General features: G+C 35.6%; 9 protein-coding genes across 10 annotated transcripts; 5 read left to right on the forward strand and 4 right to left on the reverse strand.

Annotated features, from left to right (window-relative positions):
- The first annotated feature begins 1357 nt into the window (after positions 1-1357).
- LOC135792170 (probable tyrosyl-DNA phosphodiesterase) lies at positions 1358-3339 on the forward strand. The gene is made up of 6 exons (XM_065302784.1): positions 1358-1597; positions 1654-1756; positions 1810-1938; positions 1992-2160; positions 2394-2716; positions 2770-3339. Exons 1-6 carry the CDS (start codon positions 1459-1461, stop codon positions 3143-3145), a joined length of 1239 nt encoding a protein of 412 aa, XP_065158856.1. The 5' UTR covers positions 1358-1458; the 3' UTR covers positions 3146-3339.
- Positions 3340-4142: 803 nt separating this feature from the next.
- Positions 4143-5967, forward strand: LOC135791840 (protein THEM6-like). The gene is made up of 3 exons (XM_065302393.1): positions 4143-4533; positions 4589-4803; positions 4938-5967. Exons 1-3 carry the CDS (start codon positions 4377-4379, stop codon positions 5199-5201), a joined length of 636 nt encoding a protein of 211 aa, XP_065158465.1. The 5' UTR covers positions 4143-4376; the 3' UTR covers positions 5202-5967.
- A 280-nt stretch (positions 5968-6247) lies between these two features.
- On the forward strand, positions 6248-7614 carry LOC135791980 (protein THEM6-like). The gene is given in 4 exon segments (XM_065302594.1): positions 6248-6631; positions 6999-7213; positions 7267-7398; positions 7401-7614. Coding segments are annotated over 4 exon segments (648 nt in total). The 5' UTR covers positions 6248-6450; the 3' UTR covers positions 7521-7614.
- Positions 7615-7979: 365 nt separating this feature from the next.
- On the forward strand, positions 7980-12289 carry Tsp5D (Tetraspanin 5D). Its single transcript, XM_065302593.1, has 6 exons — positions 7980-8167; positions 9769-9879; positions 10817-11008; positions 11078-11263; positions 11325-11573; positions 11648-12289. Exons 2-6 carry the CDS (start codon positions 9817-9819, stop codon positions 11738-11740), a joined length of 783 nt encoding a protein of 260 aa, XP_065158665.1. The 5' UTR covers positions 7980-8167; positions 9769-9816; the 3' UTR covers positions 11741-12289.
- Positions 12290-15179: 2890 nt separating this feature from the next.
- LOC135791678 (probable tyrosyl-DNA phosphodiesterase) lies at positions 15180-18751 on the reverse strand. The gene is made up of 9 exons (XM_065302150.1): positions 18624-18751; positions 18529-18569; positions 18355-18471; positions 17761-18171; positions 17594-17696; positions 17409-17534; positions 17075-17341; positions 16625-17020; positions 15180-16569 (listed from the first exon to the last, which is right to left on the reverse strand). The coding sequence occupies exons 2-9, from the start codon at positions 18557-18559 to the stop codon at positions 16242-16244; spliced, it is 1779 nt and encodes a 592-aa protein (XP_065158222.1). The 5' UTR covers positions 18560-18569; positions 18624-18751; the 3' UTR covers positions 15180-16241.
- mIF3 (mitochondrial translation initiation factor 3) lies at positions 18736-19641 on the forward strand. The gene is made up of 2 exons (XM_065302151.1): positions 18736-19236; positions 19301-19641. Exons 1-2 carry the CDS (start codon positions 18736-18738, stop codon positions 19466-19468), a joined length of 669 nt encoding a protein of 222 aa, XP_065158223.1. The 3' UTR covers positions 19469-19641.
- Positions 19642-19805: 164 nt separating this feature from the next.
- LOC135791677 (spondin-1) lies at positions 19806-31707 on the reverse strand. 2 transcript variants are annotated; one of them, XM_065302148.1, is made up of 11 exons: positions 31466-31707; positions 28570-28766; positions 23212-23426; positions 22820-23011; positions 22531-22737; positions 22042-22296; positions 21124-21982; positions 20894-21064; positions 20686-20793; positions 20431-20612; positions 19806-20380 (listed from the first exon to the last, which is right to left on the reverse strand). In XM_065302148.1, exons 1-11 carry the CDS (start codon positions 31702-31704, stop codon positions 20042-20044), a joined length of 2964 nt encoding a protein of 987 aa, XP_065158220.1. In that variant the 5' UTR covers positions 31705-31707; the 3' UTR covers positions 19806-20041. The 2 variants fall into 2 exon arrangements, with proteins under 2 accessions (XP_065158220.1, XP_065158221.1); XM_065302149.1 differs by lacking the exons at positions 20686-20793; positions 20894-21064.
- Positions 31708-32863: 1156 nt separating this feature from the next.
- Positions 32864-37880, reverse strand: LOC135792076 (uncharacterized). Its single transcript, XM_065302696.1, is given in 11 exon segments — positions 32864-34152; positions 34215-34345; positions 34348-34672; positions 34723-34856; positions 34914-35140; positions 35527-35658; positions 35723-35889; positions 35942-37233; positions 37299-37355; positions 37409-37482; positions 37563-37880. Coding segments are annotated over 8 exon segments (3366 nt in total). The 5' UTR covers positions 37166-37233; positions 37299-37355; positions 37409-37482; positions 37563-37880; the 3' UTR covers positions 32864-33126.
- A 944-nt stretch (positions 37881-38824) lies between these two features.
- Positions 38825-79262, reverse strand: LOC135792077 (POU domain protein 2-like). Its single transcript, XM_065302698.1, is given in 8 exon segments — positions 38825-41082; positions 41085-41213; positions 41820-42065; positions 42661-42782; positions 45544-45609; positions 55450-55557; positions 72914-72952; positions 78413-79262. Coding segments are annotated over 8 exon segments (2148 nt in total). The 5' UTR covers positions 79083-79262; the 3' UTR covers positions 38825-40314.
- Positions 79263-112957: the final 33695 nt, after the last annotated feature.

Genomic DNA, 112957 nt, shown 5'->3' on the forward strand with positions numbered 1-112957 from the left:
CCAATTGTTTCAAAAGCTTTTATATGTCGAATGTAGGTAGTTTTTATTAAATATTAAACGGATATATATATAAATTTTTGTTTGTTTTAAATTACATAAACCCAACTTAATTTTTTCATTAATTTTAATACATAATCTATAGTGTTGGACTACTACCTGTATCATTTATAGATGGCACTAGCATGACTAAAAATTGTAAAATAGAATTGTACGGTTTATTTCTATATTTATCAGCAAACGTGGGCATTCGATACGAGAATTGTGTTTGTTTTGAACACGATTTACACGTTTTTATTCCCGTGCGAATTACAACGTCCAAAATTGCCGTGTGTTTTCGTTATCATCATCGCACGTCTCGCTTTGTTGCTGGTGTTAGTTTATATCGAAAGGAATTGTCTATTGCAATTTGTGCACAAGATTGCGTGCCATCCTTGCGTCTTAACAAGAATTGTCGCGACCTGGTTTGCTGAGCGGAAGCACAACATGCACTATTTTAATACTTTGTCTTAAAGAGAATTTCCCGTAGATTTATAATTTTCAATACGTTTCTCAATACCGGTTTTAATTTCCGTAATTAGTGATATTTGCAATCAACCATTACTCCGAAAAAAATGAAAATGTCCACTTTTTCACACTTTGTAACGACTTCCGAATCTTCATAGCCCAAATTTTAATTATTTTCTAATCTTATATAATAAAGAATTTTCCAAACTTTTATAATCTTCAATTTGTTGGTCGTTATCTTTTTTAGTTTAGAAGATATTGGTTGATTGGGAATCACTTCTACCGCTACTTTCGTAGGGTGCCCAGATTGGGAGTCACTTCTACCGCTACCCCCGTACGCTGCCCTGAATTAGAGTCACTTCTACCGCTAGCCGCGTAAGGTGCCCTGAACCGAGTCACTTCTACCGCTACACTCGTACGGTGGCCTGAACACGAGTCACTTCTACCGCTAGCCTCGTAAGGTGCCCTGAACCGAGTCACTTCTACCGCTAGCCTCGTAAGGTGCCCTGAATCGAGTTACTTCTACCGCTAGCCTCGTAAGGTATCCTGAATCGAGTCACTTCTACCGCTAGCCTCGTAAGGTGCCCTGAATGCGAGTCACTTCTACCGCTACCTACGTAAAGTGCTCTGATTGGGAGTCACTTCTACCGCTACCTTCGAACGGGGCCCAGAATGGGACTCACTACTACCGCTATATATAAACTGGTATATGATAAATTCAATATATGCGTTTTGTCGGTAGTTGCCTAGGTGATTGAGTTAAACATTTATTGTACATACAAACACAGTATTATGCGGAATTTTATCTTATCTAAATTTTAATCTAATCCAATATCAAGTTCCAATAACTGAATTAATATAAATCCAAAAATCCCACAAACCTATTGTGGTTCACTCAGTCCGCACGTATAATTTAAAAGCAGTAATATATAATTGTATATTTTCTACCATAAAATGGATACAACAGAAAGCAAAGACATTAAAGTCCTGACAATGCGGGAAAGATTGGAACTGTGTGCACCGTTTAATTTATTTTTTACTACGATTCCTGAGGAGCCTAAGACAACTGGATATAATTGTATTGCGTTTCCAGGTATTCTGTATTTATATTTACGTTGTACACTTATTTTATTAATAATATATATTTAGATTTAATTTGTCCAAGTCTTGGAATCTTGGAAAAGTCCTTACAAATCAATTTTATGCTTGATATCGACTGGTTAATTGATCAATATGAAGTTCATAACTTACAGTAAGTTACAAATTTCATAAATTTATAACTGGAGTAAATCATCCACTTTCCAGTACAACACCCATTACAGTTATTTGGGGGCGGGAACTTGTGGAAGATATGAGCGAATACATATCGGAAACATATCCAAATGTAAAGACGCATAAAGTGACAATGGAAAATCCATATGGACTTCACCATTCGTAAGATGAATAACTGAATTATTGTTAAATTATTGCATTCATTTTTTGTGCAGAAAAATTGGAATTTATAAATTTGGTGATGACACAATAAGAATTGTCATTTCTTCGGCCAACTTATACTTTCAAGATTGGAATCGTTACAATCAAGGACTTTGGATGAGTCCTCCCTTGCCCAAAATGGCCGCGTCAAGCACGATTTTGATTGCGCTGGACCCACCGACTTCAAAATTGATTTATTAACTTATTTGGAGTCATACAACATTAATGTCCTAACTGAATGGATTCAATTAATTAAACGTGCTGATTTTTCTTCAGTAAAGTAAATAAAGAGGATTTACTACTATAATATATTTAAACTAATTATTTTTTACTTATAGGGTGTATTTCATCTGTTCAATTCCTGGAAATCATCACCCAGGAAGCAAAAGCAGTCATTTTCATCGCGTAGGTGATATATTGAGCAAACAATGCTCCTGCCCAGCGAAACAGGACATGACCCTGAAGGTGCTCTCTCATGGGGTATAATTGCGCAAGCATCCAGTCTTGGGCTGTTTGGAGATAATTTAGGCCACTGGTTAGAGCCTATTTTAATGCGGGCACTCTCAAGCCACCAAGCTTCACCTTATAACAAACGAGCGCCACGAAATCCAACTTTGAGCTTGATCTACCCCACAGATCAAAACGTTGAAAACAGTATTTTTGGTCGGAGTGGTGGTTGCTGTCTTCCATATAAAATGAATATCAATGAAAAACAAGAATGGCTTAGAGATTATCTTCAGTACGTTTTTGATTTAAATTGTTTACACTCTCAGTTAAATGTTATGATTTTAGTGTATGGAAAGCTGATAACACTGGAAGGTCAGAGGTAATGCCTCACATTAAAAGTTACATGAGAGTTTCGCCATGTTTAACAAAATTAGCGTGGTGTTTGATTACCAGCGGCAATATATCAAAAGCGGCTTGGGGCTGTTATCCAAATCGGTATGGTGGATCGTATATTCGATCGTATGAAGCAGGCGTATTGTTTTTGCCTCATATGTTTGATGACGAGTATTTGCACGTGAAGCGTCCAGAAGGAGACGACGGTAAATTATTTCCGGTGATGTTTGATTTACCACTGCAGCCTTATCAAGCCGATGATATAGTTTGGTGTAGTGATCGTTACAGGAATGAGGAAGATGAAGAAGACACATCTGAAGATGAATAACTTTTCAACTTTTCAGAAGCAAAAAAGTTTATTTTAAATTAGGTGATGGTTATTTTACAGTTACTAATTTATGTACTATTTCTATTTGGGCATGACATTGACATCAATGTATATAGAAGATCAACGAAAGTGACTTGAGCTCAATTATTGTTTATTATTGCTGTTATTAATATAAATATTTTTGATTGTTGTCATTATTATTTGAATTATTGTACTCATGTGTGGTACTTGAGCATGTGCACTCGCCCTTTTAATCCCTGGAACCCCTAGAAAGCATTTAATAGGCATTGAACACTTAATTGTAGAAAAATGCAAGAAAACTTTTTAAAAGTGCGAATATTTTCCAATTTTTATTTTATTTGATAAAACTGACCTGACACTCGTGTATGGATGGTTGCCTGGATGTAAGTCAGACATTTATAAATTCAAGTTCCTATATGATGTTTTATTGCGTTTGATATGCGTTATGTATATAGGCCTGATGTATAATGTGTTACGTAGAGTCACCAGAGTTCGGATTGTTTCCGGCCATTAATTGACGCGCAAGCACCCAATAAACTTCAATTTATGCACCGCTTTAACGTCCGTCCAGCAGAAACGTGAAAGTTCAACAAACTGCGCTCTTCGACTAGAAACTAGAACCTAGCCTCTAGACGATGAACTAAACGCTGAAGAAGTGGAAGAACTTGAACCGCAAGAGCATCTCTACGTGCTTCATGTCCGCCTGATACTCAACAACAACTTATTGTTTATTTTCCTTTTTGTTTGTTACAAAACCGCAATAGTACCACTACCACACGATGTACATACAACAATATTGCAAATTGTGCACAAAATCATACTAGCGTGCAATAAATGCTTACTTTAACGTAAATTTTATAATAGTATTAATATTAATTGAGTGTCTGCTTTCATAGTATTAATTTTGCCAAACTTTTAAAAATCTAAGATTTACCACGCATGCGTTCACATATCGAGCGCATCACTGTGCGTTGGGGGCGGCGGCAAAAGCAATGGTGGCGGCGTGTCAATATACAAATGTCTTTCATCGGTTTGGGCATACTAAATACATTTAACGTTCTAAATATTATACGTTTACCAAGCTCAGCAAAAAACATTACCCAATGACCGGTGCCATACTAAAAACAACCATATCATAAGTATCGGAAATATTAAACAAGTACATACACTGTGGCACTGTGAATATTGTGAGGTAGCAAGTAAGCCAACGATGGGTTTGTGCTATTTTGCTTGCGTCTTTATTTTCGTTGTCCTGCTGCTCTACGCCAGCCTGGAACTACACTACTTTCTCAGGATGACCTTGACGGTTATACTTGCAAGATTTTGTAAGAAGCAAGTTCACATTTTAGACGAAACTTCTGTAAACGGTAAGTTTGTTTTTAAATATTTTTTGTAATTAAATAAAAATTGATTGTTTTGCAGGTATCTGCATAACGACTGACATTGATACGCTTCTGTATCACATGAACAATGCGAGGTTTATTCGAGAATTAGACTTTGCGCGCGTGGACTTCTATGAGCGCACCGGACTCTACAAACGTATACGCAGCAAGGGTGGCAGTATTGCTATGGGGGCGACTACAATACGTTACAGGCGGTTTGTGAGACTCTTCAATAGATATACTATTACCAGTCGGGTAAGTGATCTGTAGTTCCTTTACAAAAGTCAAAAAAACGCAAAAATAACAAAGTTATTAACAAAAATAGATAAAAAATTTTTGATCATTTTTGTTGGATTAATATTAATATTTTTGCTTTCTCTAACGATTAGATTACATACTGGGATGATCAAAGTATTTTCATGGAGCATCGCTTCATCAACCCATCGGATAAGTTTATAAACGCCATTGTTTTAACACGCACACGATTAATGGATTGCAATACCGAAGATGTAATGAACGAGTTGCGTTCCACTTCGCCTTCTTCTGGCGATGTCGAGGGTGAGACAAAACTAAAACCGGAAATGCCCTTGGAGGTAGCAAAGTGGTGCGAATACAACGCGCTCTCTAGTTCTAATCTACGTTCGGATTGCTGACATCAAACTATTTTAGTTAACGGAGCGAAAGTTTAACTCAATCAACTAATTTATTTTTTTTAATTCTCCGATTTAATTGTAAACTTTTAATACTTTTAAGAAACGGATTGTGTGTTACTTCCGGTCTCGCCACACTGCGTTCTCATGTGATATAGCTTAACATAACTTAAAACTAAAAATTATCAACACACATTTTTCGTTCATTGCATTCATTTGCGAGTGAATTTTAATGACCCGATAAACCAGCGTTAATGATTAATGAGATTTAGCCACTTGTTAAATTTCCAAAGTCTATTTAACATAACCTAACCAGAAATATCACCTATTGTCGATCTTAATATGACAAGTATGATATAAAATATTGGAAATTAGATATAGAATATATATATGAGTAGGGAACAAATTTTAAAAGGAAATAAATATAATATATATTTGTTGTTGCTTAAATTAAAGATGTTAGTGTTACTAAGAGGGTACTTACATTAAGTGGCAAGTGGCTTACAGATGGCTTTAAAACTAAACCTAACCTAAGAAACGTCGATTTTATTCGTTTATTCGTTGAGAGTTTTAAACTTTAAATGTTTTATTGTGCGCTGTGATTTGTAAAACACGTTTCGTTTAATGTTTATCATTTAATTGCCTTCTCGTTAACAGCAACAGCAACGGTTACATGCACAGCGGACCGCAATCGCAATTAATGTCTACTTGTTTGTCAAATGGCACACATTGTACATTCTTTTTTGTAATAAATATATTTTGAAAAAAACTTTGTTGTTGATTGGCTCAATTCAATACGTTGTTCACAGCCGGAGTTAATCGTAATTTCGTCTGAAACAAAATTAGATAAAATAATATTTTATATTGAAATTTATCATTTATTATTGTTAATTTGATTTTAAATCATTTAACTTAAAATCATCAATAAATTTAAATTTATTAAAATATTTATGTCCAGTCATTGTCCCTAGCTTAAGCCGTTGTAAGTACCTACTTATAACCACAAACTTTCAACGAGGAGAAATGGCATTAATGGCAGTAAGCATGAGTCGGTGACTTCAGCGAGTTCAGGTAATTGCCGGTGCACTCCGCTCGCGAACATCGACCGCGACGCACACACCTTTTGCGCACCAGTAAATAAAATTAAAAATTTCAACTACGGTTACATTCAATACTTAAACACATCCATATTAAGCAATTGGCTTAAAATTTGAAATTTATAGTCAACCAAGTTCTGAGAAAAATCATCAAGATGCTTAAATTAGATTTGGACGTGGACATGTTCACCATTTACGCCATTATTGTGTTGTTCCTCATAATGATGTTGTACATCCTCGTGGACGTGAATTATTTCCTACGCGCCGGTGCAACTATCCTTTATGGTACTTATTTTCAATCGACGATGCGCGTTGATGAAGAGGTTGAAATGCCAGGTAAGATAATAATTAGTATTTAAAAAATCATAGAAAGTAATGAACGCATGCGCATGTGATGATTCGCATTGGTTGTACATAACAGTAACCAACATTACTGTGCACTTTTGTGCCGACAATTGTTTCACTCGCAGTAATTAAAAATTAAAACTATGAGACCATCGCCGCATTTAGCTGGACAATTGCGTCATATCATGATAAGAATATAACTGATACTATAATATTGCGTAATTAATTAATTCTTATTTTACGATCTCATATAATAAAAATATATTAAATTAAAAGTTTATATACACTCATAATCTAATCTAATAAAACCTAAATCATAAAATAAACATGATTTTTTTATTACAAATAAATTTTTTAGGATTCTGCACTACTCAAGACATGGACTTCTTACTGAGTCATATGAACAATGCACGTTACATCCGCGAAGCAGATTTTGGTCGCTTCCACTTCTTCGCAAGAACAAGAATGTTGACAGAAATTCGTAACACCAACGGACACATCCTTCAAGGTGCACTTTCAATGCGATATCGAAAACCAATTCCGATCTTTTCTTCCTACGTCTTAAAAACAAAGGTTACTTTTTTAAATATTGTATTAATCGTCTGTCTAAGATCATATTTTTAAAGGTTTTATTCTGGGATGATAAGAATATTTACTTTGAGCAACAATTCTGTTCATCGGATGGTTTTGTGAAGGCGATCATGCTGAGTCAGAATAAAATCATCAACATCAACATTCCTGAGATTATGAGCCGTCTTTTAAAAAGGATGAATCGTACAGACCGGAAGTTCCTGCTGAATTGAAGTTATGGATTGATAGCATCGAGGCATCTAGTATGAGACTGCGAAAAAAGAGTAGACACTTTTATTTTACTCTTTGAATTTATTTAATATAACTTAATTTTTTTAAAGCGGAATTGAATTGTCATAAGAACTGAAAGATTTTAATTAAGAATTAAAGAGGTATTTGAAGAATATTTGTAATTTTTTGTTATGATAACTTCATTTTGTTTTCAAAAGTTTGTTAAAAATGGTTTTAATAGAATCAAAACAAAATATGATTCTGCATAACTTAAGAGACTTAACACGAAAGAAATCTCGGAAGATACATGGCAATAGTCCGTTCTTTCTGCCCATGCGTCTCTTGCTTAGATTATTCGTACGTTCCTAACATCAAAGCATCAATGCATCAAACGCGCTTCAAAGTTCACGTGCGTGCATTGCGCTGTTCGTTTGAAAACACAACGATGTAGTCGTAGAGTGGGAAACGCTAGCAGGGAACTAACACCAGCAGGAAAGAATGACTGTGGATGTGGACGTAAGCATACTTACTAAACACGCTGAGCGCGAATTCAACCTTCGCTGCTTCGCCAGTCTCGCGGTGGACGTTGACGGCGCGTCCGCGTGTACGATTTATTTTTACATCGCGCCTTAGTCGCGCATTACTGGATTAATTACAATTATGTGTCAATCGTGATGTGCTGACCCAGTGCGAAAATTCAACACTTACTACAATCAAATATTTTAAGTAAGTTCCAAAGATACAAAGCGCATTACAACCTACACTTTACTTAAGTTTTAAAAAATGTACTTAAGCTACTGTAATTTGTTTTCGTAGCGATAATAATCGCCGGTGTTGACCTTCAATTTGTTGATGAACTCGTAACCTTACAGAATTTTAATCTGACCAAGTCAAATGCATCACTAACATGACTTAAACCACTTTACTTAAAACTTGGAAAAGTGAAAATTGTAAAACTGACACTGATTTTTGACAAAGGAAATAAAGACAGTCAATCTGTGTTTATTGAGTGTTATAGTATTTAATGTAGATGTTGTGTGTGATATTAGAATATCCGCTTCAATTAAATAAACGCAAATGATGCGAAGGGTCACAAGTCGCAACAGGATCAGGGGAGGGCCGTCATTCGTGGGAAGAGGAAAAGAGCGTTTTGTAACACGCCGTGTGAGCTGTTTGATTGTCGGCCGCTAATTTTTATCGCACTGACACTGAACAGAAGCTGCAATTATTTAAGCATCACGAGTGCGACACTTTAATAATTAAAACATAAAACTTAACACAACCGCAGTATTTAAATAGCAGTCAACTGCTTGATATCTAAATAAGCTGACTTATATAATATAAGCAATTTAGATATCCGCCTCTTTTTAAATTCTTGCAGTTATAAATAGAATCTTTGAATACTAATTAATTCAACACATCGATTTCTTCAAAATTTTAGAGTTTGGTTACGTAAAAGATAGAATCATCCCTAATTAAGTTTTATTGAGTTTTTTTCTAACTAAAATAAATCACTTTTAACCAAAAACTTACTTATAATACTTGAAGGGAGACATAAACGATGACGTGAAACAAATGTAGGCGTTGTTGTACACGCCGGTAAGCCAAGAAATATTTACATAATTTACTGTTAAGTACATTCGGCGCTTACTCAGTATACATGTGCTCGCTTACTCACTTTGACTTAAGTCAAAATCAGGCTTAAAAAGACTCACTGGTTCAGGTACAGTTGGCATACATTTTCATTGTTTTCACTGTTAATTAAACAACTGATTGCAACTTAATATTTATTGCAGTTTGATTAATATACTCTTCCACGATATGTGCCTTGATAAAAATTAAAAGAATATTAAAATGAAATCCAATGACCAACTTTTGATCAAATCTTCGTGAACCTTTCACACTGTGTTCAGAGTTATTTCTTTAGATGCTTCTTCGTTCATTGCTTCTTTGATTCTTCACTTGAAGCCAACGGCGAAATATAATGACTCGGAACGAAAGTAGGTTCTAGACGAATAGAAGTTTTATTATGATACAGATTCGACGACAACCTCGCAGCGGTCCTAGAGATTTATTATTACAGTGATCCGCTATGACTGCTATTCGTTGAATGTTGGATCCGTTTTTGTGAAAATGCTATTTTTACAATCGAAAATTGCATTTCGCTAATGTGCATGTGCAGTTTCTAATTTTTAATAGCAAATAAACTAGAAAGTGGAAACTTTCTTCGGTTTAAAATAATTTTTATTTGGAGATTTGTATAAATAGCATACAATTGAACATATTGCGTTTCTTACAATTTTACTTATATGCTTTACTTATTGCAGATTTCTTCATTCTTGGTACTGTCTGAGAGTTAAATAAATATTAACAAAATGACGAAGAGTGGTTACACCTGTGTGCGGCATGTGTTCTGCTGGATGAATCTTATTTTGTGGGTAAGTTAATTTAACTAATTAATTAGTGAACAAAATTTTATTTATTCATCATACAGATAAAAACATAATAATTATTTATAGATTATTATATAGCACATAAATAAAATTGCAAATTACCAACCATAACCAATTCTTAGACTTCTATAACTTCGAAAACAAAATTTCTCCGTTTTTTAAACCACATAATATTAAAATAGAATATTATTATTATTCAAGAGAAAACCTGTGCCCATTTTAGTTTTCTCGTAATAGCCAAAAGAATTAAACTCCAAAACTGCAATTATTAGTTATTTTTTAAGTGATTTTTTTTGAAATTTTTTAACCAATGTTCAGTTGCAATTTGTAATTAAATCAGACATAGTTGATGTCACGAAATTGCCGATCGACATGACCCGCATTGTTGCATGCGTCCTGTGAGAGCGATGGGTAATTACCAAGCGGTGTGTGTTACAAAGAGCGCAAAAAGGCAGATGGTAAATTCTCCTCTCGAGATTTAGCCGATGATTCACGCCAAATTGTCTCAATTATCTCCGACATGAACAGAATGCAAAGTGCAGAATGTGCTACATTCTCCATCATACAACCAGCAACAATTAGCACTCCAGTTTATTCGCCCACAAGTGTTTTAATTAGCAAATATTACTTTTGTTGCAATTTTATCGTCGTCATTCGAAGAGCAATATCACATTCTGAAGAGTAATCAAAATATTCGCATTACCACATCAATGTACACTTTTATTATGTTTGTGTGAACTGATTTTCTGCTTCGGCAGCTTGTGACTCACGTTGATCGCTTTGTTCTTCTACAGACAATCGAAACAAAACAAAGAAAACGTTGCAATCCAAATAAAATTCATACTGTATCACTTACATCACGGATCACACAAACCCACACAACGAAAGTAGCATTGATTTCATCGAATTTACAATGTTTCAGATTACCGGTTGTGGATTACTCGGTGTTGGAATATGGCTGAGAGTTTCCTATGAAGGATACACCAGTTTGTTACCGCAATATTCTTTGATGAGCGCTGACGCTTTGCTGATTGGAATCGGAGCTGTTTCTTTCGTACTGGCATTTTTTGGATGTTGTGGTTCTTGGTTTCAAAGCAAATGTCTTCTAATTACGGTGAGAAATCAAGAATGCAACAAAAACAAGATTAAATTAATATTTTTTTATATCATCTAAAAAAATTAGTACTTTGCCATGGTCGTGTTTATGTTCATGGCGGAATTTCTCTTCGGTTCGGTGGCATTTGTCTTCCGCGATGGCATCGGCCATGTTCTCAAAGAAGAACTCACCAATGGACTCAAACATCACTACAATGTATCCGCACACGGTCCAAATAGTCTCGTTACGATTTGGAATCATTTGCAAAGAGAAGTAAGTTGAGATGTTTTTTAATGTTTTAAAAATTATAATGATGATTATTTCTTTGTTCAAGTTTCATTGTTGTGGTGTAAGAGATTATGTCGACTGGTACCTCATTGATGCATGGCCCAATCAAAAATGGGTTCCCGACTCTTGTTGTTTGCCCGGTGCGGAATATTCGGCAGTTGCAGGAAAACACTGTGGAGAAGCCGGAAATCCGGATTTGTGGTATGCCAAAGGTTGTTCAGACCAAATCCACATGTGGTTCGTTCAACGTTTACACATCATTGGCATTGTTGGATTGATTGTTGCATTTATTCAGGTAATTATATTTTTATTTGGAAACATCAAAACTTGCAGATTATCAAAATATTTTTATTTTAATTTTGTTTTTAGTTGTTTGGATTAATCTCTTCAATGTTGTTGTTCTGCACCGTGAAGCACAAACGGTCTTCCTCACATTCCTACGAATCATACGATACTAACTAAGGTGATTATGAAAAAACTCGAGATTTACCATCGACTGAGCGATTGAGTGTTCGTTTATAAAGTTATACATAAATTAAAAATGCATATCAAAATCCATCGTCAGGCTACATTAGCTCGAGACAAATTTATTTACTATAAATACAATTTGAAAACCGTTATGATTACGAAACTGGAAACTTGTTCTTGTAGATATGTAGATTTAGCTCTGTTCGGAAGTTCAAAGTAGATACGACTGTAGAGACCTATACAAATGCGAATTAGTAGACCATGTTTGTATATAAATATTAAATTATATGCTAGATTTAAGATTTAGATGTTGCCAATGATTGCGCCAAGAAGATTGTTAGATGATTATAGTGATTGTCACAACGAGATGCTTTGCTAGTTCTTTTGTGGAATACAATTCAACAATTGAAGCTATTCTGATATAATTATGAAAATAAGCACTTTGTGCCAATAATATATATCTATTATTTATTTGATACAGTAATATTGAACTATTGTGATAATATCAATGATATTGATATTAAATAAAGTTAATATATTCAAGTTTTGCATGGTAAAATGAACACTAGTGATTTAAAAATTATTGAAAACATCTTGTATCTAGCGAACTAAATGACTTTTTTAGAGTTACTCAGCGCCATGTTGGAGTTCGAGAGATCCTCTATACGATGCATACTTTTCAATCTTATAGCCTTTTCAGAAGTGCCTTAAAATGCTCTTTAAAAGTTGGCATTTTTCAAAAAAATTTTATACATGCTGTGGAAAACACCCTGTATCTCGTGAACTAATTAACTTTTTAAAAGTTTCTCATCACTATGTTAAAGTTCGAGAGTCTCTCTACACGATGCATATTTTCCAACCCCCTAACCCTTACAGAAGTGGCCTAAAATGCGGTTCAAAAATAGCCATTTTTGTTAAATAAATTTAATTTTTTGATTGAAAAACAGTGTTGAAATCATATCAAAATTATTTTCATTCGAAAAAGTGTCGAAGTTATTTTCTTAAAATATTTTTCGGTCGAACAACAGGGTCGAACTTTTCTCTTAAAAAATTTTTTGGCCGAAGAACAGGGTCGAACTTTTTTCTTAAAATTTTTCGTCTAAACCGTCGAGATAAAATTGCGATTATCTCGATAATTAAAAAGGCTACAAAAAAACGGACTTCATTTGTTCGTAAAACGAACAAATTCGAATGAAAAAATTAAAGAAAAGATTTTGTCATAAAAAAGGCAAAATTTTTCAATTTTTTTTATCATGAAATAAAAATTGGAATTTTTAAGTTTAAAATTAATAGTTCCGTGCATAGTACGAGTACAATTCTGTGCATGTTCTGCACTACCACACTGAACGTATAATTGTTTACAAATAAACAAGTTTTTATCTCCTGCAATATTTGCGTGGTCGCCACGCGGTTGGCATACGTACCAGGTCAGTCTCATTTTTGTCGTCAGGTAACCTGCACGCACATTTTCTTCATTATTCTTGAGTTCGTTAATTTTTCATCGCGTTGTTACGTAAAATTTCTAAATGCTTCTACGATTGTGCGTGAGTGATGTGCGGCGTTTGTTAAACGAGGATTGTACATACACAGAGATAAAGCGTGAGTGATGTTCCGTCGGCCGTCGGATACTCTTTTGTATTAATTAAGGTTCTTACAACTTATTGGATATGCCAGTAGTGCAAAAATTGATTTGCATCAAGGTATGTTTTCGCATTTCCTCAGTCATATGAAAATCAAACCGCGTGGTCTTTAAGCACACAAACAATTTTTGCCTTTGCTTCAATACCTACTGTTGATTTGCCTTACCAATTCGATACATTGTTTTGTTTTCGTTTAATGTACGAATTAAAATGATTAAGATTGTCGCGTGCCGTCGGCTGCGTTCTAGATTCTCTAGCGGCTTTGTCTAGGTTGCCGCCAGTTGTTTTACATAATTAAAAATAAAATTCTTCTTTGTGCTTTATTTTTGTAATAACAAACCCATTACTAATCATTAATATCCAGAGGAAGAACAAGTTCATCTTAAATGTTTTATTTTTATGTTTTGTCACTCATCTTTGATTTTCGATGCAAATATTTTGATTTCTTTTAATTCCTGGTGGATTTCTTGTTATATCATCCTGTTATTGTTGTCTTGTAAATTGTTTCCTGCTATTTTCCGACTTAAATCTTAGTTTTTCTTTATGTATCACCCAGTATATATATATTTCTTATCATTTACTGAAAATAAACCTTTATTAGACCATTATTTATTAATTGCATCACCCTGTATATTAATTTCCCTAGTGAGTTTGTCAAAAGTGGGTACGATATATATTATTTTACTTAAACTTATGATTTTCCTTTAAAATATTGTCATTTTCTTTTTGCATCACCCTGTATATTAATTTCCTGTGATATTACATTGAGAGTGGTTTTATATATATATTTTTCTATTAGAACTTTACATTTTCTCTTAAAATATTACTACATTGTTTTTGGAACACTTTGTATAATAGTTTTCCGTGATTACCGTGAAAATTATACAAATTTTGATAGTATTATATGTTTTGTTTGTTATTTTCTTTACTCTAGGTACTTGTCTGCATGTGCGGGGCTATACTGGTCGTATAACTAGATTCAAAGATGGCGGCGTATATTTTGTTTAGTATTATTTATTCTAAGTTTTCATTGTATACATGTTTCAATAATAAAATATTACAAGTGATTTTGAACCATATGATTTGTGTGTACCCCTTCTTTCATTTCAGGTACAGGTCAGAACTTGTAAGAATATTTTTAAGTGTCTCCTCTCTTGAGACGACTTAAAACTTAGAAATATTTTTATAAGTTTTTAAAACGATGTCCTTATAAGGAGATCTCCCACTCTGGGGATGATCCCCCACCATAAAAATTGTTGATATGCCTGATAATTTCGGGGATGAAGCGCAGAGACATCGTAGCTGTAGGATGGGCCGGGAGCAATGGAAGCATCGAAGCAGTGGGTTTAGACTGTCTAACGACACGGGCCAAAAAAATTAAAAATATCAGCCACTCCTGTACTCCTGTATTCCCAACTTCTTTTCTCTGTATAGCCGGTCTTCTCCTTCTCGTTCTTCGCTGTTATTCGAATTTCATTTGAATTTCAACTCTGATGCATAGGCAAGGCAACCCACATTACTCGGATTTATTTTGATATTTAAGAAAACATCCTTGCTCAACTGGGATTCGAACCATAAATCTCTAATACGCAAGTACAGGTACATGCACCTGAGCCACCGCGCTCTCTTATCTTACTCTATTCGTTTCAGGTATAAATGTTGCTCTTTTATTTATATTTTTAAAAGAACAACACTTATGTTTTGTCACGCACACACGTAAATGAAACCAAATGATATTTTTAAATGATTCCTGAAACCGACAATGGGGATACAAAAATAAATATGCTTGTAAATATAATATTAAGTTGTCTTTTATTGGACATCATACAATCAAGATGGTACTTTGTAAATGTCTTTGTACACGTGTGGTGAAACAATTTTCTATAGCTGTGTAACTTCGGTATCACATGGTTTCACTACATAATAAATAAAAACAAATAAATATTAAAATTTGGAAATACGTTACTTCTAATTTCCATTGACGTCATTCAGTGCCGGTTTTAGCACTACCAGCGCCCTGGGCGTGAGTTCTACGGCGTCCCCTAACTGCAATTCAAACCCATACGAAAAAACTGGCCAAGTGCGATTCGGCACCCCTGGGCGGTCGCCCAACCGCGCCATGCCCTAACGCCGGTACTGCGCAACGAGTACAAGTGCGTATACACACAACTATCAATATAACTCGCGTTACGGAATTTTCTCGCAATAAATTTCGATACAGGGAGATACAGAATTAAATTCCGCATCTTATAAAATTATTCCGAACTTAAAGTAAGACCGCGTTCGCGTGTTATAATACAAAAACTACAACTCCTAGCGCAACGAGTACAAGTGCGTATACACTCAACTAGCAATATAACTGGCGTTACGGAATTTTCTCGCAATAAATTTTGATACATGGAGATACAGAATTAAATTCCGCATCTAAGAAAATTATTCCGAACTTACAGTAAGACCGCGTTCGCGTGTTATAATACAAAAACTATAATTCCTAGCGCAACGAGTACAAGTGCGTACACACACAACTATCACTATAACTCGCGTTACGGAATTTTCTAGTAATAAATTTCATTACAGGGAAATGCAGAATTAAATTCCACATCTTATAAAATTATTCAGAACTTACAGTAAGACCGCGTTCGCGTGTTATAATACAAAACTACAATTCCTAGCGCAATGAGTACAAGTGCGTATACTCACAACTATCAATATAACTCGCGTTACGGAATTTTCTCGCAATAAATTTCGATACAGGGAGATACAGGATTTAATTCCGCAAAGTATATTAGTTCAGGAGATGCAGCGCGTGGAGAAAAACCATACTTGAGGACTTACACATGTTTAACGTTACAAACTTAATTACACCAAGGTTCGTCTGCACTTTGATAAGCTTCCAAAGGCAAATCGTACATCAACGGAAACAAATGACCCTCATCTCCCTCTTTGCGCTCAATATAAAAATACTCCTCTTCAAACATATGCGGCAAAAACATGATGCCTGCTTCATACGATCGAATATAAGTACCGCCATCACGATTCGAATTGCCACCCCACGCTGCTTTTGAGATATTCGCGCTTGTGATCAAACACCAAGCTAATTTTGTCATACAAGGCGAAACTCGCACGTAGCTCTTTATGTGGGGCATTGCGCGCGATCTACCAGTGGTGTCAGCTTTCCATACACTGGCAAAATAATAAAAAATATATAAAACTAACAAACAATTTCTGTCATGCTTACTGAAGATATTCTTTTAACCATTTTTGTTTATCATTCACTGATTTGCCATACGGCAAACAGCCACCACCTTGTGGTCCAAAATGACTTCCCAAGACATTTTTCACTGTGGGGTAGATTAAGCTTAGAGTAGCTTTGGGTGTAGCTGGTAGTACTGAGTTTTTGTGACTTGCCAAAGCCCTTAACAAAACTGGTCTTAACCAATCACCAGCGCTCTTTCCAAAACTGCCCAAACTGGATGATTGAGCAATCACACCCCATGATAAAGCGCCCTCAGAATCCGGTGTGGTTTTCACGGGAAGTGAACAGTGTTTGCTCAACAAATCGCCAACGCGGTGAACGTGACTGCCATTGTTACGTGGATAGTGTCTTCCAGGAATTGAACTGACAAAATAAACCCTAGAAGCAAGTATGTATTATCTCAAGTGTGAGATTTGCAATTGATGAACATACTTAATTGGAGAAAAATCCGTCCTCTTTATAATTTCAATCCATTGTCTTAGGACGTCCAAATTGTAACTCTTTAAATATGCGAGAAAATCGGTTTTGAAACCAGTGGGTCCCGCGCATTCAAAATCCTGTTTGGCGGCGTCCATTTTGGACAGTGGAGGACTCAACCACAGCCCTTGATTGTAATGATTCCAATCTTCATAGTATAAGTTAGCTGTTGATACTACTATTCTTATAATATCGTTTTCAAATTTATATATACCAATTTTTCTATAATTTTGCAATGGGCAATGTTATAATAGTGCTGCCAACCTAATAAAACAGTTAGTTAACTTACGAATGATGAATACCGAACGGATCCTTCAAGTTAACTTGATGTGGCGTTACATTGGGCAAATTTTTCGCGATGTACTCCTTCATCATAGGGAAATCATATCCGTATACGATGGTTAAAGGGGTTGTACTATAAGATAACATTTGAGCAATAAAACTTAATACAAAAACTTTTCTATAACTACTTACTGCAAGTTATGTACTTGATACTGTTCAATTAACCAACTAACATCAATCATAAAATTTAGTTGTAATGATTTTTCAAGAATTCCAATACTTGGACAAATTAAATCTATTTAAATCAATTAATGCATTAAATAATAATTTTCGTAATAATTAACCTAAACAAGAAATACCTGGAAATGAAATGCAGTTATAACCATTCATTGTTTTAGCAGCTTCTGGCACCTTTGTAAAAAATAAGTTATATGGTGCACAAATCTCCAACTTTTCCTTCATTGTCTTAGCATTCTTCAATACTTTTTTGCCCTTCAGATCCATTTTATTAGGCACAATGTTCTTATGAGAATGAGCAGTGGTTTTGTTTTTATTAAAGAAAGATGATGTTGTTGCCTTTATCACTTCTTGAACACTCCTACTAGTTTTTGGCTTCGCTTCTTCCTTTTGTTCTATATTGACTGGCTGTGATGCATTTAGCTTTATTTTCTTCAATTCTCGAAGAATTTCCAATTGTTCCAAATAAACAGTGTGCTCCTGTTTAAAAGAATTTGGAAACTTTGGTGAAGTAGTTTCTAAAAATTCATTTACTGCAAAAATGGATATTATTAATCAATTTAGATAAACAATTAGTTAAAATTAAAGAAAGTTTCTCTGGAATCTTGTTCGTGACACTGCAAACCAGCATTGATAAATTATTTACTCTTTGATATAAATTTTAAGGACTTCCAGGGTTTAGTGAATTAATTTGTGTATCATAAATAATATCTTACAGTGTGGATGATCATATTCCTTGAAATGATGTGGATTGCGGCGATAACATTTGAGTGCATGAGGACATGCTTCCAGTTTTTGTTTTTTTACAATTTCATTGTTGGAATGACTAAAATCTTAAAAAGAAATTGTTAAGTGGATTTGAAAGATGGACTACTTGATTCTATAAATACCTGCATTACTCCGTTTATTTCCTTCCATCATTCACGACTCACTAAACAAAATCACACAGTAAATTTGAGGAGCTATAGATGCTGCATCTACATACCTATCTATCCCGACTTGTTATTCTTGGAGAATGTGACTTTTTAAGGTTACATCTGTTTATGCGCGTCTTTGAAATATAGTAAAGTTGAAGTTTGTGCAATAAATCCCAAGAAATGTCTTTGATAAGTATATCAAATCGAATTCGATTTGTAAACATTCGAAGTATATCAAAATACCTCTCAACGAACGCTGATAAAGTATCAACTGATGGCTCTACACCACCCAAGAAACCAAAAACTACACCTATACCTCGAATAACACTGGTAAATGGTGACTTAGTCTCCATTTCAACCCTAGCAGAAGCACAAAAATTGGCCAAACGCCGTGACCTTAAACTGGTAAAAATTCTAGATTTAGACACCAAAACCCAGAGACCTATCTATAAATTAATGACTGGGTCTGAGTACCATGCGGAAGATTTAAAACAAAGAGAGGAAAAGAAGAAGGAAAGACAAAGTGGCACAACTCTGAAGGGTGAGAAAGTTTTAATTGTCAACAGCAATATATCTTTGCATGATTTGAAGATACATTGCAATAAGATGATTAAATGGTTGTCAAAAAGGTATGAAGTTAGAGTGGTTATCAATGGGGATGTTAACAACATGGAAAAAGCTGTATGTTAAACATTTACCGCACATTATGATTATGTATAATAGCATATGACTTTTTATTTTGAAGGATGAAGTGTTCACATCAATGGAGACTGCCCTGAAAGAATCTGGAAGTCCTAGAATACTACAAAAAAGACAGAAAGGTTCTGAAATCAAGTTTCAAGTAGTACCACCAAAACAGGAAGCTCCCAAAGGTGGAGATGAATCAAATCCTAAGACTCCCAGCACATTCTGACTAGTTGGGGGATTGGTAGCTTTTGTTATTGTAAAACAAATATTTTGGCTGAAATATTTGAAAATACGGCCGTTTCAAGAGAGACAGAAAGAAAAACCAATTGATAAATGAACATAAACATAAGTTGCATTTTACTGTACATTATTTAATTAAAACTTTTGTTTTAAAATGGCTGTGACTGTCTTTTTAAAAATGTTGTATTGTCGACTAGATCTTCCAGACCTTCTTGCAGTGCCTTTGGTAAACTATATTAAACTATATCTAACTATGAAGCAAATTACTTATTATTGCATTTATTATATTTACAATTGATTATTGTCAGTTATCTGCACTAAGAAACGAGTCAAAACGCTAAATTTTATTAAATTTATAACAATGTCGTGATTATATAATTCAGACTAGACTTAAGTTGTTAATTTTATATACAACTCTAAGAGATTCTTCCAATCGTCACCTTATAAGTAAATTAATTAAGTTGTGTTCGATTCTATAATCGGTCTGTTGATATTATCGTGTATCATATGCATGCATCGATATGTATAATATTGGGTCTTCGGCGATAGTTTATGTGATTTATTCAGGACAAGCCAAAAGCGAGCATGCGCGCTCCTCAGTTCTATGCAGACATTGTTGTCCCCGTCCGCTATGTTGCCTTATAATGCTGCGTGTTCGTTGTTGGACTGCGTTTGATCCGCAAGATCTACTGCAAGGTGACCATGCTGACCATCGGGACATAATGCAATCAACACGGATGCTTTCAACGGGCCCAGGTTGACCCCACGTTGGATTCAACTCAGAATCTTCTTCTTCGCTGTTGTGGATGGGGGTTTCTTCATCATCGCATTTTGTTTTACAGCGATGTTTCTTAATCAATTTTTCGGGGCATCTTTTACCGCCATTCATTGGATGAACCTAAAATTTACTCAATAGAGTTGCATAATTGAAAATAACCATGCACTCACTTTGATTGTGCGAAATTTGGTTTTGAAGCCATCCTTTTCCTGACAGGAGCCATTACAAGGTGTCCATTTTGACCATGGGGACATCTTACAGTCTACTACTTGCCCCGAGGGTTGTTGGTCGATGACATTGTCTTCAAATTTGTGGCTGCCTGAGGGTATTCCGGTAATAGATTGATCGGTCTCTAGAAAGCATATTAGTATTTGATTTAGTTAAATTTATCAATCTAATCCATCGCCTATCGTAAATAAAAGTACCGCATTTATCGGCGTCGTCGTTCTGCAACTGCATGTTGTATGTAAGGACGCCAGAAACGCTAACGCCAAGTTGGCGTATCTGTGCGGTCCTATTTGCGTTTAGTTCTCCTTTTTGAGATGGGAGTCAGCATGCACAATATCAGAAAGGGTCGATTTTTAGGTGATTAGATAAGCATAGGGGTAGTTGTAGTGTTTTAATTAAGCGTACTTTTAAACTCCCCACAAACATTTTCACAGCGATCCAGCGTTTTGAAATTATTCTTGTTTCCCATGCATCCACTGTAGCTGAAGATATCGCAGCTGCCTTTGATCACATCAAAGTACCACCGGTCTACGTTACTCTTACAGCCTCCTTCGTCTTTTGGTAGAGTGCAGGAAACTGCTACCAATTATGGTTAGTAATGTTAAAATAAAAAGTAAAAGTAATGTTTCAATTACCTGGATCGATTTCTTCATTTTCGTTGCAAACAGGGTTTTCATCATTGACACACTCTACTTTTTCTTCGGAAGGACAATCCTCATCGTCTTCTGCTTCTTCTTGTTCTTGTGCTTCTTCGTCTTCATCTCGGGCATATCGCGAATAACCATGCTTTGGGAATGACATTCTCCTTCTGACCTTGATTCCTTTACCGCAGGAAGCTGAACATGGAGACCATTGCGACCAGGTTTTTGCCTCACATTCTGGTGTGAGTTCGGGTTCTCCTTCCGCGCACTCACCTTCTTCACATTCTAAGTTCTGCTCCAAGGGTTCAGGGTGTTCATTACCAGCCGCGCAACGTTTTGCGGCATTGTGGTTTTTGTAACGTCTGCTTCTCGTTTTAATCCCCTTACCACACGTCACTGAGCAGCTGGACCATTCTCCCCAGTCGGTGAGTGCGCAATGCGGATTGTGTTCATGACCACCATGGGGTTGATTCCGGCAATGTCTTTGAATTGCCGTGCACGGTGCTCTCTTAGTCAATACTCTTGTGCAGTGATATTTACTTTCTTCGTTTTTGTACGCTCTTTGTTTGTATTTGAATCCTTTACCGCAGGTTGCTGAACACGAGGACCAGTCAGACCAAGCACCTAGTTCACAACTGTCACCTCCACCACCAGCCGAATCAAACTCTTCGTTATTTTCAGTTTGGGATAAGTCGCAGGTTTTTTCGTACAGACGTTGCCTAGATAAGTAAACCCTTGCTAAAGGTTTCATCTCAGCACCAGTTGTGTCATAGAAAGGTGATCGTGGGTCATTGGGACTGTTAGACTTTATACGACGGATTGGATCTCGTGGATTTGATGGCTGATTAGGTGACTATAAACCAAACAATTATCTTATAGGTACAATTTATAAAAACATTATAAATTGCTTACTATATAGGTTGGACCGTCATCAGTGCCTGCGTCCCATGGATAAAGGTTCAATACCCTGGACTCTACCCAGGAGCAGTTGCGTAAACACAACTCTAGACTGGAGACACCGACGATCCAGTCTGGCGATGGATCAATCATCGAGACGAGCGACATCAAGTGATGCTTGCTGTCCACGCGGAACACAGCGAAAGTCTTACCCGTGATGTTTGGATAGCTTATCCCACGAGCTTTTATGATTGTACGAATATGGTTACTCTGGAAAACCGAGACATCTTTCAACCACTTTATTCGCACACACAAACACTTCAACGACGCAGCCTGCGAGTGCAGCTGACATATGAAAGATGTAACATCCTCATCCGGAGTTTATTTTTGATTAAAAATAGCTACAGGGTAAATGTACTCATAATAACGAAACCAATTTATCTTGCTAGATGTCCAAAATAAGTGGGCAAAACTAAACAAAATATATACTTGAACGTTACAAACCTTCTCTTTAAGTTCCCCTTCCAACATCCTTGTATTGCCATTCTCTGCCAGTTGGCGCAGGCCTTCGCTGGCAATGTCCCCGTAATTCCAGAAAGTATAGTCGACGGAATGAGAAGCCCCGATGATGTCGCTAAACCGCGTTAGCCAGCCGTTGGACGGGAAGTCCTTCGGGTGCGTGTTGCGCGACCACAATCCTTCGAATGTCACCTAAACACGCCAGAGTTACCATTGTCAAAAACTAGTTTCCTTCACCTTCGGCTGTGGCTTGGAATACAAATACAAAATTTACCTCGTATTTTGCCTCGTCACAAGCGCAACAATGTCGCAGGACATTCGGTTGTGCGTCATCGCTTTCCTCAAGCTCCTGACAGAGTACCTTGGAGAGTTTACCGTCGTCAGCGTACCACACATCTTTGGATTCTACCACAGTGGCGCGGATAACAACACAGCCACTGCCGGCCGCAGGCGCTAACCACAACATCTGAGGGCAAAACAAGGACCATGCATAAATATTAGGCAGCAGAGTGTTTCGGACACGTTTGTTTGCTTAGCGACCCTGGATTAGTTAAAGTCGAATTTATTGTGTAAACCACAAAGCGGTTTATTTTACTATTTAATTGTTTAAAACTTTTTAGGGGAAAAGCAGAATTAGTAGTTATATAATAGTAGTTTTGAACTAACCTGCACTTCAGACTTGGGCAGTGAATTTGTTTGCATGACTGCATTTCGGCATCGCTCGCTGAATTTGGTCATCATATCTCCAAACAACTGAAGCGAGCCCACAGACGTGCCGTACATTTCGTTGAGTACCTTTTCGGAGGATTCTTGTTCCACGATCAGCATAAAGTCTTTGAATTTGTGCTGGGATTGATATTCGGGATTGCTGTGTAAATAAACTAACAAAATCCGATTATTTTCAATGGCGCCTCCACCAAAAATTAAATAAAAAAGATAAACATTGGTAAAGTTTGTTTAGCAATATATTACTAAACAAGAAGGTGTAGAACGTATGAAATTGAGTGCTGCGGCTTTTTCAAGACGTTGCGATGATGATTAATGACCGAGGCGTCGAGGAAACGCGATAGGTGGGTAGGAAAATTGTAGCCGGATTTGAATTCGCGCGAGAATACACGTAACACGTAACGCACGTTACGTCAAACGCACTGATCCGTCTTGCATATCTCGCCTGAAGACGCCGACGCTCATATATCCTTAATCCCGGAGATCTTGCGTTGTGACGCGTCTATAAATCTGGATTTTTCACCACAGCACAAACCTCATACAGCAAAAAAAGTTAGAAAAGTTATTTCTTTTTCGATTAATTTTAATGAAATCCATGTCACGATTTCACTTAGCCCTTTATGCACCTTTGCAAAATGTAAATCTTGTTTGCACACATTTACACACACAATGCCTTTGCACCCTTTTGCCTTGCGGTGGCGCTTATGAGCGTTTATAATTCATCGCGGCGTCTTCTCCGGTTGGCTTAATGCGTGTTAAACGAGATCAAGTCGTCCGATAAAATCACGCTCGGCTAAGTTTGTATTTTATTGATTTTTATTGTCTAGGCGCGTAATGCAAACCCGATTTTCCGTGCGGCACGAGTGCTCAAGTGGATGGGGGTGTGCATGTGAGAGTTACGTGGGTTTTGTGCGATAAAAAAAGTTGGAAATTGGGATCACACGTTAAATCACTGCGGATTAAAGTTGATATAAAAATTTTTGTGTTTTGATTTAAATTCTCTTCCTCCAAAATCTTAAACCCCGCACAATCGGGATTGGCGTAGAATTAAATTAATTAAATCGTTTGTGAGACACGGGATAATACCCGTAACGCTCAACCCCTCTTTTGCGAAATCCCTCACATCTAATTAGTTTTAATCGTCTCTATTATTTACTAATTGAAACTATTGATTAAATACTAAAATTGTGCTTTGCGTAACTGTGGAACAAGTTTCAATTTAAAGACAAAAAACTGGCTGGTCTGCAACCGACATGGATATAATCCGAATGGTCGATTGCTAAAGATTAAAGCCTGAGTATAGGTACGCCTTCGGCGGACTGCTTTGATAAAAACTAGCCCATCGTTGCCGTCAAGTGTCGGCAGTAATTGGACGCGCATAAGACGCCCGGCGCCTCCGCCAACGACGAACGCTCACTCGATGTCCGCGTGATTTGTGGCAGGCAATTTAATTAGGACGCGTTCTACTTTCAACGTCTTTAGGTCGATCACTTGCAGGATGGAAACAAAAAATACTAATAAATTAAGTCATTTTAAAGTGATTTTTTGTAAAGGCTGAAAAAACTAAATTATTTAATCCAGTTAACGAAGTGTAATTTGTTTTTTTTTCTATCGTTTTGTGTCAGTTTCTGCTTAGCGTTGCACCTTTTAGAGGACGATAAACGTACGCGTTGTAGCAGGAAAATTGCTTTTCAACTGTCCGCCACATTTTGCAACATTCAGAGTGTTCCATTGCTGAATGAAAATGTGTTACGTCGCTTTGAATAATCTCTACATGCAGCAATGGTGTTAATCACAAAATGAAATGTCGAAAATGCAAAAACATTTTTGAAGTGTAAACTTCCCTAGAATCGTTGTGGGATCAAAATTAATGAAACGAGCGAATATCTCGTAAACTAAAAAAGATATTTAAGATCTGATCGCAGCGTCTTAATCTACGGACTATTCTCTATAAGATAGGATAGTTAAAACGGAAATTTGAGAGATGAAATTTTCATTCTTAAAAAAAATTGCCAAGGGGGGGTGCTTGATACTTTTTTTCGACGATTTTTGATAATTAATATCTCTTAAGCTAAAAGAGATAGCAACCAACAAATTGCTGATTATGATAGATTGGAAAATTCTCTATCAAATTCAATAATAAAATAATTATATTTCCAACAGTAAAAGGTCAAGAAACGCCACTAAAAGTACTAAAAAGTGACATTTTTCAATTTTTGCCCATTTTCTTCAATCGCGAATATCTCGTAAACAAAAAGAGATAATTAAGATCTGATCGCAGCGTCTTAATCTACGGACCAATCTCTATCAGATAGGATAGTTAAAACGGAAATCTGAGAGATGAAATTTTAACTCTTCAGAAAAAATTGCCAAGGGGGGGTGCTTGATACTTTTTTTCGACGATTTTTGATAATTAATATCTCATAAACTAAAAGTCGTAGCAACTAACAAATTGCTGATTATGAAAGACTGGAAAATTCTCTATCAGATTCAATAATAAAATAATTATATTTCCAACAGTAAAAGGTCAGAAACGCCACTAAAAGTACTAAAAAGTGACATTTTTCAATTTTTGCCCATTTTCTTCAATCGCGAATATCTCGTAAACAAAAAGAGATAATTAAGATCTGATCGCAGCGTCTTAATCTACGGACTTTTCTCAGTCAGATAGGATTGTTAAAACGGAAATCTGAGAGATGAAATTTTAACTCTTCAGAAAAAATTGCCAAGGGGGGGTGCTTGATACTTTTTTTCGACGATTTTTGATAATTAATATCTCATAAACTAAAAGTCGTAGCAACTAACAAATTGCTGATTATGAAAGACTGGAAAATTCTCTATCAGATTCAATAATAAAATAATTATATTTCCAACAGTAAAAGGTCAAAAAACGCCACTAAAAGTACTAAAAAGTGACATTTTTCAATTTTTGCCCATTTTATTCAATCGCGAATATCTCGTAAACAAAAAGAGATAATTAAGATCTGATCGCAGCGTCTTAATCTACGGACTCTCAGAGATAGGATAGTTAAAACGGAAATCTGAGAGGTGAAATTTTAACTCTTCAGAAAAAATTGCCAAGGGGGGGTGCTTGATACTTTTTTTCGACGATTTTTGATAATTAATATCTCATAAACTAAAAGCCGTAGCAACCAAAAAATTGCTGATTATGATAGACTGGAAAATTCTCTATCAAATTCAATAATAAAATAATTATATTTCCAACAGTAAAAGGTCAAAAAACGCCACTAAAAGTACTAAAAAGTGACATTTTTCAATTTTTGCCCAATTTATTCAATCGCGAATATCTCGTAAACTAAAAGAGATATTTAAGATCTGATCGCAGCGTCTTAATCTACGGACTATTCTCTATAAGATAGGATAGTTAAAATGGAAATCTGAGAGATAAAATTTTCATTCTTAAGAAAAAATTGCCAAGGGGGGGTGCTTAATACTTTTTTTCGACGATTTTTGATAATTAATATCTCTTAAGCTAAAAGAGATAGCAACCAACAAATTGCTGATTATGAAAGATTGGAAAATTCTCTATCAAATTCAATAATAAAATAATTATATTTCCAACAGTAAAAGGACAAAAAACGCCACTAAAAGTACTAAAAAGTGACATTTTTCAATTTTTGCCCATTTTATTCAATCGCGAATATCTCGTAAACTAAAAGAGATAATTAAGATCTGATCGCAGCGTCTTAATCTACGGACTTTTTCTATCAGATAGGATAGTTAAAACGAAAATCTGAGAGATGAAATTTTCATTCTTAAGAAAAAAATTGCCAAGGGGGGGTGCTTAATTCTTTTTTTCGACGATTTTTGATAATTAATATCTCTTAAGCTAAAAGAGATAGCAACCAACAAATTGCTGATTATGAAAGATTGGAAAATTCTCTATCAGATTCAATAATAAAATAATTATATTTCCAACAGTAAAAGGTCAAAAACGCCACTAAAAGTACTAAAAAGTGGCATTTTTCAATTTTTGCCCATTTTATTCAATCGCGAATATCTCGTAAACTAAAAGAGATATTTAAGATCTGATCGCAGCGTCTTAATCTACGGACTATTTTATATAAGATACATGATTTTTTTTATTTTGCTGGTAAAATTTTAATATTCGATATTAAAAGTAATATTACTAACCTATACGCGTATTGAATATGCAATATGTTTACCAAGTGCATATATTGGCACACGTGCTCTGCGTTTCATATTTGGTGTTTCCGGATGCAACAAACATTCTTGTTTGAACAGCGCCCCCACTAATTGGGTAATTTAATTAACAACACCTGCCGCAACAACAGCTCCAGTTCCCAACTCTACAACTCGCCCTATTATAGGCTGGTACATCTATCAAATTCAATCTGACTAAAATGTTTCATTTAGAAGGGTCTGTTGGTGATGGTGGTCGAACCTGTTAATATTACAACAAGCCATAGTGCACTGTTACGCACAGCGTAGGTTAAGGGTTGCGGCTGCGTGTCTTGCGTGCAGCGGATTGCGGATATTATACGTTCAGCGTGCGGTATTTACCCTATTTGCTTATAAATGGAAATTCTGCCTTCGACCGCACGCGAGCTGAAGCCGTTTGCATAATGACCTAACAGCTGCAACTGTATAATTTGCTTACTGAGTACAATGGGCCAGTGGGAGGGTGGCGGCCAATTGACATCAATATTACGCTTGGTTAAAAGCGGAAAACTGCTTTGAATTGAACATAATTTATCAAAAGTAATAAACGTCATATAATTTTGCGTTTTAAACTCTTACCCTTCAATCCGCTCCTCTCTTTTCTCATCTTCTTATTGCCGTTTTCTCACAAATACCTACATTATTAAAAATTCTCTTTTCGCTACCGACAAAAAGCCTCACGTTTCACAATTCGACCAAAATGTAATGAAAAGGTCGACAAAAGATGAAAACCGCATCAATTTCAATTTTCGCTTTAACGGTTTTCATCATAACTGAATATTAAAATTCATTCACATTCATCTTTAAAAAATCTTAATATATTTGATGTTGAAACTTTCGGGAACAAAAAGTTTCTGCAGTGAAACTCATTCATTTGGCAAGGCAACGCATACATGAAACTACGTCCGTAGAAGTCTAGAAACTTCATAACTTTGCCGCAATTGTTCCCTAGACGAAACAGTTCTTGTTTGCGCGACGCAAGAACACACAGGAAATAATTTCCATTTTCAACACACAATAATATAACAAACGAAACAAATTATTACATCAATTTTAAAGATATCAGATGTTAAATTTGAGTGTGAAATGCCTTACTTGTGTACTGCTCGCCAGGAACGTATGTTGCTGGATTGCCAGAGACTTCAATTACGAAGCGGTCGTCGGCGCGGCTCTTGGACGTGATCGCACCCTCGGGCGTCCTGTCGCACTTGAGACAGGCGCACGGCGGCGTCGCTACCGCCAGCGCTAACAAGACGACGCCGGCTACCCTTGCCGTCCCCATCGTTGTTGTGCTAGAACAAAAGAACCACCGAAAATGAACGTAACAAGTAGATAACAAAAATTACGCGCGCGTCAATGTAATTCAATTAGTTAATGCCACCGAACACAGACCATAATTTATACAGGGTATGACAATAGAAAAGAATGTAGTTTTGAATTAAAAAAGCATAAATTTTAATAAAGCAGACACGTGCGCGTTGCGCGTCTTAATTAAAATGAATTTTTCAATGAATTCGCGCGGCCGGCGTCTTTCTCGTGATGAGTAGAACCTTGGATGTCAATAAAAATGTGAGTTATGGGCGAATTTAATTACGCGTGTACCGTGGATTGCGCCGGCGGCGACGTTTGATGCGCTGGATGCAAGCCAATTTGGCGGCGGGATAATGAGGCGGCGGTGGTGGTGCTTTTCACTATCGATCAAACAAAACAATATAGTGGTGTACAGGTATTTTCTTTCAGTTAAAGTTTGGCTACGTCTAGTTTTCATTTTATTAAATATTATACTTGTTTATCAATTTTGTTATCGACGGTTTCAGTTTCACGGTCGGCCAGCTTCCGATCTGACGGTCGAAGTCAAAGTCGCCGTTGTTGAAATTGAAACGCACACAAGTGTCGCCGTTGACCTTAACCCATCTTTTAATGGGTTTATGTGTTTTTAATTAATTACCACTCGCGTTCATATTAAATGTGTTATTTAAACGAAGTGATATTGAATGTCATGTAATGTAAAATAACAAATTAATTTTTTATTTTCCACGAATTAATCAATGAAACAAAACTGATATAATAAATATTTACTCAAGCAGAGAAGAATTATATTTTTAGATCAAATTACTACTTTGTAATTATAAATTATTATCAGTGTTATCATCGAAATAGCGAAGTAGAACCGCAACGTGCGCAACATATAATCACCGAGACGTGTAATTAAAGTTTTCGGATTCCTTCTTTCAGCTTTCATCTCTCTGCAACCCCGTGTTGCCGGTTGGTCGTAATCTTTTGATATTTAATTAACTTTCATTCAGCCGCGTTCTGGTTCATTCAGCTACAACTAGTAACTAATATCAGGTGGCTCAAACAGCGTAAAAGCTCAACCGGTAATGAGAAAACATGTAAAACCTACTAGATGTTTTAAAATTAGTCTAAGACCATTAATTATACATCACGTTAAAATTTGCAGCTTGTAAATTAATCTAGATTAAGTCTAATTAATGAATTAATCAATCGTTTTTGAAAGTATCGAAAAACGAAAGTGCAAAGTGGAAAGTGCGTGAGGGTGGAAAACAATTCGAAAAGTTTGTTGCCAATGTCGTTATTGATGGGATAGAAACTTTTTAATTGAAATTAATTATTCACAGATTTGTGTTCACCAACATCTGCAGCAATTATTGCAAATTGAATAATCAATTATTCAATTCCCTGCAATTTTTTTGAAATTTTTGAAATTTAAAAATGTGTGTTTGATTACAATCATGACAAGAACAATGTCAATTTGATGTTTCATCAATTTATGAGGGTCGAGATTCGTTAATGCGAATTTTTGTTTGAACTCAATTTGCAAAGCTAACACCTGTTTCAGGTGGCGTCAATCAGCGTCCGGCGCTCATCCATCATCAATCAGGCATAAATGAGTTCAAACATTGTCCGATGCTACACATATTGATTATATTGATACAATCTTTTGTTCTGTCGTTCATCAGTTCACATAAATCTGTTCCATTGAATTGTTATCAAATTTATAGTTTGCTCGAAATTGAGAATGTGTAACAAAATAATTTAATCTCGTTGTTAGTTAACTATGTTAGGAATTAAGAGGATACACATCTGTGAAGAGATGGTTTGCAACCCAACACAATGGGCCGTGTTGTTGTTGTTGAATTGTTGACTTTAAACGGAACGTAATTTCATTTCATTTCGCATTCTCTTTATGCTCACATGCTCACATCTACTATGTTACACATGGCTGCAACGTCAAGCTACAGGGAGTATTCAATCTTTATGCTTTTAATTTGATTGTAGTTTCTTACTGAAAGTTAGAAAAATTGAAGTAAACTTTGTATAACTAGTTTAAATCATCTTGTAATATTGAAATATTTTAAAGTGGATTTTAAAGTTAATTTCCGCTCGAATGAAAGTTTGCGTCTCGTCCGGTTTGGTGCGGAATTTTCGCCGGTAAGTTTCGCAATAAAAGCGCCCACTAGAATTTCCTCCCCCACCCACACGCCTGATTTGAAAGGTCCTCGAACTGAACAGTGCATCCCGGAAATTCCGGACTTGGGAAAGAACTGCGATGTAAACACGTGCCCGCAGCGACGACTTATCAAAGTGGCATAATGATAAACAAGTACAAGACACATGCAGCCTTGCGCCGAAAGGAAGCATGTTGCGAACGAAAACTAAACAAATGCACGATGTGCATTTAATTATGCAGCACTTGCAAAGCGTTATGTTGGCATTAAATATTTTATTACATTTAATATCGTGCGTTGTTTTAGTGTTCATTTAAATTTAATTACAGTGTTTAGTGGCGTAAACTGAAATTAATTTTCTGTGGTTTTTTACGAGTGCTAATTTTGCATCAAATTTTAATCAAGCGTAGTTTTTCTGCGCGTAATAATTTCTTATCACATTTAGCGCACACACATAACAAAGTTCTTAAATTTAGCAAAACACATTTTAATTATAGAATGATTATATGAATATGACTTACATTTGATTAAATAATGCGTGTTGTCGGGATGAACATGCGGAGTGTGCGATCAAAACATCGAAGGCGCTCTCGATGTTGTGCTGCGCGAGCGATAACGATAGAACTGGCGCGCCGGGCGCTGATAGCGTACTGGCAAGCGACTGATGGCAGAACGCGGACAATGACGAGGGCGTCATGCGCCGCTCCCCGCCGCCAACGTCGGCCGAGAGAGTGAGTTCGAGGAAGCCGCACGGCGTCATCGGATCATCGGCTCACACCATACTTGTATTCCGACTTGTACTTGTAGTTTTACTTGTATAGTAAGTGTTATCTGTTTATACACCTATATATAGATATTTAGATTTTTGGTTTGAATTTCTTCTTAATTATATTGCACAGGGTTCAAAGGAGAATTTTTTTTTTTAATTATGTGTGAATACTTCTTTGAAGGTCCATTTTTTTAAAGGCTTAGGCAGTTTACTTCTAGGTCTATACTAAAGCAAGAGTGAACTTTGGAAACTGTTTTCTAGTTTTAATTTTTACTGAGTGGTCTTGAGGTAAACCATTTCCATTTTTCCATTTTGATGAACAAACTTTTTGATATTTTTAGCCTCCACAAGTCTTTATCCTGTTTTCCAGAATATTACGTGAAATGATGTCCTACAATCCGGCCCGCATGTCGCATGCGAGCAGTCACCCGCAGTTTCTAGTAGTTTAGTAAGTAGATTCAATTTCCTCCGCGCGTTTCTTTCCCGTTCAGCAGCTGCGTCGAACACAGAGAGAGGCAGGGGCGGCGAAAGCAGCAGGGAGGCAGTTCAAATACCACTCGAGCGTAATGCGAACTAAAAATCAAGGAACAAGTGGAGCGCCAGCGTTTCCCGCACCAAACTTTTTTCTTCGCTTTTATTGCTTGAAAAAAGTTTTCAGCATGGAATTCGAAATGTTATGAAACCAGTCGAGTGTGGGTCTTTCAAGCAGTTAATCGATTTCGAAATAATTCAATTTTAAAATGGACAATTGGTTGCTTACTCTATTGCTTTAAAAATAAATATAAATGACTATAATACAAAAATATTAATTAAATCGTAAATAATAAGTGTAAAATTTATTTCATAAATGTAGAATATTAACGCCATCTTCCAGAAACCTGAGGTAGTACTAAAATAAGTACTCGCAGTTTACAGATTGCTTTGTCCCTTTTATCCCTTATAAATATTTTCAGCCCTTTGCTAAAGAACTGAAGTTTAGAGGGCGAGAGCTGTATGATTATATAATAACAAAATTTATTGACCAAAATAAAACAATAAAAACGTGTATAGTTTCCAAAAAAAATTAAAAACATTCAAGCAACTCAACAAATTCACGTGTGAATGCGAAAAAAATATGATGGAGGACATTGCAGGACAAAATAGGTAGTAGTACGGATTAGTAGGTTTTTATTATTAATTCTAAACCCGAGAATATCGTCATCATCACATAAGTTAGATAGATTATTTGCATAGAGTGTTTGAACGTGCGTGGCTTACGAAACGGTAATTTTTATTTTCACCGGGCCATCGTCCTTAATGTTTGAGAAATTTATTTCCTGTCCTGGAACAAAAAGAAATCTGAATTAGTCGTTGTTTTCCCAAAGCTCCAAGACAGAAAATAACTTTCTCATTCAATCAACGACTTCAAAAATTTTAGGAATAGCTGGCGCGAGTTTCCTCGAGTCGTCGCAGACTGTCCTTTAAATTATTTTTGAGTTTCGTACACGAATGCGTAAATAAATCGCGTGTGATGATGGCGTTGTTCGCTTGCATCGTGGCAGATGGCGTTAGCCACACAAGATGGCCGCTATCGGCTACCTGGTAGGTATCTACGCATCCTAAAGTTATCGGTTGATAGTATTGTCCTGGACCAAAAACGCAATTTTCCGGATTTGGATAAAACGCAAATTGACTTTCTGCACATTCCCCATGACCCTGATGGGGTGCATAGCTATAGTTGTAATTGTTAGTATCATTATGAAAGTTAGGATTAGCATAGCACTGATGCAGTGGTTTACAAGATGGCTGCTCAGATCGTAAGGACACGCAAGTTGTCGGCTGTTTATCTTCTAACAGGAAAGTCCCACTAGAAGAATTACGCGATTCGTAAATCTCCTCGGTACTGGTATTAAATCGACCCGAAATTGATCCTAAACTTTGCGATTGAACCGCTACGCGTGATCTACTACTACGCTGCTGATGGTACGCAGTACGATACTGATTATACAAGCGAGCACTAGTCGCCTGCCATGGTTGCATATGCATACCCATCGACCTGCTAACGTCCTCATCATATTCCTCACAATCACAAGGACACTCATATTCATAATCAAAGTTATCAGTCTGCTCCGGCTGATTATCATTGTCACATTCACACGCAGATTTCTCTTCTTCATTCATTTCCACCTCACAAGTAAGCCTACCGTCAAAGGCGGCACCACAATGGTCATCGTACCGTATCTCATTGTTCGCGTCCAAACCATTCTTCGTCATATGCAGTTCTCGTTCCATCAAACTCACTGTATCCTGCAACCGGTAACGCTTTTCATTTGTAAGTGCCAGTTGTCCTTCCATTTGTTGCATTCGCTTTTCATACTTGTGTATTTCCCGAAGCCTGTCATTCAGGGCCAGTTGCAGTTGTGTGATGATTTCGGATTTCTCTTTTAGCTCTTCCTTAGCCTATTTTATCAAAAAGTTAATAAAAATAACGGGATGCATTATTACTGGTACGTATATATTACCTCAAGCACGAATAAACGGATCTCTTCAGAATACTTGGCTAAACTGGTGTTTTCTACAATTAACTCTTCCTTCTTGGTTTTGAGCACTCCAATTAAACCATCTCTTAACTTCAACGTGTTCTCTAAACTGGCAACAAGTTGAATTTTTGCGCCATTTCATGCTCAAACTTAATCAACTTGTGTTCATTTTCTAATGACTTAGCCAATGCATCCTCCAGTTTACTGCGACCTTCTTTTATCATATTCTTAAGCTCACTTTCAGTATCCTGCTGTTTCATTGATTGGATATGATCTTGGAGGTTATCAACTTTGTTCTTTAGATTCTGCAGTTCAACACGCCGATTGGCAAGATCATCTTCACGTTTTTTAAGAAGCTGATGCAACTGGGTGATTTCTTCTTCCTTTTCAACCAAGGTCTTCACTATGTCCTCATGCAACTCACTTCTGGTATTACCACGCTAAACACAAAATTAAATTAAAAAAAAAACAACCGAAAACAAAAATTTACCAAAGTCTCAATGGTTTCTATAAATCTGTTCTTTTCCATGGTGCTGGTATTGACTTTCTCCTGAAGAGCTTTGATGGCGGCTCTCTGAGCAACAATTTCCACTTGTTGCTCACATTCTCTTTCACTGTAAGTCACTATAACCAACGTTAATTAAATTCTTTTAACACTTATGATAATGTAATAATGCATACATGATCCGTCTTCGCTCCGTCGTATCAATTCACTGCTCTGCTTTGAATGCATGTGCATTGAACTCAATTCGTTCCTGAGATTTTCGCATTCAATCCGCATCTGCATCGCCATATTAGTTTGCGCCTCACATTCCTGCCGCGCCAATTCCACCTCCTGCCGCATTCTGCCGTCGCGTGCCTCAAACATGCTGCGCATTTCTTCAGCCTGCTGGTGTGCCTCGTTCAACCTGCAAAATACGGCGGATATCACATCAATCCTGGGCGCAAACACGAGCACTGCGAGTTTGGACTCACCCACACCGCCGTCGGTTCCAAATCGAGTGTCAAGTGCTTACGCTTACAAGAAAAATCATATATAATATAATAAAATCTACGTGTTTCAAATTTGTTTAAATTTGATAGTTTATTACAGCACAATTTGTTGTGAAATATATGTCGAAATGGTTTTACTGCACGCATTCATGCTTTTCGCTATTTACGGTTTTTTTTTACTGTGGGGGAGGAAATTAAATATATGCGCGTTATTTGCGGTGCTGATTAAGATGTAAACTCCACACAGAAATCAGGCGCAAAGAGGTCGTGTATCAAGCGAATCGTGAGACTGATTAACCACCTGGTTTCAAACGTAGATTTGTCCCTGTTTAGACGCTCAATAACCGACTTGTCCAGGTTGCGGGACTTATTGAGTTCACCAAGCTCCTTCTCAAAGTTTTTCTCAGCTACTTTCAGTTTATTCTGCGCAGTTCTAAAAATCCAAGCAGACAAATTCATAACAAATAAATTAAAACATAAATTGTTGGGTAGATTACCTCAGTTCAGTATTAAGTTGGCTGATTTTACTTTCATGTTGTAGTTTGACAGTTTCCACCTCTTTCAACTTAGCCTTAAGTGTTTTGGAGCTCATTTCGGTTGTTTTAATGCGGTCTACTTCATGCGCGGCTTTCCTCTTTTCAGTTTCTATCAGTTTCTCCAGAGTCTAAAACTTTTACACTTAAATCGTCACTTAATAAATTACCAGATAATATTACAGTTATCTTTTGTTTTAACTTGTCGTTTTCGCTCCGAAGTGCATCACCGCTTTCCTGCCCAGCAGCTGACGCAGCTTGCGCTGCTTTAAGATCCTTTTGTGTTTGGCTCAATTGTTTCTCAGATTGTTTGATCTTGTCCTCAAGTTCTTTTATTTCCTTCAATCGTTGTTGCAATTCTTTCGAAAAATCTTCCCTTGGTTCAGCTGGTGGTCGAATAGTCTGTTGAACCACGGGAGTTGTAATTAACTTTAAATTGGTCAACTTGTCAACCATCTCTTTTAGTTCCTCTTCTTGATTTTCAATGTTTTTCGATAGAAATGCTTCCAATGCAACATTTTCATTTTTATGAAGTTCCAACTCATGCAAGAGTGCTTTACTATTACCATCCAAAATGGCTATATTCTCAAAAGCAACTAGCAGATTATTTCTCTTCTCCATCATGTTTTTACACAACTCTACGGCATTTACACGAATTTCTTCAACCGACTTCTTAACATCGTCGAGGATTTGCGTGTTAACATTTGATACCTTTTCAGTTAAATCTTCATTAGCTTCCACTTCCACAGAATGCGTTTTAGGTTTAAGTTCTGAATCGTTTTCAAAAGGCGGCATTGGTTTTACAGATACCTGCTCCCCATTTTCTGACAGTTTCTTCTTCAAATCGAGCAATGCATTGTACAGATCCAAGAGCGGTTTCTGTTTACCCTGTATATCTTTACGCATTGTTTCATAACGTTTCTTTTTCGCCAAGAATATATCCATGTTTCTTTTTACCATCAACGCTGTGTTTGTTTTCTCCGTCGGTGATGGTGATGTTGATAATTGTTTCTTACTACCAGCTGTTGATGTTAAACCAGTGGATGCTGGCGAGGCACCTTGTCTCTTTACAAGTTGCCTGGGAGGCGGACTCTTTGTATTTGTTTTGCCAGATAAACTAACAGAAACTGGTATTCCAGAATTGCTATTTTTTCTTGATAAACTTCTAATTGGAGCTGATCCTTTGCCAGTGGCACGTTGTAGAAATGGTGGAGATTTCTCTCGACGCTTTGAACGTTGTGTACTAGGAGGTGTTTCAATCTCCTCAGGAGTTTTAAGATTGTTTAGGATATCTGCAGCTGTTTCACTGCCTAAGTTTAGACTGTCAAACTGTGAGTTTGATGGAGTGTCTAACTCTAGCTTGACACTTTCTAAACAATCTTTAAATTCATCGGTTATCATTGTCATATCGTTAAATACTTCATTTTCAAGCAATGTGTTTTTATTTCTTCTGATAACACCTCACTATTTAGAGCCTTCAAAATTTTAGATGTTAAAGATTAGAGATTAAGATTTGTTAAAATTACGTTTCTAATATTACCGTAGTTGTTGGCGAGGAGTTGGATTGGTCGTTTAAAATGGATATACTTGGTGGTTGCTATTAAATAATATACTGTATTTTAAATTGAGCAAAAATTAAGTGTTACGTACAGAGAGACTTCTGAAAGTTGGTATAAATGACTTTTGGGGTTGGCTCTTGGCAATTGTTGCTGTTGATGGTCTTTCTAAAACCAAAATTTCAACAAATTAAAGTTGAAATTTCAAAACGTCATTTTTGTATTTTTTTTTCTCAAAATTCTTTTACCAATTTTTGACGAGGACAATTCAGTATCTGGGCGTGCAGTCTTCATATTGTTAAATGACATCGTCCAGGATAAGATGCGCAGATATCAAATATGGCGGGTGCGCTGATTCGGCAAATGCGGCGACGTGGTGAAATTTCATACAAATTCGCACATTGGAATTTAATGTGAAACAAACTAAATTTACATGGTTTACATTGAATGCGATTAAGGAAGAGCTATGCGCCGCTTTTTTGCAGATTAACTTGTCAAACAAAAACTGTGTAAATAACGACTGGCAGTCATTGTTTGTTTTCTACACAGACCGCCTTGATTTCCCCACATACACAACTGAAATACGAGAAAACAAAAACCCAAACAGATTACTAGCAAAAATCAAACGCGCATATTTATGAATCCATTTCTTTAATGAAAATAATGTACATGTTATTGCCTAGACCGCCAAATATATTACACTTCAGAATAGGGTCTTATACATACTCATCATCGTATTTTTTGTTTCAGTTATCATCGTCCACTCTGCAATCGATTAAAACTCCAACGTTGCATTTCAGTTTTAATCAATTTCAGGCTAAAACTCGAGTCATTGTAATCCTCGTTCTATAAAGACATTTACACTACACACATATAAACCTACTGGGCTTCTTGTTTACCTTTACGTGATTTATTTTGTTAAATTTTTGGCTACAATTCTATTGGAAGTATTTTAAGTGTTTACTTTCAACATTTGTTTGCTTGTAACGTCCGAATCAAAATCGTTAAAACGTTCATGGAGTAATTATTCACAAATGATATGACGAAGATTGTTATTACATAGTATACCTAGTTATTTTACATTTATATTATTTGTGTTCTTTTGCAATTTCATTGGCGCCATTGTTGTTATTTTATTTAAAATTTTGTCGCTGTTGTGTTAAGTCTCAGATTTGTATTGCAATGTGTCTGTACAGGACTTAAAAGGTTGCACTATCAAGATAATTACATCATAATACATAATCATAGTCGATAGTTACACGTATAATTAAAATCAATGTCTATGCATTTATTAGTTGATAAACACGATATGTATGTTTACATCATTTTAGTTCATAATATTAGGAAATTATCAGCGACAAACAAAAGAAAATTGTTGATTTCATGACTTGACCCTATTCCTCCTTCTCGTGTCTTGTAAATAGTAATAATCTTATCAATAATCAACAATAATTAGAATTAAAAAGTAAAAGGAAAGCAGGATGTAGAGAAAAAATTAAAAATCAAAAAAAAAAACAAATCGTTTGTATTTGCGATGCGTTAGGAACTTTCTCGTATTTCGTTTTATTTTCAAATAATAATAAAATTAATATCTAGCAAATAAAATTAATAAAAATTAAATATCATCTATATATATATTTATAAATCAACTACTTAGACGTTAGTGGATTGAACGAAACTTGATAATAAACAATTCCGAAATTTACACGTAAATTTCGTCTTGTTCAATGCTCTTGCATGCTTGTTTTTTTGGTCCTAATTGCATTAGTCCGTTCGATTTGTCATTTAGGTACCTCGGTGACAAGTGTCTTCAGCGCCTCGAAGAAACAATTCGATTATGTACAACAACAGACCATCCATTTTGTCAATTTCATTCCTATCTTAATTACAAGTGTTATCTCTACACATTCATATGTCGGTATGTATACATTCCGATCCTACGGAGTCCTACGTGTGTGTGTTTGTGTGTATAATTTATGTATATGTATATTTTTATCCATATGTATAGGTACTATTTATAAATAATATTTATATCGTTCGTATATGCATATAATATCCGTATAACATTTACTTATTGGCTAGATAATCATTAGAGGAGCTGTCTTTGTCATCTGAATCAGTATCAGAATCTGCATTTGCGGATTTCTCAATGTTTTGTTGTTTATTTCTTACTTTGCAATATCTACATGTTTAGTACTCGGCCGATCCGGCCATTTTGGGTGTTGATATTACTTAAAAATTAGATTTTACCTGCTAGCTATCTATACATGCCTACTTTTATCGCTTGATACAATTTTTGATACAAGATACAATGAAAAACAGGTTTGGAAGATGCGCACGTACGACAAACATTCAAATTATATTATTATGAGACCCTGCTTTACAAATGAGTGTCGTACGTTCATCTTTTATTTATTTACTTTAGGCAATATTCGTCACTTGAATATTAATTCCGTTTGGTTTCATTTCTTGGACGTTAACGTTAAAGAAATGAAACGAAAATTTTATGGGAAGAAAATATTCAAGTAATTTTTGTTTTTAAAATTATTTACATTTGTTACAACAATTTATTCGTATCTTTCATAGAAAATAAATTTCTAGCGCATAATCAAACACAGTATTCGTCAAAATTCAAGTCTTCGTCTAATAATATAGGAACTTTTCTCGCATTGAATTGGAAGACTGCTCGATTTATTTCCGTGCTGTTTGTCGTTTTCTTTTTTTCTTCAATGTTTTGTCAATACATAATACTGGTTGAGATGCCAAAAATCTATGTCACTTACCATTTATGTACAGTTGTCGCAATTTTTCCTCGTCTTACTTGACTATTTTACATTTTACGTGTTTACTTATAGCGTTAGATATTAAAACCGGGACTGTTTCATTTAAATTTGTTAAAATTGCACAAACACTTACGTTGTAATAATTTCAAAAAGAAAAACAACAAAAATGGCCGCCGAATTATTCGACGTGCTCGTAGTCGCCGAAATAGTTCGGCCGTCATTCCTGCTTCACCATCATATTAGGATTAAAATTATGCGCGCTGTTCGTGACGAGCGAGAGTGGACTGGAAAGCGAGTTGATGGCAAACATATTGCTACCACCACCACCACCGCCACTACCACCCATTGATACAGGCGAGCCTAGCGCCGAAGACGGAGGATTGATGCGTTTTTCTTTCTGTCGCCGATTGCAGAACCACACACGCACTACTTCCTTCTCCATGCATAGACTATCCGCCAACATCGTGATCTCTTCCGAGGTGGGTTTAGGGTTTTGCAGGAATGCTTTCTCCAGTGCAATGCGCACACTGGTTTCAATCGAGGTACGTTTCTTGCGTCGACGACCAATGGCTTCGGGAGTAGTCATTGGGTTACTCAACGCGCCTGGGTTTGCTAGGGTGCTATCCGCGTCCTCCAACCACTTCTGTAGCAGTGGTTTGAGTTTGCACATGTTTTTGAAACTGAGGTTCAACGCTTCAAAACGGGATATTGTCGTTTGCGAGAAATCATTACCGTAGAGTTTACCCATCGCCAAACCTACATCACCTTGAGTGAAACCAAGTTTGATTCGTCGTTGTTTGAATGTCTTGGCGAATTGTTCGAGCTCTTCCAGGTCTGTGGTCTCTTCGGGACTAGGTTCTAACAACCTAGACTGAGCCTTCATATGCTGGGGTGTCAACCCACCGGAACTAGGCGTGCTGGGTGTTAGTAAACTTGCTGGAATATGCGAATTATTTGGTGGTGTTGTTTGTGTCTGTGGGGTTGACCATTATTTGATGGTATGCTTGTATTATGCTGATTAATATTGGTCTGATGTTGCTGTTGTTGCTGTTGCTGCTGTTGTTGCGCTTTCTGGATCTGCTGCAACTGCTGGGCGGCTTGTGCGAGTTGTTGCACCTGCAAAATACAAAATACTTATGTAACGCGCAGTCAGCGTAGGAGAAACATTTAAAATCCCATAAAAACTACAGAAATATAGTTGTAGTATATGTGTGTGAGACTTTGGTCATTAAAATTACTCGGGAAAAAAATTAAGAAGAAATTATTATAATCTCACATGCAAACAAGACATTAGTGTTCTGACGCGGAACTTTTTTACCAACGCATGTAAAAGTTACTGGTATTAGAAAATCTCGTTGCTTAAGAGATAATGATGAATAATAAATAAAAATATGCGCCTCGGACTCATACAAATTACCCAACGAGGTAAAAATATAAATAATTTTATAGGAGGGTCCAGTGGAGATTAAAATGGAATTAAACAAAATGCTTCTAGCAAATGTAGGTAAATATTGTGTGTGTGTGTGCGTTTGATTTTTGGTTATGTTGAGTTCAATTGAGGTTAGAGTTGGAACACACCTGCATTGAGTGCGGCGGTCTTGATGGCATGTTAGTAGGACGCGTGAAACCTTGCAGGAAACCCTTTAAAGCCACACACAATACCAGTATCAATACCAAGATCTAACACCGTTTCAAAAAGTTGCATCAAGAGTTGAAAATTACCTGATTTTGAAGAAATAGTTGCTGATTGAGTTGATTGCCATGATTCTGCTGGAACATCAGCTGCTGCAGCTGCTGTAAACTTTGTGGATTTTGAAAGGCGCCAAGACTGCCCAACATAAGCGGGTTGCTCAGCAGGCCACCAAGACCTCCGAGCGCAGCAAGGGCCGCCCCCACACCCGTGGGACTCGAGCTCGTCACTTGGGAGTTGGGCGATGACCTGTTGATCGGATCACTTTCAGCCGTCACCTGCAATTCAAACACACAATGTTGAAAAATGATTTATTTGTGTTCGACTGACATTGAAATCAAAATTACGGATATAATTATGGTTATTAACAACTGCTGACGATGTTAAGTTAATAATACGAGTCTAATATTTTTTAATATAAAAAAATGTTTCAATATTTGTCCTTAAACAAGAATTTAATTTTTGCTGTGGATGCTTTTTAATCGAAACGTATCCCGCGGGCATTTGATTGTTCTCTTCTTGTTGTACAATCTCCCCAAGTTTGTTCGGCGTCTTCATAAACGTTTCAAATTTATATGGCCGGCCGAGGGCCAATAATAAATCACGTAGAAGTTTGTTTTCCCTCGTCGTATTACGCGAGCAAATTTCGCGTTTTAACATATGTAGCGCCACCATTGGCGGAGCAAACTCTCCCTCGACGGTAAAAGTTAAAATGTTTAAATTCTTGAGGGAAATTCCGAGCCATGTAGTCAAAGAAGAGGGGAGCGACTTAATCGAATTTACAATATACAATATACGAATGATTAAAACTTTTTTCCACCAACAAACAAAAATGTTTGATTTCTAGGTTATTTGTTAAGGTTATGTACTTACCAAGTTAAGAGCGCCATCATCACGATCCGAATCCATCGAGTCTTCATCTTCTTGTCGCGAAATGTGATGGTCGCTATTAAGACTACCCTCGTTATCGCTCATATCTCCATTGGCGTCAACATCTGCAACAATCGTTATAGAAATTAATACCCATGATACAAACACATGAAAAAAATCAATTACTATTGTTGATATTGTTGAGATTATAAAAATCCGACATGGAGTTAATGTCGCTGCGTTGTTGAGTGTTAAACGTTTTGCGCAGAAATAAGCGCGAACGCATTACAATCGTCTAATTGTGTCGACAAGTCGTAATGTATGTTCGCGGAGTTTAATTGACCCTAAAGTGTGGTTAATTTTGCGTGCGTTTTCGTGTTTCAGCCAACAACGATAACATTGTGAATGATGGAAGGTTTTTATTATGTATAGAAAGCAAAGTGCATTATTATTTGATATTTTACGATTGATTATCATATTTCATTGAGCGCGAATAATTATCACAAGCGGGTGCGATTAATCGATTTTTTTTTCGACAAAATTCAATCTACAAGTCACAGAAAATCGATCTATATATATATATAAATGAATTGTTGTTCGTTAGTCTCGCTAAAACTCGAGAACGGCTGAACGGATTTATCTTATCTTGGTCTTGAATTATTCGTAGAGGTCTAGGGAAGGTTTAAAAGGTGAGAAAAATTCGAATAATTGCCGGGAAAATCCTCAAAACAGCTCTTTTCTATAGAATAAAATTTGACATTGAGATTCAATCATAGTTATAGTTAAATAGTTGAATTCGAGATGGCGCGCTGAAGTGCATTATTGACATAACTTTATATAATTAATTTCTTTAAATTAAAATTGCTAATCTTATTGATAGAATTGACTCTTACTACGAGTATGTCTAGAACAAGAGAGTAAAAACGAATTACATTTTTATTAAACACTGCCGGAACGAAGTCGCGGGCAACAGCTAGTAAATAAATAAATATTTATTGCATATATTTTTATATCAGCTTTTGGCTGCGTGTAAAATTTAATAAAATATTTTCGAATATTTTTATTGTTGGTCGATTACATTAATGAATTGAAAGTCACAACATGTGGCGTTCGCGTGCTGCGATTTGCAAATCTGCAATTACGCAATTGATTGCGAGACTAATTACCTAGCTATGTATAACATTACATTGTAGGATATGTTCAAATGTATTCGGTATAGGTACAATAATTACAAAAAATATACATTGTAACTAACGCGCGTGCTATTCGTAAATAAAAAGCATAAGAAACGTGGCACATGTCTGGCACACTTTTCGATTTGAGGGGTGAAATGCAAAGGGTTGCATTGTCAAGTTACCATTTTAGTTTATATTAACATTTGATTGGTCGGAAATGAATCTCGGCAGGGTTTCAGTTTCGCTTGAGGGGTTACAACCCCTTTCCCAAGGGGTTTAAAATCTCAGCCACCTCGACATTTTCAACAATCAATCATTGCATGCATTGTATCTTAAAAAAATACGTTTAAAATAAAATTATAACGTTTTTAATGTTTAAAAATATTTTTTTTGGTTTTTGATATGCAAATATTTGTATTCTCCCTGACCGCCGAGATTTGCTGCGGGTGCGGGTAGTATTTGTAAAATCGAACCCCGTGAATATACTCGGATTGAATATCAAGCAGTTGGTTTAAGTCGTGCGTCGATATTCAGATCAGGCCGAGAGCTTTTGGGCAGTAACGGCATTTAAATAGTTCTGCATGAGGAATTTCCAGCCGAAAAACATTTCGAGGGTTTTCGCGCGATTTGCATGCACGTGAAGAAAATCCGCAAGCATTCAATCGCTGCGATTTGCTCGTAAAACTTTTTCCACGCGATATTTTTTTTGTGGTCATCGAGTGCGCTCATTATTCTGGTACATTATGTAGGAGAATATGGAAAAGTTGTGAAGCGTTGATTTTCCAATTGGACGCGTCGTTACGTCCTGCATAGTCGCCGATAAGCCGGTAATGTGCGCGTCGATAGGCATTCGATATCGCCAAAGTATAAGAAATTTCACACCGGCGTGCATTTTAAGGGTGGAGGAGTAGTTTATTTTCGGTCAAAAAAATCGATTTAATTTTATAGCTAGCTTAAAATTGAGGTTATGTTACATTAAATGCTTGATATATATAATTTTCAGATTTATTTACTTTCATTTTTGTTACCCTTTGAGATTTTATGCCACGTGTAAGCGTTTTGGGGGTTGATTTAGGGTGATGCGTGTTAATTGCGTTTTTATAATCGTCCGTATGAAGAAAGGGTGTGGGTGACGACGAGTCATAATCGATTATGGTATATTTTACGGATTAACACCCAACGGTTGAAAGGGGCAAACAATTTCACCCTCTAAAATTGATTTAATTTAATTTTTTTAGGTGTGTTTGTAAAAAGTGAATATAATGAGACCGGTAGCTGATTGTCGGTTTAGTTTTTGCTCGCCGATGTTTGTTCTTCGCCTCCGCGCGACGATTACGCCGTCGCCAGTCGCACCACCCGCCGAAAGTGCTTAATGCCGACCGAAGAAGGCCTCTAATTTCGACGCAAGACGCCGCGTCGCGCCGCCGATCGCCACTTTATTCCCGTATTATGCCTGTTTTTACGACCGGACGGACGGCGCGCGGAAAAAGAGTCACGTTTAATAATTTCATAACGACTCGCACCCAATCTGCGGCAGACTAAAACTAAGAACTTGCGAGACTTTTGAGAGGTAAATTAGCGCAAATTACGCGTCCAATTATGCGTCCGGGAGCAAGTTTTATGTCTATATTCGTTCGTTAGTTGATAGTTGACTCAACAACTGACAGTCGGAATCAAAACTGTTCAATTTTTACTCGAAAACTTTACTCACCGTCTTGTGATGGTGGCGTTGACGGCGTCTTGTCCATTCGGTTCATTGACAATGATCTTTGATCATCTGCAACAAAAATAATTTTTTTAATAAAAAATGAAAAAATAATTAATGTAATTTCAATCGTGTGTTTATACTCTTTTCTTCTTTTTTCTTTTTTTGCTTTCATGTAAAGAATGTTTCTGAATGTTTTTCAGTTGTCCTTACTCGAGTAAGGAATACGCTACGTTGTTCAGTGGAAACAGGGTGGATAATGTCGAATGAAAAATAATAGGGGGTCAAGCCGCGTCTCACGGGATGCATTCGCACACCCCAAGCGCGCTCGCCGTGGACGTAAACTATCCGCGACGTCCGCCGCCGCGCACGAAGGGCGAATATGTTAAGAGGAAATGAAAAGGCGAGCGGCCGAATGGAAATTGGGAAAACCTAAGAAGAGTATTGAGTATTGAGTGTGTGTATGTATGTGGTGGACGAAAACGACATTATCAATAATGCACCTGGATCGAAAAGCCATTTACGCCGGTGTGGGTAATAAAAAATAATCACCAAGCACAGACACGCAGCAAAAGATAATAATAAAAGCAAAAAACTATGGAAATAAATATTTTGGAGGTGATTTTTTTGTGTGTGTTTGTTTTCGTGTAATCTAATTTGTATTTATTAGTTGGTGGGGTATTGCGGTATGCACATTGGAGTTTTGACATTTGCATGAGCATTGAGCATTGGTCGCATTCATATTTCATTGAATCGCGTGCGGTTTGGGGGCGAGTTACCCCGCATCTGAATATGAATATGTCTTGGCTTTATGAATGTTTAAAATCTTCATCAAGTCCTTCGTGCATTTTCCATCACAAGCCTACCGCACTAACCTTCCGACAGACCGCAAAACATGTCGACATGCTTATGAATCATTTCATTTAAACACAAAAAATTAGTATGTAATATAACATACGTCAATACAAAGAATAAAATTTGTGTGGTTTTAGGACTTTAAAATTGGTTATTTTGACTTTTATCAAACAAATGTAAATTTGAAAAATTCATCTTTTGATGTTTTTTGGTAATGAATATCTTTGAAATTAAAAGCGCTAGAAACCAAGGAATTGAAGATTATTGAAGTTTGAAAAAATCTTTATAAGATAAAACAAGAAAATAATTCAAATTCAGGGTGCTAAGAGTCATAAATCGTGTTTGAAAGTGCTAAAAAGTTGAAATTTTAATTTTTTAAATTTTTTTTCGATTTTCTTCGATTGCGAATATCTCATAAACTAAAAGAGATATTCAAGAACGGATCAAAGCTTCTTAATCTACGGAAAATTCTCTATAAGATGGTAATTTAAAATAATTTAATTTGATGGGACAAAAAGTCGAAAAACGCGACTGAAAATGCTAAAATTGAAATTCTTCAGTTTTTAACGATTTATTTCAATTGCGAATATCTCGTAAACTAAAAGAGATAGAAAGGAACGAATCTCAGCGTCTTAATCTGCAGACAATTCTCTATAAAATAAGCAAGTTAAATTGTCTAAATAGTAAAATTGAAGTAATTCTATTTTTAATTTACTTATATGATCAATAACCATAAAATCACCACGAAAAAACCCATCACTTAAATTATTGTTACTAATCAGCATGATTCTAGAAATATGAATGTCAAAGTTTGATTTTTTCAAAGATAAACTCATTTTATGATGAAATATTGATTAAAATTGAATACGTATTTCAATAATTTCCAATGGCGTCTAGATTAATTCGCAAAGTCAATTGTTTATGCAATAATATGTGAATTAACTCATCTTCCAAGCTGATATCAATCTCGGCGATCAAGGATACCCTTTGCAGTAACTTATTGTTTATCATGATGAGGTGATATATCCGATTAGTAACTCATAAATGAATTACATTTCAATACATTTTATTACATTTTATCTTGAGTTTTTAATTTCAAATGAATTTCGATTCATCGTCTGGAAAGTTTATTACCTAATAAATATTATTTTAAACATTTTGGGTAAATTTACTCGCGTCATAAATCGGCAATCTTGCCGAAAAAACATGTTTAAATATTAAGATATCGAAATTTGGGTAATACCTGAATCAATAAAAAATAAACGAATATTTATCAGTGTTTGCTCTGCAATTACGTGTAGATACTTTCAAATTTATGTAAAACTGATAAAATATTAAAGAGTCAATAAAACGACGGAGCAAACAACACTCCAAAGTGTGAACGAGTCGACTTAAATTAAGTCGCATTAAATATATTATATTATTAATAACTGTAGCTAATATGTTGCAGACAACGGGCCACTTAAATTTTCACTTTTGATTAATTACCTAATCAAACAGTGCCACTGCTTATCAATAAACACAATTCAAATGTTAAATATAAAAATAGACACGTGCAGTTATTAATAAATTGATTTCATTAGAAATTACTTCAATTTAAATTTAGATTTATTTGAAATTTGAATTAAAATGTGATTTCGTGCGCATTGAATTTTTTTTTTCGATTGTTAAAAATGCTAAAACGTAACAATGTTAGTATGTTAATGAAATAAATCATTTTGAAATCTCTTAATGACCGTCCTAATGATGATGAACACGTTTGATAACACAACAAGAACAAGCGCAAAGTCTGAAGTCTGAAATGAATTTATTTCTTAAAGTGTAGCCCGACTAATTAAATGTTAATTATGACTTATTACTCTAATTATTCCATTATAGTTGGAAATTATATAAAAAAATTAAAATACAAGAGAAAATGTGTTAAAGTTGGTAAAAAACTGTTTTTTAGAGTATTTACTTCTAAATTTTTTTTTTATTTTGTTACGCACTCCAAATTAATATTAAATCAATGCAAATAATTTTTTAAATCAATTTTTTAATCATTGATAATTATAATTTAAAATTCTACTATGATACTCCGTTGTGCAGAATTTAATTCTATATTTTTTTGTGTTATTTGATACCAAATTCATTAACCATTTGAGAAAAAAATTAAAAAATTTGCGAAAAAAAATCTAAAATCACAAATCTTTATAAAAACGTTAAAAATTTCTTTATTTCTACTTGAATTTCTTCTTTAAAATAATAAAACACACCTCTACGACTTAAATAAACCTCAATATTCCCTAAATGTTGATATCTAGATTAATTTTCTTCCAATTCCGCAATTAAAAACTGTTTATAACCAAAAATAAACTCCGGTAAGTTGAATTTTGAAATGAAATGCTTCACTTACTGTACTGTAACATGCCGGTGTTAAAAAGAAAGTTGCACTTGTCTTGATAGGTAAACTCGTCCGCCATGCCGTTGACATTATTATTATTAGGATGCTGGTGGTGGTGCACCGCCTGGGCGGCGAAGGCGTTCTCGTAGAAGAGCAGCGGCGAGCGCTGCGCGTCGTTGTTGAGTAAAGACGTGATCATCATGAAGTTCGCGCCTCAGGTGTATCAAACTCACACTCACACTAACACACTCTCAGCCGGTGTAAACGTGTGTTTATTAATCAATCGATCGTCGTCTCGATCAGCTCACTACGTCTCACCAATTCAACTAGATGTAAACGATTGTTTACATTAGGTACTCCTCGCTCGTAATATAGACATATATACATATACGTATGGTAAAGAGATTACTCGCAGGTTGCAAGTGATAAGATAGACGCCTTTTTAAAACCCGTCGGCGTTAAATTAATATTGATTCTATAATTCAAAGTATGAATGATAAAATATTTAGGTCAAACTAATAAATAATTTTTTCGCTCTTTTGTTTAGATCAAAAAAATAAGACACTGTTTGATGATGACGTAGATCACTGCACTTGCGATTATCACCGGGATGAATACACACAGGTAATTCATTGACATGGTTTTAATATTTTTGTGAAAAAATTTTTTTTCGAAAAATTTTTATTTTTACTCGATCACGAGTTGTCGATGTTGAGTGCTCGTGTGCCGAACGCGGACTGATCGAATCGTACCGGTGGGGTGGTCAGTGGTCAACATTTGATATACTCCTTAATGTATTCACCCCATCCACCACTCGTCCATAACACATTCACTTCTTTCTCGTTTCTTTTCGCCGACTTCACTTCTCGAACACAAGCGCAACGCTTTCAGTAAAAGAGATCTACTTCACGTGTTTTTTTCTCTTCGGTTGCTTTCGTAGTGGATGGCCACATTCGACTAACTCATCAACACGCCGAAAAGCCAGAGGATACCCACCCATCCCCCTCTACAATTTTTTGTATTTTTTACGTTATGTATCACAGGTATCACCAGGTAAAAAAGCTACCCTTATATATTTAATTCTTTTGTATGAAAAAAATCGATCGGCGTGTATCGATTCAACGGACGAATTAAAATTTCGTAGATTTTAATAACAAACGAGTGTATGCTTTGCGCCGGGATTCCAAAAAGTCTTCATTAATATAAAAGTAGTGTTCGTGTCTGGTTACGTGTTAAGTAATCATTAAAAACCACACTCGACTCCACATTGTATCATTATTATACATTTGTCATTAATTTTTACGATTTTCCTTCATTTCTTCTCGAGTCGCAATGCGCGCTTTATTTAAATCCAACCAGCATTAAGATAAAACATATATAATGATGAAGAATGTAATTAAAAAAATGTTTTTCTCTATTTATAATCTGAAAAAATGATTTACACCTCATAACTCGGATTAAATGGGGCTTAAACCTGATAAAACTTTGGAATAGTTCTATTAGTAATCTAAATTAGTCTAAAATGAATATAAACTGCATAATATTTTACGCTTGCAATATGTAAATCCTTTTGTGCGAAATCAAATGCAAAAATAATTCGCTAATTAATTATTTCATTAATTATGCTTAATTTCTGCATCAAAATTCAATTCTGCTTTTTTTCTAATAGAGTGGTTTGTTGCTTGGCGGATTGAATGTAAATTTTGTTCGTAGTTAGTTTTGTGTAATTTCTTTAATTTCTTAATACTTAATGCACATTGCATTAATTTGTCGGGACGCGGTCGAGCGCGCCGAGCGGGCGTTAATTAATATGCGCCCAAGCGCATTTGCATGCGGCATAAATGAGCAATTTACCATCCGTAATTAAGTGAAGCACAGCGGCTAAGCACTTCGAAGCGCTGCTAATCAGCTCCCGGAGCTTCGGAAATGAATTAATCAACAAGGCGCTGCCACAATGCGGAGAACAAAGTGCGCGCCGAGCGCATCTTAATGAGCGGCGCTGGTAATTTAATATTTTCAAGTGTTAACGGAAAAAGTTGCTACTTTTTGGGTTTTACCATGGTGAGATTTGCATAGTTCTTTAAATTTAAATTATAAACATTTTAAAAGGAATGATTTTACGGTCGAAAACTAAAAAAAATGATTTTTTTACTTAAAAATTAAAAAAAAATAAAAAAATTATTTACGTATAAATTTGTTATCAATATCTATTGTACTGTAAATTGTTGTTAAAATTGCAATATTTTAACAAAACTAGCACGTTTAGACCGTTGTTCTTCACTTATGTTTTTTTCTCTAATAAACCTCAATACATATTTTTCCGAAAAACGTCCAATTGGCTTTTATATCAGTAAATGTCTATGTTTTACATCCCGCACGTTGCGTCCGGTGACTTAAAGTTTAGCCACCCTTAACACCCTCATCTCTCCGGCTTGCGGCACCATCGCGCCGTTTCATTTCCCTATAACCCGTATAGGCTGATGGCGTGCGCCCGCTGGAGTAGTTTATTTTTGAGCTGACCATACGGTGCGCCCCGAACGAGCATATCTCATATATTACCCCCGACGCGCGCTGGGGGAGCGCGCAGCGAGACTTTCGGCGCAAATGACCGGCGGGCAGCACCTTGCCATGATAGTCCCTCTTGATATACGGTCATAGCAGGTCGCACACACATTCGATAAAACATATATTGAAATGTCCGGCCCCGGCGCACTCGATAAATTCACTCACCCGGATATCAATATTAACCAGGGACATTTGCGACACGACAATTTATGTGCACATCAAGTATTTAGCTCGCAAAATTGAAAAATTACGCTCGCAACCAACACAAAAGCAAAGAGTTTTTAAAATATTAATTAATTCCGTTACTAAAAATATGTTGAATGTTGAATATCAAATGTTCTTTGCGTTTGAAGTAGAAAACTTCAACGTAAAGGATTCGATGAATTGATGAATCGATAAACGGCAAACTGATGAATGAAACACGAGTCCTGCGAGTCCGAGTAACCGACAATATCCAGATGAAAGGTACCACCGCTTTCATACATTTACATTTGCGCTTCTTTTGCGTTTGGAAAAGCTTTTTGCGTCACGCGAGCGCGTTTTTTTCCTCTCTTTATTATTTCGGCCTCGGCTTTTGAAAATGTAAATGATTTGATTTAAAATCACTTTAAATGCTAAGGGCGTCCAACCCCTCGGACTTCAAGACGCAGCGCTGAAAAAACACACGGCAGCAATGCTCGAATGGGCATTCGATTACTACCGACATTTCGGAATGCATTGTTTGTATAATACTTTCTTATGCAGCTCTCGCCGGCGACGACAAAGTGGACGAAATACCAAATGTGTGTGTTGGATGTTGATACCAAATTCCAACAAAGAATTGAAAATTTAAAAAAATCGAAAATTGGCCTTGGATTTCGTCTGCAAAAAAATTTAATCAAAACTTTCTTAAATCTACTTTTTGCTTCTTAATTAAAATTTTAATAAAAAGTCGCAAAATTTACTTTTTTTCATTTTTGAAGAAAAAACTGTTTATTTCTACAATTATTTCAAAACAAAAATAGCAAAACACACGTTAATCTGTTTAATAATAAATTGTAATTTAAATTTCCAACTGTAAACACTCAAGATGAATTTCTTGAAAACAATGTGATAACGCCTCGTATTGTTTCGTAGTGTTCAATTTCAATTTGATCGCGTGCTAAAACCATATCAGTATTAATAACTTAATAACTGTCAATTTATCAAAAAGACATTAAACCTTTCACATAAAAGGCCGCCGCCGCCGCCTCCCGCCTCCGAAATGAAACTTTGTGAAAACATTAATTAATTTCATTAGCAAACTTTGAGCGCGCCAAAGCAGCCCCCGACATTATTTACAGCCCCTATATAATCGGGACGTCGTATTAAATTACGAAAATTGCCGGGGACAGGAAAAATTGGCGAAAATGGACGGTTATTTATTAATAGCGAAACGAACAAGAAAAAATCCCAGCGAAAATTTTCCTCATTTTTCATCGCAGGCATCTAAACTATGCAACTTTGAAAATTAATATCAATTATCATCATAAAACATAAAAATAACGCTTTCGTGGTGTTATTATTAACAATATTCTTATCTCTACATATTTATAAAGGTTTAATTGATACACGTGGATGAATCAATTTAATTTACAAGTTATGTTAACGCATTGTGGGATGATCAACAATCAGTCATAAAATTTTTAACTTTTAAATTTATTTATGACACTATCTATTAATTCTGCGAAATAATTGTAAACATATAGTAGAAAATAGTATGAGTTGTATTTATCATAGGGCTTATCACTATTTAATTGGAATATTAGCAAATATGTGTATTTATCAAGTTTTGGATTTCCATTGATTCACTAGGAAAGATTTTTTGGATTATCAGTGTAAGACGTTTTAAAAAGTCAATCCTGGCGCCAATTATACATGGAAATACTCAATACTCAATGCCTTCCACTTCAAGGTAATTTATCTATCTGTAAAATACACTAAATAATCTCGATTAAATTTAAGCGTGTATTATACAGTCTGTTTTCAATAAATCTCAAAATAATTATTTTTAATTTTTAACTTTTTTTAGTTTTTATTAATTTTTAAATAAAATCTTGATATTAAATTATTTTTTTTACTTTTTATATAATAATATGGCTAATAAATAAATTCTCAATAGATGTTTTCGTGTTTTCCTATTAATTTTCAAGCATTTTATTTATGCGTTGTCTATTGACATGTGGATGTGCGGCAAGATAAGCGCAAAATATTATGAATAACACAAATATTATCGATCGGAATTCGACTTAAGTGCCTTCCGGAGCCTTCATTATTTATTTAAGACACATACATAACTAATACCGTTTTATGTATCTCGTATTTATTTAGTAATTCGTGTTTGGTATAAAAGTGCAAGTAACAACGCGTTAAATAAACATTTATTACGCATTTCTTAACTAAACAGACGACGCACTCACACAAATTCACCTATCATTTTATTTCGTATATCTAGATTTCATCGTACTTACTAAATTGATTTTTTGGTAAATTTGGATTCACGACGTATTCATAGTCGTAAGTACCATTTTATAAGTATTGAAGTTTAGTGGAAAATCTGGATTGAGTAATTTTTAAGTCAATATATTTATATATGCTTTGAGTGACGCGTAATTTACTTATTACACACCTTTCCATATAATACAACTTACAGATAAAATGTCAGATGATTAAAATAACTTTTTATCGACTTGGATACAACGCAGTATCAATATGCACAGAAATATGATGTAATAAAAATATTAACTAATTTTTTAAGTGTTTAAAATACATTTACAGACGGAAATTAAGTTTTTTAAACGTGAATGCAAGGTGTGAAAAAATCAGTGAACATTCGACATACACGCGTAGTTAAATTTATTCAAATTGCGTATTTAACCACATCGACCGTTTCGGAAACATATAATTTTCCACTTAGTGTGATTAGCATAAACGCCGAGGCACCTGTTGTGTGCTGCGCTATTCGGTTTTTATTATTCCATTTTGGTCGTGTGCCAAAGAGGAAACGAATCACACGAAAAGGGAACACTGAGTTATTTCGTGCACCAGTTGAAGGCAACGTTATTGCAATTGACAGAGGGTGTCTCAACAACCCTCTCTTAATCCAGCAGGAAACAAAAAATGAAATAAAACTCACATGGCACGCAACGTTTTAATAATTTCGTAATAAATCAAAATTTTAGCTCAATATAATCCTAAACTATTGTAACATAGATGGTGCTAGTAATGAACATGTTTTTCATCCCCTTTAAATACTTTAAACTTTTAAGTAGCACTTGAAAGGTGTTAAATGTCTCACGTTTCAGCCTGGATAATCCGTCAGCGCGTGCGGAAAAACGTCTCCAGTTGAAAGGGACGCGTCAAGTGTTCCCTAAACGCGCATATACTTTAAACTCCCACGGGACCCTCGCGCCACACACGCACGTCGTTTATCGACGGGACGACCCTAATTTACATCCTTTTTATATCTTGTAAATGCACTGCCCGCTCTTCACTTCACTCTATCGCACTGAATCGAAATGCGATGACCGGACATTGCTTGCATTCCACTATCCTTCACAAGAAAGTTGTCCTTCAGGACCCTTTTTATGATAAAATCACCCTCTTTGAATAATATTTATGGACATGTTGAATATGTTGTATAAATTGTATAAAATAATATTTTATTATGTCTAATTTTGACCGGTTACCAAGCCAAGAATAAAAATATAAAAATCCCTAAGCTATGAAGCTGAAAGTGTGATAAGTGACGTTAACAAGAATACAGTGTTTGTTAGAATCAGGGTGAAGGGGTGAGTCAGCGATATTTTGATTTCGCGTAAATGCTGCTGATGCTGATAGAACTCGCGTTAATAATCTGTCATCGCCCACAATGAACGCCATAACAATACAGACCCCATTCCCAATTTTTGGGGGTGGAAATCTCCGCTGCCTTCAAAAATTGACAGTGGATGGCGGAAATGATAAATCGACGCCGTTGTCTATTTTTTTCTAATTTTACCAATTTACGAATCATTTTGTGACTCGCATCAATCATGTGCATTATTAATACTACAAATTATCAACTAATATTATTTTATCTATTGACTTACTTGGTGAAAGTCCAAGGCGTGCGTGCAGCGCCAATTTTGACTCTTCCGCCGACGGCAGTTGCATGTCCTGGCGCCAATTCACGTCCGGTTCGCTCAGCCATAACTTCCCTGCAAACAAACACACCAAATTCAAATTAATCAGCCCTCAATACAGTCTACAAAGCAAAAAAAAAACTTTCATCCGATGAAAAAGAGAAGAGAATCAAGCGCGTGTGTTTGAAGTAAAGTTTTCCGGTGACAAAGTTGGCGAAAATCCTTTGCGAGGATGCTGGAGGGCGACCATGATGCTAATCAATAGTACGCCCGCGCTAGGGGTGGAAGACCAGCGTCCGGCACACGACGGCGCATTGTTTCTCCTTCATTCATTTCATGCGAAAAATCTACACGAAACTTTCCGATTCTAATAGAAGTAATAGGATTAAGATCCATGGGGATGGGGAAGAAAATTTACAAACATCAATATTAAATTTAAATAATTTTTTAGGTTTGGTTAGGTTAGGTTATTGACACGGATGTTTAAGTAAAGTTAAAATCGTGATTTTAATTTTAATATCATGCCAGATAATTATAATTAATCATGCATGTAATAGATTTATTTATGAAAATATATTCCGATGTAAAATTAAGAAAAAAAAGTGTGTGATGATTAAACAAAATGGATTTCGTGCAGCGTCTCGGGCAGTAAGTAATTTTAGACTACTTTTCGACTACTTAAGTCACTGCAAGGTCACGTTGTTCCCATCATAACACAGCATCCACTGGTTGATGAAATGACATAAATGTGGTAAGTGGTAATTGTTTCAAAGAAGTGGCGCCACGAGGGTTGTTAGTCCCTCAACTTAACAAATGACACCAGAGTGTAAAAAGCAATAATCATACTGAAGAGCTTTTTATTAAATAATACGTTTCGCAGGTAAAAATTGAATTTTTTACTCGTATTTTCAACTTAACGGTTTCTCCCATAAGAATAACATTGATTTCCGGTTAGATTTTCAATAACGCTATTAAAAGCAAAAATTGAAGATTGAAAATTGTGAAGAAAATCAATTTTACGTTTAATGTTTGGTCCGAGAAGTGGTCGATAGCCACGACCAGCAGTCCTCGGTTTCATTGATGGTGGCGGTTTGGTGGTGGCGGTAGAAATCTATTGTGCGTCGAGAGCGCGTTTTGTGATTTAAAGAGGAGATAAAAAGCGAGTTAAATAAAAGTGAAATGGGGGTTACGTATAAATGCGTCCGCGTGAGCACAAAGGTGAATGATTCCGGCGGTGGTGGCGGGTGCGCTGCCCCCACAGGGTTCTAATCGCAAACGCACCCACTACCACCGCCCCCGGCATAAAGAACCCTGCGTACGTAGATTCCTTTTGAAGATTCGCCCAATTCGATTGCGGGGCTAAGTAAATTGCGGACGGCGCCATCACAAAACTACCCCTAACAAAAAAAAATCGAAAAAAGTTTAAATTTTCTTCATTTTCAGCAAAATAAAATATTTTTCGTTTTTTTTATTTATTTTTGCTTTCTGATAGATAAAAACTTTTATTTTTCTTATTTGAGCACGTGTTACGTCCACACGACCCAAAATCAGTGAAAGCACACCCGGAGAACAAGTAGAAAGTAAAGATGCTTCACCCCCGCAACCCCCTTTCACAGGAAGTGCGCTTTTATGTTTCGTCGCTTCACTTTCATGCCTCCCCAGAACATACAACTAGTCTCCCGGAACCTACAATCTTAAAATCTAATATTTACATTTACAATTTCATCATCTCTTCGATTTTATTTTATTTTACAGTAAAATCTAATAAAATATCAAAGGAAATAACCACTACCATTTTACAAGAGTTGTACGATTCGTCTGCAGCGCGTCCGCCGTGTGGTGGCGGTGAGTTCAGCGCCTTCGAAACCCGTCGGCGGCGGGGGCAGCGACGCGCGCACGCGTTTTACATAATATCGATATATGGGACGGGTTATATCGGTTCGCGGGGGGCATGCGCGCCGCAACCCGGCCTCCGTTGGCATTATGCGGTGTCGGAATCGACGCGGAAATGCCACCCTCATCTGCATACACCCCGGGCCGCCGGGAGGTGGCAAGCCTACGATATTTCAACCAATCGCAAGCGCGGAATTTTTATGTGCAGCTAATATATAACCTAGACATGTAAATCACCCCTATAAAAAATCTCACCCTTTAAAAACCAACCCTTTTTTTATTCAGGCGCAGTGTGATAGGCAAATCAAATAAATTCACTTTAAATGTTACATTTTCGTATCTGGATACCGTTTGCTAACGAAACCACTCTTGGGAGGGTAGTAAATGAAAAAAATACGTTGCTGATGGCGAAACATGTGGTACTATTTCCTTTGTGTGCGCACACGCCTGTGTCTACCTGAGAGAGCAACCACCCTTGCAGTCTGCAACCCTTAAACGTGCGCAAACATGCTAACCCTCGGCGATTTGAAATTTTTTCGAAATTTCGCTCATCAAACACAACAGCACGCGTCTACAGCCACCAGTTTTGAACAGAGTAACATGTTTGATAGATTTTCGACGACTGGTGGTTAGAAAAGGTTGAGTTACGATTGTGCAATTCATAAAAAATGTTTGATGTTTCGGTTTTTTTTTTGCAGCAACAGCGGCAGATTTTGATATTTGGCATTGGATTCGGTTACACTACGGAATTAAACCGTGACGGGGATGTCTCGCTGTCAGCTGGCTCGGCTAGAAATGGCTTGCTAACCGCCATTAATGCCTCAGGGTTGAAATTCGCTATTGTTCGATGAGGGATAACAGATTAACAAAAAACTAGCTGTATAACGATAGTGTTACGAATGAACAAAATAACACATCTTAAAAAACGTCATCTAAAGGTTGATTCTTTGCTTAAGTCGAATCTTAAGACATTTTTTTATTTTTAATTCAAAGGGCAAAAATATTTTTAAAAGAAGCTTCTATGCTCTATTAGCTTTAAAAAAATCTACAACTGTTTGTACAATTCATATAAAAACGAATTTTTTATTCAATCAAAGAAAGAATTGTTTATTTTGTGCACAAATAGCTAAAAATAAAAATAATCGTATCTACAAATAGCCTGAAACAACATAACCAAACTTTTAGACTTAAAAAAATCGCCATTTTGAACATTTTCACCATTTTTTCATTGTAACATACATTTATATAGCTACTTTTGATTCTAAAACATTCACATTGGTTTCACATTTTAAACTTTTGCATTTTTCACCCCTTATTTCCATTACTATTACGATTTCCATTCCTATTCCATCCCCTATTGTGTGCGACGCTTTGTGTTACTATTTACATGCGGCGACGTGTGTTACTACTATCCGCACGAGCGCAATATAAAATACGGCATATGTAAGGGTTGTTTGAGAGCAAAAAGGGTGCTGGCAGCATGCACCCCTTTTCATCATCGCATGCAACGCGCGTCGGACGCGTGCCCGCTTTAACCGTTCGTTATTGGATTACGCATAAATTTTCACCAATCGGATCGTGGCATTGAGGACAACTTTGATTTACATAAAAAATTTACATCCTCATCATTTACATGTGTGTGTGTTAGGTACCTGCGTATCTGCGTACAAACTGGTTATATACTTGTCAACCAATCAGTATTTAAATATGTAGGTTGGTACCAGTTAAAAAATGAAGGATAAAAGATGAAAACGATAATTTTATTGATTTTTAAAATTGAAAATAACGTTTTTTTTTCAAGGAGTAAAAAAACGGATTTTATTCATAATTTTCGTGAGAAACTAAAAATTCTCAAAAAATTTTATGTACACTTTGCGATTTTATAGCCAGGGGTAGCAGACAATGCACTTTGCACTTTTTTACTTTTTTTACGTTTCTTAAATTCTATAAAAAAAACTTATTGAGGGGTAAAATTTGCAAAATTCTGAAAACTGTCCTTTGAACTTCAATGTTCACAAGCACTTTTTTGCACTTTAAAGCACCCCTCAATAATTCACCCCTCTATTCATGAATTGGTAAAATTTTTGGTTTTAAACCCTAAAAATCGAATTTATCCAAAAAACTGTTTTGACGTGAAAAGGTAAAAGATGCGTTTTACTGGTGAGAAATATACGGTAATAAATACCCAAGCATAAAAAAGTCTAAAAAATTAGGGTAAAAGTGCAGAATACTGGAATTTACTAGGGTTTTAACAAAAACTGTGATAAATCTGCAAAAATTTTAGATTTTCAAGATTTTCAACCCTAAAACTCAATTTGACAACCGCTATTTTATTTTCAACGGTTTTTAATCCTCTGGGAAAGTAAAATTCTCAAAAAATGTGATAAAATTTTATTTGGATAAAAAGCTGAGAATAAAATGTCATTTTAAGATGATACCCCCAAAATTCGTTATTTTTGATGGCGGTTTTTTAACGGTTTCTTCTAGAAAGTACTAAAAATCTTTAAATAAAGGAAAAACCGTTTGTAACGTTTATTGATTAGTCTCTAGGGGTACTACAGCAATACTGCAATTTTTATACTCTTAAAACCGTTAAAATTTAAGATCTTTCAACGGTTTTTATCTTTTAAAACGTGATTTTGAAGGATTCAAACAAAAAAAAATCAAAAATTAGTGTTTAAGTGAATTATATGCTTTCCTAAACATGAAAATAAATATTTTAAAAATGAAATGATTAAACGAATGAAAAGTACATTAATAACCCCGCCGCTAATGACCCTTGAATTTTTCCCATTTCGCTTGCGCGCAAAATTGACAGGCAGTTAGCGAACGATTAATTACATTAAAATATATGACGTTATTACGAATAATTTTTGTCTTCTAATAAAGACAATTAATAACGCCGTAGATACCAACGTCGATCGGTGCCTTTCCGCGCTTTGCGCCGCGCATGCGTTTGATATTAATTAATTGATTGTTGGCGGTCTCGCTTCATCTCTCGTAAAAGTTTACGATCACAATAAAGCACACACGCCGGCGTGCCGCATCGCGCGTAGACGATCTTTCATGCATACGTTAAAAGAAAAGTGCGCCGCACCGACAAAGTCTTCTTCTGTTTCTTCGGCGGGTCTTCGTCTGTGTTTCGGGCCGGCGTCCGACCGTACGAAAGTAAAGCACGACGATTTCACGAACGGACGCACGGCTGATTAATCATATCGCATGATTCCGTCCAATGTTGTTACAGACTTGTTTCGATTCGAATTATTACGGAACTATTAAGGTTATAAATCTTTTTGTAATTAACATACAAGGAAAATAAAATGAAAACGTGAGAAATAGCATGTTAGGGTTTAGAACAACTGTCTTGTTTCAACGTGATGTAAGTTAATTAATAATTATTCAAGATTATTCTAAGATTTATCAATTCTTAATTAAATTTCACATAAAAAGGATTAAGGTATATATAAATAATTACAACTCTTGGAAAACTGATAAATTCTAGAGATTACTTCATTTTTTTAATGTTGAAATTATTTTATTTAATAACTTTTGCAAAACTTGAAATTTTAGACTGTTTCTTTCGTCATCTAGTCTTATATGACGATTACAATCAGAAAAACCAACAAAAATTAAGCAGAATAAATAAATTTCGCAATAAAATTAAATTTTCAACAAAAATTTCGATAAATTTACTTGAAAAACAGCGAAAAATAAATTTTTAACTATTTTATTTGAAATATTACTGAATTTAATGCAATTTAAGTTGATAATTCATTAATAAATAAACATAACACCCGAATTTATCGAGTTTCAGGCCATTTACTGAAATTGCGAGGCAATTAAACCCAAATGCGTTTAATTTTCTTCACTTTTCATTAATTTTAGGCAATTGCACCCCATAAAACCCCCGAAAACGACCAAATTTCAAGATTTTCGTATTACTTAGATTGCTTCCATCCTCCGTAATAATTTACCCCACGAGTTCGTTAAAGGGTAGTTTATAGTTTCGCAAGAATTGGGGTTTTGCACGCCCAAATAAACTTCGCCGTCGTCGATGAGTATTAGAAAACACTATTAGAAAGTAGAAGTCGCGGCGACGGCGGCGGGTAAGTCGTGAAAGAAATAAAGCTCTAATTGAATTGTCTTGTTACGACAGAGGGTGCATAACCCGGACAACCCTAAAGCGACGCCTACGCCTAAATTTAATTGAATCTCACCCCCAATTCTTAATTCTATTGTATAATAAAGTAAATCCAATTGAAAAATTAAAAATTTAGGTCAAAAGATTTGATTTCATAGAAAATTATTAATTAAAACATAATTTAATGCCTGTCAATCATAAAAAAAATTCAAGAAAAAAAACCTAAAAGACTCAGCTACCTGTTTTCTTTTATTAGATTTTATTTTATTCTATATTTTTTATAAATAACCGGATGTACACTTTAACTGAGCCTTAATTCGTTTGTTGACTCACACAAAACAATTAAACACAATCATTAATGGTAATTACAATGTGATTTCAACGAAAACTAATAAAACCTCAATTTTTCATAAATATCTGACAGCTATGATGGAATTTACTTAAACAACTTAACTTATACTGTGTAATCTTCATCGACTTGAACTCGAAGAAGATAAAAAGCGTTGAGTTCATCGACAAACGAAAAATAGAGAAAATCTAAGACGTTTTGATAAATATATTCGTTGTGTTTAATGGTCGGGTGGCACGATATCTGAGCTACTAAAAAGAGTCTTAGGAACAAGTTTTAGTCTAGTAATGCGAGCGGCAAAATTTCTTAGTTCTCAGTGCATGCAGATTCGTGACGTCATGATTTATTAGCAGTGTTCATCGACATGATGTATGATTGCAGAATAAACTGATTTATTGATTTTAATTAAAATTTTAAATATTTTTTCTTATTTTTGGCTTAAAAACATTAAAATCCAATCAATTTCTTAATAAAAAATAAACTAAAGTTTAAAATATCATTGATTAATCATCAAATAATTAATTATCATTTGTATATTGTGTGTAACTGTTTGTAACCGATTTTTTTTCTCCAATATTTTATTTTGTTTTTGAATTTTGATCCCACGGTGAATGCGAGCGCGCTAAAACACGTGTAGGGCCGTAATCGGCGCACCAATATTTATATGCGCGCGGACGATTTTATTACACGATGTCGGCGCGCGGCGATCGCGGTTGGGGGCGGCTAATCATTATAAAGTCGGCGCGCGCGGTCCGACCACAAAGCCGCGCTGGACAAGGATGCCGCAGGTAGAGAGGATGAAAGATGAAGACGAAGAGGAGCACACCGAGAGCACTTACTATTCACATTCACATCAACATTCGGATGCGGCCTACCGATTTGAATTAATAAAGCCGATGAAAGGTTGAAAAGGTATAAGAGGTAATAAAAGGCAATAAAAATCAAGCCGATGTTCACCAATGTTAAACAAATACGCAGGCACGAGCACAAACATCATTTAAATGAGTTTAATCGTTTTTTACTAACAGAAGTAATGAAAAATTATCTTCTATGATTGATTTATTGATTTAAATTTATTTTTTGAAATAAAAACGTATTATTTCATAGAATTTTGTAGAAAATCGCAATTTAAATATTAGTTTAGTTGTTTTTACCTAAGCTATGATTATTTTTAATTATATGTTAAATAAAAAACATGTAAACGTAGTTTTTTGTTGAAAAAGAAAGGAATAAGTTAATTTGAGGTTCGATATCGTCATTCGTCTGTCGGTTTCGGTCTCCCCTACAGCAAAACACAATAATTATCGCAACCATTTTGCCATGCAATTGTGGAATTGTAGAATTGTGAAAACCTTCAAGTAGTCGCCCGGCATTGTGCGGCATTGTCCGTCTGTTTCGCGGGTCTTCTCCGCGCACGATTTGCACGAACATTTATTGGTCAGCACGGTACACACAATGCAAAGTATCATTCCGTGAATTAAGCGAAGAATAGAGAACGCGGACGAGTTGCGAGAGCCAATTGCTTTCGTTTCCGAACGCGAAATAATGCGATGGGCATGGCCGCAACGCGGTTGTGCATTTTTTTTACTTAGAAATCATTAAAATAAACACACACTCACATACAACACACATGTTGGCATTATGCGAACACAAGCACGAGCACGAAATATTTAATCCTCTTCCACTGCTGGAAAAAGTTCAACGCAGAAAAAAAACATTGAAAAATGACAGAAAATTCAAATTATCTTCTCGTCGTGGACGCAGCGCGTAAAAAACGTGGACAATTTAAAAAATATTAAGCCAGAATGAACGAAACATATTCTGAATCGCATTATACATGAATGTATTTATGCATTAAGCATTCGTATATGTAAAGAGAAGAACCGAAAAAATGATCAAGACAAAAAAGCTAGCAAGAGACGTTAATATGTATACGCATCAGAAACAAGACGCTCTATACCTGAGAATGTACCTGAGACACCTGAAGATACACGTGTGCGCGTGAATCAAAATTGAATCGAGGAGGATGAAGAATGGAAGACGCGGGCATCGAGAGAAGACGAAGGCCGTGAGGGAAAAAACCGTCACACTTGTTATGCGTCCCTGCGCGGAATTTGTCATAGGTTATTTTAATCAAATTATTATTATTGTGTGCTTCCTCTCGAAAGATCCACGAAATGATATTAAAATGATAGTGGCATTATAAAATATCAGCCCACAACACCAGGGAATTAAACTAATTCAATTTGAAACTGGTTGTTGAAGAGTTGTCGTTATAAAAATTGCTGTGATGTAAAATATTGAAGATTAAAACTTAAAAACAAATAATTTTGATTTAAAAATCAACTTTTACGCCTTTTTACAGGTTTATTTGCCTTAAAAAGTAGCCTAAAAGTAAAAAAATTGATTTTGTTGCAAAATTAATTTTAAAATTTAAGTTTTGTGCAGAAAAATAATAAAAAAAGTTTTTTTCTATTTACTTTGCAATTTTTTCATGTTTTTTTCTTAGTAAAACTAATAAATTCATTAATAAATAATTTAAAATTTACTTTTTTCTCTAAATTCAATAATAAATCATTTCTAAATTCTTCAATTTCTCATTCCATCTTTAATTAAAAACTCCTCACAAAATAATCTTGCTGCGCACGAGAAAAAAACGTGAATTCAAAATGTAAAAATATTTAGATCCGTCATGTAATCACATGTAATCCCATGATTCACCTTATTAATATGAATCTAAATCATCATATCTTATTCCGCTCGGTTTGAACTGAAATGATTTTAATTGGTTCGAACACAATTCGTTTCCAATTCACTGCCTCTATCTGAGTATGCATTGTACGCTCATTGTAAGCGAATTAAAAGGTTAAATTAAGTGATAATTTCTAGAAATTCTTTCGCGAATCTCGAGCGCGCATCTTTCGAATGTTTAACTTTAGCGTTGCCCCGTTGTGAGCGTTGGTTAGCTGGTAATAGAGACATAAAGACATTAATAATGCATTTTTCTCATCGTGGGGCTCGATTTCTTAATGTCAATGATACCACAGACACACACATACTTGAATAACGATTTTTATTCTTTTAATTTTACCTCAACGAACAAAATAACACGAAACGAGTGAATTCGTTAGTGTATTAAGTTTTAGTCCTGTTAGAAGTGGAGTGAGTGAGTGTGTCTGCTGGCAACATGCTATTATTATTTTTCTAATATAGTAAATGTTAATAAACGATGTTAATTTACATCGAATTTACTGGAGTTAATTAACATCAGAAGCACTTTATTAGTGTTGGTTTAAACGTATAAATAAATTTCGAGCAAGCGTTAATTATGAAGTGTTTTTCGATTTATACCACTCAGGACCGAATTTAAGTTAAATTTTTTGATTTTTACGCGCATGCGCAGTAGATATTCTATATAATGACAGTTAGGTAAGTTGTAGAAGACATTTGATACTGGTTGTTGCTGTCAACCGAAGCGTGTCATTCAATTACGAAATAAATATGTTTAAATTAATTAATAAACAAACGAAGCGAAGGATGTAATTGCAGCGTACGCATCGCGCGCGCACGCGCAACTGTCTATTGGCTTCGCTCTTCGACTCTCATTGGTGACTCTTTATACACTAATGCACGTCTATTTGCCTGCGCGGATGCCTACTTAAGTCGCGTCCCTTCGTGCTTCGTTACTTGATTATGGAAATAATGATTTTAATAACATTTCATTCCGTACTGTTGCGACCTTAGTTTAAATTAAATTTACTGTTTGGTAACTGGGAACGCCTGCTTTTTTTCCTAATTAAATTAAGACTTAAAAATGTCCGAAATCTTGAAATTGATTTGGAAATTTTCGTCAGGGAAATAATAGTCGGCATATTAGCAGCACAAAGAACCGCAGAAATTTACAAGTGGAAGTCACATAAATAATATCACGAATAATATCGCGACGGGCAGCGTATAAACAAGCCAGGCGCCGAAGAACACCGAAGAACTCGAGAGCTTAACTCGCAAGCCAACGAAACGTGACGATGCGCAAGTACGTAAACCATACTCTACTCGAACTCGGGTTAATTAGGCAAAGGCAACAACAAACCAAGAGATAATTATTATCATTTTATTGGATGCCGAACGGGTCGAATTTAATTGATTAATATCACTCACAGATAACATTCTAGAAAATTTCCAATATTTATATTATGAGTGTGTAGACTCTCAAATAAAGTAAAGAGGAAACGCACCTGGCGGTAATTAAAACGGATTTTCGTGTTCGCGTGCGTTATGACCGAACAAATCGCCGGATGGACGAACGACGATTACTAAAATGAAAAAAGAACGACATCGTGATGACCAAAACGGACGTGACACTTTATTCATTTCTGGTGTGTTATTATTATTACGCGCACTTTTTTAACATCATCAAAATATTACGTTTAAAATCTCTTAAAGTAATATTTTACTTTTTTATAAATATAAAAATATTTATTGATTAAAAATTACAACGTTTTCGCCCAAAACTCACGTAATTTTAATCAATAAATATTTTTATATTTATAAAAAATAACATGGATTACGTATTCACCAAAGAAAGTAATAAATAATATTTTACTGCCTAGGCAGTTAAATTATTAAATTTTTTGTTCAATTTTTTAATTTTTCAAAAATTTCAATTTTTATTTCTTTCATATTTAATATAAAAATGAATTGCTGTTCGTTAGTCTCGCTAAAACTCGAGAACGACTGAACGGATTTATCTTATCTTGGTCTTGAATTATTCGTGGAGGTCTAGGGAAGGTTTAAAAGGTGAGAAAAATTCGAATAATTGCCGGGAAATCCTCAAAACAGCTATTTTCTATAGAATAAAATTTGACATTGAGATTTAATCATAGTTATAGTTAAATAGTTGAATTCGAGATGGCGCGCTGAAGTGCATTATTGACAAAACTTTATATAATTAATTTCTTTAAATTAAAATACTAATCTTATTGATAGAATTGACTCTTACTACGAGTATGTCTAGAACAAGAGAGTAAAAACGAATTACATTTTTATTAAACACTGCCGGAACGAAGTCGCGGGCAACAGCTAGTATTTAATAAAAACTATTAAATATTTAATGCCTAGACAGATAAATAGTGATTTTTTGTTTTTGTAGCCTTTTATTACTCTAATTATCACCTCGTCTTTCTGAATTTTTATTTCAGTATGTGTATGTAAGCATTACATAATTATGTTTAATAAAGAAGACTTGCGAAGAGCGCTCAACTTGACTGAGCGATGACTAACCGCGTAAGTGAGCAAACGAGCCAGAAGCGCCACGGCGAAATTCGTTTTTAATTGGTGCTGGTCTTAAGTCAGAAGACTCAAGGTTTAAGACGCTTAAGTCAAGACCAAAATTGATATATTCTCAGAATCTGAATAAACTACTAACTACACCTGAATGCGTACACAATTAAGATGTGCACCGTGATTAAAAACACAGCGTAGTAAAAAAACAACCCTTATAAAGTTAATTATTTTCCTAAAGTATAAGGGTTGGAGTTATTTTAAGTACCGATATATTTTTTATTGAACAACCCCTTTACCTAACGGTATTTTTTAAATTCACTTTTTTTTAATTTAAAATACATAATAATAATATCTATAAGTATGTAAATAAAATAAAATATGAGAGAATGTAAATGATATTTGAGCGATTCTCGCATTTTTCCACCATGATAAATGCGGTTTTAATTCGCTCAGCAACGGCCTTATTATTCTAATTAAGATGAATTCGCGAGATAACGCCGCCAGGGCTCGCTCATCTGCCGAGAAGACCACAAGAGAAAAGAGTGCCACGAAGTATGTGTGATAATTATCTCAACGGTGCGGATATTCACACTCGTACACATGCGCACTTAGCATAAACATATTCATATTTCTACAAATACTTACAGATAACGCAAATTAAATGGCAGCGATAAAAATAAGGTTAAGTATACACAATGTTTAATACTGCAACTTATATCGAACTAAATTTTAGGTTACGTTTGTGTTGTGGGCATTTAATTTTCCATTTTTTGCAATAATTTGCATTTATTGGTTGCAAAACGTTGCAAAATTAAGAAAGCGTGACACAAAACATGTTTACACTCATGTCTTGTATATGCTTATAAATTATTTATTTATGTGTAACAAGTAGTATAACCACTAACCTCACTTAACCTAACTTTAAGCAAATACTGATTTTTATTCACTTGTGTGCAAAATATGAATTTTTTAAATTTACATGTTGAAATCGATTGCATGTCTGTTTCTATTACAAAATAATTTTGATCATATTAATTACCGAAGTTATATTCTATTATTACTTTTATTATGCCGTGGTATGACCTAGGAAAGTCGAAAAGTTCTCGGAATTAAATCCCATTTGATATGCGCTCGTATCATTTTCTATCATTACTCATGCACGATACACACTCGTCGGGCAGTCGGCTAATATTCATACTCGTACACGGAGAGAGAGGAAGAAAAAAAACTGAGGTACCGTGAGAATGCATCGCACACACGCATGCATCTCCACCTCCTTCACGAACATGGGCAGAAATTGTAAGAGGGTATATGGTGTTGCAGGTGAGGCACAACAAGTTGCACGAGTCGGTTAGTTATCTACCTGTACCTGGTGTGTTGGCCCACCTTTTAGCTTCTTGGTGGCTTGGTTTTAATCTTTAATACAGCTATAAAGTAGCCCATTGAATTCGACATTGTTACAAATCGAATTTGGGGACATCTAACGGGCGCCAAGGAAGTGCCATTAGTTTTACTAACCTATCTCAACATATTTTAATTGGACAGTTAAAAATGGAATTTGGAATAATCTCAACATCAGGGTACCATGAGGATACACAATCGCTGCAATCAGACGCGCAAAATAAAAGTTTTTCGTTAAATTTTTGTTTTTATTGCACAAAAACTTTTTCTGATAATATTTCGTAAAATTTTTTAAGAAATTTATTTGTAATTAAATTTTACGGCCTGTGATGCTTGTAAAAATATTAAATTTATATTATTTTGATAGATATTGACGTGTAAAATTTATTTATTTAAAATTGGTGACATATAAAGAGTGCAACAGTGCAACAGTCATGGTCTACTAAATGTGCCGTTTGCTAATTACATGCAAAAATGCAAAAGCATAAATTTATTTTTATTTTATTTTAATTAGCTCTACACATCATATTTTTATGCTCGCAACAAGCGTAATTTCTTTAATTTGCTTGTCGGGATTGCAAAACATCAGACATTCGAATGCAAATAATTTGCCACAGCAAGGTGTACTTATTAAAGCATTATCTACCAAACCGCATACTCTACAAAATGTTTGAATAAACTTGTTGATGATTAGCATACTCATTTCAATCCAAATGTTTTAATTTCCAAAACATGCAGTATAGGTCCGCATCATGCGAAATGATGAGAAATAATGACAAACGACGAAACAGGAATCATCTCGGCGTCCGCGTCCGACATTAATGCGCGCGGTAGTTTTGCATACGATTATTACCGCATTTGTTCGCTCGCTCGACAAACAGACGTAATCAGCGCCCGGCAAAAAGCGCCAAACGCAATCATACGAATTGCGAGCCGCTGCCGCGCCAAGCTAATACATTAAACATTAATAGAAATAGAAATAAAATAGATACATTAGACTAGGATATAATACATACATTATTAGGCGCACATGTGTGTAATGGCGTTATTAATGTCAATTTTGATTACAGAAAATTGCCGGCGCACTCACGCTCAAACTTACAAACATCGACTTCAAGTTGATGCAATGATATTGATACTTTTAAAACTTCCAAACACTCGAAAAGAAATATATTAGTTTCAGGAATCAATTTTTTTTAAGAATTTTGGGAAAAAGTATTTAATTCACTATTAAAATAAAGAAAAAAGTTGACAATCAGGTTTGGTATTTTAAATTTTGAGTAATTTTTAAATCTATATATATAAAAATGAATTGCTGTTCGTTAGTCTCGCTAAAACTCGAGAACGGCTGAACGGATTTATCTTATCTTGGTCTTGAATTATTCGTGGAGGTCTAGGGAAGGTTTAAAAGGTGAGAAAAATTCGAATAATTGCCGGGAAAATCCTTAAAACAGGTCTTTTCTATAGAATAAAATTTGACATTGAGATTCAATCATAGTTATAGTTAAATAGTTGAATTCGAGATGGCGCGCTGAAGTGCATTATTGACAAAACTTTATATAATTAATTTCTTTAAATTAAAATTGCTAATCTTATTGATAGAATTGACTCTTACTACGAGTATGTCTAGAACAAGAGAGTAAAAACGAATTACATTTTTATTAAACACTGCCGGAACGAAGTCGCGGGCAACAGCTAGTATTTTATATATTTAAACCATTTTTGAGTCTTTTTTCTATATTTTTATAAAATTTCCTATTTTTCTTGCAATTTCTATGTGTTTATTACTTAAAAACCAAAATTAGTCAAAAGTTACGGAGCCTTATAAACTCTTTTAATTCATTTTTTTTTGTATTTAAAACATATATTTATAATTCCGAATATAATTCACGTTGTATAATATATATTCCTATTTCATATCAGGATGTAGAAAACGACGTTGAGTGCGTCGGTGTGTACGAAATTAATGTATCAAGTAAAGCGCTGCCAGCCCACATGCGCTCGAAGGATACACACCACGTGAAGTCGGAATTAAACTAATTTGTTTTTAATATCGCCATCGCGCGACAATGATGCCGTAACACACCTAGGAGCATAACATTTTAATTTAATCATATACGTCGTATAGAAGTCAAGTCTTACACTACTCAACTTTTTATTTCAACTTGAATAAATTTTTTGTGCCTTCTTTTTCTCCACACACTCGTCAAATTTAAACCGTCTACGTATATGTGGATGTTGTTCATATTTTTTTTCACGCGTGCAATGTGTGTACTTTGGTAAACGGAATGCGGCGTCACGGTGGCTTGACAAATTTGACTACAGCCACGGCAGAAGGGCGAGTAATGATATTACCATTGAGGGCAGCCAGCGAAACCAGACGGCGCACCGCAACGGATATGTGGGTGCAAAAAAATCGACACGCGTTTGAATTCAGCAAGGAGCGAAAAAAATGAACTCAATAATCATCGCAGGTAACGCGAACAATGAGCATCGAATTAAATTTTTACTGTTAACAACTTTTGCCAAAAAATAATTGCTCGAAAATGATTCGGTCAAGTAAAGAAACATCAAATACACCTGTTTTTACTTATTGCCTTACTTTTTACAACAAAATTCTATAAAATTTTTAAAAACCAATTTTTTGTTGGTGATTATAAACAAACCGTCATTAAAAATTGATTACCGAATCTTTGTATGTGCATGTTGAATGTGTGTAGATGGACTCTTACAGGAAGTGTCGCGTTTACTTTTTTTTTGCTTAACTAAGATGTTTGTGCACATCGGCTCTTTGTCTTTTCACTTTGAAAATGTTTTTACGCTCGCGCTGCTGTGATTGCTGTTGAGTGTTGTTTATTCGCGCCGCGAGTTAATTCGAGACATTAAGGCGTTAACGATTCGTTAAAGTTCTTTGCAGTCGGCACCAAAAATAGAAAATTTAATAGAATATATAATATAAATATAATCATCATCGTGTCGACGAGCGACACAAGTCGTTTGATATTTAATTTTACAACTTTCACTCAAATAAAGCTGTGTTGTTGGTGAGTGCAGACGTCGAAAACAGTTCTAGAATAAAATCGCATTTTTTTGGCATAATTACCAAGTCCAGTGGATACGTAATGCATAATCATGTATGAGATGTAGGTAATATAATGCAAAAATAATGATTGCAAGGAAAAAATTTACGGCTATCATCAAGGTGTGGGGCGCAAAAAATTCGGGTGCAACAAATTATTGCGTAAACAAGTAGCCGAAATTTTGTGTACAAAATTACTGCTTTTATAAAAATTTCTCAAAATCACAATTTTTTCTTTTATAAATCACCCTGTATAATATTATCTCTGCAACATGCATGTTCTCTTAAAATTCACATTTTTTGTTAGCTAAAATTTTACCTGTGCGTTTTTTCCACCCTCGTATTTTTTGCTTGAGGTTTTCTATTGCTAAATTCCTAGGAATTGAATTTTTGCCTAATTTGTGCGTTGTGCGTGCACCCCAAATAAATTTTACCTGCGTGAGGATTTTTGGCAAAAACATGGGTCCAGGTCCACTACGCGTAAAAGTACCTACATTAACTCGTAAAACGACTTTGCAGCTGACTTCAAAAAATCAAAAAAAGCACCAAAATTTCAAAATGTCAGACAAATAATAATCAAGACAATATCCGGTTGTTGGCTGACGACCGACCGTATGGTGCTGGTGCTGTACACGAAAACAGTTAATTAATAGAAAAGTCACCGTCGTAAAGTTTGCATTTGCAAGCGATTCGCTGAAAGCAACGGCGCAACGACGTGTTCTGCCAAATATGGCGACCGGACGCATTCTTGTACCAAGCCATCAACATTAACATTAACTTCAATAAAACGTAAAGAGCCAACCAAACGTAGAAATACAACTAACACGGATTTTAATTCATTTTCCAACTCCTAACCTCCAAAAAGGTAAAATTCAGACACGTGAACGTTGTACGAGTATGTTTGTTATTATAATATAAGAATAGACACGTTCCCCGTTCCGAACGTGCAGAATTAAAAGAAAATTCTATTCTACAACATAACCTGTTGGCGGAGCACACTTTTGACTGACATAGGGGTAGAAAACCGCCCTCGCCGTACACGAATGTAAACACATTCTTTATGAGGGTTGAACACAGCCGGGGGTTAACTAAAAAATACTCGTACTACCTACGCATACTTGTAGTCATACTTGTTTTGTAGAAAAGGGGATGTCTGAAGACTAGTGAATTTCAAGGGTTCCCGAAGGGTGATGGTGGCCAATTTATAAAACGCTCATGGAATATTATCAGATTATCGCTGAATATGATTTTCATTGAGATTTATTTCTTCAAAAAAAAAACTCACCGTATGGTTTATCTGCAGGTATAGGTGATGGACCGTTTTCTGAAACAAGAAAAGTAATAATTTAGCTTTCGACAACACCAATGTCTTTATTTGCATCCGTATCGGTTACCAGCTACCGTTTACAATCATCGGGTGCGCGTGCGCGCATTACACACCTGTAATACACCTGTACCGAAGTGTTACCCGGTGTTTACCGGCGTTTATGCAGATCAGTTCGTGCGCGCCACACGGGAAATTTGCATAATACAAGCCACAAAATCATTGCGTGCATTTAACTGCAAACCACCGACATGAAACACGTCGGAAACACAGATTGAGTTTTGCACACAGCAGTTGGTTGATATTTTAACTTACCAAATATTTAATTTATCCACATACACTTATAGTATTAATAACTTAACCTCCAATGTTGGTCTGACACTTGTCTTGACTTAACTGTGTTTCTCTCCGTGTGTAATTCGGAATCAGCGACTCGCACTTCATTTCTTTCACGCCGCCCGCCGCCGCATTTCATTGAAAACATCCGAAAGCTGGTGGGGACCACACCGCATTGTCTTACGCCTCTAAATTAGATACAATTATTTCACATTATGTTATGCAAAATTAATTGCCTATTTGATTAATTGCTCGCTTGCGGTTGTAGATGGCTATCTCTTAAAATTTAACCAACACCAAACTAAAGTTAGGTTAGGTTCCACAATTCGTCTCTGTGTGTATCTAATTGTCTATAACTTGATGATTCTGTAATTTTTCGTAATGCGGCGTTTGTTCGTGCCTGTTCGTGTGTTTCGTGCATAAAACGACTTATTTACCAGTTAACATAGAAATTACCATGATATTCTCATTCAGCCGTTCATTAGTACTCGTCGTGTGCACTCCGTAATTCTCATTCGCCTCTGTCTCAAACTGTGACTTAAGTACGCGCGAGTGTATAGCAGTTTGGTAGCGCCAAGCGCAATGAAGTAATACGGTTTAGTTTACATTAAAGCGCTCGGAAATTATATTCCTCCGCAGCGCGCACATAAAGCGTCCGAATTTTCGAATTCGTCAAATTCATCAAAGGCGCCGCGCGAACACGACAAGTTTCAGCTCGTTTACAGCGATTATATTCATGTGCGCATCAAATGTGTCATGTGTCATATATTTACTACACAGCTCTACTTAGTTAATTTGGTGCAATTCCGAGGGAGACCATGACCTCACTTAATTTTTTTTCCTTTCTAGGAAATGGTAGGACTTTTATGGGTTCAGTACAACGATCTACGCAATACACAACGAAAAAGTTCAGTTTTTATTAAAAAAATAAATAAAAAAATAATAAAATTGCATTTTATATCAAACTAGCTGTTGCCCGCAACTTCGTTCCGGCAGTGTTTAATAAAAATGCAATTCGTTTTTACTCTCTTGTTCTAGGCATACTCGTAGTAAGAGTCAATTCTATCAATAAGATTAGCAATTTTAATTTAAAGAATTTAATTATTTAAAGTTTTGTCAATAATGCACTTCAGCGCGCCCTCTCGAATTCAACTATTTAACTATAACTATGATTGAATCTCAATGTCAAATTTTATTCTATAGAAAAGAGCTGTTTTGAGGATTTTCCCGGCAATTATTCGAATTTTTCTCACCTTTTAAACCGTCCCTAGACCTCCACGAATAATTCAAGACCAAGATAAGATAAATCCGTTCAGCCGTTCTCGAGTTTTAGCGAGACTAACGAACAGCAATTCATTGTTATATATATAGAATAGATTATTTATCAAATGTATCAAAGAAATAAAAAAATATTCGCAAAACAAGAAAAATTGATGATTTACGCAACTTTTTTCATTGCAAATCATAAAATTATTAAATATTTATATAAATAAATATTATATTGAATAAAAAAGGTAAAATTAAGTTACTTAACCTTATATAACCTTACTTAAGCTAACTTAATTTAACCTAAAAATACTTTAGACCGTGATTCTGGACAATTAACAACTGCAATATCAAATAAATAACCAGCAGTAAATAAATTCTAATTTAATGAAGTCATTATCATAAAATTATCATAGTTTAAACGAATTAAAATCAAAATGAATGTTGTACAAGTTTAATAAAGTGATGTACTTAAACACTGCGGCTATAATGCACGATGAGTTTCCTTCGTTTAAGCCCTCACGCGCGCACGTATTGATCTTAGTGTCGATGCGCGATGCAAATTACATTAAAATCCATTAATAGCGCCGTGGCCCGGCAGCGGGCAGCGGCGGCGCAATTTGTTTCATTATAATATAATTCGCCGGATGAGTCAGCGCAACCGGCTCTCTTTCACAAGACTCCATCCTCCGTCTTCCTTCCAACCACCGGCGACTCACAACTTGTCTTGTGGTCATATAGCGTCACATTTCGTATACTCGTATATACATATACGCATAATTAAATATACAGTGTGTTCTAGTTATTTTCGGTGGGTAATAAATTCGTGCTTTAATTTTTAGGTCATTCTGGTTGAGTGAAGTTGAGCTGAGAATCAAGCATGGTTGTGGTCGAAATATGGAAGCTCGTAAAAGCTCAGTTTATCAATAACGGGCTGGGCAGGTAAAAGTACCTACTCGTAATGCTAAATGTAACACAATATAAATATACAATGTGTTTTGGTGGTGAATTTGTGTAAAATTTGCTTATTGTGAATTTGTGATATTTGGTAGGAATGAAACTTGTATGCAGCGTCGTGCGCGACCGTGAAGAATGAATGAATGCTGCGAAGAAGGCTCGCATAAAGATGCGCGCCAATAATGGCCGTTGGCCGGGGCGCGAGAAAATTCGATCGACCGCAGAGGACGACGGCAAAGGCTCGCCGCAACAACGGACAAAACCGACACCCATTAGCATCACAATATCAGCGCGATATTAACGCATTATGCGGACGCAATAAATCATCGCCGGCTTTGAAGATTTTAATTAGTTTCTAATCAAATTCGTGGCCCAACCGAAAAAGGACAAAAAACACTGGAAATTGAGGCAAACCTACCAAAACACAAAATCATCTTATCATCAATAAAATTAACTAGTCAGCGTAAAATTAAATCGAAAGAATAGAAGTTTAAAAATGGAAAAAGAAAAGTTTTTTAGGATTTAATTAATTACTTGCAGAATTAATTAAATAAATAAATGTAAATAATAATACCCGTAGCAGTAAACCAGCAAAATAAATAAAATAAAAATATTTTCTTTTTCTAGCAGGTAAACATTACAAATTTATCTGGTCTGATATCAAAATGTCATTGAAAACACGATTTCAATACTTTATTACACTTTTGAGGAGTTATTTTCAACTTATATCAAAACTGGGTCTCAAAATATATAAAACAATATACAATATCAACAATAACGATTTGTAGCTACAAAAAAATTAAAATTAATAAAAATTAAAAGAAAACTTCAATTTTTTCTAAAATTTTTTACGTTTTTCGGTATTTAGAAGCAAAATATTTCGCCTAAAATAATAATAATTACCCAATAGTATTCTTGTTGAATATAATGAGTAGGTTTTAACGAGTTTGTAAGCTTTCATCGAACATGGCCTAAGATAATGAAGTAATGAAACTGTAAACGCTCTGTCATTTGGCATAACGCGCGTGACCAGCATCTCTTTGCATCTACACACAATCTCGCACCTTTCAGATGAGATTTGTCACACGTCGCGCTTACAATGCGCGGTGAATATGCATATTCAAATATTAAACACCGCCGCAGATTAAATAATAATCGCATGGATTACCAGTACAATTACGAACTGAGTAGTTAAATGAGACGCGTCTGCATGTCATAAAGAATAGCGATTGACGCGTGGTCAGCATCTGGTCAGGCTTCCAACACGTTTTTCTGCCAAGATTATAAATCCTATTTACAGTATCAGAGGGTTATTGAAAGAATTTTAATGTTTTTTAACTGCTTATTATATTTATAATTGGGAATTAGTGTTTCGCTTGCCCAATATTTGATTTTATGATGATGAATGTTTGAGAATGTTAATCACGTTAAAGTAATGACATTTGTGACTATATTGAATGTTATTTATTTGCATTTAGTTAAGAATCAAATTAGCGTTAACCGTAAACAAAAATAGTTATTAACAACAAAGTTATGAGCTAGAAAGTTGATTTTACATGATTTTTTTATGAAATTTTATTGTTTTCTAGGTTTTTCTTTGAATTTATCATAGAAAATTATTAAAATAATTAAATGCTCAATATTTGTCATATGTAGAATTTAAATTACGTAAATTTTTTAATTAATTAATTACTTAAACCAAAATAACCTTAAAATACAAAAATTTCCGAAAATTTGTGGTAAAAATGTGTTATCATTAGCGTCTGTGGTCAAAACCTAATAGAACAGAAGGAGTCGTCATTACACCGGCGTCGGTGAGCTGTTGGTAACAGTAATAAGTCAAATTACCGGCCAGGTAGGTACGCAGACAAGCCGACAAGCCGACAACGCTTCACTTGCAAGACAGTTGGACGAAAATCATACAGAAAAAAAACACCCGAACTAAACCGACTCAAACTTCCTAGAAATTTATTAAATAATTATTTTTCAAAGCCCTCCAACAATTTGAGCATATGACCAAAATTAGAAGCATAAATTCATTTTTCAAATCAAATAATAATATTTTTATTCAAATCCAGCCAAAACATAAAATCTTCCATTATGCAACAATGTATGAGTAGATGTAGATGTGGCTCCGTCGCGCGTTCAAATTGAGGCTTAATTAGCGTATTATAATTATAATTAACCAATTAGATGAATTATATATATTTCGGGGTTTCGACTCTGTAATTAATGGAAGCGGCTGTGTGTATGTGTTGGAGTGTTAGATGGTGAAGGCAGCACAGCGAATAATACGGATATTAAAATATTAAGCGACCCAACGAAAAATAACATTTGCATAAGACCCATGTTTAATTTAAGTAATTGATTAATTATATGGATTTTACACGATAATCTACATGTATGTTTTCATACAAATTTGGTATTTTATTGTCAAAAAACGCTTTTTCTGACCATCTGCTCACAGTTTGACTATGAATACCAACATTCACATAAATTTACAAAAATTTTTGAAAAAATTTGAATACCAATATCCCAAAACCATTAATCTACATGTTCTTTACGTGGTATACAATTTTTCGGCACAATGCAAAACGGGACGCACCTTTGCAAATAGACCTTCCACCTTCGCATCTTCCAATCTTACATATAAAAGAACGCATGGTGGCAAAGTTTTTCTTTGATTTTTTTGCTTTGAAATTTCACTCCCCTCACATACCTGTGATACAAGCCAGGTCAATACTAAAGTTTATTCTTCACACACAGCCCCAAATTATAGGTTAAGTAGGATTATAAGCAATTACTCTCTTGGGAGAAATATTTTTGCAAAACGCAATAAATTCTATATCTGAATAAATCCAGTTGGAATTATAAAGACAGGTAGATTATTTTGATGCTTACCATCTCTGAGTGGTCCTGGACTAGCCGGATTTGATCTGGGTGAAGAATTCGGTGGGCCTACACCGGCTTCCCCTGATGATGCACTGCCTGGACTATGCACTCTCGCCGCCTGAATCGTGGGCGACGTCTGCTGCGCGAATTTATTGTTATTCCCACCCCCAACACCCGCACTATTAAAGTACACGCCGTTGCTCTGCAGGAGTAGCATCTGCTGCTGAGCGGCGGCTAAACTGTTCAGGTTCTGTAGGCTGGTCAAACCGCCCAAACTGTTCAATTGTTTGAGTTGTGACGCGACGGTGGCAGCACCACCCGCCTTCGTCTTAAACTTCGACATGGTAAAATCCAGCGGTTGGTCTTTCTCGCCCGGTGGCGCTCCGCCGGTCTTTTGATGGTGCGGGTGGTGATGATGACCCGCGAGGGCCAGATGTGGATTGGGCTGTTGTAGCAACATGGGCATGTCTTCCAAGGCGATGCCCTCTTTCGTCTGGCGCTGCCAGAAGCTCTGCGCTAGGAAGTCGATGGTGTTGTTGTTCAGTTGACCCTTGATCGACTTCGGCGTCGTCTCCAGGTTATTGTTCATATGGCGATGGGTGGTGGGTGACGTCTCGACCCACCGCCGCACGGTTTCACTTTTGTAATCCGCCAGATTCGCTACTTTGCACCCACTCATATAGAAACCGGAAGATGGATCACCGATCACACAGAGGGTTTATCACTGAAAATATCCTCGATATGTAAACAACGCGCGAAACGGTCGGACGGCGAACGTGCGTGCACCTTCGCTGCTCGCGCTCTTTTGTTGGCGAGTTGGAGTGCGAGCGACGGGCCGGAGAGGACCCCGGTTCGGAGGAAGGCGAAGGCAGGCGCCGAGGCAGGATGCGAACCACCACGCCACGATGGAATACAACCGCGCGCTCACTTCGACCAGTTCTTCGGCGATGTAGTCGCGCTGCTCCTTGATGCTGTGCTGGTGGCGCACGGTGGGGATGTCGGCGTCCGGTTGTACGCGGGTGGGAGACGCACACGTTGGCCAATCGCCGCGCCCGATATACAATAGTACATAAATTGTATGGATTATTTATTTATTCCTATATGTTATGTATTTATGAATATATATGCTGCGCGCGCGATGGAAAATCCTGCAAACTCCCGGCCCGCCGCCGGAGAGATGAAAATCGACGAAAATACTTTTTTTTCTCGCTCCGCAAGTTAAACTTGCAACTTGCATGCACGAAAACAACGATTTTTCTTCCGCTAGACAAAAATTTTAAATTAAAAATCTTGTACGTGCAATAATTAAGGCCACCGGATAATTTAATTATATTTAATAGTAATTTATACTAATTCGAAACAAGACGTCAACTTTCTACTCGAGTTGCGCACTTGCTTGCGCATTACTCACTTCCTTAAAACGTTTATTGAAATGCCATTTCGATGCAGCGATTTCAATTCGTTGTACTTGGCTCGTTTGCTCGCGTTGCTTTCTTTGCGTACTTAATGCCGATTTCAATTAGACTAATTTCATACGTAGGTACACATCTACCTACTTGCCTAATTACTACAGCGTATTACGTTTGCTAATTGTCATGAATAAATACATTGATTGTTTTTTAGTGCTTATAAATCATTTTATAAAACCGTTTCTATTCAAATTTTAATAATTTTAAGCACGTAATTGACAAAATGTCACTTTTACTGCAGAAAAATTATTTTTTTATATTTTTTATATGATTTAAAGCACAAAAAGCTTGAAAAAGTCCAAAATTTGTTTACAACCGAAAATAACTATGTTTATACACTTAATAAATATCAATAATAGTCTTATTTATTCAAATAAGCGCATATTTGCATATTACAACCTAAAATTTGCAAATTTTTTTTTATTATTGTGCTCTAAAAATTCCCAAAAATTGATTTTTTCAAATGTCCGTCAAATCACCACCAGCAATATAAACATCCAAATATTTCTCATAAAAACTCTTAAAAGTCGCAAAAAATGTGTTGGTGCATATTTTACGAGTATATCCAAAATGGGTGCAATAAGATTTTTTTGTGATTTGACCTGGGTTTTTGCCTTTTTGCCCAAAATGGTCAAAAACCACCCTCTATAATTGTGTATACCTGCAAACAAAATAATTGACTGTGAAATTAGATTTAATAATTTAAAATTTGTTTTGAAATTTTTAGTTTTTTTTACTTATCCAAGAAATGTCTTGATAATGTTTCACTTAGAACACACAACACATACAATCGCACACTGCGAGAGTATATAGCGTCGAGTATTCGTCCGGTAGCGTTGTGTCTCATAAAGAATCTGGAATATAAGTATAACGACTCGGGAATATTATAACCACGAGTTTTGGTTCTTCCGCAGGACGCAGGACCCTCTCAAAAGGCGGATATAAATTTTTTGGCGTTTCGCGTACTTTTTGCTTATACACACAAGTTATATTTATACCACGGTCAACTTACAAAATTAGTCATACAATACCAGAATTCAAAAAGAAACAAAAAACTTATTTCTTTCACTATTTAATAAATAAAATTATATTTATTTATTTTGTTTAATAATTTTTTTTTAATTTTATTAAATAGCTATTAATAAGTATTTTTGGTAATTTAGTAATGACTAATTTTTATTTGTCGTGATTGTATGTGTATTTATGCTTTTTGCTTTTTTGCAAACGAAAGTCGCCACTAAAACCGCCCCCTTTGTCGCGCGGCGGCTGTCGGACTGCCAAAACATGTAAAATATTAATGGTCGCATCATAAAAATTATTATCATATAAATATTTTGCGACCCCGACTGTTCGCAACAGTTCAGCCAGCAGAAAAATTCAACGAAGCTTAGCAAATAATTTACCAACAAAAATTTCACTACTTAATTTTATAAAAAGAAAAAAATTACCGTAAATGCCATTCTATCCCTTTTTGGAATAAAACCCGATAATGCAAAAAAGTCTCGAAATTCATTCTCATTCCATCTCGATGAATAGATTGCATTATTGTTTGTTCTTCAAGGCTTCCATCCTCGTGCATCTTGTGTTTCGCACTCGCTTTGCATGCATGTTATAGGCAACCCCTCGCTGGCGGTGTAGTGTTCGGGCGTTTTTTTCCCAGGAAACGGGATTTTTTTAATAAAAAACGATTCTGTCCGCTCCGAAGCCGGAGGGTAGCCCAAAGTGGCGGCGGGGCAGTGCGGGGTTGTTTTACCTTCTTACCTTGAGCGCACTATTAGAAAAAAGATTGCACCTTAGCTCGACCTAGATTTTTTCCCCAAAAAAACCAATTTTATTATTTACGCATTTATTGCATCCCCGATCTTGATGTCTGATCGCACCGGTGAGCGATTCAATGGGTATGGGTAATAGCTAGGGGTTGCAAATCCGTAAAAATCTAAAATTTGTATTTTTTAAGCAAAAATCCGTTTTTTAGCATAGAGGGTACATTTTCTCACCGTTTTCACCCCGTGTGTGTACTTTGACGTGTCATGACTCAAGGTGCAACCGTTTTTGGGTCAAACGAATCAAATTTCAATACGTTTTACAAAAATTTCCATTAAAAAAACAATTAATTCTTTAACTTTTTTGTTTTTTTAAAAAAACAGACTAAAAATGTTTTGATTGGTGTAAATTTTGAATATGATACACTTAGGTACGTTTTTTATATGATAGGGTGAGATTTGATTTTGGCGGCGGCGGTGGCGGCCAATGGCAGCGCGTTTTAAAGTAAAATCGCCGCCACCCTCGCGCATTGGTGCATACGTAATGCGGAAGCGCGACTGCGCGCCCCTCATCTGAATATCGCGCGGGCCGTCAGGATAGGGCCGTTATATGCGCCACCGGGATCGAATAACCGATGAGCGCGCGATGCACCCTGCGGGGATGGCGTATATAAACGGCATCCTTTTTTATATCCCTTATTTTTTATATAAAAGAATATCTTCAAGACTATAAGCTAAAAGAAAAATATTAAATTTTTGCAAATTTATCAACATTATTCTCCCTCTAGCGCCATCTATTAATGAACAAACCATATTACAAGCTAAACCCTACTAAAATGGCATCTAAAACTATTTCTAATTAAATTTTCGCATTTTAACTCTACGACTGTCTTCATTTCTCATTCTGTACGCTTGCCTAGGTCCCAGCCTCTGTTTATGCACATACATTAGTAATTTTCGTTTTTGGGGTGATTTCCACCCCAAAATTAATGTCAGCAGTATGCATACAAGGCCTGGATCGATATGGACGCGACGTGTATATTGAGGATTTGCATGCATCAGGGACACTGTTATTAGCCGGAGATGAATGCGCTGCGAGGGCTGCATAGAAGAACAAAGAGCTAGGGATGAATCATGAATCATCTTGTTTTGCTTTCCCATGCATCTAGTGATGTATGTGTGTGTCTATGTTTACGTATTTAATCAGTCGCTGACCTTTGTAACCTTCATATTCATTCAGATTCATAAATTTTAATTTTGACTCTGAGAATAATCCTTAGACATAAAATTTAATATTTTAATCAAAATTTAAGGGTTAAAAAAATAAATTTTGCAGAATTTACGACGCGCGTGTTACAGATGCGCGTGAAAACGAAACTGTCAAAGGCGTGAAAACATTTTTTTATCATTTCAACCCTCTGCCACCCTCTGCATTCGCCACGTTTAACCATTTACATACATACACGTACTATGCATATGGTGGTTGAATACAATTTCAACCCTTCTACATTTACACCCCTAGTACTACCATTGGTTCCACAGTAAACGACAATCCACAAACGATAAACGGTAAATGACATGCTGCATATAAAAACCGTATAAAAAACATAATGTGATATATAGGAAATCAGATTTAAATTGTTGGAAAGAGTTAAAAGGAAACCTTCCGGTAATCGACGCCACGTGCCCAAAATCCAACCTTAGACCCCTTTAATGACATGTGGACACATACGCACGCTCCATACACGCGTCGTGATACCTGAAGATGTTTCTACCCAACTATTCAATACACCTTTGAATGCAGAGCAAACACTTGGAACATCTGAACCCTTTTAAGGGTGAGACGCGTGTCGGGCTGGTACTTCCTGGTTTTCTATTGTAAATTGTTCCGGAATGCGTCTGTTGGCGCGTGGCACACCTCCATTCTATGTTGTGTTAATAGTTATGTTAGTAGTTGAGAAATTATCTATGGATTGAAGCACCAGATGGCGGTAGTATACAAACATCGTATTTTTATGTTTAAAATGGTTTAGTCACGTGATGTTTACGCATTTTTTTCTTCTTTCACTTTATTTCTACGTTAAAATTCATCCCGTGACTAAAATCCACGAATAAAGTACTTTAGTCACGACTTTGACTATCCGTGTTTAAAGTATCACTTTTTGTGTCTCAAAACCATGTTAAATGTTTACGGTATTTTTTCTACTTCTACGTAAAACTCCACCCTGTGACTAAAACTCGTGATTAAAGTATTTTAGTCACAACTTTGGTCATTAAACCGTGGAAAACTGACGTTTTAAACGTGGAAGTAAAAATAAATACGGAAGCAAGTATGAAACAAAAGTGCAAGTGATGTTGATCAGCACACCCGCTGTCAGTTCTCGCTTGGAAGATAAAAGCATGTGTTATGTGTGTGTGTGTGTGTGAAAGAGGTAAAGAAGTAAAAAAGACTGTCGTGTAGATCTGCAGCCGTGAGCGGTGGTGATCAGCTCCTCACCTCCTTATTTCGCCTTCTGTAATACCAACCTACCTACTCGTACCTTCAACCAGCCGAAGGCATTCGAATGAATGAACCGAATCCACGCATCCACACATCCCATTATCTTGCGTCTCCCGCGCGTTCCAACTGCACTCACCGTCCTCACCTTCCTCAACCTGAAATTAAACCTTTTCTACCTTGGAAAGGTGGTATGGCGACACGCGGCGCGTTTCGTGTCGCAGTTTCGCCAAGAGTCGATTCATGCCCGTTGCCTGCGTTTCCGGTGTCGCGTCGGTTGCACCGGTAGCCTCGACCTACCATCAAAAACCAACCATTATATACAAAAAATTCGGACTTTTTTTCTTACCTAATTCTTAGCAAAATCAAACATACACTATGTCCTAATATTTTTTATAGTTTTTAGCTGCATTAGAATAAAACTTCAAATTTGTTTTATTTTAATTTTAATTTATCTGATTAAGTAATAAAAATACCAGTATTTAATGCAGTTGATATTAAATCAATAAATTTTTATTTTTTAAACACAGTGTATGTTATTTCTTGATGGTGGGCGATATTCAGACGTATGAAAAGTAAAAACATTCAAAGAAACGCACATAATGAAAGGGAAAACGATGCGATTTTATTGGAAATTCAGGCGGCGTAATAATCACCCTTTTTAACGACAACTGCTCCCCAAACGGCGCAAAATTAGTTCAAAATGATTACCGAAAATAAACGACTTTTCATGGAATAAGAATATTCCAACAACTGCTCGTAAACTAAGCCAAACTTACAATAAAACCTTTAATTAACAAAATTAATAATAATAAACACTTATATTCTACCTATTAACAGATGGCGCTAGTTGGTATAATGTTATAACCTCTAAATCGCTGATCAACAAGATCTACAACTATATTTACAATTAATTCAACGCGAATTGTGAATTATGTACGGCTACAGCGTGCCACGAATAAAATCAGCGTTAAAATCAATTAGAAATTGACCGTTTGCTGCGCATTTTTATCGATGCTGGCTTTTATTTATGACGCACGGATTGCAATCGACGCTGGTAATGTCTAATTAAACCTGCGATTGAATGCAAATAGGCGATTAGTGTTTGCGGCGCAAATAAAAGCACATAAAATATAATCGAGTTTAATAAAATCAATGCAAATGACAACTATCTAATCGCATCTTGCGCGTTTGCACAATGAATGCATAAATAAAAAGGCATTGAAATTGTTTCGACGTGAAACAAAAAAATCAGAAAACGACAAATGCATGTGTGGGAATCTTGCTGTGGCAGACTTTCCACAGCAAGAATTTTATTTTATGAGTTTATCTATTTGTTAATTGAAATAGCAATTAGATTTGTCATTTAGTTTCAAGAATAATATTTTTATTGGTGTTTTAGAAAAGATCTTATTATTTAATTAATATTCTAATACATAATTGCAAAAATTTTTTTATTATTTGAAATTTTGTCCCAAAATCCGTTATTTTTTATTTTTTTAAATTAAAAATCAAACTGTGAAAAATACAGGTTTCACACACAGTATGTTCGTTTCCTCAAAAAATTCAATATAAAATCAACCCTACATTTAGGTTTGCAAATATTTGAAATATAGGGTTGCAAATAACTGAAATTCTCAGAAATTCCTAAAAATTTCAATAAACTTGCTTTTTTTCATTTTATTCATCCAAAAGCCTTTTATAATGATTTCAATTGATTTTCGCTTGAATTAAACCCCATGATGTCACTTTTACAGCGATAATAACAGGTTTCTGGACCTGGTAGTTCATTTTTCTCTTTTTCACTTTTTTTATAATTTGGAAAGTGAAAGTATTGAAATATTTCACACTTTATTGCTCAATCGAACACATTGAACGAATTGTTAAACCTGGATCAGCTTTTCTCAAAGTTCAGAAGCTTTTTAGACACGATGCAAGTTGCATATTAGAATTGTAACACGTTGCAGATTTGCTCGACGAACTGGAAAATTTAATCGCCAAGAATGCACCAAAAGAAAAAAAGGATAATCTTTTGGTAAGACGTATGTGGATATTATATATTATACCTTGTGAAAAATGTGTGGGTGGAATACTTTGTTAAAAATCGACCTAAAAAAATCTACAAACAAATAATGTTTTAGTTTGCAATTTTTTTTAATAAAAAAATATCGTGTGAGAAAATTTGTACGTTCAGGAAATGACCGATGTTACCCGGACTTGGGTAACATTCTACAATATTCAAATAAGTAGTTTTTTATCTTTTTATATTCCCATGAAAGGTAACACAATGAATCACAGCCGGCTCAAAAATGCATAGAAGATGCACATTTGACCTTGGCCCATTGCTCGAGGCATGGACATCTACGTAAACAGTAAAGAATAGAATCATTTGCATGAGATTCTTCGGAAACCATTCATCATCAGGTGAGTGTGAGGACAAATTCAAAAGACCCTCAATCGCGTATGCAAATATTTAGGAAAGGAAAACATTCAGGTATAAATTGAAAATTTAAAAAAGCGCAACCAAATTTTAACATTAAATAAAAACTGTTTAAATGATTGATTAAAAAGGGATTTTTAGAAAATCAGGCGTATTGTTTGATTAAACTAGTTTTAAACATCTTAAAAAACATGTAAATTATCAAAAATATAGAAAAAAATTTATTTTAAAAGATTTTTGACGTTGAAATTATAAAATTAAATTCTTAGTGTGTTTATTTAATTGTTCAATAAATAGAAATATAAACCCATGTAAAATCTTCCAAACGCATCATTGACTTTTCCATTCTTAACGATTTTCTTCGTTGGCCAAAGAAAGACATCTCAAAGCCATCTTGAGGTGGCGATATAAAATTAGCCTCTCTTCATCATGCGCTCCAATTGCAACGAATGCATTCGTGTGATTTACGTGCGCGTATTATGTCTCATTCGCAAAGGTGCGCGCGTTGAATAATTACCTAGACGATGACTGGCAACTGACCAACACTTTTGTGCGCCGGAATTCTTAAGTAAAGTAAAGTTTGAAAGTTTTGACCGTTTCGAGTGTGTGCGTCCACAGCGCCAAAATTGGTCTTAAACTCGCCGGACATTTTCGAGCGCTTTTTCTTTCTTTTTCGCTCTATTGAGTGTTGGTCCGAAATGAAATAAACTGCCCACATGTCATTTAACGGTCGGAGCGGATTGTGGGTGCGCGCATAAATCACCTGAACGCGTGCTGCGCGCACAAACGCGCTTTAGAATTGCTTTCAAATGCTGAAAAACCAAACTGGAATAATGGCGCAACCAAATGGTCAAAGGGAGCGTCAATCGGTGGACAGATGACGCGTTAACGCCTTCATTAACTTATAAATAACCCAAAAAGACTAAAATTTTATCAGATTTTAGATAAAAATAAAGAAAAACTTTAGAAAAATATTTTTACGTTTGATTGGTACCCAAAATAATATTTATATCTTCGTACAGGCGCCAGTTGTAACTAATTGTGTAATAAAAAGGATATTGTTGTAAAATACCAAATTAGCGAATTCGTTGCGCCATCCATATCCACCCATTATGACATTATGACATTGTCATTGTCAGCATAAAAAAACATCCCGTATTTAATTTTAATTTTATAATCTCGACTTTTACTGCTTTCGTTTATTTCTCTTTTTTCCGCTGGTGAGAAGAAGACATTTTTAGGCGTTGCACAGCTCGAAGGTGCTGTTTCAGGTGGTTGGCGAGCGCTCGCTTCTCGGAATGTCGCGTTTTACGAGCGCGACTTGCGAGAAACAATAAATGCGCGTATGAAAAATTGCGCTTTGTCGGCGCGCGATTTGCGCTAATTTGCATCACGTATTCGCTTGCCCAAAAACAATTTGCAAATATTATATCCGCAACAATAAAATAAAACAAAACAAAAATTAAATTTTAAAAAATTGTTGATTTTGATTTTGCGTTGGTATCGAAATAATGATAGAGTATCAAGTTAATCGAACATGTAAACGGTCTTAAAACACCTGTAATCAAACTGCTGCGCACTTGAACGCACTGAATATGGTAATTCAGGGAGGGGTTGAACCGGTGCAACAGTTTAAAACGCTTAAAGGGTGCGGTTTATTAAAGGTGAAGTAAATCAATGAATGAATGATTGCATTACCGTTACCGGCTTAAGATTAATTTCACCTTCAAGTGTTAAAATAAGGGGCTTGAAATAAGGGGTTGTTGCTTCTGCAAAACAATTCATTACAATCCAACTAAAAAAAAGATAAAAATCTTTTTGATTTTGTGACTGAAATAATTTCTAATAATTATTCATTATTTCTTAATTTGTAATTTAAGTAAAACTACCCCTTTTTAATAATATGGAAATATTTAAACTTATCACACACCCAATCTTAGAAACAGGGTGAAAAGATAGCTGAAATAAATCCACTAACAGCAAGAAATAAAACCGAGACTAAAAACTATTCAAAGAATGGGGTGAGAGTGGCAGTGCCAAAGAAGAAGAAAATAATTAAGCCTTGCGCTTCATAAACTGCGGCCAAAGACGACGTCGGCAAAAGAAGGCAAAGATATACGAATCTAACTTCTTTATCTATGAGCCATCTGCCGTGAAAAGGGCTCGTGTGTGTGCGCGCGGGTTAAATTAACTGTAGCTAAAACGGTAGGTTTGAAAACTTCATTTTTTAACGTGGAGCCAGCTGTCTCCGTGGCCGGTCCCTCCCGAACGAATTTCTGCTCTCGTCGTGGTCGTCGTTTTTTCGCAAAATTCACGCATGCAAGCGCCATCGACAAGAATGGTGGAAGGAAAAACGACGAGGTCTCGGGTCGAGATGAAGATGGCAACGACACGTCGTTACGAGGGTGGTTACACAAGCACAATGCACAATGCTCCAACGAGGACAGATTTTTGGCGTGGAGCGACTGCGGCGCGAAAGCTATTAGAATACGTTTAAGAAGGAAACGACGAAAAGGGACGATTGTTAAGTGGTTCTTAAGATTCAGAATTGTCATCAGAAACGCAAGCTGCAAATCTGACTCAGAAATCTATTAAATAGTAAAAATTATAATAATTTTATAGACAATGAAATTTATTTTAAAAAATGTCGAAAACTCTAGCACACAGACCAAAAAAAAAATTTTTTTTGCAAAAAATTTAAATTTTTGAGATTGATTATGATGATGCGTGCGCATAATTCGGATGTAGTTAACGATTTTGAATGCCATCGGATATACTAATGCCATGTAAAACGCGCGAGCTGCGTGCGCTGCAACGTTGATGAGCACGAGCTGCCAAACAACGCAACACTCAGCAAACTCAACCTGCAGAGAAACAAAGAAGAAGCAGGGCCCCAAGGAGGCACAGGTGTTCCGCGCGCGCCTTATTAAAACCCCGACCGCGGCGTGGCGCAGTGTGAGTGTGAGTACAGGTGTAGAGAAGACGATGAGGACGTGTTCGCCATTAATATTCATAAAATGCAAAGTGCATACGCATACGAGCACATACGGAACGTAAATACCCGCCAGCGAGTGTACCAGCAGCAGTGGCACAAACAGTCCAACGCGACGACGTGTATGAATGATAATCACAAATATATTAATAAATCAATAATCATTAAATGTCAATACGACGTGGCCTCAAAAAGAAATTCATGTAGAATATTCATATGCGAATCTTAATTATTCGCACAATGTACATCCGGTTGGAATTTTTCAAAGGTAAAAAGTTTGGTTATGTTATTACCACATGCTTGACGTATATAGATGTGGTAATAACATAACCTACAAATATAGCTACTCGTTTTTTGAATTAAAAAAAATGTTTTTAGTTTTTTTTGCACAAAAGGCAAATATTAGCTTGAATGTGAATTCGAACAAATCTAATTCGGTATGCGGCCGGCGTGCGGCCGTCATTCGCAGGAATTTTACTATCAAATCGCGCCCAACAGACCGTGTGATTGCCCCAGCCGAACCAGCCGGAGGGAAAAAAATCGTTTGTGGTCCGGTCGTCGTCCCTCCGTCGATTGTCGAAGAAGTCCCAGGCCTCAGACCATCAAAAATCATCCGCAAAACAAAATTTTCCCAAATCAACTAAAAAAATATGAGTATTAATAAAATTACAATTCATGATCTCTATCGGTGTATGCTTGATGTGCTTGGATAATTACATGTTTGCATATGAAAGCATTTGCGTATTCAAATGCAAATTATGCGTGGTGCACACAGTCTACGCATGTATCATTTGTTTTTCGCCGCCTTGGCCGCGGCGAGCGTTTGAAACCGCCGACGGAAAAAAACAACACAACTAAGCATCGCACACGCAACGATGTTGTGTATAGCTGTACACGCCGCTTGGTAGTAATAATAGCTGGAGTCGTAAACAAGTACGGCGCGCGCGCGCGCCGCAATCTTCATTATTCATGCGCGGCCGGAGTAAATTAGAGCGGGTTATTACCGACTCAATTAAGCATGCTCGTGACAGATGTTGTTCGAGAGCACATAATGCGCATTGACGAGCGCACCACACCGCCACTCTGATCTTCTTGGTGCGCGCAATTTTATATTCACACCGTGCCGGATCATACGTTAAGAATAAACATGTATGTTAAAGCTGTGGAATTACTTAAAAGTGCTAAAAACCAAGTGCAGCAAGACAAAAGTTATCATTTTTACTTTCATCACTGGATTCTTCATTTTATGTTTATAAAAGTAATTAAAAATTCTGTCTTTTTGTGTCTTGAGACGTTTTATAATTTTGAATTGTTATTTACTAATTAAGACATTGACTTAATGCCGTAGAAAACACCAGTTGTTGTTTATCTTTGAGTTATTTTATGATCTAACGTTCCTCATGTAAATTTTTAAGTTGATTTTAGTGTTCAATTAATGGCTGATCACATTTGACACACTTTTAGCTATGTTTTGCACTTCTACAGCTTCAAAACTTTAATTTTTTATTTTAAAATTTTCTTAGAAATTCTGAGAATTTGACCATTGACGATGCGAATAGTACACAGCTTGTTTTTACATCATTTACAGCGTTTAGCATCTCTTGAATCTCGCAATTTATTTCAGCGAATAGTTTGCGCATGGTGTCGATATCAGGGATCTTACTAGGAAGCGTTTCGTTCGTTCACAGCAACCGGTGCATCATTATCGAGACTCGTCCGCGCACGAATGCAGATTTCGTGCATTTTCTACATCATAAAAGAAAAAAACGTCGACTGCACACCAAGATGCTCAACAAGGGCATGTTCCTCTCGGTGTATATGGTATACGAGCGTATTCAAATTAGGGAGTTGCTCGCGTGCGACCACCGTGCACGCCATCCGCGGCTTATCGCGATCATCTCGGCGCGCACGCACTTATCTGGTGACAATATCGCCGGCTTATCGCTATACCGGTGAGATATGGATTGTTGCTGCTTGCCGAGAGAAATAATGATTTGTTTGCTGAAGAAAATCTTTCATCTTTCAGTGTTTCAGTCTTTTGCGCGAGCGTTTGTGTTGGTTTTGTTTTGTTTTGGCGAATGCAATAAAATATGTATACATACATTATCCCGAATAGTCGATATAATCGATAATATCGCTGGTTAAAGAGGTAATAAATTGACCACTGCGCTGGACCACGATAACTATACACGACCTTCTCGACTTCTCTCGCCTGCTGAAGCTTTTACCGGCGAAATAAGTAGCTATGAAACACACACGCGGATTACCCGAGCCGAGATTTTGCAAACTCTTTTACACTTGATAATACCGTCGACAACCGGCAACAGTTTTCGTTTTTTGGTTTTGGTAGCTTCGTAATTGGCACGATCGCAGTACACGCAACCCACAATACACACAGAATTGTCTAAAAACTTATAAAATCTCTACTAATATTATAAATGCGAAAGTCCTGATGTTTGTTACACTTTCACGCCAAAACTACTTAACCGATCATCATGAAAATTTGTACACATATTCTTAGTGGTCCCCGAATGGTTATAGGCTACTTTTTATTTAATAAAAAAATTAATTTTTAAATAAAATAAAGAAATTGTTGAGCCAATAATACCTCTGCATCTGGCTATTTGACTACTTTAACGCCATCTAGCATTCCAGCAATGAAGCTCAAACCTAAGTATTATAGTACCATCACACTGTATTATCACACTGTATTACCGACAGCTACGTCAACATCAAATCCAATTGACTACACTATGGAGACTGCACACTATACTTCCATAGACAATACTTTCAGCCATTTTAAACTTCCCGCCATTTTACTTCATTGTTACTTCTTCTGTGACTACAGACGCGTACGGAAACAACTTCATTATTTTAGATATTCGCGAGCGAAGCCGCGGGTTAAAGCTAGTAACCTATAAAATGTTTTTGAGGTTAATACAACAACGCTATCTTAAAAAATAAATTTTTAGTAAATATTTTACATGCAGGTGAGCACAAATTGCAGGTTATGCTTACAACACAGGTGAAAATGTCCAAAATAGTCTGCGTCAACACTTTGTCGGTAAACTAGACCTAGGTTTATATAATGATGATGACTAGACAATAACGTTTTGCCAATTTTGCGGCTATGGCCGCAGCTACCTGCTTAGAAATACGAAATTATACTTTGCGCATCATATTTCTTTAAATAAAATCGACCCACGCCTTAACATCCCCATTGATCGTCTGCTTGATGGTCTGTTTTGGTGGGTTTTTGCAACCGCAAAAAGATGCATCAATCAAAAGTTTTGGAAGGTATAATCCATGCCCACTTGCAGTGGATTGTGAAAATGTTGCGCTGGGGCGCAGGCATGACGAAACTTTTTATAATTTTCGGATGCGCTTAATTATACGCTGCTATCGCGCCGCCACGCCGCGGTTAGATATATTTCACGTTGATAATTAATACGGGAAACAAATTAAGTTTGCATCAGTGCAACAGTAGATCAAAAATTTGAAAAAAAAAATTTTTTTTGAAAAATTTCGTAAATTTGAGTTTGTATTGTTTGTGTGGTTAATTTATAATTTATTGAGGAGTTTTGTCTTGTTTTAACTGGTTTACAACTAGTAAATGATAGTAAATGAATGCATAATTATACAATTAAAACAATATATCATTTGAGTACAATTTATAGAGTTTTCAAGGCGTCGATATTAATTTAGACTTATGCTTTTGCAAGGTTATAATTCTGTCAGTTTATGTTGCAAGACATTGGTAAATAGATCAGTAAAAAGAAAATTTTATGTTTTAAACATTATTAATGTTATTTTGTCGTAGAAATATAAAAATGTAAATTTTTAGGACAAATAATTTAAAAAAAACTATATTTATGTGTAACATAACCTTACTTAACCTAAAATTTACTCCAAACAAACAATTATTCATTAATAAATAATTTATAATATTAAGTGATTAAAAAATGGCGCGTTAGTATGCTGCGCATGCGTCGAATACTCTCCTCATGCGAATACCATAATAATAATATCTTTACCGTCCATACCTCCATACTCCATTCATACCATCATTATCGTGATTATAAATTGCATAACTGTATTTACAATTTTCGTTAAGCAGGCGATCAAAACATCAGTACACACATTAAACTATTAACCTAACCACCACACGAAAAAAAATGACAGTAAATAATCAAGGAACGTTTTATTAGATTTAAGGTTAGGTTGTAACAGCACATTCTCTGTGTTTTTGTGAGGTTAAGTTATTATTGTCATTGATACTCGGGTTTCATGTTCTTTCGATCTCTGTCTCATTTGCTATCACTTCCAGACGCGTATTCAGTGCTTGGTAACTTGTTGTTACTATGAAGGTAAAGGTAAGGTAAGGCGCTGAGACGCACCGCGCCGATTAGCTGGTAATTTACCCATCAATCATATTGATCGACAATTGATTGTTAATGTGACAGGTTGATTCCGTCGGCGCACAATGACCGCGCGCGCGCGCACGTTCGTGTAAACAAATTGATATTAGATGGATCGCATTCCGTTCATTATCATAATTAGCTGCGACACGCGCAACGCATAGGTATTTTTAACATAAAACACTTATTGTCTACTTATTTATTATATTAGTACTTGGAATTATGAGTTATACTTCCTGAAAATTAATTTTTTCATTTTTTTAAATTTTTATGGCAAAAACATTAAAAATCAATGAGAAAAAGAGATGCTAATGATGTTAATTGATCTTAGGGTTGGTTAGAAATTATTTCGGCATTCGTTGAGCCCTGGGAGTTTAAAAAGGCAAAAATTTACAAATTACAGGGTCGGTACTGACAGTTGGTCGATGATTAATGTGACGCCAGGGCAAATTTTAATTCTCGTACTTCCTACATTCACCAACATTAAAAAATTCAACAAAAACAAAAATTTCCCTGTAAAAACCGTAATTAAAATAAAATGCAAAAGCATTTATTTTTTAAATATTAGTTAATCATACCATAATTCATAAATAAACCGATTTAATAATTGGAGCACATTTGTTCGTAGCTAATTATAATTTTAATGCTCAAAAATCCCCAAAAGTTTTAAACATTCAAATCTATGTCGGAATTTGATGTTGATTCTTTAATGTTTTAATTAGCGGCGAAAATAAATGCATTCTACTGTTACCATACTTGTCGGGGTATTGTTAGCGTAACCCGATGCTCGCGTAATTAAAATCAATGTTAGTCATTTATTCCGATTGCCTTTAATATGATACTAAAATGCGTGTATGAATATACATGTGTAGAATTTGATTCAACACGCGCATTATTCCTCATTCCTGTGTGCGCTATGGCCGCGCTTTGAATTTATTAGTTATTCATTAAATATGGTTAAACATTAGGCGCTGTGCAGACATCTTGAGCGCGGAATGTTGCTGCGTGTAGGTACATTCATAAATTAATTAATTGGACAGCGACGGCTTGTTCTTTTGATTGAATTACATCGAATTACAAGCGTGTCTTTGATTTAGTGAATAAACTTTTGCATTTTAATTTATTTTGTAATAATTTTGAGTTTTTTGATATTTTTTGATACGCGTTCATGTATAAAAACTTTTTATCTTAATATCGCGACTTAATCACCGTATCCCCGCATATATTTTACTTAAAAATTAATTACGCATCAAAAAACGAGCCTGGAATTAGCAACAGGTCGATAAGCATCAATATCAAACACCACACGCATTTTTTAAGGTAAAATTTGATGGTTTTTATCGTTTTTATCTTTAAATCGTTGTATTTTATTTTATATTTTGTTTAATTACTTGTTTTACGCTTTGGCTAATTACATCCGATGCAAAAATCATTTATTTTTGTATTTTTATAATTTTTGTTCAAAATATTTTAAAAAGTCTTTTTTTCATTCAGTAAAAGCAGCATAAATATATTTTTAGTATTTGTTAGATTTTAATTTACTTTTAATTTATTTCGATGAGTATGAAACACTCAATAACAAAAATTAACAACTCGAAGAATTAAAAAGTTAAAATAAGTTTAAGGCGCCACTCCTTTACTTATTCCTCGTAATTATATCAAATGTGTGTACTACTTACATGTAACTAACGATTTTAAGGCATATACACTCTGTTTTTACACATTTTCCTGTCTCTGAATGATTGCTTACAAGTGTAACCAATGAAAAAAATGATACACATTGTATGAACAAGATTGAAGTTTGAACATTTGGTGTAAAGTTATTGGTGGCGTGCCCAGCACCGCGATTAAGTCCGAAAAGGGCACGGCCAGCATACGCTTATTACAATTAACGTCGACAATTAGCGCTAATGAAAAATGCATTACGAATTGTTGCATGAGTGTGTGTGTAATTGCTCGCGGTTGCGGTGCGTTCGGACTAATTGCGTTTTTTCGCCCAATCTAAACTCGTAACGTATTTATTTACATCTTTTGAGCGTCGCGCCATTTGATTTATAACTGGCATTAATTATTTGTTGATGTTGCATATAATTATCATTTTTTTGTGATGCCAAAGCTTCCAAAAATAACTCGAATAATTAAATTCTCATTATATGCTCAAAAAATAATGTTTGTAATTTTTTTTCAGGCGCTTATTTAAGATGCTGAATAACTAAAGAATATTAAATCACAGAATGTTGCAAAAATTGTTTGTAGAACAAAAAGTTATAACAATTTCAATAAATTTTGTTATTTTGTCTTAAAACTGTTAAATTTTTAAGTAAATTTGTGATAATCTCTTCTATAATCTCTTAAAACACGACTTTTAATTAAATTAAAACTTAAAAGTTACTTGATGCTTGTTTTCTTGTCAAAGCGTCAAGTTAACTTAAGTTAAGTAAAAATAATTGCAACTCTTTCACACGCAGACCTAAGGAAATTGATTTATACGAGTTTTAATCAATTTGATGTGTAATTAGATAATTACTTTATTAGTGCTTAAATTAAAACTCTAAGAGAATAATAGTCGACGTAATTAGATGATTACACGAGTTTTGACATTTTTAACAAGACATTACAGGGCAATAAATTCCTACTCGTTGCAGGAAAAATGCATAGATATATTTAATATGAAATGAATTATGTTTAGAATTTATTAATGTGTAGTTGATTGCAGTTGAGGTTAGAATTAAATCATTAAAAGTTGAGTTATTTGTAGTATACACGTCATTTCAAGTGGGGTTTATGTTTATGTTAAGAGAAAACGTGATTTTGCTATTCTAAAATAAGTTATTTAGTTTATTATGATGTTATTTTGATTGTTTATAATGTTAATGTTTAAACAAGTTGTAATTGACATACCAAACAGTTATAAAAGGCATAAAATTTGCTTTTTTCATTTTTAACTAATATTTAACCGAAAATACGTCAAGAAAATGTAAAATATTAAAAGAAATTATGTAAAACGTTCAAGACGCGCAAAACATATAAAAAAATTATTTAATTTTGCACTTAAATTAAATATTTATACATTTAAGGCTTAAGGTGCATCTTGATGTCATTCCTAGTACTTAATATTATTGTATATTTCTCACACTTATTGGTAACTATCGCTTGGTGTGCTCATCTTCATTTTCTCGCTCCAAATGCGCATTCGTATCTTGAATCATCCGTGGTCGGCGTGAAGGTCGGCGGCACGGAGATGAATTTAATTAACCTCTCGCGCATTTCCCATGCTCTGCGCGGCCGCGGTACGCAAATTAAAGTAGAATTAAGGCGTCGATTAGTCCCGCCGTTATTTATTAGCGCCGTAGATATCGGCCCGCCACAAATCACACGCGCATTTCGAGCTTTCGAGAGGAGAATCATAATCGCCGCCAATCTACATACGGGTAACTTATATGGGTATCAAAATATTCACCACAGAATTGTATTTAACCCACAAACATTTAACTTTTAACAATTTATATTTTCATAAAATCAGATTTTTTCCACTTCCACTTCCACAAACACGTATTTTATATAAAACTCCAAAATTTTGAAGTTAAAATACGATCCTGTAAAGTATGTTAATCGCTGGGTGTATGTTTGGGTATCATAAAGTTAATTTAGTTTATTTCTCGTTCTCGTCGAGCTTTGCACCTCGAGAAGTTACAAATCGGTCCCGTCCCCCAGCGTGTAACAGCTCGGCATGTTAATTATTCGGGACCGCGTATTATAATCAGATGGCACGCCCTCTAACAACACATTACAGATGTTCCTCTCTTCTCACACACTTCTTGCAACTTACAACTTGCGCTCCAGCATCCAACAGAGGTATTAATATAAAACGGACGCCATTGAAGCACAGCACGCAGCATTAGCGTCTAAACTCTTTGATTATTCCAACGTTAAAGTTAAAACATTAAGCAAGCTTTGTGGATTGAAATGATAATATTCAACCAAGTTTTAATTATAACCTCACTTAATGGTGTGAAAAGTGTACATAACCTAACTGCTGATATATTTTTGAAGGTTATGTCGTATTATATTTTCGAGTTTTTATTATATACGAGCTTTTCGAACTATTTCCGTGCAGCTCATTCATTTTGCGTCATTTCATTTCATACTGAACCATAAGTCTTCCGGATGAGTACTGTCTCGCTATATGTTCAATCCTGCATCCTGCAGGACGTCCCACGTAGAATACTGATTAATCTCGGGCGGGGATTTGCAAACACGTCTGCCGGACCGCCAGCCATCCAACACATTTTTACTCTAATACTCTTGGATAAAATAAAAATAGAAACACAAAAGCACGTGATGAGCTTCAGCTTGAGAGCTTTCGAGCTTTCATCATCACAACTTCATCATAATTTACATCTAACGTGGTTAACTTAACTCATATTTTATGGGAATGTAATCATCTTCAAAGTTTATATCCTATACAAAATGTTGCACGAAATTTAAACGTTTTAATCACTTTTAAATGTTTCTACAAACTTGTTGTGTTAGTTATGTTAGATAAAAGAGATATCAATGCGTTTAACCGTTTGATATTTTTATTTCAATAATAATTAAAGATGATTATTTATTTCACGAAATGATATTGCGTGGCGTGTAATTTCAGATCGAAATGATTACGTTCTTCTTACTCCTTTCATCTTTACAGTTTGTTACTCGTAGCTGGAGGAATGTTTGACCCTGTATTTTCGTATTTACAAGTTCACTTGTACTTGTAGATTACGTATTTATCGAAACTATCAAAAACAAATTTCCAACAGGCATGCAGCCTCACTTTACTCGCCCGTGTAGTACGAGTAGATTTGAGTTTATTGCGTCTCTTCTTTGGGATGTGGTTGATGGTTGTCGAGGTGCGCACCGCGCCGGTCGATTGGAGATTATTAAACGGTCGCCTATAATTACAGCGGGCAGTGCGGATCCTCCGCGCGGCGCTCGTTATAACAATCTTAGCCAAGGCCCACAACTCCCGGTGAACTTTACTGGGATCAACTCGATTATGATTCATTGCTGAAGCCCATTATACCAGACACGACCCCGTTATCTCTCAAATGAGCTTCGGCTCGTTGAAGAAATTTAAAACTTACAGGATTTCAGCTATGCGCTATTGATAGATTTATTTTTAGGTATGTTTGTGCGAATGGTTATGACGCCTGACTAAATCAACATCCTCGTTAATGATTATTTGTTTGCGTATAGCATCAATCATCATTACGCGCGCGCGCACCTCCCGTTTCCTTTCTTCTTCTTCTTCGTTTTTTTGTTGTATGTTTGTTGTTGTTGTTTCATTCGGTTTTCTTTTGTTTTCTTCTGACTACCGACGAATTTAATTACATTGTTTAACAATTCACTCATTTGCGCACATCATGGCTGCGTCTTCTTGTTGATAGTTGGTGTGGTGGTAATACAGTAATTATCTCCTCCTCAGACGTCACAGCGAGTCACCATCAACAACGTGCGCATGGCGAAATTAATGTGAATGTAGTTTATAGGTGTTTGTGTGTTGAGTTGATGTGTGTGTCTGAGACACTCTACACCGTTGAGGAAAATCTAGCATCTAGATGGTGATTATGTTTATTAATAGATCTTTATCGCCGGCACGGCTGCGGCAATAGGAAGGAAGGCGTGCAGGAGACGGTTAGGTGTGGTTGCGGAGGCATGGAGGGAAATGAGTTATGAAATAAATGAGAAAATGCAAATGAGTGCACAAACGATTTGTACCACATTAGCGCACGCCTCAAGAACAACTTCTCACAATTATTAGACGCAATAGGAACTTTTAACAAACATTGTAAACGCTCACATTAAGAAAATTTATGTTATCACAATTTATACACATCATTACCTATTGTTTTTGTAATTTTAGGTTATTTCCATAGTTTTTAAATAAATCTAACGTATTTTTAAATAAATTTATGTTGATTATCTTTTTACAGTCATTTCGTTCATATTATATTCATAATTTAATAATTTTATACCAAAATCATATTTATATTAACTTTTGATAGTTCCTAACCTAACTTTTCAACTACTACGCCTATGATTATCTTTTGCATTGTCGTTTATCACTAACATTTGAACACATGCATTTATATTTGAATTAACGTAGAGGTATGCGATTTGCATTTTTATTTCTCTGGCAATTTGCAAAATTATAAAACTGCGCGTGTTCCCCTCATCATCATTTCAGCATTGGTGCATGTTTGCAAATTTACATTTTCATTAGCGGCGTCATTATCGTTTCCCACTAGAATATGATATGAAAAACAGCGAATTCAGGAAATTAATATTTATTGTAATTGCGTTGTTTCTTTGTTCGTGAGCGAGCACAGAAGGAAAATTTCCATTTTCCATGCAAAAAACACGTGCGTTCATTAGTAGTCCCAGTAGTAGGTGTTGCGCAATGGTGAAAAAGCCAATCTTTTGTTTGTGTTAACTAGATTTGTGAATTAAGCAAAATAAAGTTAATTTGTTTGCAATCATAGCAAAACTGTAATTGCAAACGAACTTTCTCTGCCATTGATGCAAAAGTAATTTCATTTGTTAATTATTTACCAATCTGATTTATTTACAAAAAAATATTTTAATAGGAAATTTCTTTCATCGAGGTTTTTTTCAGTTTTTATGATTTTTTAAGTAAAATTCTTCAATAAATCAACTTTTAATAAACAAAAAATTAAAAAAAAAGCTTTTCTCATCTTGAAAAATAATTTTTACTAAATATTTTGATATAAAATGTAAATTACTTCTCCTGAGTCCTCCCTCAATGATTATATTTAGTGCTCTACCGTCTGTATGCTTGGTCGCTTGATTGCTTTTGATTTTTTGGTCGCCGCATGCCTGATAACTTGTATAATAAAATCGCGTCTGTGGATATTGCGGTGGTTACTTCACCATGCACCTTCTTGCTTCTTCGCCCCGTTTACTTATGCGCTTATATTCGCATATCGCCGCGATTAACGATTATAACGTGCATAATGCTCACCACTCGCCCAGTTTACTTAACTTAAGCAACTCAGCTCCAACAACTTTGGTGCATCGTTCGCGCTGCCATAACTTAAAACTTGTATTATGTATAGGTATGTAGTATCAAGGTATATTAACTTCCTTGGTTTCTCGGCTCCTGCGTTAGCTCGGCGTTCAAGAATGGATTGCCGATATACAAAACGTGATAATGCCATTTAGATCGCATCGTTGCCCATTACTCATAACGATCTCAGGTGTATCCTCAGCCTTAACCGGGCAACTTGGTACACAAATTAGGAATCTTAAAAATCCAGATAAAAACGAAGCTTGAAAGGTCAGCAACTTGCAAACAAATTTCTTATTTTCTAATTTTAATTTTAGCTAATTATAACGGTTAATAACGGTTTTATTTAACCAAACATCAAATTTTAAGGTTATGATTGTTCTTATTTTGATTTCTAACCTAAAAAGAACACAAATAAGTTATTGCACGTCGTTTAATTTTAATGCTTTGTTTAAAAATTAATTTATATTTATTTGTACTCAATTTGTAGCGATTTGTAGTGTTTTTTGTTCTAGTATCGCTTCCGTGAGTTGACCACTCGTCTACATTTGCGCTTTCTTTCTGTGCATTTCCGCGCAAACGTAGTGCGCGCAATTCTACAAATTCACGATTCATTATCGCCACATCAATTAATAATGCCTCGCTTATATTCCCGGCCGTTGTTGTTAATAAATTTGCGCTTTGTGCTACGTGCAGCAATCTGGCATCTTTTCGCGTTCTCGTTTGCGTTCGTTGTAAAAATACGCAAAAGCGCAGTGTGGCTTTTACTCGCGCAGCACATCTAACGCCATTAACGAGTAATTCGATTCTTATTCTTTGGTTGCTCGTTGTTTGCGACCGGTGCTCTCATAATCTCAATAACGAAGCGCGCTGGTGAGTCGATGAGTTTAATTACTTGGTGAAATTATTATTTTTACATCAGTCATAACTACAGCTTACCTATAGGTATTATTTCGATAACAATAAAGTGTGACAGAGGAAAATATTGCGTTAAATATTAAAACACAATTTTCAAGTAAAATGTTTCTTATTTTTTCATCGACATTGGTAATAACTGACTTAGTCCGCAAAAAAATTTTACAATTAAGTTTTCGGTATACTCAAGTGATTTTTTTCTATATAACTGTGTCTACAATTACTAGAGAACAATTTTAATTTTAAAATTTGAAGCATTTGAGTGTGGTAATGTGTAATAATACGTTACTGATCAGGCGAGGTGTAATTCGTGAAGAATTTCAACAATAATTCGTCGAAAAAACGCCGAAAATTAATTCATGGAAACGTATTACTCAATTATATCAGCAATTGTTTCAGTTATTCTACTATTTATTAATTTTTAACTGTACTGTATTTCTACCTATACTTTCGACCTCTCAAATCATGAAATTTATCAGTTTTACACATAAAATACTCCAAAGTATTTGAATTTATGATCCCTAAATCAATTGGCATTTTATAATGAAAAAATCCATCCGAAGAATTCAGAAGCAAAAGCACAAAACGACATCACAATTGTTTTCGGTTTTTTGTCTCGCTGCATCCGAAAGATCGAATCCCCAGAATGTCAACACACTCTTTGCGGCGCGCGCTCTTCGCTCAGATTTATTTATCTTAACAGCGCCCGTAAACCAGCTGCAATGAGAAGCAAACGCGCAAGAATTTCGCGCTTCATTTTCATCGGGTGTCATCCTCATTGCGTTTTAAATTGCGCCGTTTCCACGACGATACTCACGTCGCACGTCTCAAGAACTTGAAGAGAAGTTAAGCACAGCATATGTGTGTGTGTGTGTGTTGATCGCGACTATTATTTTTCAGCGTAAGCGGCTTTAAGCGCGCGAACTAATAAAACGAGGAATATAAGGGAATAAAGAGTGCCACAATTGGAGCATGCGGCAACACGCTCCATCTTCGACTAAAAAACTACTCCACACACTCGACACGAGCAAAGAAATACCAAAAACGTTTTATTTCTCTAGCGTCGTCTTGACTCAGTGCGCTTTTGTTTATTTTTATTGACTTAAGTCAAATTTCATCTGGGAAAATTGATGCGAGCGCCATCTATCTTCAGAAATGAGACGGATATTACTAAATAATACAATTTACGGACAAAAAACGCTTGAAAACTAATTCGTTATGACAGCAAAGCGATAAGAGATAATTAGACTTAAGTAAAAACTAAACTGATCAGGAAGTAGCGAGTCAATGTAGTCAATAAATCAATCAAACAAACTTGTTTTTACGTTGAAGCCAACTTGTTAGTAAAGACTTAAGTCACTTGATATTTTGTTTGATATAGATGGCGCTTAAACTACTTTTTAAAAACCAAGACTTAAGATCATTAATCATTTATTCATTGGAATGTCATAATTGAGTTTTAATTTGTTTTAATTACTCGTTGCTTTCCCCGCATGCTGCTCATTTGTTAATCATTCGCTTAATGAATGTCGAAAAAAATATGGCCGCTGTAATTACACATAGCACATTAATTACATATTGTTAATTAATTAAAGTAACATTAAAATGCTAAACCGAGCGCCCTCTGTGGATGTTCCAACGGATAGATGTTAACGACTTAATAATAGATTTTATATGCTGTTGACTTAAGTTAAGTCAGGACTGTGGGAGGCTGAAGACGAGTTGGAAATCGAATATGCAGAAACAAATCAAGGAGGATCTCTTCAACCACTCCTCCTGCGCGCGCCATTGGTCTGGTCGCGCGGATCGCATCGTGCCACAGACGATTGGTTAAGTCATATAAAAATTCAAATTTCATACGAGTGCTCAGCTCTCCACATGACTTAACCGCGCGTCGGTTCTATGCGTGTGTGTGTGGCTAGCGCTCAGACACGCTGAGAGATCAGTACGTGCCTTAGAACCTAGCACATCTCATTATTTTATCTTAAGTCATTCGGACATGCGCGTTACACTCGTGTGGGAAACCGAGGGCGTGTGTGATTCGATTGTGCGCGGCTGTGTACCGGCGCGCGCGCGCTCGATTAGTTTTCGTTTTACGACGAATTGCGGCGACGGCGGCGGGTGCGGATTAAAGCAGGCGACGCTGCGCGAGCACGTCCGATTCGTCGGTGTGTTTAATTCAACGCGATTGCCCGCCGACACGAACGATGACAATTAAATTTAATTATAGATTAAGCGCGAAAACTATACGTGTGCAGACAGCATGTGAGAAAATCTAACTTGACTTAAGTCATATTTAAGGAAAAACTCTCTTTGGATGTCGCCACGTCGCCAGTGATGCGATTCGAGACTTTTAAGGATATGTAGGAGGTAGGCGCATTTATGGCATGCCGCTAAACGCGACATTCGCGCGAATATTGATTACATCGCATGTCAACGCGCAATTCTTTTGACTTTCGCGCGCACCTGTACTTTTACGGCGCATTAAATTACGTTTGTCAAATTAACAAATTAGATTATTATCTTTTGATTAGAAAACACGCTAAAACAAAACATTTTTAGTGCGCATGCGCGATGCACTTAAATATTAAGAGTATTGCGCATGCGTGAAACACAATGCAAAATTTCATCAGATTGCTGGGTCGAAGACAAGTTTCCTAATATGTTTAAGAAATGTTTATGTGCTCAATGATAAAATATAAATAAATTAATAAATACATACGTAACGAACACATTAAGTCGAATCGTTTATGCTGTCGACGACGCGGCGACACGCGGCTAGTTAGTCGCGCAAAATGGCAATTTCTATCGATTTCCATTCGCTCGATAATGCATGCAATTCGTATGCCGATGCGAAATGAATGCGCATTCGTGAATTGGTGTCGCAGCCACAGCCACAGCGAGTAATAAAATCGATCCGGTCTGTCATATATGCGCAGTGTTTCAGTGTGCGTGTTTTTTTTACGCTGGCTGCGATTCGTGGGATCGCCGGCGTGTGCACAAAAACTTGCTCCTGATGAATATTTCCATTAATTGAAATAAATCAGCAAACGACATAATATCTCGAGCGGACTCCGTTGGAATAGCAACTGAAATACTTACTTAAAATAATAAAAAATATATTGGGAACTCCGCCTTCGTAGCAGTAAGGAGTAAGTGCGCATGCGTGAGTTACTTACGTAAAATATGTTTGTCGCTTGACACAGGGCATGGAACGTGTCATCGGCGATATTAAAAGATTCGCCACGGACACGATGCGCCTCTTTATACCGCGGCCCGCGACGCCAGCGAGTAATTAATAATAAAAAGCACTATTTGCGATTACATAAAATAATTGCGGCGAGCGCGCTTTCTGAGAAGTTGCGTTTTGCTAAATTGAGTGCAAAATAATAAAAGTACTACAAATTGCACATTAAAAGCGCGTTGGCGATGCGCTGGATTTATTTAATTGCAAACTGAATGGCTTTCATTACGTATAACATTTATATATTTTGAATTTTATTATTAAGTACAATAAATTTTACGAGTACATTTACTCCGGCTCCTATAATACCTACATTGTAATTTTTTTCGAAACACACCTAAATCGTGTAAAGTGTAAAAAATTCAAATTAAATCGCTCGTAATTAGAATTATTTCGAATACTTTTCGAGTTTTTTTCTATTTCAATTGCATGTTTAGTGTAATTACATCCAAAAAAGCATTTTATGAGCGTGCCGTAAATTTTTTTATTTGTTATGGTGTTACTTCGGCGATTTTTGGGTAAATTATTTGTGTATGGAGAGCAATTACAGTCAGCAGTCATTGAAACAGCATTCAAAAGATGGAACATTCAAATCGTGTTTACAGCATTTATAATAATAATTTTAACGCTATATATGAATATATTATATAGGATTAAATTACATTCAGTGTCCGACTGAAATATTTTGATTTTTTAATTTTTTGCGCTTTCAGACGGACGCTAAAGAAGTAAAATATATTTAAATTATATTTTACTATTTTATTATTTATGTTTATACACAGTAATTATTTTAATTAAAACTCGAATTGTTTGTTTGTTAGAGTATAAAATATTAAAATTACTGATGTGCGCTCGCGATACGTGGATAGATATGCATATATTTTGAGCGATAATTAAATTTCACATTTTTTCCATTTCATTTTCACACTTTTCTGACGCGCGAATATAATTGCGTTGCGTTAATTAATCATTCTCCGAGCATCGACGTGTGCTTAAGTTATGCGTTCTTGTTTACCAACTTACGGAGGTATTTCATATGCGTAATGAGTGTATTTATGCAAATTAATTACCGGTTGTTTACTTTTATAAGAAAATAAGCACGGTTTGTAGGTTTAGGCAAAATAAAGCTTTCATGATGTGTACTTCCGGCAGGCTTAAGATGACCATCGAAATATTTGAGTATAAGAAATAAATAATTTGTTATGTAAGAATATATAAAACAAATTGTTAATATAAGGAATCTAAAGCAAAACAATCAACATGTTCGGTTGTTTTCACGTAAAGTGCATTGTAATACCTTTTTACGTTTTTTTTGTTGTTTTAGATTGCAAACTTTCTTGCAATTAAACTTGAAATTTTACAATCAATTTACTTACTTTACTAGTTTTCTAATGTTGATTTTATATGCATTGCACTCAAGCTAATTATTGTCAATTACATTTTAAGTATAAAAATTTATTTTTTTGCAAAAAATTTCTATTGATTTTTGCTAATGAAACATTTGAACATTTTAATACAGAAAGAAATTTCACACGCTTTGCACATTTAACCTCCTGATGTCTGAAATTGATCACCACTATCGATAACACCCCTATCATAAACAATCCTCATGTAAATTGTCTGTTTTCACCCTAAAGTGACTAAAAACAAAGTTTCATAATTTCAATTTGAATGTCATCTCAACCTACCCATATGATTATGCAAAAACACACATTTTACAACCCATATGTTCATCCACAGAATGGGTGTGGAGAAAAACCATGTCAAAACAAAACGAATACACAGCGCACAACCAACTGTTAGTGGCCGTTGATGGGTGATGTTTTAACTAGCTGTCCGAAGTAGTTGTACACCACCAGGGAGTCAATTGCCTGCTTGACATGACAATTGGCCAATTATCGAAGTTAATCGATTTGATAAATTGAATTAACATAAGCTCGTGGTTCGTGCTGATCAACGATTAAATTAAATTATCTTTCAATTATTTATTTTATTATTATTTAATTATGATTTAGGTTCAGAGTGTTTGGTTTTTAATTGTTTTTAACTAATAACTGATAAACTATTAACAATAGAGCTATGATTATTTGGCAATCAATAATAAAATGCAATATCTACTTGCAAATCAATGTAAAAATTGTTAAAAACATTTTATATTAACTAAAATTCAACTTTTAAATATATTGATGTAAATAATTAGTCACTAATTTAACCTCTCTAAATATACTGTCACATATCAGCTCCATGACCACAATTATAAATTGATTTGATTTAATTACCAACATGATGATAGTTTGTTCAGTATCTCGAATTGAATATTAGATACTAAGTAAATACATAGTAAATAGTTGTCCAGTTGTGGTAATGGTTATGAGTTGGTTATTCCCCGATGAATCGATGAATTAAGCGCGCGCGTAATGTATAAATAAGTGATTAAATTGAATAATTGAATAACCGATGGATAATTGCGCACGAAGGCGGCGACACGCCTGACCAGCCGCCGCGCCGCTGCGACAGATGCAGCTTTTTAACTTAATTTGATTTTAATTCTGCGTTTCGAGTTTCGTTTAGCGACGTTTAACATCAGCGGTTTCAATTATCTCGTTAATCGTGCATTGATGGTTAATAAACGTGGTATTAACTAATACTTAATTTGTAAATTATGTACTCAGATACATTACAAATAAAAAGAATTGCAAATAAATTGTGGAAATATAAAAAAATTGCGTTGTATGATAAATAAAAGGAAATAAATTTTTCTTGACTGATTTTTTAATGATTTGGTATAACAGCTTGTTTAAAAAAAAATCAGAATTTAATTTTTGTTTATTTTTGAATAAATTTTCAGCAATAAATAATTTTTAACATGAAATTCTTTAAAATTTTATAAACAAAAATTTTCTTGATTGACAAGTATTAAATTTAGTAATTTCCCCAAAAGTAAATCCAGCTCAAAATGAAAACATCTGTTGATTATTTATATAGTTATCGACTAAAAGTTGACTATCCCACGCTTAATCACGAAATTTCTTTATGTACAATGGGAAAGTACGGCGACAAATTCAAGGAAAACATATGTTTGCATGTCCTCCGCTTAGGATAATTCAGAAAAACTCGAACGATTAATTGCAAGCGGTTCGTTGTGTTTTTGCGCGAACGCGCGGCGCGAAGATGCACGCCATAGATGGGGCCGTGGCCGGGCACATTAGCGCGCGCGCGGCGAAATCCCGCCGATTCGATTAATTATATATTTCATTTATAGATAGAATTGTGCCGCCGCGCGCTTCTCAGCTGCCAATTTGGCCACATTAGCGCTTTTTTTGCCCCTGCGCTAATGTCTAATAATGTTAATTTTAATCTCGCCGCTAGGAATAATAAAACTTAATTTGTGCACTCGAAAAACTCGCTGAACACATCAAACACCACGGAGAATGTTGTACTTACTAATTTTAGTAGGTACCTACTTAACGCTTAAAAGGTACCTACTGGCGAAATTATTTCATTACACACCAAGTGATTAATAGACTATATTTCGATTTCATGCTCGGTTAATTTTTGACAATTCTATTAATCCAAAATACGAGTAAATTAATTAAAGCAGTAACTCAAAAATTTCAACTTGAAACAAAAAGTGCGGTTTAAAAATGCTCGAGGAGCGCTGAAATAAATTTTCGTTTTGATTTGTTTGACAGCGCATCATGCGTATTTTTTTTTTTATGCTGTTGGATTGGTAATATTGCCGAAGAGAAGAGTCTCGTTTATAATGCATTCATCATGCCATCGTTATGCGTTTCGTTTGAGCTCGTTTAACTCGCCGCGCGAGCTTTTTTGTTTTTACATTGCCAACCAGTCGTCAGAATAAAATATTAACGTAAAAAGAGCAGTCATATAATTTAAATAAATTATTCTATATTTATTCTGAGTTTTTTTTGGTATATTAATGCGTAAATTTTAAGTTTTAAAGTGCAAAATAATTTTTTTCTATTTTTCACGGTTTTAAGACACAAAAAGTGATATTTTAAGTACGTACAGCCAAAGTCGTGACTAAAATACTTTAGTCACGGGCTTTAGACATGGGGTGGAGCTTGCGGCTGCGCATTTGCCTACGATGCAGCACAAAAAAGTAAAGTTTTACTCAATTATGTTCAATAGGCTTCAAAATTTACTATACAATTGCTATCAGTGTAATTCTTTGTATTTAATATATATCATCGTGTAGTCTAGCTTAATGACTCTGCAACGTTTGTTTATGTGTCTAATTAAACGCAACATGAAAGATGCCCGTGCGGCATGTGCGCGTATAATCATGCGCGCATGTTAATAAAAATATTTCGGCGCGATACAAACGGCCGTAATGCGCGGACGCGACAAGCTGCGAATTGTCGTGGATTCGAACAATTTTAATGAATATCTTGCACTTGAAGTAATTACGGCATATTTAAACGGTTAACACTGCTCCACGCAGAATCAGCACCATACTCTGTCACTCAAACAAAAGATCGAAAGATCAAAGCACAATAATGCTAAAAAAATGTTATGTTTGTTTTTGCGATGATTTTTTCACTTTGTGCATGAGTCAATCCGGTTTTTCTTGTGTTGCGCGCGTTAAGTGTATCTTTGGTTTTTTTCGTCAACATAGTGCGACTTGAAACGCCTTTTTTGTCCCGGAGGAGACGTTAATTTGGTGTGGTTGTCTTTTCTTCGGAAGAGCGCGAGCGTTTTGTATATTTTCGTCGCAAGCAGGATAATAAATATTAATTGCGCTGCTTTGACGGCGGTAATTATTCGTTCGCGAGTCGTGGCACTATAATGTGAGGCGCGTTTCTGCGCTTGTGTTCAAGATAAAGATGGATAAATGTATCGTATTATCCAGGTATTATCGTGTAATCAGTGTGTGAAAACAATTCTTGGGCAAACAAAACTTACAAACGCTTTAAAAACGCAAAATTAAAAAAATTAAGACTTACGTAAAATTCTGTAGTAGATACAGCAAAGGAGCGTCTGAAGATTTTTCACTATTCAAAAAAATAATTATAAGTGTTATTTAATAGTGATTTATTAATAAAAACAAAAACGTACCTGATTTTTGCGAAAACGTTTTTTGTTTGCGTATAACTGCAACACTACTTAATTTAATTAAATTTTATAATTTTAAACGTACTGTACATATATTGTATATTTATATTCGTATCGCATTCGACGCACGATGCATCAATGCATCTTTAATTGAAATTTTTATTCGCGGCCGCTGGTCGGGCAAGAAACGCGCGAGAAAAACTCTTTGAATCGAAGGCAAACGCACAGCGTTATGGCCGCGAGAGTGTTTTGAAATTCAGATTTATCCGTTAACGGTTATATTTACCTAGAAGTGATTGCGACTATAAACATTGTACGTACTTACAATCGTACATCAGCGCATCGAGTAGTCGCAAAGTCGCAAACGCGCAGACGAAACTATGCGCAATGACACATTATCGGTCGATTGAGTCTACGAACTACGAGGAATCGACCGGCGAGAAAATTAATAACTTATACACTTATACATAAACGCATACACAATATCAGATAAATTCTGTTTCAAAGAAAATTCAACTAAGAAATACATTACTTATTTCTTGTTAGGTTATAATGTGTCTATGGTAGTGAGGAATTTTTCTTAAAATTGATTTTTTCTGATGTGAAAATTTTGTCTTTTGTTGGAATTTACAGAAACTACTTTGTAATTAAATTATATGAAAATATTGAAGACAGGGGTTAAAAATAAAATTTTTATTTTGCATTTTAAGTGCAAATAAATAGAAATAATTTATGCACAATATCAAAACTAATGTTTATAACAACAACAACATTACTAGCACATATGTCGTATACTTACACACGGATTTAGTGGTAAAAAGTTATTAGTTACACCGGTAGCATCTCCCGTTTAAAATGCAAGCGCGTTCTTAATTGCATAATTAGCACAGTGATTAATTGCACTTCGGTGGCGCTCGTGATTTATGATGTTGTTAATTAATATCGAATCGCGCTGCGCGGACGCTACCATACGCTACCCACACCCGAAATTACCAGCGGTTACCAGCGCGCTGGTTCGCATTATAACATAATTAAAATCGAGTTGTACTCGTACTTACTCGTGCAATACACATGGTGTACACCTCCGCAATTAATAAAAAAATAAAAACACTCACAAAACAAACAATGAATAGTGATGTAGTTAAGTAGTTGAGTACATGTTATAAGAAAGTGTGCAAAAAATATACAACGCTATATAGATTTACGATTTACGGTTATGATCTGAATATTTCTGAATACAGTGAAACAAATAAACAAAACTTAACATGGTTTTTGAGTATTTTGGGTTGGTTTTTAATTGATTAATTTGTTTAATTTAATTTTTAAGCTATAAATCATAATTAACATGTTGTTTTGTAAATTTAATTTAATTTACAAACAAAAATAACCAAAATAACAAGTTTTAATTGGATTTTCAATAAAAAACCACAAAAATTGTTTAAAAACGACTTTTTAACGTGTTTCTAAGGGATTTTCAATAAAATATTGATTAAAACATACACAAATAAACAAATATTCAACTTTGTGACCCAAATTTTTAATTTTTTTAAAAAAATTTTTCTTCTCGTGCTCATTAACTTTCATGCTTTCATTTCAACACTAAATAACCACCAAAGTAATCCGGCGTGCCTTACTCTTCTTACTCATCTCACTCATCCCAGCATTACATTCACCTGATCCAACTCTTCTGTTCTCTTGGTCGTGTGGTTTGAATCCAGCGTTCGTGAATGAAGCAGCCGCTCGCGAGTTCAAGATCGTGCCGGGAGTGGGACCACCCGAGAATACCCTCTATAATTAAAACCTCGACGATCCGCAACAACTCCAACCGTTCAAACCCAAACCACAAAACACTGGATCACCATCCAAGCATACACACCGAGAGCCTATTTACCTATACACACAGCAAAACAACGAAAACACAAAGTAATACACACTATAATACAATATTGACGGTAATAATAATAAAATCATTCAAGAGAAAAAGAGAAAGGACTAAAAGTTAAAAAGAGCACAAAATCCATCTTCAAATTACTGATATACAGTCAAAACGTAAACAATGAAAAAAACATCAACAATATTAAATTTATTTCGGGTTACGTAGTGACATCTATGTAGAATAAATTAAACTAATGTTGTTTATGCCACGTTATCAACAATAAAACAAGTTTAAACGAGATAAAAAAGTAGTTTCATGAGAATATTGTGGGTTTGACTGTAGCATCGTAACATGTGATCACAAGTCGATCTCAGCATAATCAGTATGTAAATCGTGGCCACGACCGAACCATATTTATTAACCCAATATTTAAATTATACGCTTGAGCGGTATTGTACGCGAGCTCACCGCTGCAAGACTTATTATTATTATACCACTAATTATAATTGGATCTGAGCTAATGCACCAATATACACGACGTAGTCGGGCGGGCCCCGCGCGCCGGTCACTCGCCTTGCGATCGGCAAAATACACGATATCTTCAGACGCAGCCAAAGTCAAGCAGAGGAAGAAGTTGAAGCAGCACACGCAGCGGGCAAAAGGTAAGGAGATTCGAATTTGTATTCCGTATGATTTATACGATTTAATTAAACAAATTATGCCGGAATGATTTATTATTATACGAATTGTGATCTAGATTCAAGTTGTTTTTTGTTGTGAAGTTTATAAATGAAA

Source organism: Atheta coriaria, unplaced genomic scaffold (genome assembly GCF_025399875.1).
Source record: "Atheta coriaria isolate IRGN ID8LTWV9N9 unplaced genomic scaffold, Caltech_Dcor_3.1 hic_scaffold_5_pilon, whole genome shotgun sequence".
Classification (NCBI taxonomy): Eukaryota; Metazoa; Arthropoda; class Insecta; order Coleoptera; family Staphylinidae; genus Dalotia; species Dalotia coriaria.

Bases quoted from the DNA above. Each gene is read 5' to 3' on its own strand.
- LOC135791678 (XM_065302150.1), bottom strand. From the start codon at position 18,559: ATGATGGAAGGAAATAAACGGAGTAATGCAG. The intron at 18,472-18,528 runs GTATTTATAGAA...TTTCTTTTTAAG, and splicing joins AAATAAACGGAGTAATGCAG to ATTTTAGTCATTCCAACAAT. The intron at 17,697-17,760 runs GTATTTCTTGTT...TGATTTAAATAG, and splicing joins TAACTGCATTTCATTTCCAG to ATTTAATTTGTCCAAGTATT.
- LOC135792170 (XM_065302784.1), top strand. From the start codon at position 1,459: ATGGATACAACAGAAAGCAAAGACATTAAAGTCCTGACAATGCGGGAA. The intron at 1,757-1,809 runs GTAAGTTACAAA...TCCACTTTCCAG, and splicing joins TATGAAGTTCATAACTTACA to TACAACACCCATTACAGTTA. The intron at 1,939-1,991 runs GTAAGATGAATA...TTTTTTGTGCAG, and splicing joins CCATATGGACTTCACCATTC to AAAAATTGGAATTTATAAAT.
- LOC135791677 (XM_065302148.1), bottom strand. From the start codon at position 31,704: ATGACGCCGTGCGGCTTCCTCGAACTCACTCTCTCGGCCGACGTTGGC. The intron at 28,767-31,465 runs GTAAGTCATATT...CTTTTGTTCTAG, and splicing joins CACGCATTATTTAATCAAAT to CACAACAACGATGGGGACGG. The intron at 20,613-20,685 runs GTACTTTTATTT...TATGCTTTCTAG, and splicing joins CGACGACGCCGATAAATGCG to AGACCGATCAATCTATTACC.
- Tsp5D (XM_065302593.1), top strand. From the start codon at position 9,817: ATGACGAAGAGTGGTTACACCTGTGTGCGGCATGTGTTCTGCTGGATG. The intron at 9,880-10,816 runs GTAAGTTAATTT...ACAATGTTTCAG, and splicing joins GGATGAATCTTATTTTGTGG to ATTACCGGTTGTGGATTACT. The intron at 11,264-11,324 runs GTAAGTTGAGAT...TCTTTGTTCAAG, and splicing joins GGAATCATTTGCAAAGAGAA to TTTCATTGTTGTGGTGTAAG.
- LOC135791840 (XM_065302393.1), top strand. From the start codon at position 4,377: ATGGGTTTGTGCTATTTTGCTTGCGTCTTTATTTTCGTTGTCCTGCTG. The intron at 4,534-4,588 runs GTAAGTTTGTTT...ATTGTTTTGCAG, and splicing joins AGACGAAACTTCTGTAAACG to GTATCTGCATAACGACTGAC. The intron at 4,804-4,937 runs GTAAGTGATCTG...TCTAACGATTAG, and splicing joins GATATACTATTACCAGTCGG to ATTACATACTGGGATGATCA.
- mIF3 (XM_065302151.1), top strand. From the start codon at position 18,736: ATGTCTTTGATAAGTATATCAAATCGAATTCGATTTGTAAACATTCGA. The intron at 19,237-19,300 runs GTATGTTAAACA...TTTATTTTGAAG, and splicing joins TTAACAACATGGAAAAAGCT to GATGAAGTGTTCACATCAAT.